General features: G+C 42.5%; 2 protein-coding genes and 2 pseudogenes across 5 annotated transcripts; 1 reads left to right on the top strand and 3 right to left on the bottom strand.

Annotated features, from left to right (window-relative positions):
• Positions 1-5497: 5497 nt before the first annotated feature.
• LOC136637942 (5S ribosomal RNA) lies at positions 5498-5620 on the bottom strand (annotated as a pseudogene).
• A 30815-nt stretch (positions 5621-36435) lies between these two features.
• Positions 36436-71703, top strand: SERTAD2 (SERTA domain containing 2). Its single transcript, XM_066639673.1, has 2 exons — positions 36436-36666; positions 64434-71703. The coding sequence occupies exon 2, from the start codon at positions 64438-64440 to the stop codon at positions 65395-65397; it is 960 nt and encodes a 319-aa protein (XP_066495770.1). The 5' UTR covers positions 36436-36666; positions 64434-64437; the 3' UTR covers positions 65398-71703.
• Positions 42156-42272, bottom strand: LOC136638352 (5S ribosomal RNA; annotated as a pseudogene).
• A 14614-nt stretch (positions 71704-86317) lies between the features above and the next one.
• On the bottom strand, positions 86318-133499 carry AFTPH (aftiphilin). Of its 4 annotated transcripts, XM_066639322.1 has the most exons (9): positions 133454-133499; positions 113360-115172; positions 106243-106391; positions 105598-105724; positions 104517-104573; positions 100893-101015; positions 97662-97722; positions 93052-93175; positions 86318-87407 (listed from the first exon to the last, which is right to left on the bottom strand). In XM_066639322.1, exons 2-9 carry the CDS (start codon positions 115139-115141, stop codon positions 87263-87265), a joined length of 2568 nt encoding a protein of 855 aa, XP_066495419.1. In that variant the 5' UTR covers positions 115142-115172; positions 133454-133499; the 3' UTR covers positions 86318-87262. The 4 variants fall into 4 exon arrangements, with proteins under 4 accessions (XP_066495419.1, XP_066495501.1, XP_066495588.1 ...); XM_066639404.1 differs by lacking the exon at positions 93052-93175 and having other exon boundaries at positions 87266-87407; XM_066639491.1 differs by lacking the exons at positions 93052-93175; positions 97662-97722 and having other exon boundaries at positions 87292-87407.
• Between the last annotated feature and the right edge of the window lie 10680 nt (positions 133500-144179).

Raw genomic sequence — 144179 nt, 5'->3', positions numbered from 1 at the left:
CAAACTTACTGTTGATGGCTCCTGCAGTAGGTCCTCCCAGCATTGAGGACTAGTGCCAGCCCAACTGGTTTACTGTGGTGGAAAAGTACTTTACTACACCTTTTCAACAGTAGTTGCTGAGTAGCACAGCAGCCACTGGTGCTGGCCCAGCATAGGACTGGATCCTTAGTTTGTGAAACAGTTTTGGTTCTGATGTCTTGACAGTAATAGGGAACAAAATATTAAAATGCTCTTCTGTCTGACAATGGATGGTAACTTTTCTTTGTTAAATCCTTTATATTCCCTTCAATATCTTTTTAAAGGTTCCTCTACATTAAGGCTATGGTTAATATTGCAAATTTGATTGGATTTAAATAAGGGCCCTATCTTGTCCAACTTTCCAGCGCCAATTCAGCCACAATATTGCCCCAAGGTAAGAGAACAAAAGTTCTCTTGCCTTGAAGAGGTCATCATGACTGTCCCCCTTTGCAGGATGTAGCACGTGCCCCATTAGCACAGCTGCATCCATGCTGGAAAGCTGGATAAGAAAGTCAACTATGTGTGGATGACAGCACTTGATTGGGGGCAAATTAGGTCTAATTTAAGCGTGCGCTCCAGGTTTTAGCAAGGGGAAAGGGGGGTGTATATTGTATTTTGAAGAGCCAAAGGCAAAGTCTTGCTGCACAGGGGAGGGGGGAGAGATAGTGTTGACAGTTGGGATGCATCCTGATACTTTAAAAAAATATAACTTCAATTTCCTGTCTGGTCCTACATTGGAACATTGAAGCAAGTGGCTTAGACTGCAACTCACTAACCATGACCACACCCAGCTGATATTGCCAGGAGGAGGAAGGACACAAACAGCAGCACAAGAATTTCTTGTGAGGAAGGGCATCGTGTCAAGAAGTAGCACTCTGGGGCTCTGCTGTGAGTAAGGGAAGGTTTTCAGTTGCCATTTGACATACACAGCTGTGGTCTCCCTCCTCAGAAACAGATCTGGGTTGGGAAGGGCGCCAACCTGCTGTTTTCAAGCAGCAAGCTGGAACCATTTCTGGCCAGAAAGTTTGCTTTCAAGCCCAGTGTGCAGCGTGGCTTGCATGATCTGCAGACCTTGCAGGGAAGTGAAAAGCTCTTGTATGAAGCATGTGCTTCCTTTTCCCAGCAACAAAACCCAGAAATTGAGCCCTAACGTGAACTAGTTTCATACAATGGGTTAAATAGTATTCATGGCCCCAGCTGAGGGCTGGAAGTGACATAACTAATCAAATCAAATAACTTACTGCTCAATTATTTGATTTTTCTCTGTGCTTTGTGAACTATTTTGTTGAAAAGCAGTATATAAATACTGTTAATAATAACAGTGATGTCACTAAGCAGATTATCGCAAGAGATAAGCACTTTGTAGGAACTCAACTGCAAATGACAGAAGAGAAAATATGCAAATCTTGGGCATATTTTCAAGATATGAGAGAGCCTAATTATCACTTGGGCCATGCTACTTCTGCGAAGGCATCACTTTACAGCTTAGGTGCTTTACAAAGTGATGCCTCGGCAAGGAGCAGCCAAGGATGTGCTAGAGTCACTGCACGAAGTCACGAGCTGCATCATGAGCCTCCAACCCCGTGACTTGAGTCGATTCACAAATCATAATAGGTGGCCTTCGCAACTCGTTCTGAGCCACCATAGTCATTTTTGACTTGAGTCCAAATCATTATGACAAATGTTGCACCCCCTCTCCTCCCCAAAAAGTAAGCAAGCAGACACAAAAACAAGTTGGGACTCAAGTCTGTTTGAGTCATGACTCTTTTGAGTCAGTGGACCTGAGTCACAAGTCGGGTCTGAGTAAGTGATGTTCATGCCTCGAGTTAACACGAGTCATGAAAAATATGTGTGTTTGCAAGTCAAGTCTTTACAAGTCGAGTTCCCATTTTTGGAAGTGGCACTGCTGAAAGGATGGCGTGAATGATAATTGGGGTCTCCCAGAGACTCAGCAGTATCTCCCTCTCACACGCTCTTGGCCTGCCCCCATTGTGGTTGGTGACTTCTGAGAGCTCCTTCCGTCTCTCCCTCCCAGATCCTCAACAGAAATGGCATTGTTGAAAAGATGGTGCTGGGAGAATCCAGTTATCATGAGGGTCAGATAAGGAGCTTCTGTGGGCCGTACCTGGCCCAACACCCCTGCTGTAACCCATTACTCCACTCATAATGCAGTGCAGGCTATACAATCGATTGCAGATGTGTTCTTTGAATCTGGCAGAATACCATATAAGTGTTTCTCAAACTGTGGGTCGGGACCCACTAGGTGGGTCATGAGCCAATTTCAGGTGGGTCCCCATTCATTACAATATTTTATTTTTAATATATTAGACTTGATGCTACCATGGTTTGTGACTGCATTTTGGGAAATGTTACAGACCTATACTTTTAACAAGCTACTATATATGTTCTTTTAACAATGGTAGTAAATAGGACTTCTAGGTAACTGTGGGTAGGATTGCAGTGTAGGCCTGTTAAAAAATTTTCTGCTTGATGATGTCACTTCTGGTCATGACATCACTTCCAGTGGGTCCTGACAGATTCTCATTCTAAAAAGTGGGTCCAGTTGCTAAATGTATGAGAACCACTGCCCTATAAGGCTTAGCCGCCCTGGGTCCCTTTAGGGAGAAGGGCGGGATATAAATAAAGTTTATTATTATTATTATTATTATTATTAGTGTATCTTAGTACGGTCCTTTAGTATCCCAGAGCAGCAGGGGGGTTGTGATTTGTATATTACAGCTTTCTCCTCCACATTTGTATAAGGATGTTTGCTGAGCTTTCTTTGCTCACTGGGGCTTTGCAAAAAGGGTTACCAAATCATAACCTGGCAATCCAAAAGGGAATGTATCTTTTCATTTTACTTGTCCCCCCTCCTTTGATTTTCCTGTCCTGTCACCAGTTGAAACTAGCAGACTCTTTTTGCTCCACAGCAGGTTGGGGGGGAGGGGCGGGAGAGAAAATATAGCTGTGTCTTCTCCCACTACTGTAGTCTGATAAAACAGTGGTTTGCGACCCACCAGTTTGTGTAAAGGTTCCCTCGTCCCTTTAAGGGGCGGGAGAAGGGGAGAGGCAGGGAAGCAATCCCCAGGATTACACCCGTATGGGAGGGGCGAGGGGGTGCTTGTGACTTACTTTATGAAGACAGGGCTGCAGCAGGAGGTGCAGGGAGCCCTGCACAGCCCTCTGCAGCATTCCCTGAGGCTTGGAACATTTGGAGAAAGCAGGTGCAAAGCACTTCCATTTTGTAGGAACGGCCTCCTGCATCCTGCTGCAGCTCTTTCTTCATAAAGTAAGTCACAAGCACCCCCTTGCCCCCCCTTAGCGGCTCGATCCTGGGGATCGCATGGCTGCCCTAGCCCTTCCCCTGCAAGAACTTACTGAGGAAGTAAAGCTCCCTCAAAGTTTGAGAACCACTGTGATAAAAGGAACAGACAGGATCTCCAGAACTGACAACTCTAGTAATGAGTGAAGAAAGAGTCTCATACATGTATACCTGCCTGTTAATTAATACGTTGTTTACATCAGGAACAGATGTTCACAAATGTATGCACTGAACTCTGTGGATGTCCAGTTGCTAAAACAAGGCTCTTACACATGGGCTGATTAAGAAATGGTGGGACAGAGGCTGTTCGCAGGTCGTAGGATCACATATCATTTTAACTTTTATATCTTCCACAGACTGAAACATTCAGTCATGAGCAGCCGCTGGTGTTCTCTTAGACAATGACCATAAACTATAGCTTCTCCACAAAGAATTTCTCTTGGAATATATTCCGTTTTTCTTTGCAGGTTTCTTTACAGCTGTAGCTACTACATAGAACACAATTTTTTTGCTGTTTTTCAATTTGTCAGATGCCTATTTAAATACCACTTAACATGTTTTCCTCTAGAAAAAAAAAAAACTCTTGCGTTAGAGGGATGCATTTCGTAAAGCGTGCAGTGGACATTGTTTTTGTAGCTGAGGTTAATCCATGATGATGTGGGCAATGATGAGGCTGTGTCAGGGGCTACGGCTGGCGTTCCCAAATTGTAAGCCAGCCAACAGGAAACCAGCCATGGGAGCCACAGAATCCTTGCAAAAATCCCGTCTCCCTAAACATTGTATAAGATTGTAGCCCAAATGGGAAGCCGTGACCAATGGCCCAGTAGGTCAAGGGAGCTGCCAGTCAAAAAAGTTTGGGAACCACTGGACTAAGGGGAGATCTACCTTATACTGAAACCAATGAGTGATTTCTAATATAAGTATTTTTATTAAGTATCTGTTATAAAATATGAAGCAAAAAAATGTATAGAGCAAAAATTCAAGTGACTTATTGCAAATTGTTAAATGAGTTTGAAATAAACTTGGGTTGTAATCCTATCCACACTTTCCTGGGAGTAAGCCTCATTAAATACAAGCGGATTGCCTTCTGAGTAGATATGCATAGGATTGTGCTGTTAATCTTAGGAACTCTCCAATGCAGAGTTCAGAGTTCTTAGGAACTCTCCAAAGCAGAGTTCCTGTTCAACTAATTTTGGTTCCATTCTGATGAAGAAATATCTTTGCTTTGGATTGAAAATGAGGCTTCAGCATAAGATGTTTAGGAGCCCCAAGATATGAAGCCAATGATGGCTTCCATGGAAGTAACCGGAGTCCTAATTTTGTAGCCGGCCTGGTTAGTACTTGAATGGGAGACTGCCTGGGAATACTGGGTGCTGTAGGCTTATACCATAGTCTTTCGAGACTGAAGGTTGCCAACCAATTTTGTAGCATTCCTTTTAAATGTTGCTGCTTTCCTCAAATCTAAGGGAAACACTTGGACTGAAACAAAAAAAAAATATTGTTTCATCTGAATAAACAGAAATCAGTCTAAAAAAGAAATTCATTTAAATTAATGCAGGGCTTCTGTGAGCTGCCACAGAGCGGGCAACTCCAGTCGACCTTCAGTAGAGGTGGGTGATTCCACCACATCTTTGTATTTTTTAATGTATGAAAAATTCACTTTAATCTGGATGCAACAAAATTATTTTTCCCCTAGAGGAGGCTGCCTGTTCAGTCTCTGTATGAATCACTGTTCTGGCCATCCTTCTTACCTATTATAAGGCAAGTTTGGGACCAAACAGATGATATGCCTATTGCCTGACTTAGCCATGTATGTTTGAATTTTCCATCCGGTCTAAATGTGAATTATAAATGTCAAATGTACTTGTATGGTGAGACAGTAGATATTAATACCTGGGCTCAGGGCCTCTGAGAAGAATTTTATCACAGGGTACAAAGTTTCTTTTGGGCCCCTTCCCAAAGAGGGAAAACAAGGGGCAAAATAGGGTAGGGGAGAGTGCTGACAGCCAGAATAGTCTTTGGAGCCCAAGTCTACCAGGCTTCATGATACAGAGCCCAGCTCTACCCAACCATGGGGCATTGGCAGCTAGATCAAGTAATATGGAAAACCAAACACTCTCTGGTTGGCAACCTTCAGTCTCGAAAGACTATGGTATAAGCCTACAGCACCCGGTATTCCCAGACGGTCTCCCATTCAAGTACTAACCAGGCCTAACCCTGCTTAGCTTCCAAGATCAGACAAGATCAGGCATGTGCAGGGTAACAGTTGCTGCCATAAACACTCTCTAAAATCTTTAAAATATAGAAAATCCATTGCAGAAAATTAACATCATTGTAGTTAAGCTCATGCTAGAATGGACAGTGTGCTGTTTGCACCAAAATGAACTTCTGCAGCAGCTGTAGCCCCACAGCTGTGTTCCTGAGCTCCTATATGACTCCTTCATGGTAAGCAGATCCACAAGCCAAAGAGCTCCTGTAGCAAGCCAGTTTCCTCCTAGATTTGACACTGTGTTAAGGATGGCCATGGATGCATGCCTGGACCTGGTGTTTATGGCTTGCAGCCACTGCATGCTCGCAGCTGTGACCCCAGCATCATTCGCAGGCAGTGAGTTCAGGTGAGATAGGAAACTGTCAGATCCCCCTCCTTTGACTCCTGGGCCCCCTTTCTGACCCTGGGCCTGGGTACAAATTACCCCCTTTACCCCCTCTCCTAAGTCCTGCCTGGACTTCTTACTCTGAGTTTAGTTGTTGGGCAGTTGTGTTTCATTAATGGGAGTACTTTTCAAAATATCTCTCTGGAGACAGCCCATAGCAAGCTTTCAGTCGTGTTGGGCATTTTCTTCTACAGTGTTGTTAACAGCCGTGACAACAATTTGAGAATTGTACAGCAAACTCTCCTCTCCGCCTGAGTGTTGCAGGCACCAGAATGTCTCCATTGGAAAACCCCTAAATATTCTGTTCCAGCCAAAACTGGATTTAATTGAGAGCCTACCAGAACTTGACAGGACTTCAGTTGTGGGAGGGAGATTTAATTCCCTAGCCCACCCACCCCAGTTGCCACTTTTTTTTTTTTTTTTTTTGGCATTCATCCACTCCTTTGCAAAGGCTACCACTGTAAAAACACAAGGCAAAATTAACAGAGAAATTGCCTTCAAAAGGCTTGATGACAAGACAAAGACTGGTGTGTTGCAGTCACTGGAAGGGGAATTATATGACTGCTTTGGTATGATTTCAGAGGTGAATATAAATGGTTGGAAGATAGATGGGTGCCAGATGCAGTTTGACACAGATTCAGGCAGCTGTTCCTGTGCTTGGTGTTTCATTGGTTTGTAGGCTGGCGAGCAGAATTTTAGCAAGGCCCTTGAATGCAGAAATAAACGCAAGAACAGTGGCACATAATAGCATTAGCTATGTGATTTTACTCTCTAGCACAGTGTCTCTCAGCCAGTGGTACTCATATCACTGGTGGTACTCAATGTGGTATCTGGTAGTACCTGCAGGACCTCAGACCCCCACTGCCTGGCAGTCAGACCAGCAAAGCAACATGACAGGCAGCAGGAGGAGGCTTGGCTCCAGAGTGCACTTTTTGCATGCTCAAAAGCTCACCCTGAGCCTCTAACCATTTTTTCGTGTGTGTGTGTGTGTGTGTGTGTGTGTGTGTGTGTGTGTGTGTGTGTGTGTGTGTTGTGTCTGACCTCCCAATCCAGAAGTAATTAGCGATGACATCATCACCAGTTACTTCTGGTGGTACTTCCAGTAGGTGGACCATGCAAAGTGGTACAGTAGAGGACAAACGTTGAGAAATGCTGCTCTAGCAGATGGGTACCCCACTCCTAACCTGTGCTGGAACAGGCAGGCCAACTGAAATTAATTGCTTTGTGTTCCACAATCAGTAAATACAGCAAAAACTTTACCAGTATCACTCCTTTTAGTTTTCTTTTCTGTATACTCAGTTCTTCAGTCTGTCTTGACTTAATTTGCCTTCTAATAAAACTTAGCAAATATAATGCTTCCAAGTGTTCAAAATGTGCAACAAAGGTGAAATTCTTATAACAACATATTTTTAGACAGAAACATGCATCTACAAACATGAAACCATGTTGCAGTTTCTCAACAGTATTTTTGCTTTGATGGCACTCAGAGTAGGATGTGAGTAGATCAGAATTATTAGTAATTCGAGTATTAGACAAAGATACTTGAGCATCATATCATATTGCTGATTGATGTTAGACATGGATTTGCTCCAGACTTCTCTGATCCCCTTTCCAAGGGATTGCCTAGTGGATTATACCCCCTGAAAAAAAAATTAATTGTATAAATTTATTGGAAGGTTTGTGGATTGTGAAAACAAAGCAGTTACCTGGCTGGTGCTATCTTCCTGGCCTTCCATTCATGACCAGCAGCAGTAATTGAAACTCCATTCAGTGCCCAGCAATAAAAATAATTACTGCTCTCTCAGTTCCATTGTAAGATGCATACAAGATATAATCAATATGAAGGCTGTAAAACTGTTGTTTGATTTAAAGTATCAGTACCAAACTGCAGAGTTCTGCATATGTAAAAGGCAAAAGATGTATATGAACTGAAGAAAAAGTAGAGTATAGAACTCTACATATGTAGAGTCCTATCTCTCTAGATTTCAGCAAGTACCTTCTAGGCTTCATGCCTAATTTCAGTGGTTACATTCTATATTGAGGAGTCAATAGCTTTATTTAGCCAGTTAAACATATCTCTGTTACATCAGTCCCTTCACAAGTAGATTGTGATCTAATCATCTAGAGATGGAAGCCATTCTGTGAACAGTAAATTTCAGGAGGGAAATCATCTTGCAAATTTTTCATGAATGAGCTGGCTAATTAGAACCAATCCTTGAAAGTGTCAATCAGTGCTCAAGAGCTTGGCTTTCATGGCAGGATTCTGAGAAAAAAAATGTACAGCCTAGAAGTCCTGATGGTCTGGGCTACTGCTCTTTTTCTTTTATTGGTGCTTGTGTGTGACCCTTTTAATATTAATGGACAAAGCACTGGAATGAAGTGACGTAGTTTTCATTCATGACACTCCAATGTGCATTGAAGCCCCTCTCATACTATATGCCAGCCATTTTCAACCACTGTGCTGTGGCACACTAGTGTGCCACAAGTGGTCTTCAGGTGTGCCACAGGAATTTGGGGAAAGATCATTTATTAGTAGGGCCAATGGGGATGTGAGCCCCCCACTGGCAGCATGGTGTGCCTTGTCAGTGTCTTGTCAGTGTGCCATAAGATGAAAAAGGTTGAAAATCACTGCTATATACAGTACTTGTGACACTGTTAGTGTGGCACAGAAAGCAGGTGAGAATTCAGTTCTATTATGTTACCATTTATTTATCAATCACATTTCTCTTCAGCCTAGAAAAGAGATGCCTAAGGGGGGACATGATTGAGACATACAAAATTATGCATGGGAAAGATAAAGTGGATAGAGAGATGCTCTTTACACTCTCACATAACACCAGAACCAAGGGGCATCCACTAAAATTGAGTGTTGGGAGGGTTAGGACAGACAAAAGAAAATATTTCTTTACTCAGCATGTGGTTGGTCTGTGGAACTCCTTGCCGCAGGATGTGGTGACGGCATCTGGCCTGGATCTGGGCCTTTAAAAGGGGTTGGACAAGTATCTGGAGGAAAAATCCATTATGGGTTACAAGCCATGATGTGTATGTGCAACCTCCTGATTTTAGAAATGGGCTATGTCAGAAGGCCAGATGTAAGGGAGGGCACCAGGATGAGGTCTCTTGTTATCTGGTGTGCTCCCTGGGGCATTTGGTGAGTCGCTGTGAGATACAGGAAGCAGGACTAGATGGGCCTATGGTCTGATCCAGTGGGGCTGTTCTTATGTTCTTATGTTCTGTCCCACCTTTTCTCCAAGAATTTCAGGGATGGCTGTCTCATTTCTTCTTCGCAGCAACCCTGTTAAGCAAAGATGGTAGGGTGGTAAGTGGTCTGAGACCATCTTGCATGGCTGAGCATAGATCTGAACACAGAATTTTCTTGGGTTAAGTCCAATCCATTTGAATGTTTTGCATTTTAAGTTAATTTAAGCTTCACACCTGAACAGAAGCATATTTTCGAATGCCCTGCTTGGAGCAAACCAACTGTAATTTTGCCTCTTTTTTAAAAAAAAAAATGTTAATAGAGCAGTTTAAAATGTATTAAAAATGGCAGTACTTCCATTTTATACACAGACTAAGATGCAACATAAAAAGGGGGACAAAAGACTCAAGTATGTATCGCTTCCATTAATAATAAGATCCTCTTTTTTAAAATCAACAATTACTTCACTTACTGTTGCTTTATCTTTTTATATTATAAACTGTCATGGTGGGTCTTTTAAAGGCAGCAGAAAAGCAGAAAATATTTTAAATAAATAAATACTGGTCCAATCCTATCCCCCACTTGCACTGATGGAGTGCACGCTCTGCCAATGCGCAGTGTTGCAAAAGCGCTTTGCGACAGTACTGTATCAAGTAAAACTGGCAGGAAGTCTAGAGCCTTCCTGCTGATGCCGGCTCATGAGGAACACCTGCTGGAGCAGGTGTTACTATAGCACAGGGGTGGGGAAATGTGGGGAGGAGTTCAACAGGGCAGGGGAGGGCAGCAATGGGGCAGTGGTGTGCAGATCAGGTCTGGGAAGGGGCAGGATTGGCAGTGCTGCTGCACACCATACATCTCCCTTCCCAGGCCTGATCCACTGACTTGGACCAACACAGACTTGCGCCAGCGATATAGTTGGTGCAGGTTCAAGTTGACCCATTGTGGCTGCTGGGATTTATCCCAGGGCAAGGGGACTAATGTTCCCTTACCTCAAGGAGACCTTCAGCAGCCAAAATTCCCCTGTGGGATACAGCGTAGCCTGTGCTCAGGGCCTAGGAGAGGGGGGTAAAGGGGGTAATTTGTACCCAGGCCCAGAGTATAAAAGGAGGGGCCCCAGAAATCTCTTAGGATCTTACATATTCCTATCTACTAAGACTTGTTGCCTGTACAGGATCCTGGGGACACTACCACAAGTGTGTGGCTGCAGGTGCTGCAGCTACTGGCAAGCCATATATGTTGGCCGAAAAATGCATACAAGACACGCCTTAAAACACTGTCAAATCTGGGAATCAGCTGGCCTGCTACAGTAGCTCTTTGGCTTGTGAAGCCGCTTGGCATGAAGGAGCATATAGGAGTTCTGGGACACAACTGTGGGACTACAGAAGGAAGTTTTGGTGCATACAAGAACTTTCCATTCTAGTGCAAGCCTAAACATGATGATGCTAATTTTCTGCGTGAATTTCTATATTTAAAAGATTTTAGAGAAACTTAGGAGTGTGTTTGATTTTCTGTATTACTGTATCTAGCTGCCAATGCCACAAGGGTAGGTAGACCTGGGCTCCAAAGACTTTTCCAGCTGTCTCCACCCTTCCCCACTCTGTTTCACCCCTCCCCCTTTGCAAAGGGGCCCAAATGAAACTTTGTATCCCTGATAAAATTCCTCCCAGAGCCCCTCTCCACACTTCTGTATGAGCTAAATGGGAATTTAGTTAGGATTGAGCTGCTCATTTGGAGTCTATGCATGTTTACTCAGAAGTAAATTTCATTGTATTCAGTGAAGCTGACTCCCAGGAAAGTATGTAATTTCAACCCAACCTGTGTATGGCAGTTATTCCTATTTCTGTACAATGTTTTATATTGAGCCCATTTTATTTAAGTGTTGGTGTAAATATGTTAGTTACAAGCTCTTTGTTACTGAACCGCATTTTATTTTCGAGGGCTTAACTGATTGCTATTAATCTTTCTTCCAGAATTGAGCTAGCAAAATTCTCAGAGCTGTTAAGAAATGATAAACTTAAATTTGAAGTGAAATTTATCTATTGTCTTCAAGGTGGGAATCCTGTACATACTTACCTAGGCATAAGCCCCATTAAATAATAGTGGGATTTACTTTCAAGTAAACATGCATAGGTTTGCACTGCAGATATTCTAAGAATACTACCACAGGCTTCAGTGAGACTACTCCTATGATTTTCCTTCATTTTTCTTAAAATCTGATCCTAAAAAATGTGAATTGGCAGACAATGCTTGATGCTGACATATTAACAAGGAAGCTTTGTGATAGTGAGTGGGCTGTTTGACATATGCTTTAATTTGCCCTCTTAGCATCTAATCCTAACCTATGTGCACCAGTCCAATTCTGGTGCACACTGTCACAAATGTGCTGCAATGTACTCCTGTGGCAATCAGTGTTAGCCCAGCACCGGAGCAAGCTCAGCACAAGTGCTGGGCAACAGAAATTACTTTTGGTGTGTTATCTAAAACCTCCTTGGTTATTGGGATAAGCCAGAATCAAGATAGAAAAACATTCTCTATTTCTTTACAAATCTTGCACATGGTGTACTTGTTGTGGAACATGACTTGCGGCAATAACAAAATAATGTCCTTCTTCCTTTAGTGGTCACAAACTTATTGGGCCAGTTCAGACTATTAACCAACCATAGTTAGATAGGATAGTAAACATGGCCCCAGCCTGCATGTTCCTTTCTCTCTTCCCCCAGCAAATCATTGGGATTTTTGCAGAGCCTTACAAGCATGGATAATAGATCAATAAACCTTGGTTTAACATCCTGGTTTCTAAAACCAGGTTAATTATTATTTTAAAATATGTATATACCACTTTTTAACAAAACAAGTTCACAAAGCAGTTTAAAGAGAAAAATCAAAACAACTGAATGCCCTCTGTTCCAGAAGGACTCACAATCTAAAAAGATACAGAAGAAACACCAGCAAACTGCCACCAGAGGAGACTGTTGTGAGATGAAGAGGGACAGTTACTCCCCCTCCCACTGAATTGATATTTGAAACAATTGCCTCTTTGCCAGTTACTGGGGGCGGGGGGGGGCTACATCCCACAAACTGTGGTTTAAACAAGCCAGGATTCTTTGCTGTCTGAGCAGGATAGGGAGGAGGGAGCACATGGACTCAGTCTCTGGGGAACGGTCAGAATCCTAACTAGTTATGGTTATTACTTTCCCATCCTGTGTATTTTGCAATTTAGCACAATCTTCAGAATGATCCGTAAATTCAATGATTTGTCTATTCATCTATTAATTTATTTTAAAACAGTTTTACCTAGCCAAATGGTCCCTGTGGTGAGAACCATGTTGGTCTTCCAAGTTCTAACTCTGTTTCTTTAACTCTCCAGGTTAGTACCCTTAATTGAGGGGCATTTCCTTCTTGGAGCTCAAAGCCTCTTTCCACATTATGATTAATTATGTGTCTGAAACTTCAGAAAGACTTCCACATATGTTATTCCCACCTGTCAAACTGTCAACATAGTGACCTGTTTCATAGCCGTTTTCAATTAAGGGACCAAAAAGATAGGAGGCCTTTATGGATTCCACATGCTTGACTTGCCTTTCTCTCTTCCATTTTAGCCAAAGCAAGATCCCCCCATTGCCTTATATAAACAATTGCTGGTGAGACAGAAGAAAGCATGAGGGGTACAGGTCCCCTCTGACTCTTAGAATATGGGCACTGTTTTGTGGAATTGTTATATGAACAAGATAGACTGTGAAATACTCCAGAAATGCCATATAAATGAAAATACATACTATCATGGTGTTGACAAACCCTATATTTCAGCTTCTTTACCCCACAGTAGCTTCTGTTCTCTTTCATTGTGCCATAACATGCTATCTGAAGTGTCTTTTAATATCGGAAAGTCAACAAGATTTATCAAACAATAATCTTGCCTTTGACCTCCATTCAAGCTTGGTCTGTTGCTTTAAAACATAGTAACTCAGTCTTTGTTTTAATGTCATATGTATCACAAAGTCACCACCATGTGTGATCACTTAATAGCTAGTTACAAGAGGTCTGTAACTCAACTAACATTGAAATTATACTGTCTCTTTGCACTCTGACAAAGCTGTCTGACCTGAGCACTGAATCATGTAACAAGTAGAAGTTATTAGGCAGAAAAATTGACATTATGTTTTTTGTATAAGTTGAATTGTATATGCCTCTGTGTGTGTTATGAAGTAGCCAGCATCCTTTCAACTTTCTTTTTAAAGCAGCATGTGCCTTCTCAACATTCAGACGCGGGCCTTATGTATGTGCCTGAGAAGGCATGTGGTACAGCCCTGCTAGGATTATACCACTTCAGAATATTGTTTGGGAAACTTTGTGCTAAACCCATTCCTGCCCAGCCCACAGGTGTACACATTTGGTCCCTGTTGCGTATATGCAACATTGGGCAGAAATGGCTTAAAATCTTGGAAGAGTTCCCCCTATGACAAGTTAGTTTTCAATAAGCAGGAGGTATTTGAGGGGGTGGAAGCCTTCACTTGAGATTTTCTTTCCATGTATCCATAGGCAGTATAATCCCCGAAGATATATCACCAACTTTTTTCTAAACATGTTGTTCAGCCTTTATTAGCTATGCGGATTTTTGAAGACACGTGTATGCCCAATGGGAGTGTCTCTTTGTAAGCAAATACAGTTAGTTCTCATTATCTGCTGAGGTTAGGTTCCTGAAAAACCCAGCAGAAAGTATGGTTACTGAATCATTAATCCTATGGGATTAGTGGGGTTAGGTTCCTCCAGATCCTCTATGCCAGTAGTTTTCAACCAGTGTGCCATAACACATTGGTGTGCCATGAATGGTCTGCAGGTGTACCACAGGAATTTGAAGGAGGGTCATTTCTTAGTAGGGCCATTGGGGGATGTAAGCCTCCCACCAGCCGTGTGGTGTGCCTTCTCAAATGTAAAAAAACTGATGATGTTCCTTGACAATTTTGGCACCTTCTCCATGTGCTGTGAGATGAAGAAGGTTGAAAATCGCTGCTCTATGCTGTACACTATATAGGGTATAAAAGGACTGCCTACTGTCATATTCATTTCCGTCCTCCCTTCTGCTAGATTGTCCTAAGGGAACCAATAAAAGTGTAAAAAAAAATAAAAAACAATTTACAGTAAAAAAGCACACCTTTGAAATTTCAGCAATTCCACTTGTTACTTTTGAAATACGTTAGAGCCATGGTTCCCAAACTGTGCACCATGGTGCCCTGGGGTGTTGCAGCGAACACAAAGGAGCACCATGGATCGTTTAGGCATCGTGGAATATTTAAGGGAAACACAGCGAGGGTCACCATGAAAAAATTATAATTGGCCTAGGGCAGTTGTTCTCAAATTGTGGGTTGCAACCCACCAATAGGTCATGACCTGATTTTTGGAGGGTTGCAGGCTTGTTGGGGTGCTGCAAGGCATTCTGGAGCGCTACCCTGAACCTGCAAGGCATTCTGTGGTGCAGTGCAGCCAACATGGCCAACAAAGTGGGCCATGGTGGTAGAAAAATGGAGAAGCACTGGCCTAGGGGCACCATGAAAAGAAAAAATTTAGGGACCATTGCATTAGTGGGTCTCCTCTTTATGATATATTTCTTAGCCTAAAAATCTGCCCAGTTTCTTCCAGTTCCTCTGCAACTTTGGTTCCACTACCTTAGTGGTGAATGAAAGCTAAGCAAACTCACAAAAGCACCTTCTTTTTTGTAACAGAAAAATAAAAACCATCATTGAGTGTTTCCCAGTACAGTAGTTTAAAGCAGCAGTTCCCAAAGTCCTACTTGGACTTTGGAGCCTCTCAGAGTCTTTGCTGAGCAATGGTAGCAACACGATCCCCAGGATCACCCCACTGCTGGTGACAGAAGGGAATTTTTACTTAGCCAAGCGCCAGCCTCTGGGGGGTGTGGGGAGCCCTGTTGATGCCCAGGGGTGTTTAGAGCTGGCATTGGCACTGGGGCAAGATAACAAACCAGGCCCCCCTTCTTAAATATTCCTACAAACCAGAAGTTACTACAGTTTTTAAACAAGTTTTTATTTGACAGTTTTAACATAGCATGAGCAAGATTGAAACTAAATGAAAACATTTATCAGAATGGAATAATTTCCTTTCTTTGAGTAGTGCTACTGCATTTCTACCTCAGCAAAGTTCTCCTCACTTGCTTTTTCTCCTTCTAATCATACACGGACATCCAAGGACTGGCTTTTACTATCGTCCTCATTATTATGTGATGATTTTAAAACAAAGCCCAGATGAAATAAACTTGCTTGGCCTTTTTATAATTTTTTCTCTTTTTTTCTGTGCTCCACACTTATATTTGTACTCCATACTGTTAACTCTTCTCCTTCAAACAGTGCCAAAACACATGGAGACTTGATCCAGTGCCACGTGTCCTAGACACACACTAAACTAGAAAAAGGTGTGGAGCTGACTATTGGGTCTGGGAACTCTATGTACTGAACTGGGTGATCTATTACTGGGGCCTAGCAGTCCTGGTCTGAAGGTGTATGTGTCACTTTCCTGTTTGAATTGTACTAATACTTGTTAGTTCTTATGGAGAAGACCTGGGTTGCATTTCCAACCACTTTCAATGCACTTCTACTCCCCCAATGCTTTCTGGGGAGCTGTGGCTTGTTAAGAAATCTGAGAACTGTTAGACCTACCCTTAACAAACTACAATCTCTAGAATGCAGTCGGGTAATAGAAATGCACTGAAAGTGGATTAAATGTAGTGGAAACGCAGCCCTAGATAAACTGAGATGGAGGTACCAATATTTATTTTGTAATAAATTTGTCTTGTACTGTATAGTTTGTTTTGTTGGGGGTTGGGCCCAGGGGATTTTGCCCCCTTATCCGTCCCTCTGCTCAGGCCTGTGGATACCTCCACAGGACTTCCCAAGCCTCTAAAAAGCTAAAAATTGTGATCGGAAACCAGTTTGCAATTGTGAAACCGGAAGTAGTTTCAAATTGCAATTTTTAGCTTTTTAGAGGCTTGGTGAGCCCTGCAAATGCTCCCACAGGGCTCCCTATGTGCGCGCACACATACCCCAGAGGCTCACATTTTCTTAAGTAAGTAAACCCCCCTCTATCCCTGGCAGCAACACAATCCTGGGGATCATGTCGCTGCCATCCTCTCCACCCCACCCTTTAAGGGGCCAGGAACCAGTGCTTCACTGACTGGAGAGTAGCAACCCACCAGTTTGGGAACCACTGGTTTAAATTTTAAAGAACCATGGGTCTTCTTCACGAAGGAAATTAATGCTAAGAGTCAATCTTCTTTTCACTGTGCTCAGGGCTGTTTGGCTCATGGAACAAACCTCTGCAGGCCAAATGGCTTTTGTGGGACTTAACCCATCATGTAGGAGTTGCTGGCTTAGACCCTTTGGAAATAGCACAATTTACAAAATATTTAAGTGTTTGGAATGCATGTCATATGAGGTAAGGCTGAAGAAGCTGGCCAAATTTAACTTAAACAAGACTGAAGGGATGAGTAGGAATGAGAGCAATTTAGAGAGAGAGAGAGAGAGAGAGAGAGAGAGAGAGAACACCATGAACAATAGAACAAAAAGCAAGCAACAGGTTATATCTGAGCAGACTTGGGACATAACTGTATGATTGTTTAGGGACAGGATGTACTCTTTCAGTGCTTCTGATCCTCACAGCCAAAGCTGAATTCACACTGTGCAATGAAAATTGAAAGTCTGCACCAACATTATTGTTTAACAGCACAATCCTAACAGCTGCCTAAGCCAGTGCAACCATCCCTGCGCCATCTCAGAGTGTTGTAAATGTGCCATAAAACATGTTTGCAACTAGTAGTGAGCCGCAGTGCTGCCCTGCTGGAGCTGCATTCAGGAGCAGTGGCAGACAGTGCAGGTATGCTCCTAGACAGTGCAGGGGAGAGGGGTGGGAGCATTTCTGAGCAGGGGAGGGTGTAACAGTTTGGGCCAGGGAAGAGGTGGGATCTGCAGAGACCTCTTCTGCCCTATGCTAACCCCCTTCCTAGCTCTCCTGTGTTATACTGGGCTTTCCAGATTTGTGAGCTATACAGCTGGTGAGGCTCCAAGAAGCTCCATAGAGCAGGCTCAGACCTGACACAAGGTAAGGGGAAATATATCCCCTTATATCTCCTTACCCCAAGGAGATCTCCCATGCGCTGGTGCAGGTTAGATTGGGCTGCCCATGATACAAACGACAGGAACCTAGAGCCCAATCCTGAGCTTGGTGTGCCAGCTGTGGCATGCACCATTGCAAAAGTGTGGTAAAGCATGTTTGAGAGGGTTAGTGCTGGTCAAGTGCTGGAGCTGGCCCAGCGAGACCCTGCACTGGGACAGCCCTGATCTGCTGCCTGTGATAGCTCAGACCGCTGGGTGGCAGTGAGTGGAGGCATGGGGGGAGGCAGAGAGGAGGCATTCTGGGGCTGGGGAGGTGGGGGGAGGGCTGGGAGGAGGTGTGGGGGGGAGGGAGCAGGGAGGGAGAGGGCGGGACCGGCGGAGCTCTTGGTTTGACACAGAACTCTGTGACTCTGCGCCTGCTCCATAAAAGGTGCAGAATTGAGTGGCTCCATTGTGGGGCTACTTTCCTTATGTTGTGGAAGGGGACAAAAGTTCCCTTCCCCCAAGGAGGTGGCGGCTGCTGCTGCTGCTGCTGCCTGGGGCGTGCAGGATACTGTGGCAGCCATTTTGGCACCACAGCATACTCTGCCTGCAATGGAGCAGACTTAAGCAGGTCATTCCAACCTCAGCCCTGCTACCTGTGGAAAATTCTGCTCAGATCTCAGCAGGCATTGCTTACATGTTCCTCCATATCCTTAAGGGCTAGAAACTTGTATTTTAAAATAATGTGAACAAAGATTCTTATGGTGCTGACTTTGTGTCATTTCAGTTTTGGCAATTGTAGAATACGGCTGAGCCTACCCACCAGATGAATTCAGGGTGTTTCTGTTGGTGGTGGACCCTGCATTTGTCATACTTGCTATGCTTCTCTAATAGCGCTCAACCTGTAGCACAGGATGCACCTACAGGTTTTTTCTGCTCTTACACCTAAATGGGAAAAGGAGCAATTGTGAGCTCCTTTGTACCCCCAACATGGAACTGTGTGCTGTAGGACTCAGAGCTGACCCTACTCAAAACATTCAGATAACTTATAGTAGCAGTAGCATCTGTCTGCTGCATGGATACTGCAGCTGGTTTGTGCATTGCAGCACATAACCATACAGTGATAGACTCATGGGATGGTGATGTAGTGCTGGTACTCTGGTAACCTGTCTATGTATACCAATTGTTATGAATTAGCACTCATGACAGTGGAGTGGTTTTAATTGCATGTCTCAAGGCCAGGCCAACTGAAGCCTGTGAGCTGTACTCAGAGTGTCTTTTTTCTGCTGCTTCTATTCCTCCCTTCCTCTTATCAGTGTGAGCCAAAAGCCTGAATAGAAGTCAGTATGCTAAGTGGCTGGTGACTTCCAGATGAAGCCCAGAGTGCCTGATTGAATCTTAAGGTATTGGGAAATCCTGTGCAAGGCCAAAACAAGACCCTTTGGGGCCACAATAGAGCAAGAGCCTCAAACCAACCATCTCTGGACCAATTTCCTTGATTGAATTTGCCCTGCCTTTGCCTTGGAGAAGGACACTGCCCAAGCCCTTTTGTTAGGCCAGGAAACTACCTTTGCTCCAGCATTAACATAATTATCTCCTGAAAGGCCCTTGAGTCCAGCTCTCAGGAATTGGGAGTAAACATGAGATCCAAATTTAAAAGACAATAAGAGGCTGGAGTTAACCTCTGGAAGATAAAGGGCTACATGTTAATATATGGGGGGGGGGGACTGGGACGGGGACAACTCCTATAAAAATCTAGACAGAGCTGCAGTTAGAGTGGCCTGCTTTATTATGCGACAGCACTTCACATTGTTGGTCAAAGAGAGCAGGCCCTGTGAGCAAGGAGGGGTAAGTACTGCCTTTCACCCATCTTTTTTTCTGTTTCCCTTCTTCTCCATTCTCTTCCTCATGCTCCCTTCTCTCCATGATGTTGGCAACCTTCAGTCTCGAAAGACTATGGTATCGCGCTCTGAATGGTGGTTCTGGAACAGCATCTAGTGTGGCTGAAAAGGCCAATTCGGGAGTGACAGTCCCTTCTACACTGGGAGCAAGTGCAGTCTGTCCCTGGTCTGTCTCCCTGGCTATGGGCCTTCCTTCTTTGGCTCTTAGCCTCAGCTCTACCTCAGAGCTTTACCTCTAAGCCTCAGCTTAGCCTTCATGAAGTATCCAAATATTGCCACCCAGCAACCAATGTTCTCTCTCTTCACTCTTTTTCTCTATTACGTGGTGCGCTGAGGTGGCTACATGGCATGGCTGCAGGCATCCAGGGCAATCAGCAATGCCCTTGCTGAGCCCCACAGCCACAGTATTGTGGGCAGTGTGCGGCATTCAGCAGCTGCTCAGCTTTATAGAGAAGGCTGCCAGCAACAGAACCATTTGCAATTCTCTTCTTCTCTTGCTGCTCTTCTCTCCCTGGAAGGAAGCTAACTTGTGAAGCACCACACTGCCTCCTTCCCCCAGTATGTCACCATAGCTGAAATCACTCAAAAATATACTGTAATTAGAACAGTGTTTGGCCAATTCCTTCCTCCAGGTCCCCTGTCTTTTCTTTGGATTTTCCTGATCATCCACATGGAGCCTAATGGCTGCATATGCCTGAGCCAATCCAACTCAGTGCTCCAGATACCAACTTGTCCCAGCAGGGACATTGGTCATTGGCCCTTTTAAACTACCTTCATGGTTACCATAAACAGCCCGTTGACAACATGGTCTTTCCTCTCTTTTCCCCTCTTGTTTAATGTTTCCTCCCCTTCTGTCTTTAAACCATCATAGGCCTGGAGAATTGGCCTCCAATCTCTCTGGAACAGGAGTCCCTCAACCAATCTGGCCTTGCTTCTTGCACCACATTCATCCAACCTTCCTGAGAAACCTCTGGGATTCTGGAAGGGAGATTGTTGCTTTGCATGGGATTCTTCCTGGAAAGCAGACTCTTGCTGCTTTCTATCATTTAGGCTCCTTGAGTGGAGTTTTCTTGCCCCAGAGTCTTCTGTGATGCACAGAGGACACTGGAGGACAGGGTGAGAGAAATGAGCTGAATGTTGGGAAGTAGTGAGCATGATTGCACAAAAGCACTTTCTCAGTTCAGTCCCACCCCTCACTGATGAATCTGTTGTCCAAAGATCTCAAAAATCATGGGGTTTTTTGGGAAGTGAAATGCTTTGCCTAGAGATGTGTGGAGCTGATGTCTTGGGAGGTTGTTAGTAGTCAAAAGTGGTATGTAGTAGTACAGTGTTTTTCTTATAAACAACATGACTGTAAGAAGTTTGTTCCAAGAATCTCTGAATTTTCTTTCCAAAATGGTGCCAGATGACTAAGGTTGTAAATTCATTGAACGTAGTAGTAGGTCTTGCTTCTGAGTAAACATGCATAAGATTGGACTGTGTGTGCATCTAATTCATTTGGAATGAATATCTTTTATGCATAGGAACTATGCATGGAAAAGATAGAGTAGATAGAGAGATGCTCTTTAAGCTCTCACATAACACCAGAACCAGGGGACATCCACTAAAATTGAGTGTTGGGAGAGTTAGGACAGACAAAAGAAAATATTTCTTTACTGAGCATGTGGTTGGTCTATGAAACTCCTTGCCACAGGATGTGGTGACGGCATCTGGCCTGGATGCCTTTAAAAGGGGATTGGACAAATTTCTGGAGGAAAAATCCATTATGGGTTACAAGCCATGATGTGTATGTGCAACCTCCTGATTTTAGAAATGGGCTATGTCAGATGCAAGGGAGGGCACCAGGATGCAGGTCTCTTACTATCTGGTGTGCTCCCTGGGGCGTTTGGTGGGGCCGCTGTGAGATACAGGAAGCTGGACTAGATGTGCCTATGGCCTGATCCAGTGGGGCTGCTCTTATTATCTTAACTATTTGCTACCATACTATCTGTGATAGTTATCCATGGTTCTCAGCTTTTCATTCTTAATTTTTCTTTTGATTGAGAGAACAGATCAGAAAGAACTTTACTCTGATAATCAGATGCACCTTTTGTTAATTTTCTCCCTTATTCATCCTGAGTCGTGCTGTGTGTATCATCCGCCAGGCAGGTAGGAGGGTGAGTTGGGGGTGGATGACTGTGCTGCTTTTTGGTACTCTAAGCAGGCTGGGGGCAGAGCAAATGAAGCTCAATTACGCAAATACCGGAGGCACTGAGAATGTGCTGCATCACTTGTGAGCTAGCCGTGAATCATGGCTGTTGTTAAGGCTTTGTTTGTGTCAGCACGAGTGGGCAGGAACATGGTGCTTTTTCAGATGTAAGAGAGACACAGCTAACAAGCTGCAAACTTGTAAACATTGCAGATGGGTTCTGAGCTGTCTGTGACAGATCAGGAGAGAGATCTTGGGGTGGTGGTGGACAAGTTGATGAAAGTGTCGACCCAATCTGCGACGGCAGTAAAGAAGGTCAATTCTATGCTTGGGATCATTAGAAAAGGTATTGAGAACACAACAGCTAATATTATAATGCCGTTGTACAAATTGATGGTAAGGCCACACCTGGAGTATTGTGTCCAGTTCTGGTCACCGCATCTCAAAAAAGACATAGTGGAAATGGAAAAGGTGCAAAAGAGGGCAACTAAGATGACTGCTGGGCTGGGGCACCTTCCTTATGAGGAAACGCTACGGCGTTTGGGCCTCTTCAGCCTAGAAAAGAGACACCTGAGGGGGAACATGATTGAGACATACAAAATTATGCATGGGAAGGATAAAGTGGATAGAGAGATGCTCTTTACACTCTCACATAACACCAGAACCAGGGGACATCCACTAAAATTGAGTGTTGGGAGAGTTAGGACAGACAAAAGAAAATATTTCTTTACTCAGCATGTGGTTGGTCTGTGGAACTCCTTGCCACAGGATGTGGTGACGGCATCTGGCCTGGATGCCTTTAAAAGGGGATTGGACAAGTTTCTGGAGGAAAAATCCATTACGGTTTACAAGCCATGATGTGTATGTGAAACCTCCTGATTTTAGAAATGGGCTATGTCAGAATGCCAATGCAAGGGAGGGCACCAAGATGAGGTCTCTTGTTATCTGGTGTGCTCCCTGGGGCATTTGGTGGGCTGCTGTGAGATACAGGAAGCTGGACTAGATGGGCCTATGGCCTGATCCAGTGGGGCTCTTCTTATGTCCTTATGTAGATTCACTGATTCTTGTTGTGTTTAAGCTCTCTCCTTCTCCTCTCACTGCCATCTTTTGAAAATGCCACAGTCAAGGTCCATAACTTACAAATGCTTGCTATTGCATCTCTTTTCAAGCTTTTGTTTTGTAAAGGTTTAATAAAGATAAAAATCCAACTTCCCTGACAACAGTGTAGCTGTCTGTAGCAGCTGATAGTGGTAGGTTTCCGTGTTTTGCGAGTGACAGACTATATCAGTATTTTGACTTGTAAGTGTCAGTTTTCCAGAAGGATTTTCTAGAACAGTTACCGAGTTTCAGTCCCAAGTTTGTGTTTTGTTTTGTTATCCTGGCAGCCAATTCCTGTTTACCAAATAGAACTGACAACTCCCCCCCCCCTTGGCAGTTTTCCAAGAGCCGAAGTGCAAATTGACTCACTCAGATTGGCTTCTCTTAGTTAAGGATGGCTCAAAACAGGCTTGATTTCTAAAGCAAAATTTGTCACTGGCTTAAGTTACAATGTGGCACCAACCACACAGAGGGGAAACTCTTCTGATGGTTAGTTAATGTTTTAAGGCAGTGGTTCCCAAATCTTTTAGCACTGGAACCCACTCTATTGGGACTCACCTGGGTTTACCAGACTAAAAACAGGAGAACTAGAAAGAAACAATATTTTATTTATTTATGAGTAATAATAACCAGAAAAAAGACCCTGAAATAATTATCTCCCTATATTTACACATGCTTTTGAACTGCAGGAGCTGAGTTCTTTGCAGGGTAATTATCAGCTATAGTATCTGATTTTTGAGTAGACTCAGGCAGTTATCTGATCTTTCCATCATCCTTTGGCAACCCATTAAATATCAGGCGATGACCCACCAGCAGGTCTCGACCCACAGTTTGGGAACCACTGTTTTAAGATAACTTTGGATTAGGTGTGTTCAGGATCTTGTTCCCTGAGTTGTCTTGAGTGTTGATGCAGAGAGAGTGAGACAGTAATTCTGGCCTAGATACCTTTAAAAGGGGATTGGACAGATTTCTGGAGGAAAAGTCCATCACAGGTTACAAGCCCTGATGGGTGCATGCAACCTCCTGATTTTAGAATTAGGTTACCTCAGAAGGCCAGATGCAAGGGAGTGGTAACAGGATGCAGGTATCTTGTGTACTCCGTGAGGCAGTGATTTTCAACCTTTTTCATTTCAGGGCACACTGACAAGGTACTAAAATGATCAAGGCACACCATCAGTTTTTTTGGCAATTGACAAGGCACACCACACTGCTGGTGGGGGGCTAACATCCCCCAATGGCTCTACTATTAAATGATCCTCCCCCAAACTGCCACAGCATACCTACAGACCATTTGTGGCACACCAGCGGTTGAAAATGGCTGCCCTGAGGCATCTGATGGACCACTGTGAGATACAGGAAGCTGGACTAGATGAACCTTTGGCCTGATCCAGCAGGGCTTTTCTTATGTTCTTATGAACTGAAAGACTTCACCTGTTTGGCTGATATAGTCAGTATTTGGTTGGTAGGGAGATTCTCAGTATGTGTGCGTAGCTCCATCTGTACTTTGGGGCACATCTGTAATGTCTAATAATGTCTTGAGCTAAAGAATATATGTAAGCCAACCTGTTAGGATATTCTGTTTTTACTTGCTCACCTAACAAAAATCTTGTCGTTGGCACTTTCCAGGTGCCAGGAAAGACTGCCATTCAAAGAGGCTGTGCATAGCAGTTGGAATGCCTACCTTCACCATTCTACTACTTGTACTTGTCTGCTGTCTGCACACTCTACCCTAATGCCTGTTACTCTTGGGCTGCCACCCACCATCTTGAGAGTTGGAAGGCACATACCTAGCTGACAAAATGGCTATCATGCTTAAACACAGCATTGTAGTGTTCAATGGTGATATGTGATGGCTACGTATCTGTAGTACAGTTTGTCAAGATGGCACCAGTGCATAGTAACAGAAGTGGTCAGGGGTCATTACAGCCCAAATGAGTTTTGAAGTTTTTGTGCCTTCCTGCTGACTGACATTCATGCTCACAGCACTATCCCAGCCCCAGAAGCTACTTCCTTCAATGAAAGTCCCCCTGTTGGTGGGGATGAAGACATATGTCTGGTGCATTGGCATAAATGGTTCCAAGAACTGCTCTGCTGAAAATCAACAGATCTAGAAATGTAGACCCTGATGCCTTGAGTTATGACAAAGTATGATGATGATTTTACAGATTTCTTAGTTTTTTCCATCCCATTGAATTGGGAACATCATTAACTAGGATTCATCAATCAGTTCTGGTGGGCCTTTATGCCCAAGAATTTGCTACGCACAGGATGAACATGCTTTCTTTTGCTAGAGCTTCCTCAGAAGGCTAAAAGTTACTTTCTAATAACCTGCACAGTATTAAGTACATTATCTCAGCATCTTGTTACTAGTTTGCATCGTGAAGAACTTCCCTACAGGAAATGACTACAGGTTTGCTCTCAGAGCATCTTGTAACTGGGCAATGCAAGAAATGTCATATTTCAGGAGAGTGCTCCAAGAGGCTGATTACTGGCTGTAAGGTGCTTAGGCTATATAAGTGGGATCTCAGTATCCACTGATCTGACTCACCACTGATATTGAAGTCCACCTTTAAATGCCTTGTAACAAGGAAAAAAAGCACCAAAATCAAATTTCCTACCTTTGCGCTGTTAAATAATTATAATTTCATTCCATTAGATTCACCCATCTAGTGGTTGAATGCAGTATAGTGTCTATACAATACATTCCGGGGCGACAATAAAGGAGCAAGAAACCTGGAAGTGGGTCTTTAGAGCTATTTTTCCACTGATTTAGTATCTGCTGGTTTTTGTTTGTTTTTTAATCCACTGGGGGTTCCGGAACATAACAGCTTTGGAAAACAGATCTCTAGGCTTTCGGGTCAGCCAAATAGCAAGCTGGAGAATACATGTCACGATGGTCTTCTTATAATTGGGGTCTGTCTGAATTAGGTCCAAATGTTCTCATCCTCAAGCCAGTTAAACTGCAGCTGGTATGGAAAGTCATCCTATGTTCAGGTGCTACCGAATGTGGCATAGATCTGTGGGGCACTGGCAACCGTTTAGCTCCAGCAAGAGCAAGACCCAATTAGTATGAACAATAAAGGAGGTAATAATCATTAAGCACTTAAAGTGCATGTTTTAACTGATTATGTGAATGAAGCCGGAGATGTCACAGTTTCTATTTATTTATTTAAACAGAATGAATTCTGTTCAAGGTTTTCTGATGAATTGGTCACCCTGGCAGTATCTCAAATTAACAGCCGAATTTGCATTTTAAGAAAACCCTAAGTAGCATGCTATAAATCAGGGGTGCCCAAACCCCGGCCCGGGGGCCACTTGCGGCCCTCAAGGAGCACCAATCCGGCCCACAGGTAGCCCCCAGTCTCCAATGAGCCTCTGGCCCTCTGGAGACTTGATGGAGCCCGTGCTGGCTGGATGCAACTGTTCTCAATGTGAGGGCAACTGTTGACCTCTTGCATGAGCTGTGGGACAAGGGCTTCCTCCACTGCTTGCTGTTTCATATCTGTTGTGCAGCAGAGGCAGTGAAGGAAAGGCTGGTCTTGCTTTGTATATGCCTTTTATAGGCCTTGAGCTATTGCAAAACCTTCATTCATATAAGTTCCATCTCTAATATATTCATTTATGTAAATGTATGTATTCAAATTTGAAATGTAAGTTAATTCTTTTTTATTCCCGGCCCCTGACACAGAGAGATGATGTGACCCTCCTGCTAAACAGTTTGTACACCCCTGCTATAAATGAACAGCCTCTTCAAAACGTGCTAAAGTATACACATAATACATCATTTCCTGTTTCTAGGTGTACTGGTTTTTATTTTGTTAGGATAAGACTTGGCAATTTTGTTTGCCTGCAAAAGCACCCTGTCATTTTTCCCTTGAGTTGTGAAGGATGTTTTTCCATCAAATCATCCTAGATAATAGATAAAACAAAAATTGTGATTTTCTTTTAATTAAAATATTAATAAGTGTTTTCAGGTTTCTCTTTACTTGAGGTTGAATGCAACATATTGGGGAGGAAGAAGAAATATATGTGCCATCTAACATAAGGGTAGACAGAAAGTAAACTGGGAATCTACTGAGGTCCAAGGGTGATTTGTGGTGAATTGGCAAGGGTTTGTGGTTCAAATTATTTAACAAATGTGAGAGGCTTTTGAGGAGGAAGTGGAGTCTAAATGAAACTGCTGAAATGAAGAAAGCTTGAGAGAAAACCAGGAGTGGATTTTCATGTGAAAGGACTGAGTTCAGTTTTGGTGCTGTAAACAACTCCCTGGGCTGAGCCCAAGGGCTCAGATACCTATTGGGTCCTGGTCCTTAATTCTCAGTATAGGTCTCTCGTCTATACTATAAAGTAGGCCCTTCCCACCCCTTATCTACTGGTTTAAAATTGGGGAATTAAGAGGGATTCTTGATAGTACTTTCTCTCCTTGAATTTTATTTTCCTTCAAATGGGATGGTGCTCACTGAAGCCCGTCCTACTCACATTAGTTCCACCCACCCAAATACCATTTCCAACCTCTTCTCTCTTTGCAAGTATGTTTTAGCATAGAAAACATATGTACATAAGAACATAAGAACATAAGAACAGCCCCACTGGATCAGGCCATAGGCCCATCTAGTCCAGCTTCCTGTATCTCACAGCGGCCCACCAAATGCCCCAGGGAGCACACCAGATAACAAGAGACCTCATCCTGGTGCTCTCCCCTACATCTGGCATTCTGACTTAACCCATTCCTAAAATCAGGAGGTTGCGCATACACATCATCGCTTGTACCCCATAATGGATTTTTCCTCCAGAAACTCGTCCAATCCCCTTTTAAAGGCGTCTAGGCTAGACGCCAGCACCACATCCTGTGGCAAGGAGTTCCACAGACCGACCACGCGCTGAGTAAAGAAATAATTTCTTTTGTCTGTCCTAACCCGCCCAACACTCAATTTTAGTGGATGGCCCCTGGTTCTGGTATTATGTGAGAGTGTAAAGAGCATCTCCCTATCCACTCTGTCCATCCCCTGCATAATTTTGTATGTCTCAATCATGTCCCCCCTCAAGCGTCTCTTTTCTAGGCTGAAGAGGCCCAAACGCCGTAGCCTTTCCTCATAAGGAAGGTGCCCCAGCCCCGTAATCATCTTAGTTGCTCTCTTGTAGAAAAGCATATGTAAAAGAATGGCTCTCTACCAGAGCCCTGTTCACTGTTCTCTGTAGCCTTGTTTGCCCCATGAAGAGCATTTGACAAATGCTATCCATGGAGAGAGATCCCCACTGTAATCGTCGTCACTGAGCATCCAGTATACCTAAATGTGGAGTTGACATCTCCTCAGGGAAAGTGTCTCAGGGGCACTACATAGCAGGTATGGGCTGCAACTTGGATGACTTTAACTCGAGTCGTGAAAACGCAGACTCAAGTTATGTGTGTCAAAAACTTGGGCACTGACTCAGGACTTAGGTATTTTACCATAAAAATGTAAAGTCTTGAATAGACTTGAGTCAAGACTCACTTTTGTGTGTGTTTGTGACTGTTCTGTGTGTGTGCTTGCTTGCTTTTTTTCTGCCATTTCTGCGACTCGACTTGTTTATCAAAAAGACTTTGACTCAAGTCAAAATGACTCAAAAGTGGCTCTGAGTGAGTTGCGACAGCCGCCCGTTATGACTTGTGGGTGACTCAAGCCAAGAGGGTGGAGACTTGGGACTTGACTCCAGACTTGGCATGGTGGCTCCGGCATATCCCTGCTACACAGTGCCGCACAGGCAGGGCACACCAACATGCTCACAGGCATTGTGAAACTGGTTTCATAACAATGCATATAAATACTGAGGGTGGGGCTAGAACATGTGCATCATTGGCAAAAGTGGGGCTACATGGCATGCTTTGGAGCCCCTCACATGTTCACTCTATATGGGAGAAAGGAAGTCTGAACAGGGCTCAACGAAGCACACAGTACTTACCAGTACCGAAGTGTACCTTATGGGTAGTGGAAGGGGCTGTAAGTTGACTAGGGTGGGTAAAGCTGTTGGAAGGGCTTTGTGGGTGGGTGGAGCTTGAGAGAGCCTGAGGTGGGACTTCTAAGTACTGTCACTTTGGAAGGGCACTAGCAGTCCATGTGCAAAGGACAGGTTTAATTGCTTTAAAAAGGCCTGAACATGCTCTTAAAGCCATGGCTTTAGATGCAGTGTACATATAACAGAAAGGCCGTTGTCAACTACATACAAGAGTTGGTGAGAGTTTGTATTCCGCTCTTTTTTTTCTGTGGGAGTTATTTCCTGTTGTTGACTCCAGTTCTTTATTTAGAACCACCTTAGCTACTCAGCAACTGCTAGTTGGCTGTGGGGGGGGGGAGAGGGAGGGAGGGAGAAGGAGGTACAGCACGATTACAACTTTGGAACCAATATCATTGGTGTACTTCATTGAAAAGGAACAGCCTTAGCTAGCATCGTGCAAGAAACATTTTGCATTTGACACAAATGCATTTCCTTCTGATCATGCCACCCACACAGAGGAACCTAGCAAAAAAGGCAAGCAAGATGTTTTATGTTTCCAAGGAGTGCCTGCTCATTTAAACATCAAATGCAAGGCAAATAATATTTTTCAGCAGCAAATTGTGGGGTGTTTTTTTCATACTTAAGGGGGAATAGAATCTAACAGCAAAAGCTTGAGGTTCCCTTAACAGTTATAAATAAGCTGTCTGGAAAAATAAAAGGGCTGTCAGCTCATGTATTCTTATTGTGGAGGCAGTCCTTTTCAGCTGACACCACGGTTTCTTAGGCTACAAATACTACAGCACTTTCAGTCTCCAAATGGCAGCAGAGGGTCTCCTTCTGCAGAGGCTGCCAGCAAAGAGAGCACTTTCCAACTGTTGACCAGGGCACCTGAATGAGTGAGCACACTTATCAAAACTGTGAAAATAATGGCTTTGCAATCCACACTTGGGCAATTAAAATCCATTTAGACTTGCACCCCAAATTTAAATCTTTCAGGGTGACTTTCCGATGCATGGGTATCATTTGATGTCTGATAGCTGGGTTGTGGGAAGACAGTAAAAACATTGTGTTTTAAGGTGACAGCAAAAGTTCTGCTGTAGCGTTAGATCTATAACAGCTCTTTCACGCACAAAGTGACAAACAAGCATGCGTGAACCAGTTCTTGGAGTACAGCACTGGAAGAAATAAATGCCTGCTTCACTGTGCGCTGAAGGCTGCCTTTTTCAGCCAACTTCATTTGGCTTTGAATCATTACACAGAAGCAAGTCCCATTGCCTTCAAGAACATATGCTGCCACATGATGATACATACAGAATCAACATTGCAGTTCAACAGGACTTTGGCCAGAAAACAGCATATTGTGTCCATAGGGCCACATTCATGCCACACATGCATTTAGTCTTTGCTTGATATTCCTGCAAGTCTGACAACAGTGTCTTAAACCCTTTTTTTTTTTTTTTTTTTTGCTTTATTGTGACACTGGAGCATTCTCAGATCCAGAACTGAGCATGAGGGCAGACCAATAGATACAAAGATTTTAAAAAATAACAATCTTCACAAAACAGTGTAGGCATCGGGTACAGCCAGATGTTGTGAGGCTTAAGACTGACTAATGGCATGAAAAATATGTTGTATGAGGCACTTGTATAGAGTCCACAAAGCACATCAATTGCTATTCAGGTTGATTACTGGGGAAAGTATTGCATTTTCTCATGATACAAAATAGTGTGATTTGACTACTGGAAAAATATAGCACCTGAACACCAAAGGCAGAACTCTGAGGAAAGTCTTGCAGATTAGATTGTGTGCAACAAATGTGCAGTCTCTATGCAAAATAAAAAAGGAACTGCATTTGTAATATTGTTTTTGACATACTTGAAATATACCAATCTCTTTTACAGATGTATATTAGGAATGCCACATGTGATTGTGTCAAGATGTTTGAAAGGTGTTTTACTGATGCTCACATGCACTCCACAAAATGTATAATTAGATATTGTGTATTGTCACATCAAAATGGCTTTTTGGATGTTTTATCAATGCACCTATGTGCATCTGTAACATCAATGGTGCGAAAGATGTAAAGGAATGGGTAGAACTGTCAGTTGTAGCAATTTGTGTGTTCACAGCACTCTGTGCAAGGGTCAGAAAAAAAATAAAATGGAGGATTCTTAATGCATCTGTTTCATTTTGGAAACAAGACAAGGTAATTTTGGACCTTGAAAACCCAAAAGGAAATTTGGATGTGGAGAACTTTGGAAACATGTCTAGTTCTTGTCAAGTAGTGCTGCCTGAAAACCCAGACAGAACTGTAATCTAGCACATACGTTGTCCATACTTAAGCACATCACCTTTTGATTTTAGTGTGCTTAACTTTGGGATGAGCTGTATTAAAACTTGCAGTATTTCAGATCTGTGGGGTTAAAAGCAGTTGGAAATCCATTCATTTTGTTTTGAGGGGAACACACACATTCTCTCTTTCTCGCCTCTTTCTCCAAACATAGGACTTTGATGTACACCTATTTCCATGCATGTCCATGATTTTGCTTGAAAGGGGAAGCAGAGGGTTGGAGTCCATTAAACACTTCTTCACTATTTATACCCGAGCTATCTCTTTTCCTTCCCATTACATTCCTTCCCTTCTCCAGTCACATTCCTAGAACAGACTCCTGGTGATGGGAGCAAACATACATTGGCTTCCCTTACCATGGATTCCAGTGCATCTGTGCTTCTGCATGGCTCTTTGGTTGTACTACTACTGCCAAGATTGCTGCATCTTGTCAGAACAGTGCCCTTCCATCCCCATTCCTTTCACAGCCTGGTGTTAATCACTGGCAAATGTGTTGGGGTTCCAGGTCTCCAGAAAAGGATCCATTGCCCAGATGCAGAATATAAGATTTGGGGTTCCATCTGTATATGGTTGTAGATGCTGTTTTAATTGTTTCTAAGCTGTGTTGATTGCTTTCTCTAGGGGAGGTCCCCTGATTGAAACTAGGCAAGTTGTTCATATGAATCCATATACCTTAGAACAGTGATTTTCAACCTTTTTCATCTCATGACACATTGAGAAGGTACTAAAATTGTCAAGGCACATCACCCATCAGTTCTTTTACAATTGACAAGATACACCACACTGCAGGCTGGGGGCTAACATCTCCTAATGGCCCCACTAATATATGACTTCCCTAAACTCCCATGGCACACCTGCAGACCATTCATGGCACACCAATGTACAACAGCACAGTGCTTGAAAATAACTGCCTTAGAAGAATCTCATATTTTTCATTCATGATTTTGTTGCTATAAGTATTTTCAAAGATTTTCTCCCTTTAATAAAAGGGTAATGCTTGCTGCAGTAAATAATATCTGTTGTGTTCATCAGCTCTTTGAAACTGGCCTTGCACATTTGTAATGGAGCAGAATGGTAGTGGGAGTTTAGGCTACATCTTACATTCTCCTGGTGATTTCTGGCAATTTACTTCTAAATTTGGTGATGTAGACTTTGTGTGTGTGTCTGTGTGTTGTTTTCTTTTTTCTTTTAATAAAAGGGAGCTTACAGCTCTTTGCTGTTTGTCTTTGCTGACATTTGTCTTTTGTCTTTGCTGACAAATTTAGTCATATATACAGTAGTCAGGCCTGCTCATATTCTTTGCCACCTTCCTCCAAAATTTTCCAAACTCCTTAAAAAACAACAACACACCACCCAAATTCCATACAAAGGGAAACCCTGATTCCCAAACATTAAGAAATAAATTGCATAAGTCCTTGGAAATACACTGATTTAAGTGAACCTTCTGGTTTAGTTACATACAGCAGCAAAGAACACGAACATTAAAAGAAAATCAAGATAAGAACCATTTCTTTCAAGCTGTTTGCAAAAACCAACTTCCTATACCCTTTTGTCAGAAAGGAACCCAACTGTATTAGGTAACTTTACTATCATTTTTTTTCTAGCTTCTGATTAATTCCTGAATAATGTATATATAGAAAAAGTATTACGCACTTTGCACATTACTCTTCAAATTTTTATTTAAGTTTATTTAAAACTCTTTAAGCTTTTATTGCAACAAGAGAAAGTTTCAGATCATGGTCTAATTTGCACTTCTACAGAATGACTGACTAATGGTTGAAAAGAATTCAAATTTGGATATGAAGAAGTCTTCAAAATGCAAGGCTGTTGCTGAATGGAAGAAGCTTCTGTGTGTTAAGAACAAATATGCTTTTAAATTTGCCATAATCACCTGGAGTACTTTTCAAATAGCCTTGCAGTTCAAGCCTCAGTATGTTTACTCTGAAGTAAACCACCTGGGATTGAATGTGGTTTCCTTCCTATGAAGTGTGCCACAGCCTGAGGCTACAGTTCTATGTACCAATTACTTGAGAGTAAGTCCTACTGAAGTCAGTGGGACTTATCCTAAATAAACATGGTGGGGTTTGGGTTATAAATCACTGTTAGGAAAGTCTTGAAGTCACACTACTGTTGAAATCCTACTATGCACAACTTTCTAGGATGCAAGTCCCCTTCCAAGTGAAACTTACTTCCAACTAACCATGCTTAGGATCATGTTGTTGATCATTTTGAAACTGCCACATTGGTTTATGTTTTGTTCCATAACCGAACGACTTAGAACAAGTTTTAAAACCTTGCAAACTGCCGATTGAATTTTATTTTAAGAAAATTGTCTGTGCTTTCTCTGAAAATGGAATTTAATTGCAAGAAATCAGTTTGATTTATTACAAATCATTACAGAGCATTTGGAGCATAATGCCCAAACCTGTCTTGATACTAATGTCTAATAATCGACTTTATGGTAGGTCTTAAAGCTTTACTGTCTCAACATACCACCGGTTTAGTGAACAATTAAAGGCTAAAATCTGGGACTGTCTTGGAGTTGCAGCCAAAATTTGAAAGCGCATGAAATTACTTTTATTGCACTACTTAAAAAAATAACTTTATAAAACATCACTTAGACTGCAGTCCTGTATGTACTTACGTGGGAGTGAGTCTTAAATTGAACTCAGTGGGACTGGATTTTAAGTAGGCATGCATAGGATTGTGCTGTGTTTGGTAACATGTAATTAATCTTCCTGTAGTCCCTCCCTTTATGGTGTGTTTTGAATTGTGACTTATTGTGCATGCAAATAAATAAGGTTTATGAATCTTTGTCATGGGGGAGCAAACACAATATGTCAGATTTAGTTTATCCAGGTGAGAACAAGCGTTCTCTGGAAGGAAAGAGCGGCAGTCCAGTTTCTCCTTGCTAAGGTCCTTCAACCAGCACTTTTTGCTGGTGACCAATAGCCATCTTGAGTAAAGGGAGTTGGAAGAGGGCAGTTGTTGGGAGCAGAGCTAGGTGTTAAGATTAGCTCCCACAACTGCTGAGCGATTGTGTAAATCTGGTCCCCACATGTTCATTTCTAGAAAGCAATACTAAATGCCACTATTACTTATGGACAGCATTTTTTTAAAAAACCCTCAAATGTTGGGGATACAGAGCGCCCCTCCATCTCTCTGCGCAGGCGACTATTATCTCCACCAGTACTAGACCTTGTGCTTCTACTAATTGGGTTTGAGTCCAGCTCGGTGGCCTCGTGGTGGACAGAGCTCCTTGTTGATAAAGGGGGTAGGGGGCTGGATGCTTCTGGTTTGGATCCACAGCCTTTGCACAAGCCTGTGACGCTCTGGAATCTGCCAAGGAAAAAGAGCTTGCAAAGGCTGGCTGCAGCAGCCAGGCTTGTGCAAAGGAAAACTTGGGGTTGCCTCCAGGGTGGGCGGGTGCTTGCCCGGAGGACAGTGTGCCTGGGCATACTTAAGTCTGGTTGGACTCTCCTTCTCGCCACCAAAAGACAAGCCCGGTGCACGCTACTGCAGTTAGACAGAGCAAGGGAGCAAGTGGTTTTGCCCTGTAGTGGCAGCACCGCAGAGCTGCCCGCTTGCCTGGTGGTGGCTGGTTGTGTGTGTGTGTTTGTGTGTCCTTTCCCTTCCCCCCGCTGCATCCCAGAGTTATGCAACCGCAGGGAGCTTCCAGCTTCGCTCACCTACACTGGGGGAGGAAGGAGGGGAAGGATCGTGGCGCTCTCCTGGGGGCAGTGTCCAGAAAGTCCGGCACAAGTTGAGCGACAAAAGGGCGCCGCCCCTCCCCCCTCTGCACACATGCCCCGGGGGAGGCCCCCTCCCTCCGGCAGCAGCCCAGCCAGCGCTCTCCACCCTCCTCCTCCTCCACCACCACTTGATCGCTGCTCCAGTTTGCAGGAGGACCCCAGCTGTTGTTCCTTCTGCGGGGCTTGCCTGCTGCTGCTCTTTTCAGGACCTCGCAGTCAGTCCTGCTCCACTTTGACTTGTTGACCAGTTTCAAGTTGTTGAATAGCTCGCATGCTTGTCATACTTGTGGTTTGCTCCGCTCAGCAGGCTGCCTGGCTGGCTGACGGACTGGTTGGGGTGTGTATGTGTGTGTGTGTAATGCATGCGCGTGCGTGTGCAACTGGCAACTGCTTTTGGGGCACTGTGTGATCTCTGTCTCTCCCCACCACCACTTCCATGTGCATATGGAGCTACAGTGTGCTAAGTGCAAATGCACGGGGTGCGTGCTTGCATGGTGTTTCCTTGCCTCTCTGGCTTGCTCTCCAAACTCCCCCCACCCCAGCTACAGGGCGCCTTCCTGGGTGCTTGGAAAAGTGGCTGCCACTGCAAGCCTGGCTGCTTGTTTCGTGTGCAGAAGGTTCAAGGTGCGATCGCCCACATCTCCAGTCGAATGTCTCTTATCTCTCCGGAGCAGAATTGGGGGGCAGACTTCATCTGTGCTTTCGACAGCCCCTGTTGGTCAGGCTTAACCTGGGCCACCATGGGTCTCTTTCAGTATAGTTAGGACATGCAACTACTTCCTCATCCCCAAACATCACAGCTTGCTCAGGGCACCATCCTATGCAAGCCTTCTTGGAAGTAAGTCCCATTGTGTTCAATAGGACTTACTCCCAAGTTAATTTGCAGAGTGCACACCATAGTGTGCATCCTATCCACACTTTCCTGGGAATAAGCTGCATACACTATAATGGAACTTGCTTCTGAGTTGACATGCTGAGGATTGGACTCTCAGTAGCTGGCTCCTCCCTTTCAGAGCATAGCGAGTGCATTGGAACATTCCCAGTGAGTGAGGGGCTGGTACTGGGAATCTCTGCTTGACCAGGTTCTGCCCCCCCTGGCTAGTTTCAGCGCCCGACCCTTGGAACAAGCGAACGAATGAACATGTGCCACTGGACATGTGCAGAGTGCAGAATGCCCACCAAGCCGGGATGGAGACGGGGCTTCCTTCCACCCCACAGTCAGGCGCAAGCCTTGTCACTTTTTTTTTTCCAGCCTCCACTACCACCTCTAGTCTGTGGCCATCACTTCGGTGTTGTATCCTGGCTCCGCTTTGGCTGCCTTTACTCCCAAGACTGGGGATGGGGAAGAGGGAGGAAGGGGGAAACAGACGTTGCCTGCGCCTGCTGTCACCCTTTCTCCTCTCTCCCTCTCCCCCGTGTGTGTGTGTGTTGTCTGTAGCAGCAAGCAGCAGATTTGTATTAGCATAGCTGATCTCCTGGGACAAAGGCACATGTAAGTGATAGCTGAGAGCCGGGCTCCGCCTTCCATTGGCTGGCCCAGCAAGGGGGCATGTGTCGCTCGCCTCCTAGGCCTTCTGCGGGAGCTGCGAGGAGGAGGCGGAGGGGGAGCCAAGTGCAGAGCTACGAGCGGCAGTAGCAGCAGGAGGAGGAGGGAGCCAGCAAGCAAGCAAGCCAGAGCCTGGCTGACTAGGGACATAGGCGGAGCCTCCACCGTGAGCCAAAGGGCAAGGAGGTTGCAGGAGCCTCTCCTCGCGTCACTCTCTGCCTGGCAAGTGCTGGAAGCACAGGCTGGTGCTGCTGCTCTTCCAGTGCTTGCCTGCCTCCCTCCCTCCCTCCTCCTCCTCCCCCTCCTCCTCCTCCATTGTATAATGCTTCGTGCTCACCGCAGCCAGAGGAAAGCGGAGGCTTAAAAACTCCCGGAGCTGCATTCACCTCCCCGCCCCCCACCCCACTCCACCTCCTCCATCCCTCCCTCCGTCCATCCCACCCTCAGCCCCCCTGGGCGAGAAGAGCGACATATGGAGCGGGTGGAAGATTAGGGAGCGTGCAAGAGCAGCCGCCGCCAGCAGCAGACCCTGATGCTTTAGTCCTCAGGAGGAACTGCATGTGGTAAGTTCAACTCACTGGGGCTGGGGGCTCCTCTCTGCTGTCCAGCTTTAGCATCCAGAGGGCTGGTGGGTGTGAATGGCTCTGTCAGCAAAGTGTGTCGGGGGGGGGGCGTTGGAGAAGTGTCCTCAAGACAGACCCTGGGGTGGTCGCTTAATAAATCCCCCCCCCATTTTGCTGCTTAGGACCTGAAGGCAGAAAGATCCCGGGGGGGTGTGTGTGTGTGTGTGAAGGAAGCCAGTCTTCCATTGCACGACTTGCTCCCCCTTGTAACCTCTGGAGAACTACCTCTCCCCCCCCCAAGAGAGATGTGCATTGAAAAAAAGGAGGTTGAGTTACTTTTTCTCTTCCCCCCCCCCCCCCCAAAAAAAGGTTTAGTCCCAGTGTGCAAAGAAGGGCCAGAGGGATCTGGTGTTACTTTAAGCAGGTGTGTGCTTGTCTTTCTTGTGTGTCGCTTCTGGCTTTCAGTGTGCGTGTGCACATATTGTGGTGGCTCGTCTTGCTCTGCTCGCGGTTGCGTATGAAGAGTTTTTCTCTCAGTGCCATGTTTACAGTGTGTGCAACTTGCTTTTGCTCTGATAAGTTTCAGTGTGTGCTGGAGACCAAGATGCAGTGGAAACTGCACCCTGTAATTTTGCTTTCTGATCCTGGAGGAGGAAAAGGAAAGGCTTGTGGGGGTTTCAGAACCCTGAAGCATGAATTTGGAGGGTCTGCTTTTCAAAACAAATATGCAAACCCCAGTGAAAGGGAGTACCTGTGCATGAGTCCAGTTGGCTAGGACATGCTAAACAGGTCTAAGGACTAGGGGGTTGAATGTGGTAGACTTGACTGGTGGTAGAACAAACATTCCTCAGCCAAGATGTGTATGTGCATGGTCCACTAAAATACCAGTCCTGCTTGAGTGCCTGAACATGACATTGTGGTGGCCATGGTGGGTATTGTGTCTTAATAGGGAAGTTCCTATTTGTCTTCCTAAAAGTAGCCTTGAGCTGTACAAACACCCTTTAATATGGAATTGGTAAACGTAATAACTTCTGAAAGCAATGCCACCCATGATTTGCTTTGCCTTTTTTGTGCTTTTGAAGTGAATTCTGATTTTAGCAGTAATTGACAACACAGAAACATTGAGTTCTATCATGCTGGATTTAAAAACAACACAACTTTATATTTTTAGTTGCAACTGCATATTGTCATTCATTTCATCTTGGTATCTTTCTGATGGAATGCATGGTTTTCTTTTCTTGATAGTATTGACAACCAGCTTTTGACAGAGAGTCCACATGCAAATTAGCAGGACAAAACATGTGGTTTTCAGACCTGTTTCAGAGGCTGCAGGTCTGCCCAGTATGGCCACTTCACAGAAGGGTGCATTTTTTTACATAGCAGTCAGCATTCAGAATTCTGAATTAAGAGCATCCATTTCACTGTTCTATTAAAACTCAAACTGAATGCTGCTTGTCAACATCAGTGGACAAAGATTCCCCTAGGCTCCTGTGAAGTTTCCACAAATGACCAGAGTAGAGGCCTGGTTCTAGTGCCAAACCCCAACAGCATGCTTCTGCTCAATGAATTGGTGTTGCTTCTGGTTTCTCTGAGACAAGGTGGCAGGGTGTTTTTTTTAAAAAGTCTGCATCATGTCTGTACGTTTTTATCCAGGTGCTGCTGTAAGGGGAAGAGACATGGGGCAGCACCAGACCCTACTTAGGAGGCTAAGAGCTGTGCAGATTTGGAGGTTTCTCACATTGCCAAGATAGTAAAATCGTTAATAAAAATGTGGGTTTTTTTAGGGCTTGATTTTATATACACAGTGATAAAGAAACTAAGATCTGAAGAATGAAGTATTGTTGTTTTCTGAATGAAATAGCTGAAAATTGGTAGCTAGTAAAACCAACTGGGCTCTTTCAAAGGGAACTGATTTAACTTTAAGGGCTATGAATCTCACTTACACTGCATGGGAGATGGAAGGGGGATTAGCAGCTTGCAGTGCCAGACAGGTACATGAGTCTGTATCCTAGGGAACACTTCCATTGTCCAGACAAGACTGTAAAATCTAGCATAACAGCTGCAAGGAGTATTTTCCCATTTGGTGCCTGATCCCTACTTTATTTAGTTCAGTAACAAACTTTCAGGTTGTCTTTTTAAAAGCACTATTTTGCTTACCAAAATGTGCCCTACATGTGTTTAAGTAACACTACACTCTGTTTTACATTGTTTAGTACACTATACTCAGCAGTTTTAAGGCTACTTATTCTGCTTAGAAATGTTTAAAATAGATAGGAAAACTTATTTTCATATAGTGGTACTTAGATTGACTTTTTAAACCCACCTGAGTTTAAGGGTAATTGTTACCTGAGCTGCAGCCTGATGTACATTTATTTGGAACAGGCCCCATTGAATTTTGTTGGCCTTGTTTCTGAGAATGCATGCATGCATCACATCAGGCTACAAAAGTAAAAATGTTTTCCTCTTAATCCTGTTTTTCATAGCATGGTTTTCTCTTGATATGCAGTATTGAAAAGTACATAGCATAAGCCACCCAGAAATTAGATTTACTAAAATCATGTTTTTGAAGGATAACTGTTGAGGTTGATTTGTATACCAAAATCAGTCTGCCCACAAACTTGAGACTGCCAGGACTAAACATTTTGAAGTTTCATCTCCAGTATGTCTTATGTAATAGCCAGTTGAACTACTTTGCTGACAACTACTGTGTGTTCTTCACCTTTGGTATGAGTCACTGGTGTGAAAACAGTACGGATCTTCGGTTTTTTTTAAAAATCTTGTACATTTCAGAAGTAGTCGGGCTGATATATAGCAGACAATATTTTGTTGTTCAGGGTCCTGTTTGTTGGTCTTCTTTTACATAACCGGCATATGAGAGTGCAGTCTATCAGAAGGGAGATTATATTGTTTAAAAAATGTAGGCAATCTTCCGATGACCCATTTATAAGGTCTCTTCAGTGCCCTCTTTGGAAGTACAGTTTCTTTCTAAAAAGATAGCACAAATGGAGACGGCTCCAGTTGCAGCAGCTTCTTGGGGGGGGGGGGAGAAGAAGAAACTGTGCCAGAAACAGCAGGCTCTGATTACAGAGTCCAAAGATCATTTAATGCACTAAAGGAAAAAGAGAGAGAGAGAGAGAGAGAGCAAGGTCCAGTTTAAATGGCTTCAGGCTGGCGGTGGGTCCAGGGCACAAGTGCAGCTGATCCTCCTACTCCTAAAATCAAGCCTTTTTATTTCTAGTTGTTAGACTAATCAGTCAGAAAATAACTTCAGGTTGACACTTCAATAGCAATGCTGGAAGAAACTAGGGGGTGGCGCAGCACCCTATGACGTATTGGTTGGTCATTTCTTCCCTTGTGTGGCCTACCGTCTCTCTTTCAACAGTGCAGGCAACCATGTGGCTTTGTGGAGATCACCACTTCTGGAAAGTGAGCACATGCTGAACATGATGGGTACTGGCGACTTTGTGGGGAACTGATGAAGGGCTTCATGCAGACTTGCCCCCAAAGGAGCTTTTCAGTGTGGTCTTTATGATCCACTTGCCAATTTCAACCCCTGGCTTGGGTGTTAAATAGCTTCAGTTGCTTGTCGTTAACTGTCCCATAAGGTACTCTTCTAGCTGCCTGTTGCTCTTCTATGGTTGGGCATGGACAGTTGCTTTCAGAGATCTTGGAAGTGGATTTGTCAAGAGGTGTAGCTTCCTGTTTGTCCCACTATTGCCTCTAGTCAAACAGGCTTTGTAGGCTTTTGAATACAAAACCTGTTTACCAGAAGTGACAATCCGATGAGATCACAGGTACCTCTTTTAAATTGCCTTCCACCCTGGGAGGAAAATGGGAAGAAACTGTTGTCAGCCTTTAAGGCTGTCGCCCTACTAGGCTTCACACCTCCAGATACAAAGAAACATTGTATTTCTGTAAGAGTTGAGGTAGAGATATGTGGCGAGTTCATTTTTCTTGCCCTAGTGGTACTGATGGATTCCACCTCCATATCAGTCAGACAGGAATCTACCAAGTTCTCTTTTACTGGACCAGTTAAAGAAATGAAGACCCTGTCAGTATCTAGAGGTTGCCCGGCACCCCCTTTGGGAATAGCCAAGTTAAATGGCAGATATATGGGGGAGGAAGGGTTAGGGAACTAACCTTATTGAAGCACTGTTAAAGTTATAGTTGGATTCTTGAATATTGAACAAAAGGGGGAAGCAGCAAGTATAGTAAAGCATGAATTGTGTGATTCCCTTATGCCAGTTTTAATTTGGAATTTCTTCACTAACTTTCATAGAGTTAGTATCCTCATTCTGTCTAAAAGCTTGTGGCTGGGTCACCTGACTGGAGATCAGCATGCCTATTTGATTATTTCAGTGAGTACTGCTGTCCATGTGACAAAGTGATCACCAGATTTTACTGTTGCACAGCCAGATCCATTTTCAGCACATAGTGAGCTAAGGTTTTATTTTCCCCACATGTCTACCCATACAACTTAGTGGCCATTTTACTGTTGACAGAGCAACTCAATAGCCATGTTACTGTTTAAGAATGCAGGCCAGGATTGAGTCTGGTCATGTCACTTGTCCCGTATTGTGTTGCATTGAGGGCACAAAAAGATTGCGCTAAGTCAATCAGTTGTTGAGGACTTTTCTTTGAAGCTCCTCACTGCCCTAAGTGTCAGAGAGCTGGTTTGGGGGACCTGTTGAGAGGAGACATACTGCACTAGCAACTCTTGAGTAGCTGTGAACTTGCTTCAGTGACCTGGTCCTATGAATTGGGGCTTAGGATAGGGAATTTTTGAGCTGCGCTGATAGTTCCAGTTCAACAGCTTAAATTGTAGGGTTATAAGCAGATGTAGTTGTTAAAGATGGGATGGAGTAACTGGGAACCAGTGTGATCCTATTGAACACTGCAGTTAAAAATAGCAAAAATATAATGCAAAGCTGCCTTTACCTTTTCCATTTCCATCACTTGTACTCTGAGCCAACACAAACCTAGACATATACTGATGGACTGCAGAGGATATTCACTCCATGGTTCTAAGTTGTTGCATGACTATCCCTGTGGTTATAAAAGGGACCAAGTCCTTAATGTTGATGTGTGGAAAGAGCTGTGAAAGAGAAGTTACTCAGGTTTGTGGGTGGGTGGGTGGGTGGGTGAGTGCCAGAGCCCCTAACAGCATCCTGGCTTCAGAGTTCAGGCTATATATATATTACTTTGCCTAGTGTGTTACTTGCTTGTGCAATCTGTAGGAACCTATGTTTTGTGTTTGAATGAAATGAGGATGAAATTGTTCCATATCCTATATTTTATCCATACCCTTGATTTTAAGATAAATATCAAGAGAGGAAACTCTTCTGGGCTCACCAGAACAGAAAGCCATGACTATAAATTTCATACATCCTAACTAATTTAGAGTGGGGTTATGGGACATCAAAGCTATCAAGAAGTTTGGGGAAACATTGGTTGGTTGGCAACCTTCAGTCTGGAAAGACTATGGTATAAGCCTACAGCACCCGGTATTCCCAGGCTGTCTCCCATCCAAGTACTAACCAGGCCTGACCCTGCTTAGCTTCCGAGATCAGATGAGATCGGGCATTTGCAGGGTAACAGTTACTGTCATAAGTTATGGCATTTTAAATTTAAAATTTGAAGAAATGCTTGGAGGTCATTAAGAGATAACAAAGGTGAAGTCAGGAGGTATTCAGATGAGGAAAGTTGTACTAGATACAATTACTTTGAACAAAATTAACAAAGGTTTTTAAAAAAAACACAAAAAACACCACTTTCATTTTTGAAACAATTGACTAAATGCTATAGAAAGCTATCACTTTGTTGTACCACTTGTCATAATTAAGCTTTTCATTAATATTTGCAAGGCTCTATCTGAATGTGCAAGGTAGTTATGAAGGAAAGTTCCAGTAAGCTTTAAAAAACAACCATTCATTTGTTACTTTTCTGTAGCACTATTACCTTTCCGCTTTTACTCCATAAAATGAGCTAGAATATAAGAAGAAACACCCATGATGGGAGGAATATGTTAAGGTGGGAGTTGGAAAGAAGGCCTGTTTAAAGCATGCTATGCAGCCAGTAAGTCAGCAGGTCTGACTAGTTTTTAAATGCTTCAGGGCAGGTTTGCCTTAATAAAATGTAGGTAGCTGCAAAATGAAGTTCTTAAATCCAAATTCATTGATATATTGCCACCTTAATGTCTAATTGTAAAAGTGATGTGTGCGTCTCATTTTTGCTCAAGATAAATTTCTCTCCCTTAGATTCAAAAAACCCCCACATAAAATAGAATGCTTTGTTTGTTCCTTGAATGGTGGAAACATTTTAAACTTAATGCCCAAAGAAGCATGAAAGTTGAAAAATGAAATACACCGCTTGGCCTTGTTGGTTAGTTGAGCATTGTAAAACATACTACATGGGTCTCTTGCTGGAAGTATTTCTTTGTAGTGCACTGATGTGTTGAACTTCTGTCACTTTGTCTGCTAGAAAAGTGACTTCTTGTTTTTTATATTGGTCAGAAAGCTGCTTTAGTGTCTCGCTTCCCCAGGAGGGCAATACTTTTTCTTCATCCATGAGTGAAAAACACACTCTGCCCTCCATATGTTTGAGAAGCAGATACTTCTGGTAGCGTTACTTCTTCAGATCAGAGTAGCTGTTCCACAGAATTCTTCATGCAGAATATATTCCTTGCTCCAAGTATGACTGTAACATGATATCCATGATGCACACTTGGTATAGAGTATTCTAGTTTCTCCTCCTCCCTCACTATGCAGTAAAACTAAGAGTTGATTCACATGCTAAGAACAAGCAGGGAAATGAGGGGGGGGGGAAAACCTGTCACTGTGTTTTTCCTCTCTGTTACTTAGAATTTGATGGTGAGATTTGCATATATATCTTAATGAAGAATGTGTTGTTCTTCTGATGACCACTAGTGTAGAATTTGTTACAGATGTATTTATGCCATTAAAGGTTTACAACTACTACTACCACTAGAAAAGTGTCTTGTTCAGCGTTCATTCTCCTACTATCCATCTTGGGGAAAAAGTAAAATAATTTTTTCCCAATTACACTTTTCTCAGAAAACACTGTCCTTTCAATCAGGTATTGAAAAAGAGAGCACTGCTTCTGGCAAGCAAGTTCTCAAGTGTTAAATTCATTGTGAACACTATTTAAAATGGGTTGCACAATAGGAGAGTTGGATTAAACAGTAAATGTTCTTTTCTCACCAGCCTCCCAACAGCCTTCAAAGAGTGAAGCTAATTTTGACACATGAAACTTCGAGGGGACAATTTGCCCACAGATCTCTTTTGAATCTGTGGAAGGGTTGAATGTTAAACCTAGATCTTTTAGGTCCAAGTTCAGCAGTTTCTTGCATGCTGCAACTATAACAAAGTTCTAGTCCCCCCCCCCGCCCCCACAGTGTTTTCCTTGGCTCTTCCATTTCTCTTTGTTTAGAGCCTGTGCCTCTTCTACCCACCTGTCCTTCACATCCCTTCTTTTCTCTCTCTCTCTCTCTCTCTCAGCTTTGCTGCCTGCTGTGTCCTCTTTCTTCTTGGTTTTGCAGGTGACGGTAACTTTGTAGTCCATAGATTTATTTTTTTGTGGTGGGAGCAGTGAGAACCCCATACTCTTATTGCATAGCCTAATATGATGTTGAAGAATCAAAGCCATCAGGGTGGATGGAATGTTCACTGGTGGTCTTTTTTTGAGGCAAATGCTAGAGAAGACCCCAGGAGACAATACAGTTAAGAGGAAGGGAACCTAGAAGCTGGATGGACAGAGGGAGGGGCACTAGAGCGAGATATGGAAACCAGAGTGAAAAAGACAGTGATCTGAGGAAACAGAGAAGACCAAGGAGTCAGTAAGGGGTGCAGGTATAGATCAGGGGTGCCCAAACCCTGGCCCGGGGGCCACTTGTGGCCCTCGGGGACTCCCAATCCAACCCGTGGGGAGCCCCCAGTCTCCGGTGAGCTTCTGGCCCTCCGGAGACTTGCTGGAGCCCATGCCGGTCTGACTCAACTGCTCTCAGTGTGAAGGTAACTGTTCAACCTCTTGCATGAGCTGTGGGACGAGGGCTCCCTCCACTGCTTGCTGTTTCACGTGTGTGATGCAGCAGTGGCAGTGAAGGAAAGGCTGGCCTTGCTTTGTGCAAGGCCTTGAGGTATTGCAAGACCTTCATTCATTCACATAAGTTCCATCTCTAATATATTCATTTATGTAAATTTATTCAAATTTGAAATGTGAATTATTTTTTTCCCCATCTCCTGACACAGTGTCAGAGAGATGATGTGGCCCTCCTGCCAAAAAGTTTGGACACCCCTGGTATGGGTAAAACTCCCTCTTAAAGTGAGTTAGTTGGCAGGTAAGGGAATAGAGGAAGAAAAATAAGGATGAGCAGCAAAGGGTGCTGGTGAAGGAAGCAGGTCCAATTAGACCTTGGGAAGAATATGAGAGACCTAAGGAGGCAGTGTTTGTTAGAAGGCATGGAGTTGAAAAAAGAAGGACCAAGGAAAAGGTGCAGCTAGAAATCAACTTCATGCAAAGCTAGGATTGCTGCCATTTTTCTGGCAGGGCTTCTTTTGGCTTTAAAAAGTTGTCCATTCTTTCCTCTTACTTAGCATTTAAAGGCATTGAAGCCCTGCCCCCCCCCCCAAAACGACAGCAACTCTATACAGAGCTGAAGAACATAGGAGTTGCAGGCTATAGACTGACAAGTAGGATTGCCATGTCCTGTCCTCTAAGACAATCCTATGGAACTTTACTCATTGCTTTATCTCCTTGTTAGGAAAAAGCTTCACCTGTTTAACAGCAGCCTGGCACTAAGCAATTATAGGAGCAGGGACACAAAAAAGCTTTGGCAGCCCAAAAGCCTGAGCCAGAGAGCCAAAATGACATACGGTTACCATAGCCGAGGCTTAAGGGAAACGTCCCCCAGATGTAGATTCTCTAACTGTGGGATGGGACCCACTAAATGGGTTGCAAGTCAATTTCAGGTGGGTCCCCATTCATTTTAATATTTTAGTTTTAATATATTAGACTTGATGCTACCATGGTATGTGACTGCATTTGGGGAAATGTTACAGATCTGTACTTTTAACAGGCTACTACAGTGGTTCTCAAACAGGGGTGTTGTGACACCCCAGCCTGAGAGCACTGGGCCCTGCCCCCTTAAGGGGCGGGGAGGGGGGGAAGGCAGAGATGCTATGTCCAGCATCACACCTCTGATCAGTGCGCAGGGGGCATGCTGCCAGTTACCATTGCCTGCTGCAGCCTTCTGGGGGTTGGGGAGTCCGGCGCCAGCCTCAGCACAGCTCGCCGTGCAGCGCAGAGCCCTCCAGAAGGCAATTGCGACCACTCCTAATTTTGTGATTGAAAAACAGGAAGTGGTCGTGATTACCTTCTGGAGGGCTCTGCGCTGCGGGGGCAACCCTGCTGAGGCTAGCTCCAGGCTTCCCCCGACGCCCGGGAGGCTGCTGCAGGTGGCAGTGAGTGGCAGCATGCCCCTGTGCTCCGATCAGAGGCACGATGTTAGGCATTGCGTCTCTGCCTTCCCCCCCCCCCCCGCTGCCTGCAGCAAACACTTAGTGGCTTTCAAACTCTCCCAGAGAGTTTGAGAATCACTGGGCTACTAGGTATATGTTTTTTATCAGTGATAGTAAATGGGACTTATTCTTGGGTAAGTGTGGCTAGGATTGCAACCTAGGTTTGTTAAAAAAAATTCCTGCTTGATGAAGTCACTTCTGGTCATGACATCACTTCTGGTGGGTCCCAATAGATTCTGATTCTAAAAAGTGAGTCCTGGTGCTAAAAGTTTGAGAACCACTGCTCTGACCTATTTTATAACTGGGATGCTTGTCACCGGGTGAAACTCGCCCTTCTTTGTCATTCTTATGACAGAATGCTTTCTCTGAAAGCTTTCCAGAAGCTTTCTCTGTGTCCTTGGTGTAAAGACACAATGAAGAAAGGCATGCCTCCTGGGTAAAGAGGTGGGGAGAGCAATGGAGATTGCTCCAAGGCACACATTGGTTTGAACTAACTAGCTAAGAATCAATTATATGTGAATGCCCCTGTCTCTGTAAAGTTTTTGCAAATATCAGGTATGGGAATTAGCCCTTGCATTGTTTTTCCAATGAAAGATGCACCCTCCCCCACCAGAAGGTACTGTTTGTCCCATTAGCAAAAATATACAGGCATACAGTGTACCTTTTTGTTTTTAGCAATAGGGCAAGAAGTAATGGGGGAGCACTTTCAACAGTGAAATAGCAAAATAAGAATGGATTCACTCCTCCCCCCCACCACTGTCATGCAATAACATTGAGTCAGAAGAGCATTCCTATGCATAGTTTGATCCCTAATCTTCTATGGAGGACAGAAGGCAGGCAGGGTAAATGCTGGGCCAGGTTGGACTTGGATTATTTATACCAGTTCCCCTTTGTGGGGTGTGAAAATAGCTCTGTCCTCTGAGAGGCGTGGTATTGTGGTGGCAAAGTGAAGAAGAACCTCAGCACAAACAAGTTCTAACATACCCAGCCTCACTGAGGAAAAATGTGTTAAGTTGGGGGCATTTGTGAATACGAATCGGGGAAAGTGTGAAGCTTCTCTTTTCAGTGCACTGATTCTTTCCTATAAGTGCCTTCAGCCTCCCTCCCCCTTGGGAACACCACTGTACTTGCCCAGTCAAGCAGTTTTCATTTAAATCTTTGCTTAGTACTTCAGGTGGCAGTATGGAGCAGATTAGAAGGCAGATTCCAGCAGAGAACCAACATTGTAAACATTCTTAAAGCTCAGAATGCAGAGCACCCTAGCTCAGTGTTTCTCAGATTGTGGGTTGGGACCCACTAGGTGGGTCGTGAGCCAATTTCAGGTGGGTCCCCATTCATTTCAATATTTTTAATATATTAGACTTGATGCTACCATGTTATGTGACTGCATTTGGGGAAATGTTACAGTTCTGTACTTTTAACAAGCTACTGTGCATATTCTTTTAACGATAGTAAATGGGACTTAGTTGTGGGTAGGTTTGCAGCTTAGGATTGCTAAAATTTTCCTGCTTGATGATGTCACTTCTGGTCATGACATCACTTCCGGTGGGTCCTGGCAGATTCTCATTCTAAAAAGTGAGCCCTGGTGCTAAATGTATGAGAACCACTGCTCTAGCTTAAAGCACACTGCTTATCGTAGAGGCCAACGTGCCTTAACATCCGAGTACACATCAGCTAGAATCTGCTTGTAAGGCTGAATTGTCACAGCTCAGCTTTAGCCAAAGTTCTCTGCACAAACTTTCAGTATTCTGCTCAGACAAACTTGAGAGATGTCTACGCTAATCCCTGTACAATAGGTAACTACCTTAGAGACCTCCCTTGGTGCTGCTGAGGGAGCTTTGTAAGGCAGGGGTTTTACAGATTTCTGTAGACATCAGAAAATGTCTGTGACTTCCAAAATTCATGGACTTGAGGTCTGTTAAACTGAAGATTCTCTGTAGTCTCTTACCAAAATGTGAATGAGCTTGAGTATTGAGCCCATGGTAGGTAGTGGTTGAGGCCCACACTAGAGTGGATGTTGGATATCTGGTATTGGATTTTCTTTCTTTTCTTACTTTCAACAGCTGCAGGTCCCCAGTGCATTGGTATCATGGTGCTGGGGGAGAGGTGAGTTTACCATTTTCCTGTTGGAAGTCCTCTCAGTACTGTTTGCCCATATGTCCCTGTATGTATCTTTAATAGGGGACATAACAGCTTGTGCATGGAAGAGTGAGAACATTTTTTGCAGCAGACTACCACCTCAACTCTGAAATCCCAGTCAGGCCCATGGATGCTTTTCAAATAAATTAAAAGAGGCAGGTGATTTAATCACAGGGCCCCAACATCTTGTCTGGTTTTGTCTTAGAGGCTGCCAGAGCTTTGGCTCCTGAGTCCCTTCACATCTTGTTGCAGTCATGATGTCAGCCAAGTGGCTGTAGGCTTTTCTCCCACCCCCATCTTTCAACCTTTGTTCCACTCCCTCCCCGAGCTGCAATGTAAGGATAATCGCATTGACCTATCTTGTAGGTGGGTTGTAAGGAGTGTAGAAAGATAATGTACGCATGCAAAACATTTTGAAAGCACTGCATAGATGATGTTGATTCAGAGAACTGTTTTTAATGTTGCGTTCATCAAATAATGCTGTTGGACAAACTGTGGCTGGAAGCAAGAAGTGTTGAAAACCACTTTTATAAAGTGACTAGGACAAATTCGGGGAAAAAAATTCCGTGGAAATTCTTCCTTTATTATATTCTGTTCACTGGACTTGGTGGTTGTTGGCAGTAGCAAGAAACTAGATAGTGATGAAATTCAGCAGAGAAATCCAATCAGTTTGTAACTGTTATCATTTTGCTTCAACATGATGGGGGAGGAATCCTGTTGCCTTTAAGGCATGTTGGTTAATTGGTGCCCCAATCCCTACTATGTGAATCCCATACATTTTCACTGAACCTTTTTTCTTGCAAATAATTGGTTTATGATTGTAGCCTTGGTCAAACTACTGTTTTCCAAACTATAATGGCTGCTAGAGTAGAGCTTTCAGCTTGCAATCAATGTTGTTGCCTTCCCCCAGTGTATTTTATTAAGGGTCTACAGCGTGAGGGGAAAAACAAGGTATCTTTAGGGAAAAGATCTTACAGCAAAGTTGAAAATAAGTTCTACAGCCAAGTAATTATAAATGCGGGGGAGGGGGAATCACCCATTATAACGCAAAGGGATGTTGGGGGAAGGGTTATAGCCTGCTACTGTACATTTAAGACTGCGGCCATTAAACTTCATGTAAAGCAGTTATCTGCAGGAGAGACTAGAGCTTAAAGATTCGGAGTCTTTATAAAGACGTGATTACATCAACCAGACAGTAATGTGTATGTGTCTCAACTAGCTGCAAATATTCAGATTCAGCTAATAATTCACCGCTTAGTAAGAAAATTGCAACGAAAAAAAGAGAACTCAGATATCTTCCAACATCTTGTGTATGCAGCATCATAACTTGAATATAATTTTAAAAGAGAAAGAACATAGATTGGTTTTTGTATTTTGCATGTGCAGCCCGCCTTTCAAGTTTTCCAAGTTACCTTGCGTTTAATTTGGGATCAAACTGCTTCTTCCTGCTAAGTCTCTTTCTTAATTAAAAAGAGTGCTTTGTGACCATTTCACTTTTTTTTCCGCTCTGCACCATTAAGCTGTCTTGATTTAAATGACCACTCTTATTTTCTACCTGTAGGGTCAATAATGATCAGTTGTCCAGCCTCTGGGCAAGAAGTTCTTTAGTAAAACTAAAGTTTAGTTCTTTTTACCCACTTTTAAAAACAAAACTGCTTGATTTGGATCCTCTAAGCCTCATAGGGGCCAAATTCTAGAAGTGAAAGTCTTGGCAATGAGGAGGGGTGTGTGTGTGTGTGTGTGTGTGAGAGAGAGAGAGAGAGAGAGAGAGAGATGTGTTTCTTTATTCAGAAGAATTCCCTACACAAGAACGTTCAACTTATGAATAGAGTTGGCCATGTCCATAGATGGCACTCGTACCCCTTCCCAGTCATATTCCAGCCACCCCAGCAAGTTTCAGGGTAAGAACACACAATATAGAGTAACGTACGTGTATTGTAAATGCATTTTTTGTTTCATGTTTCACAACATGTTTGCTACTGATGATAGTGACATTGGACTTAGTCTGACCCCTGGAACCTAACCTGTTGTTAAGTAGGGGAACTTCCATACCTCAGTCACCACTCCAACACTTGGTTAGAAAAATGGCTTTGCACATTCCAGCCCTATTTGTGCGTGCACATTCAGTGATAAGCAAGACAAAAAAATGGGATCTAAGATTATGATTTAATTTTTCCTGCTGTTTTTCTGCCACCAGGTGTAGCAGTGGTCAAGAGGCCAGGCTAGATGCTTGTTGGTGCAACTATGTGCTGAGCGCTTTCAGAACAAAGTTCAGCTTTTTCTCTTTTTCTGTCATAATAGCGTTTCTGTGACTATTGTATTCAAATCACAGTTTCAAGACTGGGTTTGCTTGTCCATGTAGAGCATATTTAAAGATGCATTCTAACTACAGGTTTGATGTAAAAGCAGTTCTTAACCCTTGTTGGGTTTTTTTAGTGCAAATTAGTTGTTTTATGTGCAAGACCTTGATGCTTTCAGTGGGGAAAACATTTAAGGTCTTGGCTGCTCAATAGTTGCTTGCTCTTGATCTTGGCCTTAGAATTCATGATGCTTTCTCTTTCAGCCTGCAGTGCCAACAGTCTTCTCATTCTCCTAGTGCAGTTCTTAATAGTTTAAAATGCAAAGGGAGATAGGTTTGATTACACATATCTGTGCCACAGAAGTTAAGGTGATTCTTTAACAATAGAAATACTCTTAATGATGGTTGTTGGGTCCTGGAGTGCGAAACACCTGGTCATCTTTCAGAGGATTAGTTAATGAGACAGTAATGTAGTCTAATGATATATTTAGTAGAGTGCTTCTTTATTTGACATAGTTGTGTCTGTTAAATGCAGTTTGTCAAAACCATTAAACCAGCTCTTTTCCTTTGGGGGTGAGGGAGGGTGACCCCTTAACAAACTGAGGGACCAGAAACCATTTCTGATTTAAATAAAGTAGAAGCATCTGCTTCCTTCGAAATGTAGCTACACGAGTTGCAGGCTGGTTCATTCTGTAGCTTTTCCTGTTTTGTAGCACAATATAAACTTATGGGAGAGGGGGTTGGGAGAGAGAGTGAATGTGGAAGCAGTGGCATTACTTATGCTGAAGCTTCAGTAGACTGGTTTTAAACTCTGGAGAAAGTTGTGTTCATCCATGTCCCTCCCCCCTCCTCTTACTGTGCAGTGTCTGATCATTAATAACCAGCAAGCGCTCATTTTGCCCTCTGGGCCTCAAATAGTACAGTATGCAACAAGGGAGTGCAGGCAAGGCACGAGGATGGAAACAGTAGTATCAGATTACAGTTTCAAAATATCGCTGGAGCACGTTAGCTGGCTTACACTATTGACTTGCCATATAATTGCACTGTTTATTTGCCAGTAAAGGCTTCCCCTTTCTTCCCAATTAACATGGATGTTACCACTCACACCTTTGTACTCCAGGATTGGCTTTTCATAGGAATTGCCTTGAAGTGTGAGCATTCTAGTTGTCTTGGCTTTTTTCCGTCACTCAACCTTGTATATGGGAGTGTTAAATTGAAATTGCACTTCTCTTAGGATTTTAAAATTGGGAGCATGATCCAAGGCATTCTTGTGGGTGCCTCATCTTCCACTAGGATCGCTTCCAAACCTGTGTCACGTGGATATAGAGACCCTTGAAGAGTAGTTTTAGATGAATTATTAATGTATATACTGTGTGTCAATGTTCTGACTTCCCAAAATTCACTGTTCAGTTTCAAGCAAGTGAGACCTGTTTAGGACACAGGACCAGAATTTTGTTTTCCCAGGAGCTTTGCGCATTCCTAGTTTTTGCATCAGTAAAGAGCTGTGGATGTTCTCCAGCTCTGCTAAATCCTGCACTTAACAGCCAGGCTCTCAAAAGACTTCTGAAAGCAACTTGCCTACATTGGATTGGTGCCAGCATAAAACATTCTTGAGGGATCAGAAGTTTGCTCTATGCATTTGTGTGCATTCTAGCTTCAGTTTGATCGACCTCTTTCTGACTCCACCTATGATTCACATTGAAGGAAAAAGGGGCTGACTAGATTTGTGTTAAAATGTAAAACAGCAGATCTGGGCAATGGGTGGTTTTTGGCAGTTCTGAAATCTTTGCAGTGAAGACCAATGAACACTAAACAAGACTTTGTTCTCTGGCTGCTTGGTTGTGTTTCAGAACTGAAAAGGAACCAATTTTAATTTAATTCAAAATAATGAATTCCTAATAAGTAGTAGTTTCCTTGCTGAGAACAGGGAAAGTTGCCGTTTTTGAAAGTGTGGGGGACATATCTGGAGATGGGAAAAACTTAGTACTGTACTCACCTTGTACAGGACTAACCACTTGAGCTTGCTTTTTTTTTTTTAATGCCCAACTTGTACATGTAATACTCCATTATGGAGGCCCAATGATGTAAACTGCAAGCAACTCCTGTAGTACTAGAATTGATATTCCCAGGTGTGTATACATGTAAAAATGCAGTTCATACAGGTTGTTATCCACTAGGGTTCCATTCCAGAACCCCTAGTGGATTAAAAAAATCTGTGGATATAAAAACAGTGGAAAAATATATTTAAAGACCCACTTCCAGTTTTCTTGCCCCCTCCATTACTCCTAATGGAATAAGATCTTGCCTTAACATTCGCAGGAGCTTTGTTCTGGGACTCCCTGCTTGATACCATAAAATGATACCATAAAATATTCTTACTGTTGTAGAGAGACAGTCAGCAGTTAGAAATGCAAAGGACCATTGCCTGGCTCTGCTGAAGAATGGTGTGATTGTTTGCATGACTGTCTCTTTACTACAACAGTTTTTTAAACTAAAGGGATGATTCCCCCCCCCTCTTCTCCAGGGATCAACATGTTCCTTCTCATTTGCAATGGCCATTCATGTCTAGTCAAATCCGTGTATAAAAAATCCGTGTATAACAAGGTTGGACCTGTACTTGGTGTTTGCTTGCAGAAAAAACACTAATGTAACACTCTTCTGCACACAGTAAGCACAAGCCTTTGCTGGCAGATGAGATTCAGGGCTCTTTATGTAATTGGTTGTCCTGAGATAACGACCCATGATTTAAATCCCCACAATTATTTACAAAAGTTGATAGCTTAATACTTCATGTGACTTTCTGGGTGTACACTAGAGCATTGCTGTTATCCTATATAAATCCATGAAGTGTGAACTACATGTACACCTGCAGAGCTGTTCCTAGGGTAGAGTGAATTAGGGCAACCTTCCCATGCACTGCACTTTGGGAAGCCCCCACCTGGAGTGGCAGTAGCCCTATGCCAACTTTTATAGCACCGTTAATATGATGGCAGCAATGATGGTGGAAATGTTGGTAGGGTGCTGCTGCAATCTACTAGGGAGTGATTGTACCCCCTCTCACAACTGCGTCCTCCTTCCCCCTTCACAGTCTAGCTCCCTGCTAAAACCAGGCTGGGTGAAAGAACAGAAGAAGCATCTTCCACTTCTAGTATCTCTCATGCCTACCTATTTGGAGCAGTGAAGGAAGAGGAGGCAGAAAAGGTGGGGTGCCAGGGTAAATAAGAGGAGGAAATAGGTAGCTATGGTAAAGGGAGGTTTAAAAGGGAGGCTGATTTATTTTTTTAAAATGTAAAGGGGGAGCACGTACAGTCTGGTTTGTCCAAGGCCATGCATCCCCCTTTGGATGGCCCTGAAAGCATGTATAGATTTGGGAACCCTGCATGGATCAGTATTCTGGGAAACATGTTTGCATGTTGGGGGAGGGTCCACACTTTGCATACACACAGCAAGTGTGTTTTCTGAATGTCTAGCAGTGCCCTCTGAATGTGAAGGGAATTGGAAAAAGTGAGCCAACTGTCCCCAGCAAGATCATGCATTCGTGACTCATCTGTCTGTCATCCCAGGAGAAGAAGCCATGTGCCCCAAGATAGGCAAAAAGGGATTGAGACTGCCTGCAGTTTCTTGCTAATGTAGACAGGGGTTGTTTCGCAGGGTAGCACCTTTATGATAAAACTTTAACACTTAATCATGGAAAACAAGCCCTTGGGTAGAATTGACATGCCTGTTAAAACTACAGATTTAATGCCAGCACTACTCCAAGATAGGAAGTTTAGATTTTCCAATTCATTATTTAATATTGAATAGTGAAGCAGGGAGAAGTTCTGTAAATAGTTACTATCTGTTGCAATTACTGGAGGAAGCAGTGATAAATTATCACTGAAAATAGCTCCTGGGTAGACATAACTACTCCCTTTTCAGTGGTTGGAATGGTTTCTGTTTTAATTCAGGAAGCTTATACTGTACTTGAATGAATGTTTCATTTCAGGAGAATCTGTGCACTGCTCAAGAATCTACAGGTTGGATGATCTGTAGCTCTGACTATCTGTAGCTCTGAAAGTGCATTTTCACTTATGGTCTTTGCAAAAAGTGTGGACTAAAGAAAGACAAGATGTCTTAGAGAAGATATCTAAGACCCAGGGTAGAAATGAAGAAGCAAAACCAGTTGGAAATGTGTTCTTTTGGGGGGGGGAGCAAATTGTTTGGAAAAAGCATTGTAAAGGAAGTCTGCATGTAGCCATTTAGTACAAATGCAGTGCGTTGTACTCATGTAAGCGAGATGGTTTTGCATCTGGTTGGGAATCTGTGTAAATGCACAATAGCAGTGAAGTAATGGTGGGGGGTTCGTGAAATTTCTAGCGCAGAACACCTTTTGTGCAAAGCCTAAGTCAGTTGCAACACATCAAGTTTCCTAGTGTACAACCATGTGCTGCATCCCATACCAGTGGGATGCTTCCGTGCCAAGATTTATAGACTCCTTTTGTACTAGCAACTGAAATGTAGGAGGAAGCGCAAGGAGAGAGTATTTTTTTGTCAGTGTAATCAACTTAGTGTGTGAGTTCTAAAAAAAATCAGGGCCTGAGCTTTGGTGAACACAAGAAACAGAGGCAAGGGTTTATGTTAACTTTCTCAGGCTCAGCAGTGCTGCTATTTCTTTCCAGACACTTAAAAGCAATGTGTGAAAGGGATGTCCTACTGCCACTTGTTTAGACAAAGTCAGTCTTCCTATTCCAACTCACCAACCCTCCCTCTATCACCTGGCCAGCTGGCAGTCATAGGGCAGAATAACTGGGCTTTCTCCCTGCTCCGTAAATCTAGCAAGCCATTCCCCCGAAGAATTCCCCCTTTATCCATTTGTGGCATGTGTGTTTGCACCCTTCAAATCAGAGATGTTTGGAGAAAGGGAATCCAAGAGAAAAGGGGGGAAATCATTATTCTGCCTTCTAGGTGTTAGAACAATCCCTAAGCTGTTAACTAGCCTCCGAGCAAAAAAGTGGCCAAAACACTTCTATTGAATCAAGTAGTGTGAGTTATGAGATGCGGTTGAATAAAATATTATTTCTGAAGCACTTTAAACATGAGGTGATGGTATTTTAGTATTAGGTATGAAACAGCAAGTGCGATTGCTTTATTGATCCAAGTCGTCTAAATCTCAGTCATCCTGAGCACTGTTTGCTGTGAGTTATTTAATGGCTTGGCCAAGTGCATTCAGAGTCATGTACCCATTATACAGATATGGTACATAGTACTTTTATTGATTATTAATGGGATACTTTGATCAAGAGGAATTGAGATTGTAGTGTGAAATGTTTTCTGTCTTGTACTAGGAAAGCTGTGGAGAAACATCCTGGGTGTTTGGGGGGACACAGAGTACTTCTTAAAAAATTTTGGAGGGACTTGGTTCTATTTAAGGTGTAGCATGTGTTATATAAGGGGCATAAAAAATGTGACCCACTGATACCATTTTATAGAGAAATGCTGTTCATGAGGCCACAAACTGCAGCCTGCCAATGCTTGGGACACAACTACCCCCCTCTACACAGAAACACACACACTCTGTTCTTGCAATTCCTGGCTGGGAGAAAGAAAGCACGTATATGGGGCCTCTGGTGGACTGTGTTTTTGCTTGGTGGGTCACAATTTGTGAAAGCCTAGCTTTGTATTTTGATCACAGTTCAGCGTACTATAGTTTTGTGATAGAGATGTAAAAATGCAGCATTTATTCTTCAGAATTAGAGCTATAGAATTTGAGAAAGGAAGTGAAAGAATTATAAGATTTGGGGTTTTTTGTTTTGCTTTTTTTAAAGTTCGGTATTGCATGTTACACAGGATGTCGACCAGGAAACAGCCATGACCAGTTGCTGCTTCCGAGCCACACTGTATGCACAAGTCACTGTTTAGTTTAGCATTTTTTTTTCCTTTCCGTCTTCCTCTTCGTAAACTTGTAGGGACAAATCACTGTTCAGGAATTTGTGGAGATGATGAAATCACGTTAAAGGCAGTGCAGGATTACAAATGAGAATGAACTTTAAAGTATGTCATGGCGCTTTCAGTATTGTAATGTGTTGAGAAAATGGCTTCTGGGTGAACCTGTTATGTGACCCTTTTGATCAAATTGATCCCCAAGGTGGCTTACAACTGATAGTAATGCGCAGTGCTTTAATGACCAGGATTCCTGAGCACTGCAAAATGTATTCAAAAGACAAGATCGAGTAAGGCACATAAAACAACTGGAAAGGTAGTTCACAAGAAAATAACTGTACTATGCAAACAAACGTGGGTAGTTCTTGTTGTTTTTTTTTACTTGCACATTGGCCAATTTAAATGTGGCACTAGGTATATAAGAAGAGCTAACTTGTGCTGCTTTGCCCTCATTCAACATCTAATTTAAACCAGATTGTCTTGCTTGCAAAAGAATAGTGTGCACGCCATGGATCTATAAACCCATCAGGAGCTACAGTGGCATACTGCATATCTGTCCCTGTTGGTTCAGCAGCCGAAAAGATGCCATGGCAGCCTCCTGTGGTTGCCTGTGTTTGAAAATGCTGTTCCCAGAGATATGTGCTGGACTTGGGTCCTTCTTCAGGTCTGGAGTAGCCAGCCAGTGAAGCCGCAGAATCCTTGTGAAAAACCTACAAACCTATACAGTGTATAGGACTGTAGCCCTAATGGGGAACTGTGGTCAGTGACCCAGTAGGTCAAGGCAGCTGCCAGTCGAAAAAGTTTGGGAACCACTGGGTTGGTGCATGCCACTCTATTTAAGTAAAGGGTTAGGGTGAAATGGCCAGGTTGTCTCCATTCCTCCAGTTAAGTAACGCCTTATCATCAAACCCAGATTACTTAAATTCAAGCACAGGGTGATGTGTATGTTTTCTACCAAGCCTGCCATGAAATTTAATTCTAGTTAGTGGAATGCACACCCACCCACTACTTCAGTAAGTGCAGGAACTGAGATTCCTAGGGCAGTGTAAGCAGCTACCAATAGGGACTGTGTTTAGGGAATAAATTTTGTTTTATTTGTGCTGTTCACTCCAAGCCAGCATGTTTATGTTTAGCATGTATTGGGGGTTTTGTTTAAGAACAGAATAGCTAACCAGCTAGTTCTGGTGGGTGTAAGTTATTGCATCCAGTTTGGTCAAGCTATTCGTGTTCATCCATCTGTCTGCCTTTTGTACCCCCCTTTTCCATTTTGTTTAATTCTTTTTGGGGGTGGGGTTTAATAAACTGATTATATTTTAACTCCTTGCTTGCCTAGTCCATGTTCATGGCTAATTTAGTGGCTTGTTATGTCATCTCTTTAGCTGGGGCAGTGGATAGAACTACCAGTTGCCCCCTCCCTTTATCAGCTGATGACCCAATGAAAAGGGAGAGAGCAGGAAAGGATGCATGAGTGCTAACCACTAGGTGCTACCTCCCTCATCTTGTGGTTCTCTGGCACCTTCCCTGACAACAGGCAACACTTCTTGAGTAAGTTCTTGGCCTCCTGGCATTAAATTGGGCCATGAAATAGTACTAATCTTCATCAATGCAAACAATTCTCGGTTTGGAAAAGCTCCAGCAACAGGAAAATTAAATTTTGAGCAGCACTAGCAGATGCCGGGTTTTTATTTTCTCTTGGTTTCATAAAAAGAAAAAGAAAGTGGGGTCAGATTCTTCGAATCTAAAAGAGGGTAGCAAACCTTTCAGGAAACTCCTCATGGAGTTTGAAATGCTCTGGCTTCTCAAGCTTGCCCTTCTCTTCCTATTCCTTCCCCGATCAAATGCAGTATTAATCCAACCACTGTTAAGAGATTATATCCATCTCTTTGTGGAGACCTTGCTACCTGAGAATGAAGCATCCAGATCTTGGAAATGTGTGCCAGGGGCCTGCTACTCATTGGTGCTAGTTCTGACTGAGTTGTGCCCCCCTCATTCCAATGTTGTCCTTGGCATAGAGTGGATCTGTCTTAGGGAGGGTCTTCCTACATTATCAGATTCTTGTGCAATATATACATAGCTGTTCCTCATTTGTTTTACTTTCTCTTGTCTCCATTCTCTTCCTCAGCACCTAAGGCGCAATGTACTTTTCCAGCCAAAAAAATAAGAATAAAAGTTTCCCTGAATAGTGCATTCATGACTGTTGGGATTTCTTTGTGGACTATGGTCATGTGAGCATCACAGGCACTTCTAGTATTCCTATATGCGATATATAACTGAGGCCAAACTAGAATAGTTAAGGGAGCTGTGTGCTGACATTTTGCATTTCATTAAAATGCAACCATGGGAGGGTGCCGTTTCAATCAGAGCAGCAACAGAGGGTGCTTAACTTTTTTCCTGTATAGACTGTTCCCTTAATGCGTATTGCTTTCCCCTGGTTTCAAATCTCATGTAGCTCTCAATTGGTGACTTTGTCATGCTGTTTTAAGACTAACGTTACTGGTACTTCACAGGATGGTTGTGAGGATAAAACAGGTGAGGGCATACCTTCCTGATCTCCTTGAAAAGTGTGGGATAAAACTGTCATACATTTGTAAAAAGACTAACTTCAGTAGAACATGGATGAGGAAGTGTTTTAAATGTCGTTTATGGAAAATTGAGAGATTGTGGGGGTGGAAATGTGCTATTGTAGGATGTGAGGTAGGTAGTTTCCAAGTGAGTGTGCATAAGATTGCAAGCAAAAATACTTAATTTGGTATTGTTTGCTCATACAAGAGCTAAATGAAGAGGTGAGGGGGCAGGGGTTAAAGGACTGGGTAATAAACAAGGTAGGCCCCAAATCAAACTGTCCTTGCAACTGCTGTGTAGTGAAAATGCGTCCCCCGTTCAGTCTGCAGTTTACAGTTCCCCTGAGTCACCACATGACTTTCACCTCGTTCAAGAGACAGGAACACTCTGGGTAGTCGTGTCTGTTGCCCAACGTCCCAGAAGGCTGCACGAAAGGACGTCTGGGCAGACACAGCTGCCCAGGGCATCCCTGTCCCCCAAACAAGGTGAAAGGCATGTGGCTCCCAGCCCGGGGTTTGGAAGGCCCTGATATAAGATGAGGTTAAAGTAATGACCTACATTACAAGACTGTTGTAAAGATTGCTCAGTTAATAATGTATGTGAAGTCTGAAAGTGGGAAATTACTATAAATATAGATATAGGTGCATGCCTGCATGATTTATTAGTATTATTTAAAAAATGAGTTGCTAAAAATTTTGAGTTATCTGACACACTGAAATTCCCCCTGCAAAAGCAAGTAACATTCTGAATTGAATTATAGACATGAAAGATGAGTGATATTTGAAAGTAAACAAACTTAGGTACAGAAAAGGCTTGAGTCACTTCAGAACTTCCTGCAAAACAGCCTAGAGAGAATTTGCTGTCATCCTGCTCACTACTGAAGGCTGTTTTGAAGAAAGGTGAAAAGACCGACGTGATTCTGAGTAACACAAACCAGTTTAGAAACCAGCTAGGTTAGTTCACCTAAAAACTAAGGCAACACAGCCACTGTTTTAGATAAGACAGTTGTGTGGCTTCTTGCTTGCCACCCAGACAGTCTGCTTTAAGATTGCTTTGCTCTGTCAATATTTTGCTGTTGACAAAGCATTAATGGTTAGGAGTGTGGAAATCAACAAACTTTGAAGATCTGCTGCTTTATGTAACCACTATTTTAAACAAAGCATTTATGAAGAGTGGTGTTTGTTGCAAAAGTGGTGTTAGAATATTCACAAGAGAATTTTTTTCCTTATCTTGTCTTCTGGAAAAGTGCCAGTTCTTTGTTCCAGCAGAATGCTTTCAAAACCACTCTGCTCCAAGATACTTGTGCAGTGTCTACCTGATGCTTTCTCCTTGCAGGGCACTCATGTGAAGCTTAAGGAAGTGGTATGCCATGGGGGCCCAGAACTTTCTTTGCTTAGTGGTACTAGGAATGAGCTAAGCGCCACTTCCAGGGACCAGCACATACATTGCAGCGTTTTCATTCACCCTGGCTTCCAGAAGGAGTCTTGGATGGCAGCCAACAGCTTCGATTTTTAAATTCATGGGTTCTCCGACAGTTTCAGCCTCTGTATAAAGAACATGACTCCAGAGACACTTTGGACCTTTTCTGTGTTCTCTAAACCAAAAAGATTTGTAGTCTGATCCTAAGTATGTTTACTCAGAAGTAAGCCTCCTGAGTTCAGTGGACATTTTTCCTGGCAAATGTGTTTAGGATTACAGTGTTAGTTTTTTCTCTGACTTCTGTTCCTGTTCTCAGTCCAGCCTGCAGCTACCTCTCCCTCCCTGTTGGGAATGTATTTTACTGAATGGTGAAAAAAAACATAGCCATACAGTGCATTAGTTGCAGTAAAAACTGCACAAGAGGAGTATAGTTTGACATGTAGTCTCCTTATAAGATAATACTTATGTGGAAAGCAAATAATGTGTGCCATCTTCCAAGCATCTTCCAAGAATATTTTTGCCCTGCTTAGAGTTGCTCAGGGGTGTCGATGTTAGCATTCTAAAGCCCAGGAATAATTTGATTAATTAAACTGTACTTAGATTCTTAGCTAAATGGAAATAAAAAGTTGATAGCACACTGCTAACTGCTGCTATTGTATGAGAGAAAAAGCACTGTTATATTTGCAGAGGGGGTGAACTATGATGATCTGGCAGGGAGACACTCAAAGTCAAGAGTGATGAAAGATTTAAAAATACATAGGCATCCAAGCACAAAAAAATGCAAATATTTTACATATACAGTTGCCTCTCATCTTATGTGAGGGCTGCATTCCAGAGCCTGTACATAAAGTTAAAATCGCATATACTGGACTTAAAATTACCTTGGAAAATTCCTTACATCCAGAAGATACATACTGTTTCTTTAAAAATTATGAGAGACAGGTGGACCGAAAACCAGTGGAGGGAACAGTGGCTCCGTTCTCTGGCCTTAAGTTCACACTCAGGCATGTATTTAGTAAGTTGAATGGTGAACAGAATCGCCTGCACTATTTTAACTTCTGGTTTTTGGAGGGGGGCTGTTTTTGTGTTTTGGTTGGTTGACTGCATTAAGTTAAAGTTGTGCAAGTCAACTGTGCCGAAGACCAAGCGTTAATAAATTTATTAATTTTAACCTTGAAGCAATACCTGCAGAAGGAAAAATTATGCCCTAGCCCAGAGTTTCTCAAACTGTGGGTTGGGACCCACTAGGTGGGTCACAAGCCAATTTCAGGTGGGTCCCCATTCATTTCAATATTTTATTTTTAATATATTAGACTTGATGCTTCCATGGTATGTGACTGCATTTGGGGAAATGTTACAGACCTGCGCTTCTAACAAACTAGTATGTATATTCTTTTAACAATGATAATAAATGGGACTTACTCCTGGGTGTAAGTGTGGGTAGGATTGCAGCCTAGGATTGTTAAAAATTTTCCTGCTTGATGATGGCATTTCCGGTCATGTCATCACTGTGACAGACTTTGGTGTCTCAGAGAAAGCAGGGTTCAGGGAGGACACACTCATACGCAGGTATGTGTGGCTCATCCTGAATGCATATCCTTCATCAGTATATGCTGGTCAATCTCAGACCCAGTATGGTCCTTTGTTCTGGTTCAAGTGCCCCAGAACTCTATGGATTCTACCTTCTCGATTACACTTCTTATGGTTACGAAGGAGACTCGCTTACCCACACCCATCTTGTCCTTAAATCTCTTGTGTTGCTAGAGAATGTGAGCAGGGGGCAGATGAAGCTGTCAGAATGACAGATAGCAGTGACAGTCCTTTAACATTTCTGAACAGCAATCATTCAACAGTAGCACTATCTCCAGTGTTGATCATCTCTCCTTATGTACCCCTCCACCCCATCTTGCTTACTGCCCACCAGGCTAAGGGGTTTAATAAATATTCCCATTCTGACTTGCCTTGCGGGTGTGTGTGCAGTACAGGGAATGCTTTGTGCATGCTTGTGTTTTCCACTTTAGAACAGTTTCAAAGAGAACTTTTGCAGCTGCAGTTCCAAGGACAGTGTACCTTGTAGACTGAGGCCTTGAGTAGTCTTTTCAAGCATTTTACAGCCCAGAGGCTCTACTGCAGTTGTGTGTTGTTGTTTTTTACTGTCAGAGCCAAATGAAAATTCCTTCTATGTATGACGTAGGCAACTGGCTTTTAGATCAAGAAGAAACACTGTTTTCAGTTGGGAGAACCTGGACAGGAACCCAGTATGATAGCTGTTTCTATGATACTATTCATGTTGGCTGCAGGTGTCAGGCCATCAGATTTCAAGGGACTACTACAGCATGGCTCCAGGTCAGCTGAATTCCCCCCTTCCCCAGGCCCTAGGTTAAGGAGTATACCAGGAACAATAGAGAATTACGAAATAATGAAAATCCTAGTTTTGCAGCAGTCATACGCAAATTTTGCAGTAGCACAGTGTTCTTCAACCTTGGGGTCAGGACCCCAGTGGGGTTATGAAGCCTCAGTTGTGGGGTTGAGGCAACTTACAGGAATGAAAAAAGTTGAAGACCACTGGACTAAGTAAAGGGGAATCTGGTGTACCCCTTCAGGTCCCAGGAAATTGTGTCCCAGTCCTGCTCAGGTTCTTAGCAGTTGTGCTAAAATAGCTTTCATTAATGCCAGGCTTCATGGTAACTTTTTTCACGCTCTCTAATAAGATTCGGTTATATTGAACAGTGCTGGGAGGGCATAGGGAATCAACAGTGGGTTCCCAATCTCATACTTTATTTATTAGGGTCGTGGCACAAAAATGTTTAAAAATCACTGCAGTGGTATTCAGTCATGCAAATTTGCATTGTTTGTTTGTTCAGCTAGCAACATTTGTGGGTATTTTTGGTATTTTTGCCACTTTTGATACTTTTTCAGTTGCAGTGGCCTGGCATTTGGGGCTTATAGAATATCAAGAAACAACAATACATAGATTTAGCACAATACTACACTGCATAGGGAAAAGTCCCACGGCACCATTTTGGAATCCTAGGCTGGTTTAACAGAAACCTGTTTCACTTTTGACATTCTCTCTGTAGTCCTGAGAGCTAGGAACTTTATTTAACTAGAAAAAACACCCATTGGCGACTAGAGGGAAGAATGAGGTCATGGACTGGACCAAGAGGTGAACCTAAAAAGAGTATTATGTTTGTTTTTAACACTGTTGCAGTCATATCCAATTCTGAGATGTGAAGGCATAGCAGGAAAGGCACTTCCTTCTGTTTGCTCTAATGTGTTTTTAAATAAAACCAGAGTTGTGTGTGTGTGTGTATGCACATTTGTCTTAAAAATTTAGAATGTAGGCTCCTTGCATTTTTTCATGGTGTATACTTTCCTCCCTCTTTAAGATTACCAACTTCTGCCTTTCCTTAATCAATTAACTCTTTCTAATTATTGTTTTAATAAAGAAAATTACAGCAGCATAGGTCAGCATGTGACCAGTTGCTTAATTTCAAGGCGTATGGACTCTGAACAAGCATGTATGCCCTGTTCTGTGTGCCAGTGGAACTGTCTTTAGTACAGCCTGTAACTCAGATTAATAATGAACCTATTTAAGGTAGTAATGAATTTTATAAGCCATCTTGGGCAACTCCAGTAACTGGGGAAAGGTGGGTATAAATATGTTCAATAAAATGAATATTTCTTTGGTACTTAGCAGCACACTGGTGCATGTTCCCAAATGGTTTGTCTGTACAAGGAAAAAAAGAAGCTGAGACCAGAATTCAATAGAAAGGAAAGCATTTTACCTTCAATAAGCAAAATTTCAGATGCCTCACATTTTGTCGCTCTTACTATCAGCCAGGCATAGTTTCTTGTTTATTTCAATTTTTTTTCAATTTCTTTGTTTTCAGATATATGTTGGGGAAAGGAGGAAAGCGGAAGTTTGATGAGCATGAAGATGGGCTGGAAGGCAAAGTGGTGTCTCCTACTGATGGTCCATCTAAGGTGTCTTACACCTTACAGCGCCAGACTATCTTCAACATTTCCCTTATGAAACTGTATAACCACAGGCCATTAACAGAGCCAAGCCTGCAAAAGACTGTCTTAATTAACAACATGCTGAGGCGAATCCAGGAGGAACTCAAACAGGAAGGCAGCTTGAGACCTGTGTTCATCACCACTTCACAGCCTACGGATCCTCTTGGAGACAACTTCCGGGAGGTTCAACCTGCCTTTAGCCATCTGGCCTCTCCGCCAGTCCATCCCACTGACTCAGCAAGCACTACACCATTGGAGTCTTGCCTCACCCCTGCCTCTCTGCTTGAGGATGACACTTTTTGCACTTCCCAGACCATCCCACAAGATGGTCCTACGAAACTACCACCTCCAACTATTCAACCAGTAAAGGACAGTTTCTCCTCTGCCTTGGATGAAATTGAGGAGCTCTGTCCAACACCTACCTCCGCTGAGGCAGTAGTAGCTGCAGCAACAACAGAAACAACAGCATCAGATAACTCTAAGGAGAACTCCAGTGAATCCAGCATCCAGAAACCTGAGGGAGTCCAGGAGAACCGAATAAATGAACCTAAACTAATGGACTCTTTACCTGGTAATTTTGAGATCACAACATCTACAGGTTTTCTTACAGACTTGACCTTGGATGATATTCTCTTTGCTGACATTGATACTTCAATGTATGATTTTGACCCTTGCACATCTGCTACTGGGGCTGCCTCAAAAATGGCCCCTGTCTCTGCTGATGACCTCCTAAAAACACTTGCTCCCTACAGCAGCCAACCAGTAGCTCCCAATCAGCCTTTCAAAATGGACCTTACAGAACTGGATCATATAATGGAGGTGCTTGTTGGGTCTTAAAAATATAGCAACTTTTTATGTACAAGTATAAACACTTGGTAGTATTTTCACAGCCTCCCCCCTCTTTCCAAATCTACCCAGACAAATAGATGGACGGACGGACGGACACACACACACACAGAGCGCTGTGCATGAGTCTTTGCTTGTCTTTTTTAAAAAAGAAAAAGGATCACACTAGTTTTTGCTTCAAGCAGAGTTGGAGTGCCTTCATCCATGTATGACCACTTTTAAAATATTTTTAAAAGTGGTTCCTCAAGGGAGACCAGAAATCCTGATATAGGGAAAAATGCATATTGTAGACAATATTAATATGTTTGACAAAAAATAAATTGTAAAAGCTAAGCACAAGGATTATGTTGGGGAAAAGCTGTAAATTGCATGTGCATACTTGTCTATTTTTTCTATAAGTTTTATTGCAAGAGGTTAAAATATTATTTAGATAATCGCAGTACCTTTTTGGCATTTTAGCCCTGTCTAGGTTGACTTAGCAATTCAGCCTTCTTAGAGGTATTAAATATTCCTCTTTAAATGTTGCATTTACATGGCTCTTTAGAAACGGCTACCCAAATTTATTTTATATTTTTGTACAGATTCTGCAATTTATGATATTGGGGGTCTTTTCTTAAAAAAAAGAAAGAAAAAGAAAAAAAGAAGAAAACAAAATGCTGTTTATACACACTCAAAAAAGGAAATAGCTATTTTGGTAGGATTTGCTCACCTGTTCCTGCATACACCTTCTGATGTACAAGAACTGCTTGTAGTTTTATACAGACTTGTCTTGTTTTATATGCTTATATGGTGCAAAGAGAAATTTGGATCAAATCAGTCTGCATTTGGCCTCCCTGAATCCAGACACACGTGCTTGAAGGAAAAGGCCAAGGGCTCTTCCCTTAAAAGTTTCACAAATATTTACTCCCTGCTGCGTACTACTGTGATTAACAAAAACCTTAGAGCCATGTATATTCCAACACTGATGTCAAACAGTTGGCAGGAAATAGCTGTGAAACTTCATTCTGATTATCTTCCCCTCTCTTCCTCTTCCCTTCTACTAAAAGAAAAAAGAAAAAAAATCAAGACTATTTAAAAAATTGAAATAAAGCATTTTTTAAAAATTTTTTTTGAAAAACTCTTTAGCCACAATCAAACACAGCATTGAGCCCATTTATTTCAGTGGCTTGAGTGTGAGTAACGCTGTGTTGGGTTGTGGCCACTGTATTTGAATTTAGTTTTAGAATGTCATGACTTCATCAGTTGTAATTGGTTTTAAATTGAAACATACCTACAATATGTCTGTAATAGGGTTTTTTTTTCGTTAAAGGACACTCTTCGTTTAGGCTGCATATTAACTACACCTACTTGAAAGTAAGTTGCATTGAAGTCAGTGGAACTTCTTTCCAAGGAAATGTTTAGGACTTGGGGGGGGGGGGAATTCTCTCTCTCTCTCCTCTCCTCTCCACCTCCCCCCTCCCAGTGTAATTTATAATATACCATATGCCTTTGAATTAGTCTCATGATTCCCCTGGCCCTTTCTTGGAAAATTTTGCTCTTCACTGTGTTGACAAGTGCTGAAAAAAATAAGGCAACTTCAGTATTACTGCAGTGAAATCATCTCTTACTGGCACTGGATGGACTTGTTCAAATATCCATTGCTGTCAGAACTGGAGCCAATCATGTTGCAAACACTTGGCATCTTCTCTAGGGTTGGTTTCGTGCATCGGCTGCGTTACCTGCTTTACACTTTAAGGCCTGTTTAACAATGTATAGACAAATGCAACTCTCTATGCATGTTTCCTTCCCCCCCCCCCCCAAGTCTTCACATTACTGCACCTATTGCAATTATTTTTTTCCCTTCTGTATTCATTGTGATGTACATTTATTTTTTAAAATACAAAAAACTTGCAATGTTATCATGGCTGTTGCTGAAACTGCTACGGCATATTAATTTTTTAATGGTACTTTTAATGAGTGCAGGTTACAAACTATATTGTTGATATGCATATGGCTTCTGTAGGAATAACTTTTATATTTATTTAAGAAATTTTAAATTATGTTTTATGTAATTTGGCAATATTCAGACAGTTCTGCTCACTTCTTGTCATGGATAAAAAAAATTGGGTCTTGTCTGTCTTGAAGAAGGCAGCTTTATAAAACTGGCACTTTAGAACAGGCCATATCTATTTATTTAAAGTACATATAATGTATTACACATAATGCCTGCACAGCTCCTTATCCTCCTACAGACTAAGAGCCTAATCCTATATGTTTCTACTCAGAAGTAAGTCCCATTGTAGTGAATGGGACTTACTCTCAGGTAAGTGTGAATAGGATTGCAGCCTAAGATGGCAATTGGAGAAGGGCTTGTCTAATCTCAATGTATCATTCCTAATCAATTAAATCCTAATCAGTTTTTGATTATCTTGAAAAATCGAATGTCTCAACGTTTAACTCAAACAAGTCTGATCATAAAATAACTGCTTGAAGTTGATTGCCCTTGTAAGAGAATCCTTTTTTGCCCATTATTCTACAAGAAAAAAAATCAGGCGCATCCAGAACTCATAACCACAGGCTGTTCCAACTGAATTAGATGGTGAGCAACTTTGGACAAGTTGCTTTCTGTTCCTTTGGGAAGTGCTGTGTACAATGATAATGCATAAATGATAGTTCTAAAACAGCTAGTCAGTCCTTTGTAGCCTTCTAGTGACACAGCGCACAGGCTTGCAATGATACCGCAGATGTTGCCAGTCCACAGAAATCGTTGGATGCCCACCCACACTGCTATTAGTTGTTTGCAAGAATGGTCTGAAAAGGAGAAATAAAGAGAACTGACTCTTTTCTGTCAGATCAGCTGGAGGTGTTGCTAACATGCCCCCAGTGACTAGCTGAGTGGGTATTAACACGCTTGGGTCCTGATATGCAGGACCAGCGTATAGTCACCTGCAATGCTGGGGCACATTAGACAGCGGTTCTGCTTGCCCAAGCATTTCTTTGCTGATGCAGTCTCAGGGGCAGGCTAATGTCCATATAATAACAAGGGTTGTTAAGAAAAATAACAGTGTAAGAATCATATGGTTTACCATTGTTTAGAATCTGATTTTACACTAACTTGGAAAGAACCGGCCTCTTCTTTGGACTAACTAATTGTGTATTTAAACAAGTACCATATGTTGGGCAAGAGTTCAAATGAAAACCATTTTTTACAGTGGAGCACCAAGTTGATATGTTTCAAAAAAAACAACCCTAGACTTAACTGTGTAAAAGAAATCCCTGTGAAACTTTGCAGCTGAAGCCAGTATTTCCATTAGAGCGGAATTTGGGGCAAATAAAGGCAGGAAATGAAGCTACCCTGTAGAATTAGTTACCCAAATGACCATACCACATATTCTTCATTGTAGGCTTTGGAAATCTCAATTGAAATACTTCAGTTCCCAGGCAGCCTCTTCTCTCCCTAGTGTGGCCTCATCTTGTGAAGGGTCAGAATTTTAACAGGCTAAGATTTCTCCTCCCTCCCCCCCCCATGAATACCAGGGGATTTTTATTGACACTGATGTGCAATGAAGTGACAAGAAGAGAGCAGAATTAAAAAGAGCTTTTTGAATTTGAAGTGATTTTTTTTCCATTTTTGTTTTTCGTAAATTATTTATTCCTTTTATTTTCCTTTGTAAATATATTTATTTTATTGTGAGGCTAACAACATCTGGATTGTAACATGTACAGAATGTATGGTAGGAATGTATTCTCTTGTAGGAATGTAAATCTGTACGAGAGGGGGATGAAAGTTAGGTTTGGAGATTTAACTGGGTTCTAGTTAGGATACATGTCATTCACAAATTTCTCCTCCCCCCCTTCCCTACTGTGATAGATCTGGTTGGGTAGAATTATGCAAAAAGAAAAAGTTACTTTCTGTTATTGGTTACTTTTCAAAAGGTCAGATCCTACTACTATCAGCCTTGGTTTCAGTAAAGGTTTGTCACATAATCTCACCCCTTTTTAAAGACCTAAAGCAATCTATTCTCACACTGGTTGAACTGAGTGGGTATGTAAGATAACAAAAACAAAACAGAGGCACCCAAGTAACCTTGCCATTGAAAACACACACAGGGAATTCATACAATTCCCTCCAGAGATTCACACAAGTAGAGCAGGTCACCTGTTTTCTAAGAGGGGCCAAGGCTGAGTCCATATAGAGCAACCTAGTTTAGTGTTGAGCCAGGCACTGCAAGTTGAGAGGAAAGACCTCATTGGTGCAGTTACGTTTTGACCATTTAAGTGCAAAGCTCTGCATCCATTTTCCAACTTCAGTTTTAATTTGGAAAAGCTACAAAGTTTATGGGGAGGTGAGGCAAAAAAAAAGAAGAAGTCATAATCAGTTAACCAACTGGCAATCAGCCTGCATTGTGCATGTGAAAGCCAGCAAGTAAGTGCTCATTTTTTGCTAAGCAGTAAGGATGCTTCAAAATGTACACATCTGTTGCACCATTGGTTGAAAAGGCTTAATCCATTTTCCTTTCTTTAGTCTCTGCAGCAGCAGCACAGCTGTAAATGTTTATGGAATACTATTGAAAAAGGCCTATCACTGATCACGCCTGGCAAGTGTTTCCCTTACGTATACACATAGCCATTCACTGGCTCTCAAAGAAGGAAGGGGAATACTGGTGAATAGCACTTGTTGCAGTGGTGTTCACAAGCCCATCCTAAGTAGATGACACAGCTTGCAGCAACTCTGAATCTAGGTGCTTGACGGCTTGCAGGAATCAGTTCTGGACCTCTGCATGAAAGATAGAGGTTGAGAACCCACATGATGACATGAATGATTTTAACCCTGAACATTGAACAAAAGCTGTCACATGAGCAAGTATACTCCCAAAAGCTGGATCTGGCTTTTCAGAGGATCTGGCTGGTGCTAGAGCTGATGGTTGACCAAATTCTGGATTTGTTAGTGGAAATATAAGAAATGAGACAAAACTTTACAGAAGGAAGCTTCAAGCCATGATAAAGTAGTACTGATGAGCAGAGATAACATGCAGTTCTTCATCAGTGTACTGGTTTGAACTGAAACTTGTAACTTACGATTTTTAAAAGACAATTGGGAGGAAAACATACAAAAGATAACAAGCATATCTACGCCTCAGGGTGCTTCCCTCAGAATCCTGCCAGGTCATTCTGTGAGGGATGCTCTTAGAGAACTATAGAATTATCTTAGGCCATCACAAAAAGACAGTTTCTAGGGTTCTTTGAGGAAGCAATGGCAGTTCAGCTGGTATAAAATGAGTACAACTCTCTCCTAATCTATGGAGTCACAAGTGCACTAATGCTCACAAAGCTCTTCTCTCACTTCCACAGAACAGATTGATTTTTGGGGGTGGGCAGGTGCTTCTGGCCTGAATGTTGCTCCACTAGCATATTAGGAGAGCAGTGCTCAACTGTGCTTCCGTGCCTTTGAGGTGAGCATTAACATGCAATTCCAGAACTTAGTGCAGTGAAGTTTCCCCACCTAACATTCTCTTGCACAATTGGCAATAAGGGAGACTCCCACATGAAAACTATACACATTGCCCTTCCTGACATTGTCCCTGTTTACAGCATGATACAGAATAAGAGCTACCTTTTCAAAGTGACCAGTGAGAGAATATGTGACTTTCCTACTGTCTTATAGAACCTGATTAATCGATCTAAAGTTTACAGTATTTTTTTTAAAGAATTAAGAGCAAATTTAAATGTCCTCCCTTGAGAAATAGTTTATTTGCTCTAGGAGGTAATTGTCTATCTTTAAAAAAATAATAATAAAAACAAAAAACAGCATTTGCTTTTATGAACGTTTCAGTGCTTATAATATTATGACTGAACTTTATTTTGGAAATTTTAGCTCATTTTATAGCTTTTTGTTTTCAGTGTTATGCTAAAAAAATCCTAATGCAAATTTTGGACTTTGTTTTAAATTTTCAAAAAGTTTGGAACACCTTGTAGATGCTTAACAGTGTAATCCATACTAGACTCTCTTCAGGCAGAGATTCTGGGGGAGAACAAGTGTAAATAGTCTGACATGTTCGGTGCATGGTTGTTTAAACAGGGCTTGTTTTTGTCAAAAAGAAGGCTGTATTTTCTCCTCCCCCTCCTCCTAAACCACAGACCTTAGAGCTGTGCCTTTTCTATGCAATATTACAGACATATACATCTGAAACCAGATTACTGTATTCACTTGTAGATATGGGCTGTAATAAAAAAACAAAACCGTTGGGCAAATTACATGGAAATGAGCAGTCTTACTTTTGTAGTTTTATATTATACAATAAACAGTTTAAAAAGAAACATTGCTGTTCAGTTTTTATTAGTCTTTTCATGAATTAGGAATCAAAGCATTATTTCTGAAATGGAGACCTTCACCTTCATGCTGTCGTTTAACAGTGAACAAAATTGCTCTTGATTCCTAATCCTCTGGGTCATGGTCTGCAACCTTCTTTCTCATAAGGGCCAGATGTTGGGTCTGTCGATAGTAAGAACTCATGTGCATTCAATATGCATGCACAAACCTCCTGCTTAGGCCATAGAGCTAAGAAAAAAAGATTGGTAGGGTGCAGAGTAATGAATGCTCAGACAGGGCGACACTCAAAGCTTCTACCCTTGGTCTGCTTACACTGTCTGCCTTAGAATTATAAACTTGAATTCTTTTTTTGGACTACTACTGACCAGGTGGGTATATCTTTTTGGGTCTATGGCTGCGGTTTTCAAACTCTCCAGGAGCCCTGCCAAAGGTTTCGCAGGGCTCCCCGCACGCCCGGGAGGCTGCAGGAGGCTTGGGCAAGTGCACCCAAGCCCCTGCAGCCCCCCTGAGTGGCGTGATCCTGTGGAGTGGCTGCCTTCCCCCTGTCTCCTGGCTGACCCCGCCCCTTAAAGGGGCAGAGGCCAGGACCCACAGGCTGGGGCATCGCAACGCCCCAGTTTGAATACCACTGGTCTATGGACTAGACGGTTTCCGGCTTCAGGTGACATATTTGTTTCTGATCCCTGGCACACTGACCTCTATGGTCTTTTATTGGAATCATGGAAGCTCTGGCGAGGAGGTAGGATGTGGTGTCAGCAGTGGTGCCTTTAAGGGTTAAGGCCTGGTCATTCAGCAGGGAGTGTGCTGCAGAGCTGCAGCCACTTGAAGGCAATAAGGGCCCTCAGGCATAAAAGCACCTGATGAAGGAAGAGTTTGGTGTGGGCAGTAAGAAGAGGAAAGCTGGAGCCTGGATTAATGGAACTGCTGATAGGTGACTGGACTTTGGAGGCTGCTGGAACAGACTGCTGGAGGCACTGGAGATTGGTGGGTGGTTGCCATGTCCAAGACCTTCTGAGGACCAAGGTGCTGCTGTAGTGGCTGGAGGAGCAGCTGACAGAAGAGGAGAGGAAGGAGGACCTCTGCAGGTTGAGCAGGTGAGCTACCCTGGTGGTGGGGTCCAGCAGCACTGCAGGGCAGAATTAGAGTCATTGTTGGGGAAAGATGGGAAGCTAATTAGCTTAAAGTGGGCATAATCCTCTAAGTGAAGTTTGGACTGGGGATCTGGCAAAACAGGTCTTCACATCTTGTGATACCACTTCCAGCTTCTGGGAGTCTCTGTTTCTAGGGTAACTGTGTTTAGTAAATAATTGTCTGTCTTCCTTCTCTGGCTCCTTAGAGCCAGCAGAGGAAGGGAGACAAATGATTACTACAGACAGTTGCCCTGAAAACAGAGCCACAAAACCCCAGAGTTCTTCATCCATTTTTCGACTGATGTGTTCCAAACACTTGCGGCACACCTGTGGACCTTGTACAGCACACCAATGTGCCATGACACAGCAACTGAAAATCGCTGAAGTAAACAATCAGCCAGTGTGTTGTTTTGTGATGGTAGTGCTTCAGGTTCTATTAGGGCTTCAGATTTTATTACATTTACTGCAAAGTGTAGACATAAAGAACTAAACAGTTTGCTTTTTCAAAACACACCTTAGATTCCTAGAGAAAGCAAAATTCTGTCAGCATCAAGGCTTTAAAAGTCTAGTATACCTACTTGCTCACATTGAACAGAACAAACCAAGAGCAATGTTGGTTTCTGTACACTAGCCGTGATTTTTCTATCATGCAAGCAGCCTATATACGAACCTCGAGCCAGGAAAATTCATCTAGATCCAGATAATTTGTCCTTATTGCAGACATTTGTCTTTGCTCATTGTGCACGTAGCTGGGGGAACGGCTTGCATATCCACGTACAACACTGCAAGTGGTATTGTTTCTTCCACTCAAAATCTCTGGATTGCAGCCTTACATTCACAGGCAGCAGAAAGGGATTGGTTTACATTCCCTCCCACACACAGTGGTAGAACTCGTCTGCCTCAGACATGCAGAATTGCATGAGCAAGATATCCAAACAGCACACTTGGCAAGTTTCAACAGGCAAATCTGCAGTTCACTCTGACCAATACTGTATTAAAAATAGGATTGGACCCATGCCTGTCAGTGTTTACTGATAAGTTGGGATGAGTGTTTTTTTTTTTTACCCCAAACATTAGACAAGCCTTTGGACTACCATCTTCAAAGAACATCTTACTATGTACCACTGACTGCAGCTAATCTACTGCTAAGTATTTAACAGTTGCCTCTGTCTTCCCCTGCATCCATTCCATTAAGAGTAAGATGGATGATTCATATGCTCTGACTTCAGAAAGCTTTTGCATGAACATGAAATCATCATTATAATTAGTATGTACTAGTACTGAGATCAACAGTTTGAGTGTATGTCAAACGGGGGATGCAAAATAGGACCATCTCACAATGTTTTCAACAAACTTGAGGGACTCCCTAAACATGCAGAAGCAGGTAAGTGTGTAACTTGAGAGGGTGTGTGTATGTGGAGGAAACAGTCCCTTTTGCATCCTGGACCTCTGAGACCTTTCAGAAAGTCCAGGACATTATGTAGAGAAAAGAAAATGTTAATTTCATTATTTAGAGAGGGCAACTCCTGTATTTTCTGATCCTTTTGTTTGGGGAGGGGGAAGCATAAGCTGTTATTGCCAAATCACAACTATCCTAAAATCCTACATTTCTCCATTGTCTGATCTCATTCCCACTTCAGGGGAGAAAAAAATAAAAGGGTCACAAGAAAGCAGAAGTCTGGTAGGCTGTGTTAAGCTACAGCATCAATGAAATCAGTAGTTGAATGTCCTTGCGGGGGCGGAAGACACCAGAAAATGTGGCGGAGGAGGGCAGGTAACAGCAATGCTAACCAAGCAATGGTAACAGCTTGCTAACCATTAAGAATGCACTTTTTCAGGGCTGGGGGGGGGGGAGTGCATGCCAGTGTTTGTTTTTTTAACCCTCCCTGCACTACACACAGATGTTTGGGGGGGGGGAGAATGACACCTACAAGCCAAGGAGGTGTGAACAGTACTAGGGGGGCTCCTGTTCCAGGCTGTCTCTTAGAGCAGGGATGTATTGCAACATTTTATTGCAGTTTAATTAGTCAGTAATCAGAGCAATGGATAAATGTAAGCAGATCTACTTGCAAAACCAGACAGTGCTTTTTGTTGCTGGTACAATATTAAAAGAAAAGCAATTCTTATTCCAGCCACTGGAGCAGGCTGTAAGCTCCCTATTCCCATTTTTAAAAACACATAAAAGGTTAGAGATGGGAGAGGCTCCTGGGCTGCAGCACCTTTTCTGTATTACCATTCTGCTGCATAAGTCAAACACTTACCCTGTTGTACTGAAGGTGCAGCACAAGCCTATGCATGTCTACTCAGGAGTAAGTCTCACTGTGTTCAACAGGGCTTATTCCCAGGAAAGTGGACATAGGATTGCAGCCAAATCTTGGCCCCTGTACTACTCCAGCGAAATGTGTTTTGATGCACTGCCAGGAATCCTAAGAAATGTATGCAGGCTAGCAAGAGCCGGTAATCCTCAATCCTTGCCACACAGCTCATACTTTAAATAACTGGGAACAAAAAGAAGCTTTTCTGCCTATGACAAATAGCAGTGGGGAGGGAGACTCCAGATTACTACTTGGGATGAAAAAGTTTAAAGCCTCCTCACTTTTGCAACAGTCCTGATCTAAATTAGTCTCTCCCCTGCCCCAGACGGGCTATTTAGAGTAGAAAAATCAAGCCTGCAACAGACATATTTTGGCCCTGAATCTAGAATAGCTTTACTCTGCTCTTTTTCAAGTGAGCTTGCATGCGGCTGTCAAAAGCTTAAGGTGAAGAGTTTCATTTGTGCAGGTAGCAGTCTATTGTGGGGTGGGGGAGATGGGTTCTTCCCACAGGAATCTGTTTCATCAGGCTTCAGTTCCATGAATACATTCATTAAACGTATTTAGTAATGATTCCATTTTCATCCCCATGTGTAGCTCAAGGGAGCAATCAAGGTTGTCTCCTTCACCATGTTGTCCTCGCTGCAACCCTGTAAGGTAGACTGAAAATGACTGCCCTACATTCTAGTTTTTCATAATTTATATCCCATCCTGCACCTTCAATTCCATGACAGCAAACAAAACACAATATCAAAACAGCAGGTTCAAGATCCAGGCTCGTTCACCTGCTTTCAGCAGCACTATAGGAGGAGCTAAAATAAGGAATGATCTCAAGGTAGTGAAATTCCAGAGGCATTCACTCCCGGGGTGACTCATGTAAACAAGGTACACCCAGATGCTTTGACCCCAACTTCCTCATTCACAGTAAAGCAGTTTGCTTTCATGTTGTAGATATTGTGATGAAAAGAAACATGCTATTGTCACTTCTTATGGTAACATGGGTGAAACACTGTATTACAGAGGGATAAAAGCACCATGGTTACTGACTTGCCTATTTCATACTGGGGTGCGCAGATCACAAATTGTTATGCAATGGCCTAGATAAGTGTTTCTCAAACTGTGGGTCAAAACCCACTAGGTGGGTCGGGGGCCCATTTCAGGTGGGTCCCCCTTCATTTCAATATTTTATTTTTAAATATTAGACTTGATGCTACCATGGTATGTGACTGCATTTTGGGAAATGTCATACAGCTATTAACAGGCTACTATGTATATGCTTTAAACAATGCTAGTGAATGGGACTTACTCCTGGGTAAGTGTGGGTAGGATTGCAGCCTAGGATTGTTAATTTTCCTGCTTGATGATGTCACTTCCAGTCATGACATCACTTCTCACTCTAAAAAGTGGGTCCTGATGCGAAACATTTGAGAACGACTGGCCTAGATGTTTGGGCAAGTTATATGTTTTGTACTTTCATAGGGGTGCCAACCTACTGCTGACTCTTACTCTTATACTTTCATTTTTACATTGCATACATATACTGTCTATAAAAATGTATGTAACAAAACCATGCTGCTGCTCCCCAAGTGGCCACCTATGACAGACGCATCTCTTCCTGCTGCAGGTGAAGAAAGATGATGAACCAACCCACCACAATCTGTATTCACCCAGCTCGAATGACACCCACTGGGCACATTTTTATCCTTCCCCAACTTAGCAGTGTGCCAAACAAAGCAATGCCTGAAGCTGCTATCAGCAGCTTGTCAGACAAAATGCCCCAACAGCCTCTACAGCAGCAGCTGAAGCAGTCCTTATCAAAGCCAATCTCTTCCCCCCCCCCTTACTGTTCAACAACCACATTTCTTGGTATGAAAGTTCATGGATGTTCCCATTCTGTGGTATATTCAAAAATGAAAGAGGAGGGAACCCCAACATCCCTTGAGGTATTAACCTTCTGGAGATCACACTCATGTAGACTGGGCAGAATGTTCTGCCAACCAGCCAGCATCTTGAGTGATGCTCCCCTGTTGGCCTGTCTGAATTCAGAGGCAAAGAGGTAGCTTTTGTCTACTGTCCCTTTCCTGCATGTGGATAGTTCTTTATTTTATTTAGACATGAGAGAGACAGGGCTCCACTCTCATTCCAATGAAGGACAGGCGTGGCATGACAGCACGGGGTCGGTGTAGATAATTCCACGGTTCTGGAGAGAATTCACTGAGAAGCTGTACTCCCTCAAAACACAAAAAGCCCCTTCTAAGCCAAGCATAAAGTCTGGGGCCTGCCTTAGTCTTTCAGTGGTCCCTTTTGCAGCCCGCAGTCCCCCCTTCTCCCCCATCAGGGCTAGAAAGCTGCTGCCCTTCTTAGAACCACAGCTTTTATCTGCCAGTGTCCACAGCTGAGCATTCCAGTCACACCTTCTGTCACTGGCTCATCCCCCTTATGCCATAGCACTGTAGTTCTCAAACATTTTAGCACTGGAACACACTTAAAAATGACACTTTTCAAAAAAGTGATTTGGAAAGAAATATTTTCCTTTATTTACAAGTATTCATTTATTTGCAAAAACAAAAAGATCTATTTTACACACTGAGGCAGCCCTAATGAATAGCCTCAAAGCATGAGGGGCTAATTATGGCACCTGCCTTCACCTGTCCCCATTACCTGTCATTGACAGACTTAGAAAAAAACACCAGAAAAAAGACATTCAAACATTTATCTCCCTCTGTTTACACAAACTTGCAAACTGCCCTGCAAAGAGCAGAGTACCTGCAGTTAGCAGCTATCTGATTTTTTAATAGCCTCTGGGCTCAGGGCAATTAGTTATAGGATCTTTCCATCACTCATGTTTTCATTCAAGGCTCTGTGAAACCCACCAGAAATCAGGTTATGACTCACCCAGTGGGCTCCAACCTACAGTTTGAGAAAGGCTGCTATAGCTGATTTTTTGGCTGTAGGAATGCTGGCTGCTCGGATTCTACAGAAAGGAAGGTATATATTTATGCTTTTGCCTTTTTAAAAATCATGTTTTAAGAACAAGTTGCTAGAGTTGCAAAAACAAATTTAGTGTGTATCTGGGGTGAAATCGATGGTTTGATGTCAGATGCAGGTGGCAGTGATACTTTGGGGTGAAATGCTCTGTAACACTTCATCCAACAGCAGACTTGGGCTTCCCATCCCAACATTATTTAAAACACATTGACTGAAAGGAGGTCCACTGGACTTGCTAGGACATACATGCATGAACGAAGAGTTAGTGATACAGCTTGGGGGCTACTCTGTCAAATTCTCCAAGTATTACAACTATCCAAGAGGAATCACTCAAAATCCATACGACACCAGCAGATCTCAGTACATTCCATCTACATAATGAAAGACTCATAATGAGTCTACTCATAAGGCCTTCTACTTGCCCTCTTGTCTTCTCTTGGATACTGTCCTTTGCTTCATTTCGCTTTGACACTTTTGCTTTTGCTGTTCTGCCTCCTGCTGCTTCCTGTCCTCAGGGAAGCAGGCAAGGCCTACAAGTAGGTGGCAGGGCATGCCAAAAATGCAGAACAAGAAAATCCACTGCTGCTCCTTCTCCCTCCACTCCCTGAAATGGAAGAGAGGAACAGAGAGAAGAGGAAGTTGTGGAAGCAAGACAAGTGCTGAACTGGAAATGGAGCAGCAGAGCTGGCATATCATCAGGTAACGGGGGCAGCACTTGGTACCCAGCCTCAGGCATCACAATGTTTTGAGGCAGCTTGGGTTTAGAATCATCTGAACTTGATAAATCAAGAGTCACTGTCAAGAGTTCGTGGATAATGCCTATCTCTGAGGCAACTGATATCACACATTGACCCAGTCGAATCTTATACTGGACTGATTTGGGCTAAGTGGGAAACAAACCAACAAAGCAGCACTTCTCACCTGAAGTGTCACTAAAGGCAGCAACAAGCTCCCATCTATTAAGATGGGCATCCCTCATCTTACATTATCTTCTGCATGCCAGAACACTTGGGGAACAAGGAATGTTTATGAATATTTGGGGAGTTGCACATTCCTAGTGGAATGCCATCCTCTGTGTAACTTCTGCCACTCACCTTGCCTTTTCTATCTGATGTTTTCTATAGACTCTCCAAGGACCATCAGCACCAAAGAGTTGAGAGAGGACCTTTGTTTAAAGTCATATGATACGATGTGTGATATTCTAAACAGACAATAGCCAACAAAACAGATTGCACATCTTTGTAGGGTCTAGAGTAGGGGTGCCCAAACCCCAGCCCTGGGGCAACTTGCGGCCCTCGAGGCCTCTGAATGTGGCTCTCGGGGAGCCCCCAGTCTCCAATGAGCCTCTGGCCCTCTGGAGATTTGTTGGAGCCCACACTGGCCCGACGCAACTGCTCTCAGCGTAAGGGCGACTGTTTGACCTCTTGCGTAAGCTGTGGGATGAGGGCTCCCTCCACTGCTTGTTGTTTCATGTCTGTGATGCAGTAGCAGCAGGAAAGGAAAGGCCAGCCTTGCTTTGTGCAAGTCCTTTTATAGGCCTTGAGCTATTGTAAGACCTTCATTCATTCATAGAAGTTCATCTTTAATGTATTCATTTATGTAAGCTTATGTAAATTTATTCAAATTTTAAATGTAAATTAATTCTTTCCCCCCCAGCCCCCGACACAGTGTCAGAGAGATGATGTGGCCCTCCTGCCAAAAACTTTGGACACCCCTGGTCTATAACTTCTGATCTAGCAGCCCTCTGCCACTCTCCCATAAGTCCTATACTACCACCCATATAACCCTCAGCTCCAATGATCTCAGTCCCAGTTTACAAGTCATTTAAAGCAAGAGAAAGTGGTGAGCCACACTGTCTATTTTTATATATTGCATGGGGTCCAGGCTTCCAAGCACTCAGACATTTCTCAATGAGACATCAAGCCTGCAGTTGAACTCCATGGAAAATGCCAGAAGGTGGCCATCTTGATACTGGTCACAGCATTTGCAAAATCTCGTTTTAATGATTTAAAACAGGGGTGTCCAAAGTTTTTGGCATCAGGCATTATAATATCAGGTAGGTTGCAACATTTAAGCATAGTATACCTACTGGCATTATATAAGGCCAAAGGTACACTGCATACATGAAGCGGTGGGGTCCATTTCCGCAAGACAGAAAGGTTTCTTCTCTTAAAAGGTATGAGGCTTCATTGAGTACATTGTACTGTTTGCTATACAAAAAGGAAAGCTTTACAACAGTCACCATCTAGACCGGGGTGTCCAAAGTTTTTGGCAGGTGGGCCACATCATCTCTCTGACACAGTGTCGGGGGCCGGGAAGAATTAATTTACATTTAAAATTTGAATAAATTTACATAAATGACTATATTAATGAATGAATATAAAATGAATGAAGGTCTTGCAATAGATCAAGGCCTATAAAAGGCCTTGTACAAAGCAAGGCTGACCTTTTCTTCACTGCCACTGCTGCATCACAGACGTGAAACAGCAAGCAATGGAGGGAGCCCTCATCCCACAGCTCATGCAAGACGTCAAACAGTTGCTCTCAAGGTGAGAGCAGTTGCGTGTGGCCAGTGTGGGCTCCAACAAATGTCCGGAGGGCCTGAGGCTCATTGGAGACTGGGGGCTCCCTTAGGGCCACACTGAGAGGACTTGAGGGCCGCAAGTGGCCCCAGGGCTAGGGTTTGGGCACCCCTGATCTAGACTCTACACATAGTAATCACATTTGAGGAGACAATTTCTGTTTTTGCAGCATCTTGTATCTTGACAGTCATGCGTAAATTTAAAAAACTCTGGAGGTTAAAAAGGTAAAATAGAGCATATAAGCTTCAGAAAGAAGTACATCATCCTGTGGTGATCTAATGAGGCAGCTGCAGTCCACCCTGCAGAGGTGGAAGAAGCAAGGCATGCTGCCTGTATGCCTGACCTTCCCAGGCATCCTCTGATACCTCACCAGGGAATATGAGCCATCCAAAAAGAGGTAGTCAGTGCCATCAAGAAGAAAAGACCAAAAGATGGGTGCTGTTCCACATCCTACTTCCCACCTGGGGTAATTTCAATTGCTGTCCCTCACCAGCCAGCTGGCTGCTATAAAAACAATCCTGAAAGCTACCCAGCAACTCCTTCACACCTACACTTGCCCTTTGTAGCTTTAGCACTTGAGCAATCTCAGTGAGGGAGCAAGACACTAGCTCTTGTCCCTAGTCAGAAAGAAACAACAAGTTATGAGAAAAAATAGCAAGAGACACACACACATAAGACACACAGACAAAAAGGGAAATGGGCAAGCATTGAAAAGGAAAAAAAAACAGGAACTTGGAGATGCAAAATGAAAACAATAAAACTGAATACAAGTACCTTGAAAGTAGCCTGGTCTACAAAGGAGATTGCAGTTCCTTGGTTCATCTCCAGGAAGGGAGGAAGAGAGCAGAAGGGTGGCCAGCAGCATAACAGACCACACGCTGGTTCAAATTAGCCAGTCCTTTTAACGGATTTGGGGAGATGGAGATTTTACCCTTCTGACTCAACTAAACCAAAGATGGGAAAGCCAGGGTCAGCTCCTTGAAGCTGATCATGGTCAGATGGATGAACTACTAGACCAATAAACAGGTGTCAGTAAAACCCAGCAGGTGCTGTCTGGCCCATTTTTTAACCCTGCAGTGTAGAGCAAGACCCTCTGCAGCGCCCAGTACATATTCAAGGTTAAGCCTTACTGGTGGACTCAAGTTATTGAAGTCAAAATGGAGAAGCTGTCCAAGCTGACTCATCCAAGACAGCACCGTGTTACATGGGCAAAGATTTTTCTACTGGGGAGAAGGGCCTCATTTATCATATGTGCCAAGAAAGTGGCATAACTATTTCTTTTTCATTATGGAAAGCTTCTTAATAGTAAGGGTACAACTGTCCAGAATATAAGAAACCACAGATCACCAGTTCCGAGATTAACAGACAAAACAATTTAGCATGTGTTTTAGCCTGATGGTGCAATAGTAGTTGCTCACAGAAAAAGTGTATTCATTTATGTGCTCTAATGAATTCTCCACAGTGCATCTCAAAGTTAATCAAGGGCAGGCTAGTTCAATACAACCTGATACAGTCTCCAAGAAAATCCACTTGTGGGACTAGAAATTAGTCACTATCATGCAGTAGATGGCACTGTTCCCTAAATGTTATGTTAGTGCTAACATTAGTAGCAAGGACAGTTTCCTGTGTTTGGACAGACAGAACCAAAAGACAGCTTACAAAATTAAGCATCTTGTAGCACTTTTTACACAGCACTTGTTGGTATTGACTTTTTAAGATGTAAAGTTAGATTTTTTGGCCCAAATGCCCATTTCACTCCTCCCCATCCCCAATTGGGGCAGTATACACACCATTCAGGAGTCTGTGAAGTAAACATCAGGCACACAGCCACAAGCCTGTTAATAATATAAAACTGATTTCAGACTAGAAAGATGCAATGCAGTCATATCCATACTAGCCAGCAGGCAAGCTTAATTTTACCAGAGATTCAGGATATCCCTGCATTTGTGGATCCCTAATTTGCAACTATATAAACAGAGGTTATACTTTGAAAGGAGCAAGAATGGAAAGGCAAGCACCAATAGCTCTGCCCATTGCCTGCATCTCTGCTTGCAAGTGAGTCAAGGGCTCCTTGACCCCAACAAGGAAGGAAAGCAACAAAGGCTTTGACAGAAACTTCAGATTATGCTCCTCTACTGTTCACCCCGTGTATGGGTCAAGTAAAATAAGAGAGAGCAGCTGAGATGTTATGAGTGGAGAATAATTGAGAGTAGGGGAAACAGTATTCACACTGAACTGGAGAGGGAAGGGTAGATCTCAAGCTCAAACGACAAATGATGCTCAGCAGTGCAATTCTTTCCTCCCCTCCCCACCACAGTTTCCACACAAAACAGCACTGGGGGCTGCAAAAGTGCTGGTGGGGAATAGCATAATCCTTCAACTTCCTGTGATTTGGTTGCTAAAACCAAAGCAAGCTCCAAGCTATGTCATTTTCTCCAGTGAAGAAAGGGAGGCTAAAATGAGTGTTTGGGAGCCCTTTCTCTTCAGATAGGGTCCTTAAAACCTTAGTTCTGTTTAGAAGAAAGGGTTAAGGAGTCCTTGGCTCACGTTTCTGCTTGAGTGGAAGAAAGAGGCTGAGGTATAACAGATCCCTAGAAATAAGCTGGACTGAAAGTCTGTGGAGGATGGCAAAGAATGGGTAGATAACCTCCTAAGGCCTAGGTCTCTCTCAATACCTCTGTAAGAACAAACCTCTTTCTACAAAAGTAAAAAGACTGTAGCCAAGTTTACCACTAAGGGAACTGTGAGTTCCATTCTCTCAGTTGAGACTAGCCTACAGTTGAGACTAGCCTCAGTTGAGATTAGACTACAAACAGTGGAGAGGAAGGTGGAAACAGGGAAAGATAAGCAGGGCAAGGAAAATATGATACAAATATTGGTCTTTTCAGAATGCATGCATTTAAGTGAGAGGTTTACAGAACTTCGTAACACAGCCATGTAACTAGCAGTTTGGATTCATTACACAGGCCTACGCACATTTTGCTATCTTAAAGTGAGACCTACTCTTGGGTATATTTGGGATGCTGAATCTGAAAATGGCATTGGTTTTGCCCAACTGGCTCTAGTTTTAGGGGTACAGCATAGCCACCTTATATGCCAATTCATGAAGCTTCCTCATGAGGAAACATAAGGAGGTCATGCAGTAACCTCCAAACTAGAGCTGATTAGTAGGAGCAGTCTAAAGTGGTATTTGCAAAATAATGCAAAATTAGGCTTAAAAACAAAATGTGATATCTCTTTAAATTGGGGTGGGCAAACCCTAACCCCAGGGCCATTTGCCTTCCTTGGGATCCCCCGATCTGGCCCAAAAGGAGCCCCCATTCTTCAATGAGCTTCTGGCCCTTTGGAGACTGCACTGGCCCACAACTGCCAGTCGTGACCACCAAGTTAGAGCAAAGGCTCTTATCCTCTCCATATTTTTTCTGCTTTTCCCTGGGCATTATTTTAAAGCCCCCCACCCATTGCCTCTGAACAACTTTTGTCTCCATGTGTTTCTGGCTTTGTCTGTATGCTTTCACTGGGCAAGAGGTGTGTGGCAGACAGTTCATAATTTTCATGTGGTTCTACAAGACTGTATTATAATTTTCATGTGCGTTATAAATATGCTCAGTAAAATTCATTCATTCATATAAGTTCCATCTCTAGCTTATTCATTTATGTAAATTTATGTGAATTTATTCAAATCTGAAATGCAAATTAATTCTTTTTTTTTTCCTGGCTCCCAACACAGCGTCAAAGAGATGATGTGGCCCTCCTGCCAAAATGTTTGCCCACCGCTGCTTTAAATCCACAAAATAAAATGAAATTTACCTTGTTCCAGGGAGGAGGGGAACACAGGCTCAGTCAATCCTGAAAATAATTGGTTAACCTGCAGTAGAGGCATGGCTTGGGTCTATTTGCAAGGCTAGCCTGGAGCAGTGGCCATTTTATGCATTCTCTACAACTTGCTCTCATGTTCTCCTCTCCGTGTTTCGTCTTTTTGGTGTGGGGTGCAAGTATGTGTGAAATACCTGCTTTTTTGCTAAATGCTTGATCTCCTGACTCTCTGATATGTTGCCTCTTTATGGGGGGTGGGTGTGTGTGGGAAAGAGAAAAAAATACCTGCTTTTTTGTTAAATGCTTGCCTGTTTGCCCTTTTGCTTCTTCCCCAGCACAATCCTATGTAGGCCTACTCAGAAGTAAGCCCCACTGAGTTCAGTAGGACTTACTCCCATGTAAGTGGGCTTAGGATTGCAGCCTTAATCAGAGGTGCCCTGCCAGTCACTCCTGGGATCCTACCTTGGGAGGGGGGGGGTGTCTTACGCCTTTTATGCCTGTGGCCATGTCTGCTGACAGCCACAGGCATAAAAATGTCACCCAAATGACAGTGATTGCACAGGATAAAAAGTCTTAAAATTGATTAAAATAGTGTTTTGGAATAAAAACACTGCTATAAACACCACTTTCAGCCCCCTCCCTTGTTTAAAGATAATGCCATCCACAAAAATATAAAACCATTTTAGATTGCCTCTACAAATTGGGCAAACCCAATGTCATTGTTGGATTCAGCACCCCCCCCCCCCCCCAAAAAAAAATCCTGAATTCATTCAAACATTCTTGGCAACTAAAAAAGCATTTTTTTTTTTGTAGGCCTGTGTTATGTACAATAGCTGTAAGAATCCAAATACAATGAACCAGACTCATAGGGAACATATACACTAGAACAGGGGTGTCCAAAGTTTTTGGCAGGAGGGCCACATCATCTCTCTGACACTATGTCGGGGGCCAGGGGAAAAAAAGAATTAATTTACATTTAAAATTTGAATAAATTTACATAAGTTTAATAAATTTAATAGCATATTAAATTAATATACTAGAGGTGGAACTTATATGAATGAATGAAGGTCTTGCAATAGCTCAAGGCCTATAAAAGGCCTTGCACAAAGCAAGGCTGGTCTTTCCTTTGCTGCCACTGCTGCATCACAGACGTGAAACAGCAAGTAGTGGAGGAAGCCCTCATCCCACAGCTCACACGAGAAGTCAAACAGTTGCCCTCACGCCGAGAGCAGCTGTGTCGGGCCAGTGCGGGCTCCAACAAATCTCCGGAGGGCCAGAGACTCATTGGAGATGGGGCTCCCTGAGGGTCGCATTGAGAGGCCTCGAGGGCCGCATGTGGCCCCAGGGCCGGGGTTTGGGCACCCTTGCACTAGAAGATGAAAGCAATGAGGCAAACTGGAGTAGGTGCCTTCATATCTCTCAATATGAACTTGCCCCTCCTCTTCCTGTGGTTGTGCTCACTCCTGGTGCCTGAGCAAGCAAAGAAGAGCATCTTCCAACGTCCTCTATGGGGCACCCCTGACCTATACGTGCAACTTCCATGGCAACTCCAGATATAGCCCAGCTCACTTCAGATTCATAGACGGTTACTGAGCTGCAGAGGGAGAACATTCCCACATCTGTCAAATGAGCACTAAAAATACCTTTAAACATCAGCATGATGAATGTTGTAAGAGACATAATTTCCCTCTGAACAAAAATGGGCTTCAGCTTTGCCTTTGGGAGAACTAAAACTGTGAGTACAACAATATCACCACACACATTAACAGACTATATAACTTTATTTTTTTTTATTTTGTGTAAGCTAAGAGGAAATTTATACACTGAAATTTCAAAAAGACCTCAGGCATGCACATAAACCTTTTCAGAGGTTGTTCTACATAGCATTCTCTTTTTCCATAGGAATTTCCCCAAACATTTACAACCCATAGTTTTACTGTACATACAGCCTAAACCATAGCAATCTATGATTATGTAATTTACACTGTGCAAAATCAAACATAAGAATAGTGGTACAACAAAAAATGTAACAGGTATATTTCATTGTAAGACATTCAGATAGTTTTGGTCCTTCCATCCCAAACCAAACTGATTAATACCTAGATCCTAACGATCAAGTGGTTAGGCAGTGATCACTTAACTAAAAGGAACTGATAGCAAATCTTCTGAAAGGCAAAGATGACAAAAGCCATATTCTTAGAAGTCAAGAAGCTAAAAACGAACCACCCTGCCCCCTCAAAGGAAAAGCCACATTAGATGGATAAAAGGGAAGGTACAGCGAGCTTAAAATGGAAACTACTGAAAGACCCTGACCTTTAGGCTTTTTCAGTAAATGTATTCTTAAAAAAAAAATCTAACTCATTGGGAGGGGGGATTTGAGAGGCAGATTGAAAATTTCATTTTTTTAAAAACGTTTATAAAGTTTTGTAAGGAGGACACCACCAGTGTTTCCACAAAGACATAAATGTTTATACCCCAGCACAACAAAAAAGAAAATCTTCAAAAAAGGCTCAACCCTCCCCACTTATTTACATGTTTCTAATATAAATTTAGGACTCCAGTATGTAAATAAATATACATAACTATGTATACCTTTCTAGTGCTGCTTACCAACAAATCATCTGAACTTGAATTTTTATTTAAAACAAGATCACTTCATAGGACCCAGAAAAAGGGGCTAGGGAAAGAATCAATAGAAATTGTCCAATTCACTTTGTTTTAGTCTACCTTGTCTTGGCAACTTGTTGAAGGTGTTAATGTGGCTGGGAACATCAACACCTTGGCATGCATGAAAGATAAGTCAGGAAGGCTAGAAATCACCTTGGCAGCCTCTTCACTGAGTTGTTCCTCCTTTCTGGGCTTTCTATTAAAAAAGTTAGAAAAGTTACTCAGTATTGTTGGAGAAAGACCTGCATCAGTTAAGTCAACTTTTTAGAAGCAATGAGTTCTTATCTCTTCAACATCTCTCACGGCTGCTCCTAGCACTTATTACCACAAATGCAATTTTTAAATGCTGCTCCATCTATCTATTTTGCTTATATGCACTGGTTTTATTATACTAGCCATCTGACATAGCATGTGTGCACACGTGCATGAAAGAAACTCAACTATTTCTTTCTACCAGTCATCATTAAACTGCCACCCTGACAGCAGATCTTTTTTATACATTCTAAAAATTAAAATGGACCAATGAAAAGCCAGCTAGTCTCCTCACACAAACATTCTGAGGCAATAAATTTACATGGGATGCAAAAAGCCAAAGATAGTATTACTAAGACCTGGTCTAAATGACACAAATGCTTAGCATCAAAACAAAAATCACAAAAAATAATCCAGTACCTTGACATGGATTCCTAAGGAGAATGGCATAAACACCACACATTACGCAGTTCAACAATTCAAAATGTAATGTGGGTTATCTATGTACCATAAGGCGAGTATATCATTTAGATCAGGTCTACCTCAGCTGTAAACCCCCCCCCCCAATACTGTATATCTGCACCAGATAAAATTAGTCAAGTATCCATGATACTAAAATGGTACAGCAAGAAAAAACGAGAACACACTTTCCGCTATCCATATTAGTAGAGGGAGTGTGAGTAAGGAGAAGGGGGACAGCTTGCTATGGCTGGCATTGTATGAACAGAAACTGAGAAATCTAGTGTTTTGATATTATCTTTTCTGAGAATATTCTACTTGACTTAAAAGATTTGAATTTCTATTGTAACATGTAAATCAGGACGCACTGGCTTGGATCCAAAGACAGGCTGAGTCTCATTATTCATGAGGGTTCCATTCACAGAACTCATAGGGATGGCAAAAATCACATTAAAGCAAATCCAGTTAAAAAACAATGTCCCCTCTGGAGGCGATTTAAAAACAGCCTTCCTGACCTTTGTAATGTAAGACAGTCATTAGGAAGACAATCCATCAATCTCTCTCCAGGTGCATAGAAAGGCTTCACCTCAAGCCAGCAACACCAGGCTTCACCTTCACCCAGAGTACTCCACTGGGAAAGAAAGCAAAGTGATTATCTTTCTGTCACATGCTCCGGGGAAAGGGTGGGGTCGCTTGCCTTGGAATGAAGCTGTTCTAAGTGCCTGGAGAAAGAATGATTGATGGATTGTCAGCCAGCTGCCCTCTCTCACATTAAGGAGGCTATTGTGAAACTACTTTTTTCCTTTAATTTAAAGGGCCCTTCTCATTGCACTGAGATAAAACCACGGGTGAAAAATCCATCGATAATTAGGTTATACCTGTAATCACATATGAAACAAAATTTTCCTTCTAACCTTCTGCTGCAGCCATCTATACCTTCACCCCAAATGACACCTAAGGTTTGGGAGACCTTCAGAAAAATATGCAAACACTTTATGTGTGCATATGGTGCTTTCTAAAATGTCATTTTATCATAAATACATGATTAATATGTTGCTACAAAAACATTACTCCTATTCTAACAGTCATGCTTGGAATAAAAAGACTTTGCCTCTAAGGAAGACAAGATCCCCAGTAAATGTATTCTTTACACCTAAGCACAGAAGCTTATCTCATCACAGTTACAATTCAAGTGGAGATGGCAGTGTCAAGAATGGCAGCTCTTCCTTTTGCTCCAAGCACAATTTTTCTGGTCCTTAAACAGACAGTCTTCTGAATAGTTTTTTCCCTTCCCTGCAGTATTTGTGGTTTAGAAGATAAACATTAATTCAAAATGAATATTTATTTAGCAACTGAGATGTGCCCAGTGCTGGAAACTTATACGTGGTACCAGCTGTTCCAAAGTAACCCCACCCATTCAGTCAGGCTCTAGGTAGGGGAGTTCATGAAAGATTTCTGTTCACCTCCAAAACTTTCTCCAGTAGCTGTCACAGGGTCTAACAAGGTTTAGGGTCTTTCTACTTCAGCTGTCTTCCTCTGCAGTGCCCATATTACACTCAACTCATCATTAGGAGAACACCACCAGGAAGCAGTTGTACAGAAGCTACAACTTACTTATTATACTACAATTACAGACCTTTGGGAAAGTAGCATTCATTTTTGATGACAGCCTCTGGTATTTCACTTAGATTTTTTCCTGTCTCACACTCACACTTGTCTTTACCCCTTCAGAAAATCCAAATATGGACAATCACTGAAAATTATGCTCTTAAGTGACATAACTAAGCAGGAAGTGATGTCATTAAGCAGATCTTTGTTTTCACTCAGCTCAGTGGGCTGTTTTCACTCAACTCAGCTGCGAATAGCAGAAGAAAAAATGTGTAATTGGTAATAATGTGTAAAAATTGGTAATAATTTCAAGACAAGGGAGAGCACAATTCTCACACAGGCTGCCATTTTAGCAGTGCTGCTTCTACTGAGTTGTCACTTTGTAGCTCAGCAGCTGAGATGCCTCAGCAGAAGCAGAGCTACTGAAAGGGTGGCCCACATGATAACTGCACTCTCTCAGCACCTTGGTAGTGTCTCTCTCTCTCTCCCTCACCCCTCTGAGCTTCTCCTTTCCCCCATATCATTCCATGCCTTTTGAGGCCTCCTTCATCTCTCCCTCCCTGAGCCTTGGCAGAAGCAGCACTGCTAGGACAGTGCTGGGAGAGCCCAATCAACACGTGGGTTGAATAAAAAGCTTCCGTGAGCCATATCCAGGCTGGGAGCCTTGTGTCTCACACACCTACAATATATACATATTTTTAAAAGCCAGGTGAGGCAACTGAGTGCACACCTTTGAAGAGCTGATGCAAATAAAAGGGTCTTCAATTACATAAGCACTTGACAAAATTACTACAAGTTTAACCCGTTTTTGCCCAGCCCACAGATGTACACATTTGATCCCTGTTGCATATATGCAACATTGGGCAAAAATGGCCTAAACCACTATTTTGCATAGGATCTGCACTGTCTATGCCTAGGGTTCCCAACCCGTGGTCTGCGGACTACTGGTGGTCCGCAGCACCCCCCCCAGGTGGTCTGTGACGTGTCTGGTGAAAAAAGAAAAAAAATGCCCTTCCAGGAAGAAAAAAGCCTCTGCAGTGCCAGCAGCCGCTCAGAGCCAATCAGAGCATAGTCTCTCCCTTTCCTGCCTTCCCCCTCCCTTCCCTCATCTGTGAGTGCCCAGACAAGCAAAAAAGTGAAGCGCAGGCGCCTTGTAAGGTGCGTGCGCGTTTGTGCAGCCTTGTGGCTCAGCTGCATGCAGAGGAGAGGTGCCCTGCCACCCACTGTCTCCAACCTACTGCCTCCATTCCTTGACCCTGTGCCTTCAGGTGAGTGCTGGCAGCCTGGTTTCTCAGGAGTCAGATCAGGACTCCAGCCAGCCTAGGAAGTCTCTTTTGCAGGCGGGCGGGCAGGCGGGTGGGGGCCTTAGGAAGAAGGGGGGCCAGAGGGGGGAGGAGGAGAGGGGCCTGAGAAGGGGGAGGAATGGGAGGAATGAGGAAGAGGAGGAGAAGGTTCCCAAAGGCATTCCTGGCTGGCTGGAGGGGTTTCCCTGGGAGTGGGTTTCTCTGGATGTGATTTCCCTGGGAGTGCAGACTCCAGCTGGCCAGGGAAAACAGAGGAAGGGAGTTGGAGGCAGTGTGGCAGCAGGAGAGGGGAGAAACAAGGGAGGGGTTTTGACACCCCTTTTGGAGAGGGAAACAGGCAGCCCCTCTGCTGTCTTACTGCAAGCTGCCCACTGGGGAGTAGCAATCCCAGAAGTTGCAGAACAGGCACCACCGTAGCCAAGTACAGCAGGTGTAATCCCTGACTTTTCCTCCTCAGAGAGCAGCAGCAGCTTTGTCCATGGGGTGCCCTCCCCCACCCCACACTTGGTCAGTTCCCCTATCTCCTCAGATTGCAATTCTATGCATGCTTACCTTAGAGTAAGCCCCACTGACCATAATGGGACTTACTTCTGAGTAGACATGCCTAGAATGGGGCTGTTAGTCACACTGTGGCTGTGATGAACTTCTCCAGAAATTTCTCCAATCCCCTTTTAAAGGCATCTAGTCTAGACACCATCATCCTTGGGGCAAGGAGTTCCACAGACTAATGGCAGAGTAGGCAGCTGTTGTTTTGTGGCTGCAGCCTACCTATAGGCTTGCTCACACTCTCTTAGCTCCAACCAAAGTAGTCCACAGCTAGAGCATGACAGCAATTACAAGAGGAAGTGAAAAGAGGTTTTTTCCCCCCTGAAGACCTTGCAGTGCACACCAAAAGGACTTTTCTTCCTGAGACATGCAGCAGCCATTCTGAGATGTCTCTCTGAGCTGGTGCTTCTCCTTCAGGACCCACCTGCCTAAATTGTGTTGAACACTTTCCTAAGGACTCTGGACTCACAAGTGGGGGGGGGAGCAGGGTTAGGGCTGTGTAACAAAAGGAACTGTGGAGGGATGTGTGTGCTTTTCATTGACTCCTTTAACTACTTTGCATGACTTGTCTGTAATCCCCTTGTGCTTACCCTCACCTCAAAAAGGGAGTTTTTCCACACTTAAAAGAGGCAAGGGCTGTTGTGGGGGAAAAGAGACTGGATTGAATTTGGTGGGTATGAAAACCTCTGAACTGGGGGGAATTATTTTGTGTTCCATGTATTCCATGTAAACCCAAGACTTTCACAGCTAGTGAAGCAAATGCAAGCACAACCATCACAATAATTATTAAATAATCCTCTTATGTATTACAAATTTAATTGTATTTTTTGTGTGCGAGGGGGGGTTGCATGTGGTCCCCGCCGTTTCCAAATGTTGCCTTAGTGGTCCCTGAGCTCCTAAAGGTTGGGAACCACTGGTCTATGCAGAAGCAATGAAGGAAAGAAATGTTCTGACATCAAGGACTGAAATCTTTAGAATGTCATCTTGAAAGCTACAGTGCTAATTAAAAGACTGTCAGACACACACTGAATTTACATAATTTCTGTACCAGAACTGTTAGAACAGTTGAAAAGAAATTAACAAGAGGAAGAGATCTTTGAGGTTTAGCACTTCCCCCTAGTGGGAAATGGTAGAATTAGCATGACTGGGACATGCTGCTTTATGTACTATCACTAGTTCAGAATGATTGAACTAGTGGAGCAATGTTGTAAGTAATACGAACTCCGGAAACAGCTTCATGTACTGCCTGCATTAGCCACTCACTGTGTTCATACACATTTAGGAATCTTCTAGTTCATGATAGAAATGTATTACTTTCACTGAAAATATTCGGAAGGTGTGCGCCAATAGAGTTTTTAAAAGGCACTAGTGAAATCGATTTTACAGGGCAAAAAGACAAAAGCAGATTGCAGGAAATGGGGGCTGATGAGCAATTGACAAGCTGTCAGCCGGCTAGTCTCAGAGGTGCATAGTGATAATGTCATCACCAGGTGCCCCCAGAGAAGATCGTTACCCACTTTGGGTGCCATGGGACTTGCTTAGAGCCAAAGGGATCTGTAGCCTGCTACAACAAGTTAAGGTTTCATGATGCTATCTTAATTATGAGACTCTGCTACAGTTCCTTACATTTTGCTGCTTAGGATTCGTAAGGGTCACTGATCAGTAATTTACCTTGCCGATGTGCTTGCTTTCTCTACTGTGGACATTAGCTTAGCGAATGCATCAGTCACTTTACTGGTGGTGTTGGAGGTTTCCAGCTTGGAAGTTGTTAGCTCGAACAGCTCTGGATCCACACCTTATAGCATAAAATTATAATCAGTGATAAATGTCAACAAGTGTTAATGATCAATTCCAATTTTGGATACTCTGTGTTCACTTTCTGTAAACATCTGAGTTATCTAAACTTCCAGTAGCAAATGAGGTAGAATTTGCTCATTTTCACCATGCGCTACTGAGAATTTCATGGCTGCAGAAACAGGGTCTTTAGACAAATTGACTTATAAGATGTTGGCCAGGAATCAACATTACTTTCTTTGGATACCACAATGGTTTCAAACTCAATTAGAGAAGACTCAGCACTATACATGATCTTTCATTTAAAAAGCTAGCATCTATTTCCAAGTGCTCTGGCTCTACAAAGCATACAAATAGTATGTACAATCTTCAAACCATTTAAAAAAATGATTCACTAAAGTATCAGCAATGTTTAATCATCAGTCTGATTTCTCACCTTCCGTTAAAACATTTATGGAAGGAATGGATTCAGGACCCAACATGAGAACCTCAAGAATAAAGCAAGTTTTTAAAAATATATAGCAGCACTCTCTAGACAGTACAGATTTTCTTTTTAACTGGCACACCTAGAAATATAAATGATAGCAAAACACCCATTTTTTATCATTTTGATTTGGGCTCCAAGTTATACATAGCTCAACTGGTTACAGAAATGTGTATCTTATAAAAGCTAAAAGGTGCATATAATTGTTAATTGAACTGATAAAACAGGGAATGATTTTGTTAAGCCAAACACTGGGGAGGAATTTCATCCTGTACTCTCTAAAAGCTTGCAATCTTTCAACCAATGTACTATATAATTTAAATACTGTCAGATGTTTACAGAATCCTAACACATACCAGTCACAGACCTTTGGAAGAGTCACATACAGGAATAATGGACTATAAGAAATAAAACTGAAATCCCATTAAGGTATGTCAGCTTATAAAGCTGTATTTGAAATAATCACAATGGGTCTTTAATATGTAAAAAGGGTTGTAGTATTTTGCTGCAATTAATATTTTCAAGCCATTTGGCAACTGTAGTTTCACTGCCTCTGCATGCGACTCATGAAGTCACTGTTAGAACGTGTTGAAAATTTTTTTTAACATGCCGAAGTGTTGGGGGAGAGTATGAAGAGGATTGCTAATTTATATAGGACAAGTTCTAATTTATATAGGACAGATGTTGACAGTTTGAAGAAACCATCTCAAAATGCCTGATCATTTCCCAGAAGGAATGTTTTTATAATTATAATAGAAAAATAAGCATGCCTAAAAACCTTAATGAGACTGAGGGATTTAGGTAACCAAGCTCAGATCAAGCTCCTAGCAAATGACACACACCCACATACACATACACTAATTGCATCTATAACCCACATACAGAGCTGCAGGCTAAAAGCAAATGACTTTCCAACAAACAAGGCAGGAAACCTACAGACAATGGTGAAATCTGTGATTTTGATAATAAATTTCTAATGAAAACCCAGAATAAATGGTAACGCTTGTTTGTAAAAATGGCTTCAGATGAACACATCAAAAGTTGAGTCAAAGTGTATTTTACTACATGCCAAAATATGTCCACTGGTAATGGCCAACACTGTGGAAATTAAAATAACTAACTGTTTTTAAAAGAGCATAACAGTAACTGTGAATAGCTACAGTATGTAACTCAACAAGATTCTACACTCTGAATTCCAGAAATATTCCTATACAATAATCTTATCAGGTAGTTCCAATACCTAACCAAAAAATGAAATTCTGGCTTAACTGTATAATAACAAGAAGGAGAAAGACCCTATTCAAACATAAAATCCCAAGGGCATGTTCCTTCCTTACATGAAAATATCTCCATAAGGCATATAAGAAATCTACTTCTTCCTTCTCTCTACCCTCTTTATCCCAATGCATGTATGTAGTTATGAATACATGCATGTTTTGCTCATCAAAGGGAAGTGTACACAGATCTGAAATGGTCTGGTGTTTTCAGTGTCCATGTATGGGAGGGTGGGGAGGAGAGAGGGTTTCATTGTGCTCTATGGCAGGGGTGCTCAAACTTTCAACTTTAGGGATGCTGGACCTTTAACAAGTGTATAGAAGAGAGAATTGCAGCAGGTGCAACTTGTCATCCCACAGGTGACAAGCTACACCTGCTGAAATTCTCTCTTCTATACACTTGTTAAAGGTCCAACATCCCTAAAGTTGAAAGTTTGAGCACCCCTGCTCTATGGAGACAGACATCTGTGCAGGGAAGGACTCAGCCCAAAGGGTTTAGATAATTTTTCATCCTCTAAAGAATTCAAAGGTTACAAGAGACTTCCTAATCATGCAGTATTTATTAAGCTTTTAGCAAGCATTTTACTTTTTACAACTGGGACTTCTTTACAGGATTAGTCCATTGAGGTGAAAGTAAGAACATCTTTAACTTCCAGGATAATTAAACTGAACAGACCAAGACACGCAATATCTCCAGATTTAGTCATAAGTTTTCAGATATTTTCATATTCAATACTATTTTAAAGATATTTATTGCCATTCAGTATATTCTTGCACAATATAAGAAGTGAACAGCTGTTATTTAAACTACCTGCCACCCCTTGTTTAAGAACTTCATTACAGCAAGGGGAAATGGCATTTATGGCCATCTGTTGCCATCCTCTATATGTTTTAAGGTCTATCAAGACCTATAATCTGTACTCCCAAGTAAGAGCACAAATTGTAGCCTGAAGGTATTTTCAACAGAGCAACATACACTCAGCAACATTTGTCTTTTGTTCCAATAGCTATTTAAAGTGTGATACTTCAAGATTGGAATCTTCAATTAAAATTGTTTACACATTTTAGGTTTTAAAATCCTTTGTCCGATTAAACATTACAGCACAGATCAAGGAGCGCCTACTATTCACTTGAGACAAGTGACAGAAAATGAAACAGTATCAAAGACTCTTTGATACCTTTCTTTGTGAGAAAATTAAAGCATAGACATTCTTCTTGTTTGTAGGAAAGTCACATAATGCGGCTCATGCTTTTAGTAAAAATGTTAAGAGATTAACTATGCAGTGTTTAGCACTCTGCTGACCTGGGATGGTGGTGCTGGTGCTAGAGCTACTGTCATCCACGGGCCCAAAGAAATCAAGGTTCAGAAGAGTGGAACCTCCACTAGCTTGAAATTCAGTGACCGTGTTGGTAGGCAGCCATATAGAAGGTAAGCCAAGGGAGGGATTTATGTGTAAAAAGGGGGTAAGACACACACTTGAACATGCCAGTTATAATTAGTACTCAATACATAGTTCTTAAAAAAATGACATAATAGTGCTTACATGATTAGTTTGTAGTTTCTAAAGATGTTAACAAGTCAGTGTACATTCTGATGTACAAATGCAAGGAATTCAACACTAGAAACTTAAGAGCTAGCCCACATTTTTAAGAACAAAAAGGACAGAACCAGAGAAATCCAGAAGAGATGTACCCAATTAAAGGGAAACATTTTTAAAGATCTAGAACCATTCTTCTAATTTAAAACCAAACAGTGTCCTCTGTTACTACATGAGAGCAAAAAACTATATTTGGTAGTGTTAACTAATGGATTTGTCAGGAGGTTAACACAATATGAATATTAGTAATGGTTCTTTACACATAACTCCTCAGTGGGAAATTATACTGTTCCCCTTTAATACTGAAACAGAAAAATCAGAAGATACATTTTAAAGAAATTGTTAAAGAAAGCATGATGAATAGACACCAGACAATAGCAAGCGAGTCCATCCAGGCTTTCCTTCAGCACCTTGTTGCAAATCACAAAGCTGTTACAATAAACACAAAGTTGTGTTTTCTAGTCAATAAAGATATGACCAAAATAATGACAAGTTTGACTGCATTATAACTAGGAATCAACCGGTAGCTGTAGCTGTAGCAAAATTTCAAAGTTTTGTTCATGTTCTTGGCACTTATTCCAAAGAAACTGTAACACAATTTTGCTTGTCATTAACAAGTTTCGTTCAGTAGCAAATTTCACAATTAAATAAAACTTAGCATGAATGAGCATTTCAGCATAAATAATATCTGTACATTTGACAGCTAATTCTTTAAAAAGTGTATCTTTTGCAAACAGGTTTTTGTTAAAAACTGTGCTTGAAAGCAACCATCACTACAAACCTGATTTTGCCATTTAGAACTTTATAAGGAAGTCTAAATAGACAAGAGTTTCTGGGGGCAAGAGCTCTATAGTAAGTACAAATCCCTTAACTATTCCAATTTTATAACATCTAATGGAATATTTATAACACAGTTTGTGTGTATGCAACACAAATTTAGCAAATCATGTCTTACCTTGCTCTTAAACATTACAGATTGCTTTAATTGGCTATAGCTAAAACAGAAAGAAAGCCTGAATTTCCAGAGTTAATAATATACGTATTTTTTAAATCAGCAGAGAGAAGTTTGTCTGAACTTTGTAGCTTTCTTAACTCTAGCTCTGGTGCTAGAGGCTCTACGGAGAGACGTACCATCTAAAGGGTTAGTAAGGCCACTGCTACTCCAGTCAAACTGGACAGGTGGTAGAGATTCCTAGAGTTGAAAAGTCAGAAATCAGATTTTAACCTTGGATCAAGTCATAGCATAACAAACTGTCTCACATGACGTTCTTCTGCATGCAAGTAAAAAGGTTACAAAGCACAAATTGAGCACGATAAGAGTCATAAGAGAGTGTCTCCTCTAACCCACAAATAGCTAAGGCTCACTGACTCTTCGTAAAGCTTGCCTAGTCTAGAACTATATGTAGGGCATGGCAACCACTACCAAAATAAAATGAAACAAGCCATTACATTAGGCCTGCAGAAACATTTAGGACTGGGGGCCAGAGAGAGAAAGAGAGAGAGAGAAAATCAGGATTCTTCAATCTCAGCCAAATGCAATACTGCCAAATGTATGCAACTTTAGCTGGATTTAAATGGTACAAGTAGGATGCTTCCTTTAAATAATGAAGATGACATACTCAAAAAATAATATTTGGTTGTGCTACTTAGGAGAAAATTTAAATCAAAATACTTTAGATGCACTTAACTCTGATGTTAGAGCAGAGTTAAGAATCAGACACTCTGATTGCAGGTGTCTCCAAACTTTTTGGCCAGAGGGCCACATCAAATATCTGGCATGGTGTTGAGGGCCGGGGAAAAATTTAAATATAAAATTTAAATAAATAAGAGATGGAATTTAGATGAGTGAATAAATGAATGAATGGGCTCATTTATTCAACCTCTCTGGCCCTCAGAACACCCTCCAGACACAATCAGAGCACAGTTCTGGTCATGTTCAGCTGAGTGGGCCACAGGCTTTCAGGGGATAAGAGGTTGGCCACGGGCCAGAAAGAGGCTTGCTGTGGGCCACATCTGGGCCCGGGTCGGGGTTTGGAGACCCCTGGTGTACTGGGTTCTTCCTATTTTGTGTGGAAGTTGTGGATAGGATGAAGGGGAACATTAATAATCTGGCTGAATATGCTTCTAATACGATATCTAGCTCTGTTTAAAAAACAAACAGAGCAACAGGAGCACGTGAAACTTGTACTGTATTGCCTACATTAACCCTCGAAGGGGGAGAAAATAATGACAAGGACTCTACTGAAGTTTGAAATTCTGAAATTATCTCTTTGGAATCCAAGAAAGTTTGCTTTGAAGCAGCAACCTTCTATTCAGTACCTGTCTGAGGCCTGCCTCTCTTCTTGTGTGCCATCCTTTGTGCTATTTCCACAGTAATACACTTAGAAGTGAACTATAGTATCTCTCCCTTTTAAAAATCATGGGACCAAATATACCAGGAGTTTATTTTACAAGCTGTAACCATTATGATCAGAAAAAAAGATTGAATAAAGTCATCTATAGATTGCAAGTGCAGGCAACATGAGAACTGGAGGAGGGCAGGATTTGCCTAGTATTTCACAGACCAACAAGTACGAATAGCTATAATTTTAAGAGCTCCGTGTACCTGTGTCTGGGGGTCTACCACTTCAAAGTACTAGAGCCCAAACCCACCAAAAGGCACACAGAGGCATAAAATTCGCTACATCTAGCAGCCATGAAGAGAAGCTCCAACATTCCATAGCAACTACAGACCTTCCTTCTAGTCTGCCCTCTGCTGGAGAGGAGCGAAGTTTAGTCAGCCCATTTTCTCTTTTGACCAGTCTATTCAGGAGTCTATACATCTGTTGAACTATGATTTCCATTCCAGAAGCAAACATTCCTGGAGGTGTCTGACAGTGGTATGGCAAGAGTAAAACAAGTATTGCTTTGCATCATGATGGTAGGGATTCCTAAAAATGCTAGTGCATCATTAGCAGTAATTACTATTGCTGTGTCTGCTCTACAGAGAAGGAAATATAGAAAAGCAGTATCTCATTAAATCAGTGTCATGCTGGACATGTTCTATGCAATTTAAAAGCTTGTGCACTTATGTGAGGAAGCTGGTCTAATCACCTTATGCATTTTTATTCATCTGCTACTTGGATGTACTTTTCTGACTTAAAAACAGGAGATACAAAATAACCTGGTCTACAAAATAAGCTGGGTCCACCGCACCTTTTGGCACAAATATTTCAGAAACTGCTTCCTGTCATCATTTGCTCACCACTCCTTCTTTGAAGTCCAGGCAATCAGAACATATTGCTCACATTTAGTTACTGGAGAAACACTCACATATAAAAATATTTTCTGAACCCCAAAAGTTTTCCCAAATGCCAAGAGGAGGGGTAGAAGGATTTTTTAAAAATGCAGTCAAGACTGAGTAGCTACTGAAGCACAGACACAGCACAGCTACATCAGTGGAGATTCCATTCACTTGCAGAAAGGATGTTGCAGGCACAAAAAGGACCTTTCCACAAAACAGGAGAGATCCTTGCAAGCATGCAATGGTCCTTCCACAAGTGGAAGATGCTGCTGACAAAGCTGCACTCCATCTTAATTTAGAATACAGTGTTAACATTTAAAATCTCTGCATACTTTAAGTGTGCCAAAAGATGGAAAATGGACAGTATAATATAAGATACAGGAAAATCATACAAGACTTCAAACAATCCATACCCATACTACAAAGAGGATAAGCTGTGAAGGTATAGTCTATCATCAAATCAGAGCAGCTCATATACTACTGATTAGAAAGCAACTAACTGTTGGGGCAGAAGAACTGCCCTAAACTTATACACGTCTCCTCACCATTGGCAGGCTGCCAAAGATTTAGATAAGGGACACCTTTCAGTCGCATAAGGAGTAAATTCCCAATACTGGGTAAGATAGGGCATACGGTAGAGAATGTAAAGAAAAACTCCCTGGCACCCACCTCAAAGGGTCTTGAACATATGCAGGTCAGTGGCTTGGATATTAAAAACTGGACATGGAATGCAAATAAACCTAGTGCTGTTTTGTGCAAGTGACAGAAGACTTCTCACAGAATAGTGCCACAACAAATCATAGTATGAGTCACAGTGGAAAAGTGAAAATACAGGATGTAGCATATTAACTCTAGTGAACCATTAAGAAGTATTAAGAGTGCTTATGCAAGCAGAGCAGTGTCTCATGATTTGAGGTTACTTGTCTTCTACAAAACAGCCTTCCATTAAAATTGAAAACTGCCTTCTGTGAGCTTTCTACCCACAGAAGAGCATCTTGGATCCAACCAGTTAGATTTGTCATGCATATGACCAAAGCCTTTTGTATTCTGGCATCCAAAGTCTGCTAATTTTTTTTTACCTGGAACTGATCGGGTGCACATATATTCATTTCTGGTGACACAGGTGAAGTCTGTCCTATTGAAGCTATTTTCTCTGCAGCAGATATCGGTTTCAGGGGTTCTTTAGTTGGTTCTAACATACCCTAGAAATTAAGACATCATGAATTGTAGTTACTTATTCAGACACACATCCATTAGGAACAACAGTCAAATCCTAAAGAAACAGTTTCCAACAATATTTTCTGAGCTACTTTTAGATGGTTGACATTTGGCTGACTTGATTGACATTTTGCATAAGAGAGAACTTGGTTTCTAGTCCTTCAGCAGAAAGATGGAATGTTAGTGTTGGAAGGTCCTTTGGAGGTAATCTAGTCCAACCTCCTACTCAGTGCAGGCAACAGCTACAGTATGCCAGGTGGTAGTCCAGCCTCCATTTGAAAACCTTCAGCCAAGGACAGCACACTGATGCACAGACTGTTCCAGTGTCAGACAGCTCTCACAGTTATGAAATTCTTCCTTGGGTCTACTTTAAACCTACATCCCTGTAGTTTCAACTCACTGGTTCTAGCGCTGCCCTCAGGAGCCACAAAGAATAAATCCTCCCCTTCAATAGCCATTCAGGTATTTGAAGATACCAATAATATCACGCCTTTATCTTCTTTCTCCAGGCAACACATATCAAGCTTTTGTAACAATTTTTCACAGGACAGTGGTCCTGACCTTTACTCAAAGGTAAGGGAACCACTAAGTGCATGTGGGGATAGGTAAGGGAGTGGCAAGCTGGCAGCAACAGCACTTCCAGATTCACACTGCCACCGCCTTCTAACAAAGAGTTTCAGGATTTTCTGGGTGGTAGAAGCAAGAACACAAGTTTTGCAGCATCTCCAGCCACTGCTGCAGATGGTTAAGACCCAAAACCCCTTTTTTACTTAGGTGGAGGCATAGCAAACCCGAAGTGCTGTTGCTGCTGTCACTGCCAACTTGCCACTCCCCTAAAGGGGGAAAATAGTGTTTCCCACTGCCCTGGGAGGGTCACAACCCCCAGGTTGGAACACTGTCATAGGATTTGATATCTAGATCTCCCACCATCTTTGTTGCCCTCTTCTGAATGTGGTCTAGCTTGCCAATGTCTTTCTTACAATGCAGTGCCCAAAACTGGATGCAGTAAATCCAAAACTAGTGTAGTACAGAATGGAACTATTACTTCTTGTAAACGAACTCTGTAAATAAATTCAGCACTGCATTCACTGTTTTGGAGCTATATCACTATGGTGGCTTATGTTCAGCATATGATCCAACCTAGATCTTTATACAAGCTGTCAGCAGGCCAAGTCTTCCACATCTTATACTTGAGCCTGATTTTTTTGTAACAATCTGCAGGATTTTTAAAAAACAAAAACAGTAGCGGCATTATCTTCTCAAGTTGATTTTTGACAACGAATAAGAAACTTCTACCAGTTAGAAAGTGGCAAAATAAAGACTTGTATTTCCTAATAAAACAGGAGCACTTTACATCCCGTGGTATCAGCAAAAACACTTTATTTTTACCTATTTTTATATTTTCATTTCAAAGTGTTTTATTATAACTGGTGCTTGCTGAAGAGGCACTGGATGTAAAGGTTCCTTCCCCAGTCAAAGGAAGGGAAACTCTGGATCCAACTTGATATTAGAAGCAGGTTTTGTGTTTAGGTTTGTTTTTTTTTAACACACAAAACTGGGAGGTAAGAGAATAGCATGAATAGAAGTTAGTAGTATCACAGTTTGGAATAAATGTACAGATGCTTCTGAATGTGCAATTACTGTCAATGTGTGATTTAGCGGCCCAAAGACAAAATTTTCCTTTCTCATAAGAGAGCACATGGTCCCAAGTTCAAATATCATGGCCAAACAAAATTTTGGCAATCATAGTCATGGCTTGGGCTTCTGCTCTCCCTAAAAGAGAAGGTTATAAGTCTTGGGATAAAATGAAGATTTTTGACTAACCTTTAAGGTCACACAAAGAACTAGGTAAACAATACAGGGTCATTTCGATCCTTTACAATGAATTTCGATCATAGTCTATTTCTACATATTAGAGATAATGCGAATGACACTAGCCAACAATTCAAGGGGATGCAAACTCTGAAATTCCTTGCCTACTTGACAGGTTAACAATATAGACAAACTCTGAATCTGATTAGTTATAAACCTTTGTCATTTCTTTTTAAATCTCAGTAGAGTATATTTCATGGCCTAATCTAATCCGGCACATATGGCTTGTTCACTTTTCCTATACTTAGAAACCTGGAAAACTTTATATGCAAGTATAATGCTTAGCTAAGTATGTGATATTAGTATGTTTGAACCATATTAAACAAAAGATTATTCCATTTGGCTTGCTAAGACCCTGAATTATAGTGATTGTTAAATCATATATTGTTCCTGCACAAGTTGAAGTACAACCATTCTCTAAATCGTAATAATCTCAAATTTATAATTACAGGTGCACCCTATTTATCCACAGATTTTTTTATCTGGGGTGGGGGAAGCGAAAGTCACACACACCTTTGCCTCCTTTGCCTTGCGCTGGCTGCCTGCTCCATTTCCAGGCAGCCCAAAACACTGCAAAAAGGCTCTGCCTCGCCCAGGTAGGGAAATAGCCCTGGAGCCCTGGAAGAGGTTCCCCTTGCAAAGGAACAGTAACACTCCTGGAGCCCCTGAGCCAGCAACGAGGCTGAAGATGGGAAGGGGGGGGCAAAAATCTCTGTAGCTGAACACATGCAGCAAGGTGGAGCTCTCTCTCTCTCACACACACACACACAGGGGCAGGTGTGGTAGCAACAGAGGGGATTGCTTTAAAAAACCCAGGGAATGTTTGCCAAATTCCACCCCCACCCCCCATTGAGGCAATCACCAACAAAAGCAAGTCTTCCCACCAAGCAAAGCATGAGATATAGCCTGCAATCCTCTCCACACTTTCCGGGGAGTAAACCCCATTGACTGGAACAGGGCTTACTTCTGAGTAGAAATGCATAGGGCTGGACTCTTAAAACATCAGCATCCCACCTGTGAAAGAAGCAGGGACAGCCAGCAATGGGGAGGGCCGAGTACAAAGGGGGAGGAGAGGGGATTGCTTTAAAAAACCCAGGGAGTGTTTGTCAAATTCCCCCCCCCCCCCACTGAGATGGTGCAGGCAATCACCAACACAAGCAACCCTCTCCCCCATGGTGTAGGCTATCACTGACACAGGCAAGCCTTCTCACCAAGCAAAATATGAGATATAGCCTACAATCCTCTCCACACTTTCCTGGGAGTAAGCCCCATTGACTACAATGGAGCTTACTTCTGAATAGAAACGCATAGGGTTGGACTCTTAAAAGATCAGCATCCCATGTGAAAGAAGTCGGGCAGGTGGCAACGGGGAGGGCTAAGTACGGAGCGGAGGGGATTGACAACAGCTGCCTTAGTTTCCTTCCATCTGGAAGTGTCAGGCTGCAGTGTATTTGCATAACTCAAGGAATTTAGCATAACATGTTTTTTGTTAATTGCGCTGAGTCACGGAATGGACCTAATGCAGGTAAACAGGCTCCACCTTTATCTCTGAATTCAAATGGAAGCTTTGATATTTTTAAGCAACTGCACAAAAGTGTTACAATATTACTTACCAATCCTGCTGCATACATGGGCACTATAACAGGTTGTTTCTTGTTGCCTGTGAAGAGCTAAGACAAATTATATTTCGATATGACTACATGGAAATGTTTTAATTGCAAAGTGTTCACTTAGATTCTTTAGTAATACAAAGAATTGCTAAATAGTTTCACATGTTTATAATTTATTTTTTATTCTATATAAAATACATCATCTGTTTTGTACTATATTGCAAAATATGTCACTGTACAACATACAAATATATCCAAGAAAAAAAACAATTTATAACTTAATAACTATGTAGCAAAACAAAGCTCATATGAATCTCCAATTTATAAACCACTTCAAATTGTTCCAAGCAGAACTAAGGGTTGTGCATTGTTTTGAACCTTACCTTTCCAAAAATATATAAATAAATGCCATTTCAAACAAGTGTGCCATCAGATTGCCTTCTTTCCCAAATTCAAGCTGGTTAATTTAATAAATACAGTAACTTCCTACACCTTATGAAATCAGTCACTTAAAGTTTTTGAGCACCAGCTAATGCCAAAGCAAGCTGCTGTTATTGATTTTTGATCATTCTTCAGCACTACTGATTTCTAAGATTTCCAAAAAACACAACTAAAGTAACTGTTGGCAGTATACATCCTGTCATTTTTCCAATACTAAGCAATACAAAAATCTCCAAAGAGGCAATCCTGGGGCATGTCCAGAAAATGCATAACAGATCTGGCTCCTGAATTTCCACATCTTTGACCATTATTAATTCCTACTAAACTTCCAAAGAGTTAAGTAGCACCTATTACTCATTTATACAAATTTTCTTTGAGCATTTTCCATACCCATTTTCAATCTGTCTCAGTGATGGTATTCCCTAGATCTCCTTCCTATTTTTGTTGATAATGCTTTTACTGAGGTTTGTTCTTACATAATCATTTTATACTTTACATTATCTATAAAATTATGTACTGAAGGACATTTTTAGAGTAAAACTGTGCCAGAAAAAGCAAACAGACATGTGCCTGCATTTAATGCTGCTCAAAGACGAATAAAGAGGAAAGAAATCGCTGCTACGTGGCTTTAATGATAACTTACAATGTTTCTTGTGTCGATTCCTAAGGAGCAGAGAAGCTTTTTGTTGCTGTGGGAACCACCCCATTGGTATCTCAATCCGTATGAATCGTGGATATCCTGAAGCTCTATCCATACATTCAACAGCTCCCTACACAACCAATTATAAAAAAAAAGGTGAGGGGGGAAAAAATGCTGGTACTTAGCAGCTTTAACTACTTTATTCTGAGTCTTTGAATGGATTGGCATACTATAAGATTGCAATTAAACTCATGCCCAAATGCCAATCCTCTAGGGAGAAAATGCTGTTATAAGGCTCTCAGAACAATTATTCTTCCAACTTATAATGAAGGCTGTAACAGACAGAATAGTGTCTACTTGGAATTCAAGATAATAAATAATTTGTAATAAGTGTAAATAATAAGCCACATCCCAATTAACTACCTTATTTGTACATCACTTAAGTGCATTAGTCTGTGACAGTACAAGCAACCACTAAATGATAAACCACACAAAATGATAATTTCTTGTAAAAAAAAAAAGTGCAATCAACTGAAATACACTGATACTGGAGCCTACAAAATTTTTTGCTGTACAATCACAGAAAATGTTACTGAAACCTTGCCACGCATCTCTCTATACATATTAATCACATGACATAGTCGGTACCTTTCTGATAAGGTCTCCTCTGTCCTTCCAGCCTTATTACCCGCTTCCAGCAAGAGATTTAAAGGAGTAATCTCCTCTTCTATTTCAGAAACAGGTACAGGAGGAAAACAGGCTTCAAATATTCGTTCTAGACGACTTAACAATGTGGTCTATATTGGGAAAGACAATCAAATGGTTGAAAGTTAGGCAAATTGTTTTTAGAGCTAGAGGTGAGCGGAATGTGAGATGACAAGTTTCAGATATTAATTCCAAGTACAGATTCAATCATGGTAAAAAACTAAATTATAAATATGTGGGCAAAGGAATACAATGGTAGCAAAAATGTGTGTGTTTGTTTAAATGCTTACCAATACTTCTTGGCCTAAATCTAAGCTCCATAGAACGTTCAGGTTCATATCCAATTCAGTAAGTAGAACTTCAAATAGACAACCACCATCCCCTTGGTTTAACAGCACCCCTTCCTGTCAACATCAAAGTCCCACTTTTTGTTAATACTGCACAAGTACTGAAGCAATGTACTTCTAACTCTATAACCTTTTCTTGATATGCTTTGCTTCTCAGAGCCAAGAAGGGGCCATATTCAAGCCAGTTACTTTTCAGTGAATCAACTTAAGACTGGAACATTTTATAAAACCATAGCCTTTGTGCTTTGTCTCCTTCCTATCCTTCTGACTGTGCTGAAATAATGTAAGGGAAGGCATCTTATGGCTATATACACACAGGGAAGGGGCAGAGAGTAACGCACTGTTCAGCTTCTAGAACAAGGAACCACGTCACAAGAGCCCTCTCACAAGACCTTCCACATTACCAGAGTAGGAAGGAGACATGCTACAATGGCTTCCACCACTGCTGTAATATCCAGAAGGGATTTTTGAGCTTGCAGAAGTAATCTGGACACATTACTAAACGTGCAACACCTTTTCTAAAAGTAATAAGATTACTCGCATGCTCTCCTTTACCGAGGACACAGTGCTGCGTTCTCCCTAATTTTCTTTTTAAACAAGCATCTCCTGCACTTAAAGATGACATTTCAGTTTCATTGGAAACATTTCACCTTTACCATGTACTGTATTGTATGGGCAAATCCCAATCTGCTTGAATTTGCTGTAACAGTAATAAATGAACACAATATTCTTGTTTGCCTGGACTTAGTAAGCATTTGTTACATTAATTTCAGTGTTCAGACTACTGGGATTTGTAGAAGAAATTTGCACAACTTGCACTCCAGCAAAAGTCACTTCCAATGAGGGTCCAAAACAAACACAAGCTATAAAAACCTAACAAAATCTGAGAATTTTTTGTTTAACCCATTTCAGAATTCTGTACTACCAAATTCTGTACTACTACAATTATGATAGTGAAATCTTCCAGATTTTGCCTAACAATCAGGGAACCACTGTTTGAACTGTATGAGCCTGTGCAACTTAAGATACTGCAATACCTTTGATACCTTAAGATACTGCAATACCTAAAATATATATTTATATAAAATCCCTGTGTGTGTGTGTGTGTGTGTGTGTGTGTGTGTGTGTGTGTGTGTATTATATATATATATTATAATAATAATATAATAATATATATATAATCCCAATGCAAACAGAGTTGGTTTAAAGTGCTCAAACTTTTGCTGACACAGAGCAAATAACTGGGGAAGAAACAGAGCCTGAGATAAAAAGGGCTGCTACTTTAGGTGCTCCAAGGAGCTTAGGTTTGCCCAGTAGTATTTTTTATTTCTCTTAGCAGAACAGTCCAACCCAACCTCCTTTCCCTCTGCCTATCTTATAAACTTATCTGATAAAGTCCTTGGAGTTTCAGAAGCTATTTGTTATGTGGTCCTTGCCCTAATGAGGAGAATAAAAAGGAACATAAACTGTGGCAAAAGAAATGTAAGAAGGTGATATGGGAGGCCAAGCGAGACTATGAGGAACGCATGGCCAGCAACATTAAGGGGAATAATAAAAGCTTCTTCAAATATGTTAGAAGCAGGAAACCTGCCAGAGAAGCGGTTGGCCCTCTGGATGGTGAGGGAGGGAAAGGGGAGATAAAAGGAGACTTAGAGATGGCAGAGAAATTAAATGAGTTCTTTGCATCTGTCTTCACGGCAGAAGACCTCGAGCAGATACTGCTGCCCGAACGGCCCCTCCTGACAGAGGAATTAAGTCAGATAGAGGTTAAAAGAGAAGATGTTTCAGACCTCATTGATAAATTAAAGATCAATAAGTCACCGCGCATCCACCCAAGAGTTATTAAGGAATTGAAGAATGAAGTTGCAGATCTCTTGACTAAGATATGCAACTTGTCCCTCAAAACAGCCATGGTGCCAGAAGATTAGAGGATAGCAAATGTCACGCCTATCTTTAAAAAGGGAAAGAGGGGGGACCCGGGAAACTATAGGCCAGTCAGCCTAACATCTATACTGGGTAAGATGGTGGAATGCCTCATCAAAGATAGGATCTCAAAACAACAGGCCTTGCTGAGGGAGAATCAGCATGACTTCTGTAAGGGTATGTCTTGCCTCACAAACCTTATAGAATTCTTTGAAAAGGTCAACGGGCATGTGGATGTGGGAGAACCCGTGAACATTATATATCTGGACTTTCAGAAGGCGTCTGACACGGTCCCTCACCAAAGGCTACTGAAAAAACTCCACAGTCAGGGAATTAGAGGGCAGGTCCTCTCCTGGAATGAGAACTGGTTGAAGGCCAGGAAACAGAGAGTGGGTGTCAATGGGCAATTTTCACAATGGAGAGAAGTGAAAAGCGGTGTGCCCCAAGGATCTGTCCTGGGACCGGTGCTTTTCAACCTCTTCATAAATGACCTGGAGACAGGGTTGAGCAGTGAGGTTGCAAAGTTTGCAGATGACACCAAACTTTTCCGAGTGGTGAAGACCAGAAGTGATTGTGAGGAGCTCCAGAAGGATCTCTCCAGACTGGCAGAATGGGCAACAAAATGGCAAATGTACTTCAATGTCAGTAAGTGTAAAGTCATGCACATTGGGGCAAAAAATCAAAACTTCACATATAGGCTGATGGGTTCTGAGCTGTCTGTGACAGATCAGGAGAGAGATCTTGGGGTGGTGGTGGACAAGTCGATGAAAGTATCGACCCAATGTGCAGCGGCAGTGAAGAAGGCCAATTCTATGCTTGGGATCATTAGGAAAGGTATTGAGAACAAAACGGCTAATATTATAATGCCGTTGTACAAATCTATGGTAAGGCCACACCTGGAGTATTGTGTCCAGTTCTGGTCGCCGCATCTCAAAAAAGACATAGTGGAAATGGAAAAGGTGCAAAAGAGAGCAACTAAGATGATTACGGGGCTGGGGCACCTTCCTTATGAGGAAAGGCTACGACATTTGGGCCTCTTCAGCCTAGAAAAGAGGCGCCTGAGGGGGGACATGATTGAGACATACAAAATTATGCAGGGGATGGACAGAGTGGATAGGGAGATGCTCTTTACACTCTCACATAACACCAGAACCAGGGGACATCCACTAAAATTGAGTGTTGGGAGAGTTAGAACAGACAAAAGAAAATATTTCTTTCCTCAGCGTGTGGTTGGTCTGTGGAACTCTCTGCCACAGGATGTGGTGATGGCGACTGGCCTGGACGCCTTTAAAAGGGGATTGGACACGTTTCTGGAGGAAAACTCCATTACGGGTTACAAGCCATGATGTGTATGCACAACCTCCTGATTTTAGAAATGGGTTATGTCAGAATGCCAGATGCAAGGGAGGGCACAAGGATGAGGTCTCTTATCTGGTGTGCTCCCTGGGGCATTTGGTGGGCCGCTGTGAGATACAGGAAGCTGGACTAGATGGGCCTATGGCCTGATCCAGTGAGGCTGTTCTTATGTTCTTATGTCCTGGGTGGCAAAGGAGAGAATGCTGTTCATTAAACAACTGCAAGTCTTCCCTTGGGAATACAGAACTAGCTGCCAAAGATTTCAAAACTGTTTGTGAAGAAAAACTAGAATGGTTGTTCCTACTTGGGAGGGGGGCATAGCAAAGCAGCAGTTGGGGAAACAAAAGGAGTCCATGCTCAGTCATACTATATGCTCAAAAATTAGGAAAATGATTGGAGAAATGGAGTTAGAGTTGAAAGTAGGGGTGCCTTCATTTAAACTGGTAAATCTGCACTGTTGGAATGTATAGTCTCTATTGCACCACATCAGGCAAAGCAACTGTGTGGTTCCCCAAACTTTTTTGACTGGCAGTTTCCTTGACCTACTGGACCATTGGCTGCGGGTCCCCATTAGGGCTAAAATCCTATGCTTCGTATAGGGTGCCAGTTTTTCACAAGGATTCTGCAGCTCCCCTGACTGGTTTCTATGGATCTCCGGGGAGCCACTGTTTACAGTCTGGAAACCACTGTCTTAACTAGATATACCTGCTGTCTTCCTACACTCATGAAACCAAGTCAGTAAAGATAGCACTTTTACAAGAATGCAATACATTTTCACTGGAACATTTTCTCTTCCATGAGAAAAAGGAAGAGAGCTGAAATAAAATCTGACATTTGCCCGGTTTGTTATATAGCACCAAGCTGCACAGTAAATTATCAAAAACAGAAAGCCATCATAAGTTACCCAATTTGCATGCATCTGAACCACATCCTGTCAGAAAACTGTGCATGCTGGGGCTGAAGAAGCAAGTATTCTTAATTCTAGAGGAACTATGATTATTTTGGAACTTGAATGTTGCAAAGCCAGCAAAAATAATGTCTTTAGCCACTGTTATTGTGCCTGATGGGGAACCAGAAGAACAGAAAAATTACATGTAGCTTCTTCAATTTGAGGTTGAGGAATATCAACACTTATGTGCTTGAATACCTTGATGCCAGAAAGGGACCAAGCTTCCAAGTTCATTGTTTTTGAAGAGGGCTATCACCTTCTGACATGTTGGAGAAGGGAGAGAAAAAAGGTAGGAATCAAGAAAAAGGATCCCATTTCAGCTTTCAAAGCTCTCAATCTATTGTAAAAGATGCACAAAACTCCTGTTCTCTCAGCCTTCCTGGCAAAAAGCTGACTTTCCTCTTTTTTGAATATCTCTAAATGCCTCTGCCATGCCTCCCTTCCTCCAATTGACTGAACAGGACTGGGCAGAGGCAACCAAAAGGAGGTGGTGGTGGCAGCAGCAGCCAGACAGAAGACCTGAAAGGTAAGAAGAAACAAGATGGGGAGGGAGCTCAGTCTCTTTCTTGCTGCCTTGCAGCTAGGCGGGCAGGAAGGAAAAGAAGACAAAATGACCCCATTTTGATTGCTCAAAACAGGACCACTGTGCTGCATCTTTATGCAGTACCACCACTGTGATTACTTGTGTAAGTAATGCTAAGCAGCTATTACTGCTTCAGTCCTCGTGCTCACTCGAAGTAAGTAAAAAGAGAATCCACATGCCGATGTGTTGACTGGGTGAACAGTAGACTGAAGGGGGCTGTCACGGGGTTCTGGGTACACCTCAGTGCTTCTCTCCTCCAAGCAACTGTTTCAGTCAGACTCATGGCTGAGCCAGTCTTGTGTGGCTATTTTTAAAGATGGTGAAAACCCAATCACCAATCAAAACAAACTCTATCAAGTGCAACTGACAGATGACAAACAGTTAGTACTGGGGGGAAATATGTTTTGGATTCAATAGCATTGATAATCAACCTAGTCTTAAATTACCGTAAAATTTTATGTACTTCCAGAAGAGTCTGATAAAAGTATTAAGACCACAGAAATTTCTCACAACTGCCCTCATAGGACATTGTACATCACCTATCTGCAGTATTTGTGCTTCCAAGAACACATAAACAGGTCCAACCTTGTTAGACACGGATTTGACTTAACACAAATGGCCACTGCAAATGAGAAGGAAGGTGCTGATCCCTGGAGAAGAGGAAAAATGCATCCCTTTAAAATCAGAGTTTAAAAAAACTACTTTTCTTACTGTCGTAGAGACACAGTCATGCAAGTGACCATTCCATTCTTCAGCTTAGCCAGGCAAAGGCAGGGGGACCTTTGCATTTCTAATTGCTAACTGCCTTTATAACAGTAAGAAAAGCTGTTCTTAAACCACAATTGAAACGGGTTTTTATTTTTTTTAACTGCTTTTATTTAACACATTTTATGGTGTCAGGGTTCCCCCACTCCCTACGGACCCCAGATTACCAGGGCAGGGGTCCCAGAAGGCAGAGACCAGCAGCCAGGGCCCATACTGGGTCAGTGGATACTGGTGCAGGGCCAGGAATGCCTAAGGGCCAGCAGGTGCTCCTTCTCAACTCCTTAGGCAGGAAGGGGAGGGGCAAGAGGAAGCAGAAAGCCCCATAAGGGGCGGGAGGCCAGTGATGATGGGCAGAGCAAAAAGAGAGGTGAGGCAGGAGGCTGTGCAGTCAACAGCTCCTGCCCAAGACCAGGGCAAACCAACCAAACCAGGGAGGAGAACCAGAGTGCCTCAACCCCCTCCCCCTGAAGCAAGTCTGAGGCCTCTTGCTGGGGCACGCCCGCCTCAAACCCCTACATCTAGTGTCAGCAGGGAGTTCCAGAATCAAACCCCTGGGGATGTCAAGGCACGACCTTATTCCATTAGCAGTAATGGAAGGGCAAGAAACCTGGAAGTGGGTCTTTAAATCTATTTTTGCACAGTTTTTTCCACTTCATTCTGGAAACCCAGTGGATAACGAGGGATGACCTGTATTTAAAACAAGTATTACTGACAAATTAATGCTGCACTCTTCTGCACATCTAGCTGGCAGTAAATTCAATTTTGAACAGTAGCCAAAGTCCAAAGAACTGGGTGCTATGCTCCATCAATGCATTCTTGAGCCCCAGCCACACCACACCATTCTTCATACCTATCTCCATAATGGTTCCTGAGGTTGCAGAATCCACCAGAACAGCATTTGATCAAGCATGGTTTACAGTCAAGGCAGAATTTAATGTAAGGAAAGTGGATACATCCAAAAAAGAATTTGGCTGTAGGATTTACATTCAAGTACACGCACACAGTAGTGGCCCACAAAAGTTACCAGTGGGATGGGGGGGGAATCACACACTTCACTGTATCTAATAAAACAAATGGTAAAATATGCTTAATGTTCCATAAGCAATTTAAACTACAGAAGAACAATTGAATAGTTACCTGAGCTGAAGATGGCAATTCCTGCAATTGTTTACTGCTAGTTCCATGTAAAGATGTGTCAGAAATGATGTCAGTCTCACGAGTTACTGAATCTTCAGGTTCGGAAGTTGCACCTGCCCTTTGTGACAGCCACACATCTTTTCTAGAAGGAGATTCCACCACCTGTTCATTGTCAAAAGCAGCCCAAGAACAGCTCTCTTTTTGCTCAACATCAAAAGCTTTCCATTCAGTAGCTTGATTACAACCAGCAGAACTGAAGTCTGAAAAGTCATCAGAGTCTGGAAATCTTTTTGTCACTGAACCAAAGTCTCCAAACTCACTGTCTTCTCCATTTTCCAGTTCTGAAAGATGCTCGATATTCACACTAGAACCAGGATCAGCTGTTTGGCATTCTTCCACAACCATGTTTGAAGTTTCACTCAGTTCAACAGGAATTGCCTTTGATGACAGTTGATGGATGCCACTTCTATCTGTAGAGTCACCATATTCATCACTTTGTTTATTAAACCTTCTTCCAGAAGAAGTCTGAAGATTTTCTTGGCTCACAGAAACTTGAGAGCCATCAGCAAAACCAAGAGACCCATTACTGACTGTGCCAAAGTCACCAAAATCATCTTCATCTAAATCACTGCATGGTGCATGTCCATTGCCACTTTCCCCATTTTTAATCATTTCAGAAACACACATGTTCTCTTCTGTAGGAAGACTGCTAAGACTTTGAACTTTACTTACATTAAGGTTTAATGCACTTGTAGTATAACTGGTCCGAAAAATATGTTCTTTGTTATTTGCAGCGTCACACTGTCCTCCTCCTATACTTTCAGTTGTGTCTCCTGAATTCACATTTGTCTGTGTAGAAGAGATAATGCCACTATGTTCCAGTGTTGTACAGTTCTCAGCTTTGAAGTCTTCACTGATCTCTACATTAATTTTTGAAATGCAAACCTGTTCACCTTTACTGCAAGTCTCTCCTTCATATTCACAGTTTTCTGCTAATGTCACTTCTTTTATTGATTCCTCCTCTCCAACTCTATTGATAATATTGCTTTCCCGCAGAGTTAATACTTCTTGATCACTAGAGTTTTTGCATATTTTATTTCCTGTTTCTTCTACTTGGGTTGTTTGTACATTTGAGAATGTGGCAAAATCTGCAAAATCCTCCACTGAGCTGGATATAGAATCTAAAAATCCAGTACTATGAGAGTTTGTAGTTTTCAATCCCTTTGAATCAGTGATACTGTCCAGATCTTCCACTCCCTGAGGATTTGCTGTTTCCAGGGCTGCAAACCCATTCGTTAGAACTTCTGGTCCCTGCAGTCTCTCACCATTACAGCTGTCTATTTGCTTATCCTGACTTAGAGTCTTCATATCAGTTCTAATAATTTCAGAGTATGGTGTCTCCAATTTCCCAATTTTCTTTACTTCTACTGGGTTTACTTCATCAAATATAGTGCCCAAACTTCTACAATCACATTTTTCTTTGCTAGTACTACTAGGGAGTCCTTTAATAGAAAGCTCTGTAATGCTGTCTTTATCCTTCCCATACCTTACAGGAGTTAAGGTTATAATGCTGTCCACATTGCCTGAGTAATCTGAGTTATATGAAGATTTGTGTTCTTCCTTTGAACTGGAATAACCTGACGCAAAGTCAAAACCAACACTAGTACCACCAGCACCAGAAAACCCTCCAAAATCACCAAATTCCTCCTCTTCCTCATCCTCAGCTCCATTATCTAGTGGTGGAGGGGATGAAGAGAACATTCGGATGATATCTGGTTCCATTGTTTAGCTCTTTATGAAGGTTAACTTGCACCTGTAAGAAAAAAATAAGAATTACTTCAAAATGCTAAGTTCTTAAATGCTAACAATTACACACGTGAACAAAACATTGAAAATATCTTTCACCAAAACCTGAAAACAATTTTCTGTAAGTAACACAACACAATAAAATACCAAGTCCATTGTTCTCCAAATATCCTTGTCACGACAATAGGAAGATCTATAAAAGATACAGGTGGGGTCTAGGTATTTGCGAGGGATCTGTTCTAGTACACTCCCCCCACCCATGGTTTTGGCCCCTGTAAGCCCTCCAAAGACAACCAGAATTGTGTTCTGGTTGCCTTTGGAAGGCTTTCTGAAGCCTGCAGAGGCTGAGTGCATCTGCCCATGGCTTCGGAATGGCTTTTAGAGTAAAAAAAATGCTACTTCCCGTTTTCCTCCAGAAACTGGAAGTACGTAGCATTTTTTTCAGCCATAAAGCCATTCTGAAGCCTGCAGAGGCCATGTACTGATGAGCGTGGCCTCTGTGGGCTCCAGAAAGCTCTCCGGAGGCAACTGGAGCACAGCTCCAGTCACCTTTAGAGCACAGCTCCAGTCCAGCTCCTGAACCTTTGGAAGGTTCAGGTTGGGCCAAGTATGGCTCAGCACAGGTCTGGTGAACCTTTGTTGAGCTGGATCTGCAGATATAAAATCCGTGGATTAACAGGCTTCATCTGTAATAGAAAAAACCAACAATTTTCCAATACGCAAGCTTCTTACCAACCAGATTCCTCCACAATTGGACTTGCCATGACTATGTTAGAAACTATATAACAAAACACTGTATTAGACTGTGTGTGTGTGTGTGTATTTAATCTGACTACTGTTTTTACAATATGTTACAATATATTATTTTTTATCTGTTTTAAACTATGTTTTTAATGTGTTTTAACCTTGTTTTGTAAGCCACCTTGAGTCCCTTCGGGGAGAAAGGTGGGGTAAAAATAAAGAATAATAATAATAATAGACTCCATTAACACCTGAAACTACTTTTAAGGGGGTTGTATCTTCGTTCTGTATGTGAGCAGAACGAAGCTCCTGAAAGCAAACTCCTCAGCACAGCAGCCCCCTGAACACCCCTCCAATCCATTCAGGAAGGATGGAAGACCCTTAGTAATAGAACTATAGGAATGGTTAAAAGGTTATAGGGAGATTTTTGCCAACCTCCTCCTCCATACAAACGTGCCTTCTGTTCACAGAAAAGACTTGGGATGCAACCTAATTATTTTGCTTACTGCATTTATAGATTATGCAATACTACCTGCTATGCAGTCCTGCTAACTGGGCAGAGGCCCTTTTCACATGGTGTTCCTCTTATATTTAAGAGGGAGAGCATCATTGATCCAATTACACTGGGAGAGTATCATTGATTCTAGTTAGGGTTTTTTCTAGTGGCTGTTTGCTGGTGTTTCTTCTGCATCTTTTTAAATGCAGTCACTTTTTGGGACGGGGACCACTTATTTCATTTTCTCTAAATTGCTCTTTGAACTTTTTTGCTGAAAAGCAGTGTATAAATATTCTTAATATTCTTAACATAATATTTATTAATATAAATATAATATTTATATAATACTATATAAATGAATAAAATAAGATGCTTTAAGCTTAAGCCCACTCTATTGGGATCAGAGATTAACTCACATCTGCACACACTAAAGTGCTGAGATCAGGAAGCCAAGCCTAGTAGAAAGCTGTGGAAACAGATGGATACAGGCTCCAAGGACCAAACTAAATACACTGGTAGCAAATGAGCATTTAATCACAGATCTGCTTCAGGCCTACAGAGGTGAAGGCTTTCAAACAGCAAATGAGGTATGCAGACAAGAAATGAATAATGTTTTCCCTTTTTTCTACATGACTGGGGCAGATACAAATGTGTGTGAGCACACGTGCATGCACACACAAAGCAGTACTATTGCTCCAGCACAAAGAAAATATTTCCCACATAGAATTAAAGTTGCAAACTCAAGCATTTTTCATCTTTATTGACTGAATAAATAATTATTTTCACCCTCCAGAGTTGGTTTAACTGATCTCTCCTAAAAACCTTATTTGCAAATACTGTATGAATACATAGGTAGGTTATGCAAAACTGACAAACATATAGGAGTGACACATTTCCTTCTCCGACAGCAGGGCTTTCCAAACTGGGGTGTCATGACGCCCCAGCCTGTGGACCCTGGCCACTTTCACCTTAAGGGGTGGGGGCAGCCTGGAGGCAGCGGTGTAATCCCCAGGATTGCGCCGCTCATGGGGGCTGCAGGGGCTTGGCTGCATGTACCTGAGCCTCCTGCAGCCTCCCAGGGATGCGGGGGAGCGCTGCACGACCTTCTGCAGGGCTCCCCGCAGCTTTGAAAGCAAACCAGAGTGATTGCGTCCCGCCTCCGCTAAAGCAGTAGAATACAATCGCTCCACTTTCACTTCTGATGCTGTGGAGAGCCCTGCAGAAGGCCCGCACTTCTGGGAGGCTGCACGAGGCTTAGGTATGTGCAGCCAAGCCCCTGCAGCCCCCTGAGTGGTGATCCCCAGGATCCCACCGCTACCTTCCCCCTGGCCCCAATGCCTCCCCCCCACCCCTGCAAGAACTTAGAGCGGCTCAAACTCTCCAAGGAAGTTTGAAAATGTTTTTCAAGGTTTGTTCTCCACCATACAATTTCACAAGGTCCACCTATTTGAAGTACCACTGGAAGTAACTGGTGATGACATCATCACCAGTTATTTCTGGGTTGGGAGGCCACATGCAACGCAATAAACACCAGTAAGATGCTCAGGATTGACGGGAGGGATTCTCAAGCATGAAAAAAACATGTTTTGATGCTCTTCCCCTCCAAGCCAAGCTTTCTACCACTGTTTGTTGCATCACGTTCCTGGTCTCCCTGCCTGCCAAGTGGCATGTTTCCAGGGGTTCTGTGAGTATCACCAGACTAGTGATCTGGTGGTACCACTGGTTGAGAAACATTATCCTTCTGCATCAAGCTTTCAGGTTCATTTTTACTGTTAGAACACATGACTGGTCAGCAATTAATGTTAACATGGTATAGGTTACACCTATACTAACAAAACATTCTACTGGTGATAGTATCCTTGATCATCACCTGATCAGGAACATGACTGAAGCCTACCATCAAGACTAAATTGGCATCATATGCCACTGATGCATCCGAGGTGCTAGCGCTGATATCAAGTCTAGAAAGTCTGGGTCCCATGTATCCAATACCAACTTCTTCTTCATACCTTCTGATGCTGTTTAAGATTAGTTATATCACCCATGTTCAGACAAGGACAGCATACAGAGTGGAGAAGTTATCAATGAGTATTTCTGTATTATTCAACTATTCTCTGTGGAGATTCAGACTGAACTTACCAGCCTGTGTATTTGTACACATTTTTTACTTTGGTTTTGTTTTACAAATTTTCTTCTCAAGATAGCTAGGGTTACAACATGAGAGCTTAAAAACACATTAAAACATTTTGTGCAAGTACTCGGTGTTCATTTTTACTGCTCCTTTCTCATCACTTGAAATCAAGATTTTCAAATATATAACCTCCCCCCACAAAAAAAAATTACTTGGATTTCAAGCACTAAAAAAGTTATTTCAAACATGATGAACTGCAAAAATATGCCCATTATCAAGAACAAGGGTCTCCAAACTTTTCAGCACGAGGGCCGCATCATATGTCTAACATGATGATGAGGGCCGGAAAAGAAATAAATAATACACGAGGAACCGATGTGCTGAGAGTTTGATAGAATACAATAAGTGGGTGGCAAGAGAGGGCAAAATTGACTTGCACAGAAGGGGAAATGAATTTTGAAAAAGCATAAAGTAATCTACAATGCAAATCAGAAACTTCTTTGTCTCAGTTTCTGTTCCGTATAAGTTTAACTTAACTTTAAATTTATATTCCAGGTCTCTCAGCATTGGTATATATCTCATTCAGCCATTAGAGATGCTGAATGCAGTATATAACCATGCTGGGAAACCCAAAGAGGCATCTTTTGAGCTATTTTAAACTCCGAGTCTCTGGGGAACCTAGCAGGCCGGATAAAATCCTCTGGAGAATCAGATGTGGCCACAGGCTGGGATTTGGAGACCCCTGATCAAGATGGTCATCTGGCATATAAGGTTCCTAGGAAGGAAATTACGATGTTGTATCTTAAAGCATCATACTTGTACTGCTTGAGCCAAGTCCCTGAAATAGGATGCATCAATTTCTAAGTAGTACACAGGAGAAAAAACTGTTTAAAATTCAAACACCTCACCCAGTTTTGCAAGTCACATTTAAATGAATAAGACTTGGGCAATTACAAGATAGCGTTCTTTCTGGAGATGTTTAGTAAGTCTGAATTTCTCTTCAAATTGAGTGAAGTTGTGTGTTATCAAAAAGTTGAACCTCTTGCCCAAAACACTTTAAAACTTAAGAAATTCTCTGTCCTCATTCAAGAACAATGATTCAGCTAGCAAACTAAGTTTAGTCAGTGCAAAGTGCATCTAAGTAGTAAAGCAAAATTCATAATTTAAAGTAAATGCTATATATTTTTCTGTTTGTTTCAATTCCTCACATACAACAATTTCTCACGATAAAAATACACCACCGGTCCATAAGGAGAGTGCTTCCTATAATCAAATTCAACCATGCTCAAAACTAAGCAACAAACATGCACACAAATGTACTCTTCTCACCACCACCCCCAACCTCAATACTATAATAGACTTCAAAGAAACCTGCTTATTGGTTTCTAAATGCTGCTTATTTGGTCCAGCTGAAACAAAAGGGTGTGACAAAACCTATTCACTGCATTATAGTCTTCAGTATATTTATTTATTACAGTATTTATATACCACCTTCCTTGAAGACTCGGAAACTTGAGCCACAGAGAATCAATGCAATTTTACATAGACAGTCTGACAATAAACCCCATTTTTCCAAATTGGGTTTAAACTATTGAGAACTTAATGTTCAGAACTCATTTAGCTATCTCGCATTTTGGAAGCTCACACATTTGAGATCACATATTTTAGCAGGTAATGAACTTGAGCAGCCAATTACAGTAGCTCCGTATTTTATGCAGCAACAGCATCTGACACAAGCAGCACCAGCTGGCAAGGTGCTAAGTTGAGAAGAGGCTGCTGCCACTGAGCAGCTACCACAGAGGAAGGAGACCAGATGAATTTAACTGCTGATTGGCTACACCTACCAAGAGCAGGCCATGAAGTCAGCAGCTCATGTCAGACATGCTGCAACAGCCATGCATGTGCATGGATAGCACTGGCTCCATGCCTCCAACTCAGTCATTTTCAACATTTGTGTGCCGCGAATGGTCCACAGGTGTGCCACAGGAAATTGGGAGAGGATCATTTATTAGTAGGGCTACTGGGGGATGTGAGCCCCCGCACTGTCAATTGCTAAAAACTGATGGTGTTCCTTCGGCATTTTCAAGCCTTGTCAGTGTGCCGTGAAATGAAGAGGTTGAAAATCAATGTTCCAACTTCAACTCTCAGCACCTGCTTGTAACAGCAATGGCTCCCCCTCTCCACAGCAGCAACAGCCTGTGACTTTCCAGTGCACATTCTCACTGGCAGCTGACAATCTCGGACACACTCAGATAATCATCAGCTTCTCTCATCTGAAGCCAAACATTAGGGGTGGAGGGTATTTAAGAGAAGCAAGAGAAGCAAGAACAGACACTGCTGTGCATTGCCACCATGTTGCCAGAGCAAAATGCCTGGAATATTTCCAGACCGGGAAAAATACCTGAAGATGATCTGTACTTTATTCTGCAAAATTTCAAAATACTTTTCCAACATAGAGTTCTAAGAATGTTTCTTCTGTAGTTCAATATGTTTGCATCATCAATAATGTTATTACCTTTGAATCTTAGGGCCTCAGAAATTTGCAGTAGCAAGAACCGGCTGCATGAATATCATTTTCAATTATTTTAAACATGAGATTTACAAAAACAGAGGATCCAGTCTCTCATTTCCATACAATACAAAATATTAGTTTAAAATACATATATTTACTCCTCAAACTTCCACAGCACACATCTACCAAAATGGGAGCAGGGAAGCAACAGTGCTTTGTTGAGCTACATCAGAATTCCCATATACAGGTTTCATATCCTAACATAAGGAAAGTTCCAAACATTTCAGGGATCATGTATTGGACATGCCTGCTATCAGTCATGAAAGCTTATGCCACAAGGAAATTGTTAATATTTAAGGTGCTACAGAACTCTTTGTAGCTTGTACCTTATTTCATCCATGACTCTCCTATATATAATCAGAATACGCAGGAATTAAGAGTTGTATATTTTCACTCCACTATACAAGACTAAAGTGAATTCATACTTTACAGTTGCATTCATGGCTTATAAACCTTTCTAAACCAGGTAATTAGGTTTCACTCCACAAAAGTCACAGGGCATTCAGAAAATCAAGCCTTTGTTTTGAAGAATCAAATTCATCTTCAATGCTGGAGAACCTAACTTTATGACAAAAAAGCCAGTCTTTGTTAAAGGCCTAGTTATCAGATAACTATGGAAATATGAATTTGAGCACAATGGCATTTTAAATGTTTTGGGGAAAAATAAAAAATTGCTCCTGATTTGGGAAGGGTGGTGGTGACAGAAACAGCTGTTGCTATGGTTTAAACAGTGAATTAATCTAGGTTTCTGGCAGCTACACATTTTTCTCCTTAGTGAAAGGTAATGGAATTTGTCCTTGATAGTTCAACCTCTAATTTTTTGCCTGTAAATTTTTAGTCATTTTACTGACACAAAAGTAAATACTGTCCAGTGTTGTTTTTTTAATGTTAAAACATGTTTTGTTCTGGACAGCTCCCATTCCTTCACACCCACACTGAAACGTAATCATTCAGAACAGATAAGTACATTAAATAGATTCACAAGCATTCTTTCATTTAAGCAAAGATTTGCTTTCCAAATGTAATTTCCCATTTTTGCCAATGTATATTATGTATGAAATTGATCCTCAACTGAAATACTTTTTAAATCTCATATTTTAAGTTATATTTAGCTGTTTCACTATGCGATTTTAATATTGGGTTTTATTATGGTGTCAATCATTCATTTGTTACACCACTTCAGTCAAGGTCAGAACAATACTAGTTATCAAATGTATTCATGCAGATAGGGCACAGTCACTGACATGTATGCGCTTGGCTTCTTCCTGCAAAATTTAGTTTGATTGCATGGGTGGAGCAAGGAGAGGGAAGTTATCTGGTTTTACCGCAGCACAGGGATGACAGACAGACTACATTGCCATGTCACACTTCCAGTTTTTCTAGACTAAACTATAAGCTACTAGTAGCCTTGAAATCTGTTATACTACCGCCTGTATGTGTCCTCTAGAGCAGTTAGCATCTTTCTTCAACCATTATGTGGGAATATCACTGAATTTAAATTTATAGTCATGCACCGCTTAACAGCAGGGATTGGGACCGCAATCCCTGTCATCAAGCGGGACATGAAGCAATCTAGACCCTCCACAGGGAAGGGGATGCTCCACTCCCCTCCCTTCCCGCCTTTGTTTACAGATGGGATGGGGAAGACAGGGAAGTGTTTAAAAAGAACTCCAATGTACACACACACCCCAACAGCTTGGCAACAGCCCCATTCTTCCACAGCTGGCTTTTTAAAGGGAATGACTAAAGTCTTCAAATTGTGCAAATGCTCCGGCAACTCAGAAAATGCCCCCATTATGACTCGTTTTTGAGTTGAGTTGTGGAGGGCCGACACTCATGACTTGACTCAAGGCAAGCTGCACTGGATTTGCCCATCCCTGCCTTTAAATATTAAGCCATCACCAGGGAGGCACTCCTTTTTCTGTACCCCACAGGGTTAGTTTAGCATAAAGTGAAACTGAGTGATCCAGTGACTGGGATACCTGACTGAGATACAAACTTCAAGATGGAATCAGAGATAGTTTAAGTCAACGCACTTACTACTTTCAACTTTTACAGACTAAAATTGACCAAATAAACTAGCTGTTCTAACTTACTGCATATTGATATTGTCTCACCAGTGTCCTTTCAGGGACCAAGTGAGAAATGGTAAACAAATGTGCTTTTAAAATCTCTCCCCCTCCCACTTCTTTAGCACATGATATAAAAAGAATAGAATTCATATTTGAGAGTATTAGCACCACAAAGCCTTAAAGTTGTTCTTGGTAAATAAAGCCACTCACTACATCTACCTTAAACATTAACAAGGAAGATTAAGATAACAAAAAACGTAAGTCTAGTTTATTGGCCAACTGGAGACATCTGACTGAGAATTAAACTACACAAGCACACAAAAAGTGCACTCTATAGGTGAGTTTCCAACAGGAAGTGCCTTTCTTTTCCTCGAAAATAGTCATAGGGAACAACAATTCTGTTTGGAATCAAGATTTGTCAGGAGGATGAACTCCATGCTCCTTGCATATGCCATCTTAAACCTGAAGAAGTTTCTCTTCTCAGTAGATTAAAAATGGTGTGTGTGATGAGCATGAATTCCCCGCCCCCCAGTACCCCAGTTTCAGCAGATACAGTTACCCTGTAAAGCTAAAGCAATAGAAAGTAGCTTCTAGTTGGAAGCTTGCCTTTGGAGCATATGTTTATGCCATCATGTGGTTTGGCCTTAAAACTGGTGATAAAGGTGGAATTTCCAGGCAGCTGGAGACAAGATTCTTCCAATAGCCATCCAGGTATTTTCCCTAAGAACAAAGTTTACTGATAAAAACAAAATCCTCTGATGTTTATCCTTAACTAGGCTCAAATATTCAGGATACTTTAAACCAGTAAGACAAAATTATTGTGCTTCAGACTAAAGAGGCAGTATTTTCAATTCTACACCTATTCACTACAGAAAAGAACTAGAGCACGAATTTCAGGAATAATCCTATTTATTCATAGGATAAAAGACCAGGTGCCTTTTTTGTCTTTTTAAAAAGTTATTCATGGTTTGAGGAAAGTAATGGTAAATTTTTTTGGTAAATGGTAAAGCATATTTTAGAGCAAAGGTTCTCAAACTGGTGGGCTGCATTAAGAGGCAATGCTGGGGATCAAGGGACTTTTTAAAAACTTACCCCTTTCTGCACCAGCCTCCAGGAACTGCAGGGAGACCTGCAGAGCTCTCTGCAGGGCTCCCGTGCCTTAAAACAATGAAAAAAATGCAATCATGACCCACTTCCAGGCTGCAATTGTGAAACCGGAAGTGGGTCACAACTGCATTTTGTTTGAGGCATGGGAAGCCCTGCACAGGGCTCCATAGGAGTCCCTGCACCTCCAAAAGCCAGTGCAAACAGAGCAAGGTTTTTTAAAAGCCCCTCTGATCATGTTGCCACCATCCTGCAAAGACTCACAGTTACTTTGAGAACTACAGTTTTAGAACATACTACATTTCAAACTAAACACTTTCAAATTAGTGTCCTAAAACAAATGCATAAGATTTTCAGATGCCTGAACATGTTAAAACAGCATTTCACAACACAATGTACAGTGGTCATGACAAAATGCTGAAATCTGCCTCCAAAAGCCTTAGGTGGAATCCCAGGGGTTGCTTCAAGGCCTTGCCGGCACAACCAGACCAGCCTCCACTGGTCTCTATAGAATGTCTCCAGAATGACTGGAAGCAACTTCTGGTTTATTTCCATGACTTCCTGTTGTCTGGGAGGCATTCCAAGGCCCTCAGAGGACCAAAGAGGGCCAGTGTGGCCCCGAAGCAGCCTTCAGGGAATTTAGATAAGGCTTTGGGGGGCAGACTTGAGCATTGTGTTGCAACTCCACCATGGAGAATGAGGTGGGTCATGGTGTGCAAAAGTTTGGGGATCAGTGTGTTAAAATATCCAATCACAGAAGAACAAATGCAACTTTGCTAGTATTACTCTGTCATGGCACTCATAATCCTGACAAACCAATCCTCAGCATTTTCAATGCATATTTGCAAAACCATATACATTCATGTGCCACTTAACAATGGGGATCGGGACTGCAATCCCTGTTGTCAAGCTGTGTTTGACGCAATCTGAACACTCCGCAGGAAAGGGAATGCTTAGCTCCCCTCCCTTCCGGAGGGTTGTCTAAGCTTCCTAGAGACACCATATGTCAGAGCGCTGCTACTGTGAGACTCAGACTGAGGGAAATCACATCTCTGGCACAACTTCTGGTTTCATGGAGGACCCCAGAAATCATGCAAGAGATGCGATTTTCCTGAGCCTTGCAGAGGCAGTGCCTTGCAGAGTGGCAGTGCCACTCTGGGAGGCTCAGATAACCCTCTGGAAGCAAGAGGATCAGAGTTCCCCTTGCATTTGGACGTGGGGGTGTGCACCCCTGACAACCATGTGACCACACATGGTCATTGCATATGCAATCCCGGCATTAGCCAGAACATCGGTAAGGGGCACACACCTGTACACTTGCAAGACAAACATAACAATGTGGTTTCTAAGTTTTTGTTCAAGCAGTGATGAAATTAATTCTTTTAGTGATGCACTCTCACAACAGAGCAAGGTCTGCTATGATTAGGTTCCAAGGCTACAGATCTATTTATTTTTCACATTTTTTCACCATTCTTCCTCCAAGGAGCTCAAGGTTGTAAGCATTGTTCCTCTCCTCCTTTTGTCCTCATAACAGGCCTGTGAAGTAGGCAAGGCTGAGAGATAGTAACTGGCCCAAGGTCACCCAGGAAGTTTCATGGCTGAGTGGGGATTTGAACCCAGATTCAACTCCCATACCACTACGCCACCTTGGCTCTCATTGCATTCTTACTCTTATCAGACTATGCCTGACTATGCCCCCATTTAACAAGTTGGAACTTACTCTCAGTAAACACGTATAGGATTGTGATACAAGTCATTTAGCACTGAAATTTAGAATTTCTTGGACAGCACCCAGAGAAGCACTGGTGCGACAAGGCATCTTTACTGCACCCTACTTCCTGTTGAAATTCCCTGATCTTTTGGAAAAGACAATGTTGGGTCTGAGAGACCATTGGTAATAGCAAAGAATGCAACATATGGGGGGGCGCACTAAAGTGGAAGAAATACTTAGAAACCACTAATACTTCAGTCATAGCTTCCAGGCATCCCCTGCTGCCATACTGCTTCCCATGCTGTTGCAAAGGGCTTCTTGATCTTTAGCACTGGTTTTTTCAGGATCCCATCTATTGTAATTTCCTTTTGCTGACAAGAAGAGGTCCATGCAGAATTTTGCTTTACAGCACAGTTCCTCATATCATACTGCATCCATGACCTTCAGATTCAGATTTCTGAGGTGCAAAATTCTGCAGTAGGAAGAGAGGCTGCAAATCTCTGGTATAGACGAGGAACACCACTTGTAGCTGTTTGGATGCAGCCATGGTCCAGTTCAGCTTAAAAATGTAGAGCCCAATTCTCAATCAAACATGTGTGGAGAAAACAGTCTGAAATTAATGACTCTACAATACCCCAGCCCAATTACTAAGCATACTTACTTAGAAACAAGTAATATTAAATGGAACATGCGACCATTCAAAGACAGCTGCTAGATAAAACCAACGATTCATCTAGTCCTGTGCTTCCCAAACTCCTACAAGGGAGCACTATAAATGTGTGTGGGGAGGGGTCAAGAGAGTAACACAATCCCCAGGATAACAATGCTGGTGGGGATGGGAGGGTTTGTTTGTTTTTACATTTACCTTCAGCCACTGGCACAGTACTGGGGAGGGATCCCTGTGCATGGAAAAAAGCAAAAAAAATGGACACTTCTGGTTTTGTCACAAAAACCGTAAGTATCTTTTTTTAGACTTTTGCAGGCACAGGGAGCCCCATGGAGGGCCTACCTCGGATCTCCCAGGACAGCAGAGTTGGCTACAAGTAAAAAAAACCCTTCCCAACCCCAGCAGCAGCGAAATCCTGGGGATTGCGATGCTGTCTTTCCCCCTCCCTTAAAGAGGCAGGAACAAGCGCTTTCCAGGTTGGTAGGTCGCAAACCACCAGTTTGGGAACCACTGATCTAGTCCATTACTTTATTCCTCCAAGTGTCCAGCCAAAATCTTTTAGGGAGCTCACAAGCAGTGCATAATACTAACAGCCTTCCTTTTAAATACTCAGCCTTCCTTCCTCCTAAATTGGGAGTCATCAGTGAATTGTGTGACAATGAATTCTTGTCAGTTGTATGAAAGTTGTAAGTTGTATGAAAAACGACTTTCACTAATATGAGATTCAGGCAGACAATCAGAGTCAATGGATAACCCCAATTTCTACTTCTATGGGAAAGAAAAAAGGTTTTCTACTTGCATTCTCTATATCATGCCTAGTTTTATAACACTCTTTTCTTGTGTTCACCCTTAGTTATCTTTTGTCTGGTTCCTGATGTGAAATTAGGATTTTTTGCTCCATTGTGCATCACTTTATGCTTGCTTACATTGAACCATCTTTGCCATTTTGTTATTCATTCACTCAGTTGGAGAAATCATTTTGAAGCTATTCACAGTCAACTTGAACTTTCATCATTCTGAATTATGTGGTATCATATGGGGCTGCAAACTTGGCACCTTGCTGTACACCTCCAAATTTAGGCAATCAACAAACAGCACAGGTTCCAATACCTGTGGAACCTTGTGGGGTCCTTGGGGAACCCCACAGCTTACCCACCTAAGTTATGAGAATTGTTCATTTTACTTCTATCCTCTGCTTCCTGTTGTTTAACCAGTTTCTGATTCATAAAGGACCTGACCTCTTCTCTCATGACTGCTAAGTTTACATAATAGACAAGTGTCCATTATCAAAAATGTTTTCACAAGTCCAATTATTTAATGACTAACAAGATATGCTTGCTTATACTCTCAAAAAAAAAACTCCAAAAAACCGTGAGATAAGTCTTCTTTGCAGCAATCATGTTGATTCTTCCTTGGAAAGGTTTGTTCTATTTTTCACCAATCTACTCAGAATCAAAATTGGCTAACCTGGCGTTTAATTTCTGGAACTTTTTTTAAGGGTTATACTGGCTGTTTCTAGTTCAATATGGACACCAAATTGCACATTTTTGCTAGAATCTCAAAAATTTCACATTTGAATTTAACAACGGAAGTGTATGCCACCCAGACTCTGTAACAAATTTTCACTTGTCATTTGCTCTACAATGTAATCTCTTTTCACCTCTATTTTATTCATTTTTCAGACTCCGTAGTGAAACACACTGCCCAGGCATGGGTAACCACCCAATAACTGCCCGAGTGAACACTGAGATAAAAATAGAAAAGCTGGATGAATGCTTTCTACTTGTTCTGGAATAATTCTCATGAACAATAAGAGGTTTTTCCAAGACTCTTTTCCAGAGGCAGGGATATAGTTCAGCAGAACAGCATCTGCTTTGAGTGCAGAAGGTCCCCAGATCAATACTCAGTATCTCCAGGGAGGGGGGAAAAAACCTGTCTGAAACCTTAGAGAGTTCTGTCAGTCAGAGTTAACAAAACTGATCTTGACGGACCAGTTGAGTGACTCAGCATAAGGCATCTTACTATGTTCCAAATGTTTGGCAAAACTTCACATTTAATCAGCACAAACTTGGTCACCTCAAATACTCAAAATATATCAGTACTTCATATGCTAGGAGACAAAGAGTTGACTTCTTTTGATGGACACCACAACCCAACACAACCTTTCAAAGTATTAAAACTCAGATCTACAACAGAGACAACCAGCAAAATAATGCTATACTTTGCTTAGCTAGCATAAGTTTACATCATCTATAATGTATAACTGGATTGTCTCTAAATAGGCTGCTCTATCAAGAACATTATACTACCTGTAAAAATTGAAGCGTCAAAATAATGAGCAGTACCTTCCCATTGCTTCTAATGGAAACATGAACTCAAGATATTACGTTTCTCTAGCAGCTACCTGCTTCAGTTACTAATGTCCCAGTTTCACGCCACTTATGGAGAGTCTAGGAGCCCATGGCATTATAAACAGGCAATGAGCAATAAGTTAACCAGCTCCTACAACTTTTCCCTCTAAGCAGCTGCTGTGGAAGACCTTTTTCTATAAAGGCACCTAAAGAAAGGATCTCAATGTTTCAAGCTCAAAAATACCTGAAGGCTATACTGCGTAATCTTTGCAATACAGAAGAAAGGTCAGCAAAGGATCATCTTCCTGTCATTATCTTCTTGTATTTTATTTGAAAGGGACAGAGGCCACAGTAACCTAAATGTTCAGTCAAAACAACTAGCACAAAAGTAGTATTTAGGTAACAAAAGCTTAATAGCTAGAGGCGTCTTCCTACTCATTGCACACATACAACACCCTTAAGATTTGACAGGAATGAAATATCAGTATACTGGAATGTCAAGACTTACATCCAGCCTCTCTCTGTTTCACAACATAAAAAAGAAAGAAGCAGCTTTGAACACACTACATCAGTGTTTTTCAACGTTTGTCCCCACCATACCACTTTGCACAGTTGACTATTGGAAGTATCACTGGATGTAAATGGCAATGATGTCATCATCAGCAACCGAAATGATTACTGGGTTGGGGCACCTTCCCTGTGAGGAAAGGCTACATCGTTTGGGCCTCTTCAGTCTAGAAAAGATGCGCCTGGGGGGGGGGGGACAGGGACATGATTGAGACATACAAAATCATGCAAGGGATGGACAGAGAGACGCTTTTCCCCCCCTCTCACATAACACCAGAACCAGGGGACATCCACAAAAGTTGAGTGTTGGGAGAGTTAGGACAGACAAAAGAAAATATTTCTTTACCCAACATGTACTTGTGGAACTCTTTGCCACAGGAAGTAGTGATGGCATCTTGCCTAGGTGCCTTTAAGAGGGGATTGAACAAATTTCTGGAGGAAAAGTTCATCATGGGTTACAAGGCATAGTAGGTATGTGCAAGCTCTTGGTTTTAGAGGCAGGCTGCCTCTGATTGCCAGATGCAGGGGAGGGCACCGAGGCACAGACTGTGTCTATTGTCTTGTGTACTCCCTGGGGCATTTGGTGGGCCACTGTGAGATACAGGAAGCTGGACTAGATGGGCCTTTGGCCTGATTCAGCAGGGCTTATGTTCTTATCTGTTGCTTCCAGTTTGGGAGGCTAGATGTGACACTACAAACATTGATGGAAGGGTCAGGGCAGACAGGAGGGCTTTTATGAGCATGCAAAAAGTACACACTGGAGGTCGGCCCATTGAGCTGAGCCCTCTACCACTTTTTGTTGTGTCAGATTGCTGGTCTTACTACCAGGTGATGGGTGTCTGGGGTTCTTGCGAGTACCACTGGACACTGCCTCAAGTACCACTGAGTTGAGAAACTCTGTGCTACACTGTCACTTCCATTCTCCCTATTAGCATTCCAAGACTTTCTTTTGCACTATTTTCAGCTCCCAATCTAGTAGGAGAGTGGTTCACAAACTATGAGGCATGGCTCCCCAGGGAGCCATGGAACCTAGCCAGGGTAGCTGCAAAAATTGTTGCAAAAAACCCACCACCCTAGACAATTTACAGGATCGTAGCCCTAATGGGGAGCCATGGCCAATGACCTAGTTACTAGCCTAGTAGGTCAAGGGAGCTACCAGTTGAAAAAGTTTGGGAACCACTGTAGTAGATTGTTGACCACTTTGTCAGTAAAAAAATCAGCATAGCCACTTTCAGACTGTTGAATAGATGGTCAAATGATAATGCCATACTACAATAGACCACGTAGTTCCCTCTTTCGCTCACCTTCTGGAAAAACTCAAGTTTTCCCATGATGGATTTTAGTTTCAAATATTTACTTAGAACACACAATAACAAAAACACAGCAGATTCCACCAAACCAAAACCCGTTTTATTGTAAGAAAAGTATTATCAGTGTTATCTCTGTCTATGTATATTAGTTATGATCCTCATTTATCTTGCTATTCAATGTCTTTGAGAAAATGAATCCCAATAAAGAGGTTGTGTGTGTGTTTCAAGGCCTTCCCTTTCATCAAACAGTTCTATAGTATCAAGACACTAGTACCTAATTAACTTTTGAGAGAGAAAAGTAGTTGTTTCTGTAACTGAATCGTAATGGGAATCCATAAGAAAAAAGTGTGTGAACCCACACACTTGGATACAGCCACAAACGCATGCCTCATCCTTATGGTTTAATGTCGTGCCAAACGCTCTGGAGTCTTCTTAATGTATTTTAAGTATTAAAGAATTCTTACAGTGCTTCTCCCCACATTTCCCCTACTGAAACTTCCCGTGACTGAAACTGAAAGTGTCTATTTCACTTTTGCCTGCCTCTAAATTAGAGATGAATTTTTGTGACGTTCAGAAAAACAAGTAGTCATTACTTGGCTGCTCAATCCCTATGGTAGTAGAATTGATTGTATTTTGTCTTAGGTTTCTTTTCTGGTCACATGAAAAGGAAGTTTGAGAACAAATAGCACAAAGTAAACAAAGTCTTCTTTCCTAGGGCATCTTAATTCTTCATGCTCTGGCAGCACTTGCAAGTGCACATATTTGATTTTAAAAAATTATGCTCCAAAATGAGAAGGGAACTTACAGTGGGAAGGGTAGAACTCTCAATTTATGTTTCAAAAAATCCAACAGTGTTATCTTTTCAACATAAACTCAGTTTACTGTATAACAAATTTGACAACTAGATGCTTTTTGTAATACTGTTCTCTAGTTAAATAGAAATAAACAACTCTTGCTTATTTATTTACGGGGGCAACAGCGCAATACATTTTCAGTCCCAAAAGCAACTTAAAATGAGATTTCAGGGAACACTCGGCAAAATCTAAACTGCTGTCAATTAATTCCATGAATAGATTTGCTTTGAAAACAAAAGTACCCCTACACCTACATGGAGTAGTTAACATTCTCATAATATTGTGTTACTGTTCAGGGTTGGTAGATGTCAACAAGTTCTGTTTTCTGTAGTGAAAACAGCAACATACAACTTCAAGTAGAAAAATGAACATAAATCCCCCAACCACAATATGAAACTTGGCTGCAAAGTACCTGAACTAAGAATTCCAACATTGGTAGGTGGGTATTCTCCATAGCAATTAAGGAATTATTTAAGTTATTTGTGTTTACCTGACCATTTATCTGAATTTTTGTAAAAACTTGTTTTAACCCTATATATCAAAAACACACCTATACTCACAAAACTATTCCTATACACCAACTCAAAGAGCCATCCAAAAGTAAGTTTACTGATCGCTCCTGCTCCCCAAATATAGCAGTCAACCCTGCACGCAGGTCACAAGAATTCAGAAGAAAATGAAGGATTGCTCTGTCCTTTCTACCTTTTTTACAGCAATAGATCTTTTGCTGTTGTCTCTCAACCTCATGTGAAGGTTATGCCCCCAGTGCCAAGCAGGAAAGCCCTCCACAATGGTCACATATGCATGATGCTCCCCTTTCATGTGCACGGCACAACCTGATTTGTGTCATAAACCCCAAAGTGCAAAACCTGCACATGCACAATGGTAGAGATAGTGAAGTCACACTGCTCAACCCAAATCAGCTTAAATACCCTCCTGGGGTATTTAAATACTGGGGGGGTTAATACCCCTCCCCCGGTATTTAAAGTACTGGTATCAGTAGAGAAAAAGGAAGCAAGTGTGAGAGGCAGAATACTTACAGGGCACACAGAGGCACTGGCAGCTGCGTTTGAAGAGGAAGAGACAATACATTGGCAACAAACCCAGGAGAAACCCAATACCTTTGACGGCCCAGACTAGGCCACAGGATGTCTTCATGAGGATGCTATCAGTTCCTCCTAACTTTCTAAAGGGAGGCACGATGTCTCTGCCTGTCACGAAGTCACTCCAGGGGGGAAGGAAGCGCCTGACAGACACCCCCTTTGACGTACGGAGCCCCTGCTGGACCAGGCTAAAGGAGGCCCACCAAGTCCAGCTTCCTGTGCCCCACAGTGGCCCACCAGATGCTTCAGGGAGCACACGGGAGGCCTCTCCTCACACCCCACCCCACATACTGGGGGCAGCCACAGGTCCCCCCAAGAGGCACATGCCCAGCCTTGTTGCACTGCGGGGGGAGGAGCTCCCCACTCCCCGCCCCCCCAACGCTTTGTGGCTGCGCCCCGAGACTAGCAGGGAGAGGAAGGCGTCGCAGGTCCTCCTCGGAAGGGGCGGGGGGCTTCCCCGTTTCCATGGAGAGGGGCTGCGCGTGCAGACGGCAGGCAGCAGGGGGGGAGACGCTGCTCGCACCAACCCTCCTCCTCCAGCAGTGGGGGGCCAGGGGGTCATCTCACCTGTCAGCCCCGACCGAGAGCGGCAGCGGCCGCAGCACTTACCTCTGGCCTGCTACAGGGGCGGCTGGGCCGAGCATGGCTGGGCCGGACCTGACTGGAAGAGAAGGGGAGGGAAGGGGAGGGTCACTCGGGGACTCTCGCGGCAACCGCCATCAAAGCGACTCCATCTGAAACTCCCGCCCCTCCCCCCTCCCGCTACGGAGCCCCAGGAAGCGCCTCAGTCAAGCCCAGCTCCCCCTCCCGCCGCCGCCCACTTTAGCTCGTGCTCTTCCGGCACGCAGCGCGACCAAACTCTACTCTCTTCAGCATCCCCTCCCCCCAGCCCTCTTCACACATCACTTCCGGTGGGGCCATAGTGGGCGCGCGCGAGCCCCTAGAGGTAGAAGCGGGGTGAGAGTCACCTTCAGCGGCAATTCCGGGCGCCTCCAAACAACAACACTGCAGAAGGCTTTTGCTTGCGTCACGGAAACGCCAAAGGGCAGAACGACGCGGTGCTCTGAAGGCTAAAGCTGTCAGTGTTCGTTTCAAGGGCTGACACGCCGCTCTGGGCGCAGTGCAAGAGCAGTTGTGTAGTTTAAATACATAAAGCTATAAGATACACACTGCTTTTAACACGCACTGCTTTATGTGATGTTATTGTTATTGTGTATACATACAAACAGCTGTAACATCACATAAAGCAGTGCGTGTTAAAAGCAGTGTGTATCTTATAGCTGTGTGGGGGTGTTTACACACACACACAGGTTAAAATCCTATCCACACTTATAGGAGTAAGCGCCATTGACTATAATGGGGCTTACTTCTGAGTAGACATGCATAGGATTGGGCTGTCACTCAGCTATGACATTAAAGCAGTAACAGGAATTTTAAAAGTGTCCCTTTCAACTTGTACATGGCAAGCCTTTTTAAATAAACCTCCCTAAGACTTAGGGCACAATTCTCACCTGGTCTACTCAGAAGTAAGTCCCATTGTGTTCAATGGGACTTACTCCCAGGAAAGTGAGGTGAGGATTGCCGCCTTCTAGTCAACCTTTGTCAGCCTGATCTCGTTGAAGCCCTCCCACCATCTTTGTTCCGGGCGTTCCTGACCCTGCCGCACAGCCGGTTGGAGCAGCCATCTTGGATTTGGGAGAACCGTCTCGGGCTTTCCCTCGCGTTGCAGCAGAAGGGCGGTACACCGATGCCGAGGCGGCCATTTTGTGTAAGGGCAAGCTGGCCTCTCCTTCGCTTGCGATGACGTGTGAGCCACTGTCCACGTCACGGGCTGCCTCGCCCACTGCTTGCACTGCGTGCTGGAGTAGCAGGCTGGTGGTTCCTCAGTGCTGGGTTCTTGGAAGCCCCATAACACTTACTGATAAGAAGCGGTAGCCTTTCCATGATGGTCACACTGGGGAGCACATCATGTGCTGTTCCTCACTGCAAATGTACAGTACAAGCTTCATTTGCCTCTATGTTTGCTCTTGGTTTTGAAGCTCACTGTTAAACCCTCATAAGCTCATTTACAGTGTGTGAAGCACCACACTGCAGGGACCTGCGGTGGATGGGAGGCAGGTGAGGCAGAGCCTCCCCACCGCAGTCCTTCAAAAAGCACCACCACGTATGAGATGTGCGCATGAGGTGTGCAAGCTGTGCACTTGGGTTGTGTGTGTTTGCACACCTTGCATGTGGTGGCGCTTTGCAAAGGACTCCAGTGGGGAGGCTCTGCCTCACCTGCTTCCCCACCTACCGCACGTTCCTGATTGGAAGAGAGATTTGGGCTGCGAGTCTATGCACATTTTCCTAGTAATAAACCCCATTTAATGCAGTAGGACTCACTTCCAAGTAAACATGGATAGGACTGTATTGCTGAACATGGATTTTTGAGCCTATCCACCGCACCAGGCTGGCTACTGAGATTTTAAACACAAAGTATTATGATTCTTTATCTTTTCTAAACCTTTAAACCAGGGGTGCCCAAACCCCAGCCCTAGGGCCACTTGCGGGCCTCGAGGCCTCTCGGTGCGGCCCTCAGGGACCCCCAGTCTCCAATGAGCCTCTGGCCCTGTGGAGATTTGTTGGAGCCCACACTGGCCCGACGCAACTGCTCTCAGCGTGAGGACGACTGTTTGACCTCTCACGTGAGCTGTGGAATGAGGGCTCCCTCCACTGCTTGTTGTTTCATGTCTGTGATGCAGTAACGGCAGCAAAGGAAAGGCCAGCCTTGCTTTGTGCAAGGCCTTTTATAGGCCTTGAGCGATTGCAAGACCTTCATTCAATCATATAAGTTCATCTTTAATATATTCATTTATGTAAATTTATTCAAATTTTAAATGTAAATTAATTCTTTTTTTCCCTGGTCCCCCGATACAGCATCAGAGAGATGATGTGGCCCTCTTGCCAAAAACTTTGGACACCCCTGCTTTAAACCAATGTTTTTCAAACTGCGCTCCTTCAAGGGCTCCATTATACACCATAAGCAGCCTGCCCCCCTGCCTGGTTTGCTCATCTGTCCCTTTCACCTGGCCTGTTTATCACTCTCCTTCCTCATTCTACTCCTGCTCTGGCTTTTCACCAGCATTTGGTATTGGGCTTTGCACCACTCTACACATGTGCCGGCACTCTGGCACACCCCAAGACTTTGCACAGGGCTCCCCAAGGCCCCTTAGGAGTGTAAAGGGATCAGGAGACCAAAAAGTCTGAGAACCCACCTCCCAGCCCCCACCTCACAAAAGGCAGTATCTGATTTACATGCAACTAAGTTAACTTAAAATGGACTTAAAAAAATTTTTTTTATGTGTTTTTGCTCCCATTTTTTAATGGGAGCAAAACAATCACACTTTTATCATAAATATAGTCTTTAAAATTTTTATGAACTAAGTTGCGAGATATATGACTAGCTGGTACCAAATTTAGGCTGCAATCCTATACACACTTACTTGAAAACAAGTCCCAATGAACTCAGTAAACTTTACTTTTAAGTAGACATGAACAGGACTGCTGAAAGAATTAAAGGTTGCAGTCATAACCACACTTTCCTGAGAGTAAGCTCCACTGAACAAAATAGGACTTACTTCTGGGTAGACCTGGTTAGGATCGTGCTCATAGCCTCATTTTTTTTAAATTGTGAAAATATTATAACAGTCATGCGATATATAGCTAAAACTAATTTAAATGCCTAACTTGTTTGCCAATGTATTTATAATTAGATAGTATGATAACAAAAAGATACCTTTGCATCTTTTCTTCTTTTGCATCTTTTTAGATTGTGGGCCCTTTAGGAACAGGGAGCCATTTAGTTTTTTTATTTTCTTTGTAAACTACTTTGTGAACATTTTTTTGTTGAAAAGCAGTATATAAATACTGTTAACAACAACACATTATAGAATCACTTTTTAATAGTAACAGTAATAGTAATTACTATTACTATAAATACATATGTTGATACATAGTCTCTGCTTCCTGTTCTTTAACCAGTTACTGATTATCCCACACTAGAATTTGCTGAGACACTTTATCAAAACATTTTGGGTAGTACAAGTGCATAGGTATTTAAGTTTTCTAAGAAATCCACATGATTAATGAGGCAGGGTTTCTTGTTGCAGATTTTTCTTCATCAACCCATGCTGTTCTATGTACGCTTAATAGTTCTAACTTTAAGAATGAAAGTGAATCCAAGAAAGATTTGAAGTGATATAGATTGACAGTCTCTGGTCATGGTAGACGATGCTGCCATGATATGTGACTGCATTTGGGGAAATGTTATAGACCTGTACTTTTAACAAACTACTACGTATATTCTTTTAACAATGGTAGTAAAGGAAATTTACTCCTGAGTAAGTGTGGGTAGGATTACAGCCTAGGATAGTTAAAACTTTTCCTGCTTGATGTCACTTCCGGTCATGACATCACTTCTGGTGGGTCCCAACAGATTTGCATTCTGTCCCGGTGGGTCTCAGTGCTAAATGTGTGAGAACCACTAGGACATTTGTTCTACTTTAGGCAGTGCCTCTCCTTTAAAAGAACTTCCTCCACCACATTATACCAACCCGTCTGGGAACTGTATGCTGCTCTGTGCTCCCACACCAGAACAGATATAGAATTTGCTAGAGGGCAAGATCTTTTTCTCAGTAGCTCTACTTTTATGGGACCCCCTTTCCCAGATAAGCTCATCCATATTGTTAGTATTTAGAAGGCAAGCAAAACTGTTCTGTTCTTGAGAAAGCTTTCAGTATGTTTATTTACTTAGTGGTGTATGTATGGGTAGAGCATGAGACTTGGATCAAGGATCCAAGCTTCACCATTAAGCTCCTTGGGTGATCTCTTAGTCCAGCCTATTGTTCAAGGGTATCATGATGGAATAACTTAGGATATCATGATGGAATAACTCCTTTGTATGCTCCTTAAGAAAAGGATACCACTGTGATAAATACTCTATTGTATTTATAATGCTCATAAACAAATACTCATTGTTTATGTATTTTGTTGTAAAATAATGTGATGGTGATATGATTTTACATGTTGTAAGCTACTTTGAATAGCAAAGCCAAACAGATATAAGTATAATTGCAAAGGATGTACATTAAGGCTATGATCCTTACAGGCTTGTCTGCAGATACATCTGTCAGAGAAGTATTTTGACACACTGAATTCAATTCACTCACAGGCTGGTATCCAAAGTACTATATTACTTTAGACAATCGAAATGAGATATTTTACTTTTATTTTTTAAACAATAATTCCCCATATTGAATAACAAACTGCTCTAGAAAATCATGTTTCAGAAGTTTCATGCTTCCCATCAGGGCCCAGGTGAGGATTTTATCAGGGGTACAAAAAAATTTTTGGGCCCTTTGCAAAGGGGAGAGGTGAAACAGAGCAGGGGAGGATGGTGACAGGTGAGCAGAAAAGGAACAGGAAGGGACAAAACAGGGTGGAGGGTAGGGTAGAGACAGCTGAAAAAGTCTTTGGAGCCCAGGTCCACCCACCTATTCAGAATTTTGAAATGCTGTTCATATGTCGAAAGATCACCTTGAGCATGCAAAACTTTCAGTCCCAGTGAAAATATTTCTGCTTCATTAGATCATAGGTTTGGCTGTTATGATGATACTCCAGCTCACTATCTGGTTATCTACCAGCTCACTATTTACAATAAGTTGTCATTATTCCTCTCTCTCTCTCTCTCTCTCTCTCTCTCTCTCTCTCACACACACACACACACACACACACACACACATTTTTCTCCTGCAAAGATAGCTGTCTTGATACAACAATGGTGGCACACATGAATTAAAGGGTGATCCACCATTACAGAAAAACTCAGCTCATGGCATTAAGAGATAATACACTAGTACCTTGTATGCATAGCCAAAGTGATGGATGATGCTATTTGAGATATTCTGCCAGTTACCTGTCTGGAAAGCAGGGAGAATGATTGTAGGTGGCGCTATGACAATAGCAATAGGTGATCAGCCTAGTCAAAACTGACAGAGGGAGATGCTTGAGTGCAGTAGAGTACATGCAGCCCATTCTTGCACTTGAGGATTCTAAACTCAAATCCCAATAGTGTTTTTGTGTTTAATGAAATTTAAATATAATTTTTGTGCTCAAACTGTATATAAATTATGTTAAGTAAATAATGCTTCTTAATATTTCTGTGGCCCCCATCTTCTTTGGAACTGTTAAAAATTCTACAGCTTTAATTAACATAATTAATTAATGGTTTAAATAATTATGTCACCTTGAAATGTAAAAGAATGTATGCTTACTTCAAATTAGTCCAAGAAATATTATATTCCTGCAGTCATTACCACTGGGGTGAATGTGAGAATTACTGTCCTATGATTATACTTTGCCCCCTGGTGGTTATTATGAAAGACCATGAAAAACAGAATTAATTATTAATTCTAAAATGCCTTTTCACTTATATTTAAACAAGTAGGAAAATGAACAGGGGTCAATAGATTATTTCAATTTTTACACTTACAGGATAATTGCAAAAGGTCCTATGTAAACAACACTGGCAAAAATTATTCTGTTTGGCCAGCACTAGTGCTTTCGTGCTTTCGTGCTTTCATATGACGGTATCAAGCAGGCCCTAGGTCCAACACAGAGGAAAATTGCCCCTCTGAAGTCTGCCACAGGCGAGGTCATCCAGGATCGGGCGCAGCAGATGGAACGCTGGGTGCAGCACTACTCTGAGCTATATTCCAGAGAAAATGTAGTCACCGAAGAAGCACTGAACAACATTGAGTGCCTGCCTCTGCTGGAAGAGCTTGACAGTGAACCAACCCTAGAAGAACTTCACGTGGCCCTGGACTCCCTTGCCTTTGGCAAGGCACTTGGAAAAGACAGCATCCCTGCTGAAGTCCTAAAGTGCTGCAAAGAGATCATCGTCACTGAGCTGCATGAAATCCTCTGTCTCTGCTGAAGAGAAGGTGGAGTACCTCAAGACATGAGGGATGCAAACATCATCACGCTGTACAAGAACAAAGGTGACAGGGGTGACTGCAACAACTACCGCGGCATCTCTCTCCTTAGCGTTGTAGGAAAGCTGTTTGCCCGAGTTGCACTAAAGAGGCTCCAGGTACTTGCAGAGACCGTCTATCCAGAATCGCAGTGTGGATTCCGAGCCAACAGGTCCACCACTGATATGGTATTCTCCCTTAGACAACTGCAGGAGAAATGCAGGGAACAACGACAGCCACTCTTTATAGCCTTCATAGATCTCACAAAGGCTTTTGACCTGGTCAGCAGAGACAGCCTCTTCAAGATTCTCCCCAAGATCAGATGTCGACCCAGGCTCCTCAGCATCATCAGATCTTTCCACAAGGACATGAAGGGCACTGTTGTCTTCGATGGCTCCACATCAGACCCTTTTGACATCCGAAGCGGAGTGAAGCAGGGCTGTGTTCTTGCGCCAACCTTGTTTGGGATTTTCTTCGCTGTCCTGCTGAAGCAGGCCTTTGGAACTGCAACAGAAGGCATCTATCTCCAGACCAGATCAGACGGAAAGCTCTTCAACCTCTCCAGACTGAGAGCAAAATCCAAAGTCCAGCTGAAATGTCTGCGTGACTTCCTCTTTGCCGACGATGCAGCTGTCACTACCCACTCTGCCAAAGATCTCCAGCAGCTCATGGATCGTTTTAGCAAGGCCTGCCAAGATTTTGGACTGACAATCAGCCTGAAGAAAACACAGGTCATGGTTCAGGAAGTGGACTCACCTCCCTGCATTACAATCTCTGCGCATGAACTGGAGGTTGTCCATGACTTTGTGTACCTTGGCTCAACGATCTCCGACACTCTTTCTCTCGATACCGAGCTAAACAAGCGCATCGGTAAAGCAGCTACCACGTTTTCCAGACTCACAAAGAGAGTCTGGTCCAACAAGAAGCTGACGGAACATACCAAGATCCAGGTCTACAGAGCTTGCGTCCTGAGTACACTTCTGTACTGCAGCGAGTCATGGACTCTTCGCTCACAACAGGAGAGGAAACTGAGCGCTTTCCACATGCGCTGCCTCCGACGCATCCTCGGCATCACCTGGCAGGACAAAGTTCCAAACAACACAGTCCTGGAACATGCTGGAATCCCTAGCATGTATTCACTGCTGAAACAGAGACGCCTGCGTTGGCTCGGTCATGTTGTGAGAATGGATGATGGCCGGATCCCAAAGGATCTCCTCTATGGAGAACTTGTGCAAGGAAAGCGCCCTACAGGTAGACCACAGCTGCGATACAAGGACATCTGCAAGAGGGATCTGAAGGCCTTAGGGATGGACCTCAACAAGTGGGAAACCCTGGCCTCTGAGCAGCCCGCTTGGAGGCAGGCTGTGCAGCATGGCCTTTCCCAGTTTGAAGAGACACTTTGCCAACAGTCTGAGGCTAAGAGGCAAAGAAGGAAGGCCCATAGCCAGGGAGACAGACCAGGGACAGACTGCACTTGCTCCCGGTGTGGAAGGGATTGTCACTCCCGGATTGGCCTTTTCAGCCACACTAGATGCTGTGCCAGAACCACCTTTCAGAGCGCGATACCATAATCTCTCGAGACTGAAGGTTGCCAATACAAAGTGCTTTCGTGCTGAGGGTGGGGAAAAGCAGGATTTCCCCCCCCCACCTCTTGAACCTTTAACCATTTCCCCTAAAACTCAAAAACCTACAAGCCACCAGTAATCCTAATTAGTGGGTTTAAAACAAAAAAAAACCTGGCCACCAAAGAGCTTTAAGATCCTCTTGGTATGATATCCATGAGCCATAGTGGTAAAGTGAGTAATCCTAAAAGGAAAGCAAGGTACTATATTTCATATTTTAATACTCCTCCTCCAAGGTGCTCAGAGTGGTGTTCCTTCCTTTTGTTCTCACAACAACCCTGTGAGGTAAGTGAGGCTGAGAGATAGTGACTGGCCCAAGGTCACCCAGGAAGCTTCATGGCTGAGCAGGAATTTGAACCTGGATCTTCCAGGCCTAAGTCCAACTCCAGAACCACTACACTATTCTAGTAATTTAAAAGCAAAGTTTAATTTATTTTAAAGGAAATAAGCATTTATATAGCATTTACATGTTGCTGTGTAAACCATTATGTGAACTACTTTTGTTGTAAAGCATTTACATGTTGCTGTGTAAACCATTATGTGAACTACTTTTGTTGTAAGCAATCTAGAGATATTCATCATCATCATTAAACAAAATATTTCTAAAACTGGCAAAAAGCATACACATGTAGATAAATACCAGATCCCTTAGGCCAGTGTTTCTCAAACTGTGGTTCGGGACCCAGTAGGTGGGTCACAAGCCAACTTCAGGTGGGTCCCCATTCATTTAAATATTTTAATATATTAGACTTGATGGTATGTGACTGCATTTGGGGAAATGTTACAGACCTGTACTTTTAACAAGCTACTGTGCATATTCTTTTAACAATGACAGTAAATGGGACTTACTCCTGGGTAAGTGTGGGTAGGATTGCAGCCTAGGATTGTTAAAAATATTCCTGCTTGATGCTGTCACGTCTGGTCATGACATCACTTCTGGTGGGTCCTGACAGATTCTCATTCTAAAAAGTGGGTCCCAGTGCTAAATGCATGAGAACCACTGCCTCAGGCAAATGCCTTTTTGCACTTTCTGGTGGTAGGTATTACACCTGGCAGGGTTCACAAGTGTTCAGTGGGGCTTCTCAAGTCTGTGCCGACTATTTTGCCAGTGCAGACTTGAGAGACTCCATATTGGGCTGTCTGTCCCGACAAGGAGTTCTGGGTCCTGCAGAGCAGAGGTCTGCCAGTCCCACTCTCCTCCCACCCCAGGTCCTCCCGCCACCCTGCCTTCCCCCCACCTCAGAATACCTCCACCCCACCCCTGAGGTCCTCACCACTGCCTGGAACACTTACCTAGCACTGGGCAGCTGTGCTGGGCCGGCACCGATGCTGACTCAGCACAGGACGTCATGGGTATTCCTTACAGCACATTTACAACACCCAGTGCTGGCAGTACACTATTGTATAGCAGGGCCTATGAGAGGAATTTTATCAGGGGGTACAAAGTTTCTTCTGGGCCCCTTCCCAAAGGGGGAGGGGGCAATGGGAGCAGGCAGACCAGGAGGCAAAATAGGGAAGGGGGAGGGTGCTGACAGCCACAATAGTTTTGGAGCCCAGGTCCACTAGGCTTCTTGATGCAGAGCCCAGGTCTACCCAACCATGCGGAACTGGCAGATAGATAAAGTAATATTGAAAACCAAACACACTCCTAAGTCTCTCTAAAATCTTTGAAATATAGAAAATCCATTGCAGAAAAACAGCTTCATCGTATTTAGGCTCACACTAGAATGGACCAAAATGAACTTCTGCAGCAGCTGTAGCCCCACAGCTGGGTCCCTGAGCTTCTATACATTCCTTCATGGTTATGGGATCCACAAGCCAAAGAGCTACTGTGGCAGGCCGGTTTCCTCCCAGATTTGACACTGTGTTAAGGAGGGTCATGGATGCATTCCTGGGCCTAGAGTGCATGGCTTGCAGCAGTAGTTATTACTACATGCTCCTGGTTGTGCCCCGGCATCATGCATAGGCAGCGAGTTCAGGTGAGATAGGAAAATGTCAGATCCCAGGAACATTCTGGGCCCCCTCCTTTGGCTCCTGGGCCCCCTTTCTGACCCTGGGCCTGGGTACAAATTACCCTCTTTACCCCCCTCTCCTAGGCCCTGTTGTATAGTCATTAGTACACTGAATGCTGAATACTGTTCTTGAACCATTAAACAAACTGGAAATATATAGTATTTACAAAACTTGGTAACATGGGGGAGACAATAATTAAAGTGGCCTATCTTGCAGGGTTGATGTAAATATTACTAAGATAATATTTGTGAAGTGTTTCAACATGTACATATGGTATTATAGAGCTGAAACGAAGTTACATTTTTCTGCATCCCCTTCTAGGATGATCCTTTTGACATTTGAAACTGTAGTAGGATCTACTGAACTATCAATACAGAGTCTGTCCACAAGAGGGCCAGCCTAGGGAAGGAGCCATTTTGTTCTTTGCAGTCAATGTAAAAGAACAGATACACAGTAATTCACAAAATAACTGCTATATATTCATTTCAGAGCCAATTTTGAACTTTCCAATGAGAGTTTAACATTAAACAAAATAATTAAAATATAGGAAGTATACTTCTGCAGTTATTTTCTTAGCTTTGTAGGATTTAAGACCCAGATTTCCATGTATAATGTAATATCATTTCTGCAGCAAGCCTATACGTGCCCTTGATTAAATCATGATGGCTAGATCTGTGTTTGTTCTAAGTT

Source organism: Tiliqua scincoides, chromosome 1, assembly GCF_035046505.1.
Source record: "Tiliqua scincoides isolate rTilSci1 chromosome 1, rTilSci1.hap2, whole genome shotgun sequence".
Classification (NCBI taxonomy): domain Eukaryota; kingdom Metazoa; phylum Chordata; class Lepidosauria; order Squamata; family Scincidae; genus Tiliqua; species Tiliqua scincoides.
This window is presented reverse-complemented; position numbering and strand designations above follow the sequence as displayed.

Excerpts from the sequence above, each read along its gene's own strand:
- SERTAD2 (XM_066639673.1), top strand. The coding sequence starts at position 64,438 with ATGTTGGGGAAAGGAGGAAAGCGGAAGTTTGATGAGCATGAAGATGGG.
- AFTPH (XM_066639322.1), bottom strand. The coding sequence starts at position 115,141 with ATGGAACCAGATATCATCCGAATGTTCTCTTCATCCCCTCCACCACTA. Across the intron at positions 106,392-113,359 it reads AATTGCCATCTTCAGCTCAG|ACCACATTGTTAAGTCGTCT; the intron begins GTAACTATTCAA and ends TTCCCAATATAG. Across the intron at positions 105,725-106,242 it reads GAGGAGACCTTATCAGAAAG|GGAGCTGTTGAATGTATGGA; the intron begins GTACCGACTATG and ends TTGGTTGTGTAG.